We start from the raw sequence: 130,980 nt of genomic DNA, 5'->3' as shown, positions 1-130,980 counted from the left end.
AAATTGGTCATTTTCAATCCACGACTGTTTGTGGGACATTGCTGTGCGCAATTGGCTGCCGCGTTCGCCCACAAATATATACAGTCAATTCACTTTACAGTGTGTTCTGTGAAGCGCTTTGGGACGTCCTCCCGACGTGAAAAGCGCTATATCAAATGCAAGGATTATTATTAGGATTATTATTATTATGTTGTTGAAAGTCTCAAAGTCCCATTTTACTGTGAAGCACAGTGACTGAATTTATAAGCGAACTTGGCAGCCACTTTGTGCAGCTCAATTTTGCACAAACATGTAAGAAAGGGCTAACTAATTCTATTTGTGGAATTGTTGGCCAGGACAGGGGAGAAACTCCCTATTAGGACACTGAACACATTTAAATAACAGCTTGATGCTATGATGGGAGGACAGTTGGGTGGGTATTCAGGAAAGGATGAGATCAGATGGGCCAAAAGGCCTTCATCATCCAAACTAATCTTGTGATTGAATATGCTGAGATCAACTGTAACTCAAGTCAAATGCAGGATTATTGCTTCTTTTTGTTGACTTTACTGTGGTCTTGATAGTACTGTAGTTCATCTTTCGTGCTGTCATGTGACTGTTATGAGAATAAACATAAAAGGGTTTAGTTTCTAACTGAGAAAGTGATTTTTAAATAAAGTACAATTGTACAAAACCTTTTATCACTGCTCTCATATTGTTCATTCCCTGTGCAATTTTAATGTCAGGCATAATATTGTACTGTACTTAATAATAATAATCCTTGCATTTGAGATAGCGATCTCATCACGTCTTTCAGGCATCTCAAAGCGCTTCACAGAATATACTGTAAAGTGAATTGACTGCATTTTGTAGGCAAAACCCAGCAGCCAATTGCACACAGCAATTGCCTGCCGCATTTATAAAATCAAAGGTGTGATCAATCAAACCAGGTTAAGATTAGTTTTATGTTAAATTATGTCCTAGCCATCAATCAATAAATAAAATTGGTCATTCACTTTATGGATGTGGGACATTGCTGTGCGTAAATTAGCTGCCATTTTTCCCTCCAGAAATACACAGTGATTGCACTTTACGGTAAATATTGTGAAGTGCTTTGAGACATCTCGAAAATTTGTTAAGACATTTCTGAATTTGATAATATATACAATATCAATAATATCCAGAAAATGATTTTAGTTTTGTTCTTGTTTTAAACAGCAAGCAAAAATTGAAGAGGAGGAAGTTAGACGTCAACAGACTGCTGATGACACAGGGGAATCGTCAGCGTCCGATCTATCAAGGCGCCCCCGGATAAAGAAGAGCGCCTATTTCAGTGATGAAGAAGAGCTGAGTGACTAGAAATTGGGATCTGAGCAATGGAAAGCACCATTGCTCGTAAAAGGAATCCAACCTGGAGATCTGATACCAGAAAAGCAGGTTAGGTTTATTTAGGTTACTGCCTTGAAGCTCCTATGGAGGACGAACAATATTTACAACAAATTGGATGCATTTGTTTGTTTCTATTTTTGCAAATTGGAAGTGCATTTCTTCATAAAACTATTTAATAGACTTTGCTGTACAAGGCTCTTCTATTAATAGACCGTGCTGTGCACTCTTTTTCCCTACCCACACACACATACAACACACACACAGCTTTGCAGGCCCACCACAGATGGGAGAGAGGGCTGTGGACCACACACAGCAAGAATCTTGACCCTTTGTCTGCTGGAAATTTTGCCGATTCAACAGACCTCTCTCAATGTGTCATTCATGTTACTAATTGGTTAAAGAAAACCTCATTGCCATGAGTCACAGATGCATAAGTTAGTCTTGTGCACATTCATTTAGAAAACAAGATGCTTGTTTTCATTCCCTTGGAATTCTCTTCTTGAAACTGTTTACGCAATTTAAATAAAATGTAATTATTTCAGCCATGGTGTGAGGTGTGACTTCTGATGAAATAAATAATGGAATACTTTGTATGCTACTAGCACATCATGTGCTTCCACTGAAGTACCTTGTGAAATATAATATTTTCGTTTAGTAACTTTGCTTAATACCTTATCGTCCCTGACCCCAGCTCGGGTCTGAAATGCTGTACATTGTCCAGCACCTTGGGAAGTCCTCCCGACGTGAAAGGCGCTATACAAATGTAATCTTGTTGTTGTTGAAGTTGACGATCATTTACACTTCTGGAAAAAAATAGTAATTGCACACATTTGAAAGTTTGAGTTTTTGACTTGAAATATTGTTGACCCATATTAGACATACCTGAAAATCAGAAATACAGTCCAGGTCCTTGTCGAAACTTGAAATTTAGTGAATATCAATTCAATGAACAACAAAGAAAGGAAAATTGTTTCCTACCTCTCACTTTCTATCCATCCAAATGCGATAACTTCAAGGGTACAGTTTCACAACCACTTGGAACTCTGAGCCACACTCACGTCTTAATGCTTGACCTTAGGCAATGAATGATGACAGGTTATACAAATGTGGGAAGAAGATAGACATCAAGTTCAACCACTCATATCTTCAATTAATACCCACAAGTTATTTTTCCTCAGGATAGTAAAAAGGGATTGAGTGTGAAGCTTGAGTAAATACATATTCCCTTCCTCTCTTTAGCAATGGATTGTTGATTAAACAGATTCTGTGTCCATGAGTAATGAACTGGCCAAAATGTGATAGCCAAACATTTTATCTCGAGTAAATCTTAAGCAAATGGTTGAAAGATTCTTTCTTTTGTCATGAAGGTTGTTTCCTCACCTTGGACAAACACATCACATCCTGTGTATACCAAACTTCTGGTTAGCCCCAGAAGAACAATTACACATGTGGTTTCCTAGAAGAACTGACTGGTTTACCATCACCTGGTAACTTGTGTATCTCCACCCTTTGAAATGTGTCATTGTGAAAATTGTAACCTCACAGGAAAGGCAGATTATGAGATGGTACCTAACTTTACATCATCCTCTTTATTGGTGGTTTTGCTTGGAGTGGCTCAGTTGCCTCCTGGCCAGAGCAAAATGCTCTTCTCGTTTTTACTTCTTCATAAATACAACTTTATCTATGCAATCTATTTTATCCTTTTTCATTTTCAGAAGGATTTGGGGACCACTTTGCTCTCGACCATGGCAGACAAAGACATGGTGGTCAATTTTACCAAAAGGCAATGTTCCTATCAGTTCTTTCAGTTTGAGTTATGGGCACAACATCTTGCCTCTTAAGTCAGAAGGTAGTGGGTTCAAGTCCCAGGTTGGGACTTTGAGCTTCAAGTTGAGGTTGAAACACTAATACAGTGCTGGGACAAGCGTGCATTGTTGGAGGTGCTGTTCAGATAAGAAATTGAGGTCCCATCTGACTGTTCAAGTGGATGTTAAAAATCGCATGGCATTATTCCAAAAGAGGACATTTCACCCAGTGTCCTTGTCACTAATCTTCCACCAGAAGAAAATTGGTCATTCACTGCATGGCTGTTTGTGGAACATTGCTGTGAACAAACTGGCTGTTGAATTTGCGGTCAACAGATGCAGGCACTAGCCTTTACAACCTATCGTGCAGCTCTTTGAAATGTCCTCCTGGCAACAGGAATAGTGCTATGTCAAATGCAACTACTATATTCATCCACCTCCTGGACACCTTACAGCCCTCTGGCCTCAACATTGATTTCAACCACTTCAAACCCTAACCATGGCTCCCATCTTCTCTCAGCTTTGCCTGCACCCTCCTTCTATAAACATTAACACATCCCCTGGTTCTTAGACAAATCTGTTTGTTCTATAATCTCCCTATTGCCTTTTATCATCCGTCCTCTTATCTAAAAATGTTTCCTTTTTCTGTCTGTGCCCCCTTTTCTGCTTGTCCTTATAATCTGCTCCCTTCCAACAGCCCCCAGTTCTGACAAAAGGTCATAGACCTGAAACATTAACTAATTTTCCTCTCCATCGATGCTGCCTGACCTGCTGCATATTCCCAGCGTCTTTTGTGTTTATACTATATTTTTCAATTGATTTCTCAACTTGGTGTGAAATACCCTGAATGTTGTCACAGGGGGATTGCGATGCACCTTTTGTTCTTCTTCCAATTTCTTGTAATGAGTTTTCACATTAATCCATCCATCTATCACTTCAAGTTGGCAACTGCTGCAGACAATATTTGATGTTTCAAAACCAATGCAAAGTGATTAGAAATGGGAGGGATATGCTTTAATTATTGGAAAACTATTTAAAAGACATAGGAAACAGTGGAGTGAGAAATGCAATAGTTGAAGACAATAAATGTGATTACTTCATCATCCTTAATCTTAATCTTCTGAATTGATTTATTGGATGAATGAATACAATGCAGTTCATCCATAAAGTGCTGTTCCTATATGCAGTTTGTGATGTTTATTCCTGTGTAAATGGCATTACAGAGGAAGGATATTGAAAAAGCTATTTTATATTGGTAATTTCAGTAATAATGCCTGTTTACTGTAAATTTATTTAAAAAAGTATCAAAATACTAGGATTTCAATTTGTTCTTGCAGCTGCCACCCACCTGCTGACTCTAATAGCTTATTAACCTGCAGGTTTGTGCATTCTTTCCAACAGTTTGCTTTCTGATCCTATATCCAGGTTTCATAAAGAAGCTGATTTCATTCGGAACGCTTTCTCAAAGCAGTGCCATTTTATACGATTCCATGTTCTGCGTTCAGTGCATCTCCTAGGTTTATTACTCAAAGATTTATTTATTTTTCTTCATGAAACTCCAAGCAATTCTTTTCATCAGGATCTCTCTCTGGGTTCAACTTTCAATACTTTCATAGAGACTTGACTATGCATTTTCCACAAAAGAAGCCAGTCATACATAAGTGGAATTGATATAAGCAATGTACAAATATGGTGATCTGACAGAATGGCAGCAAGGGTATGAAGTGGGATGAATAGACCAATATATATATATATATGCTTGCGCTACAGGTCAACCTAAATTGGAAATTTCACACTTCCAATTGGATGAAAATAGGACATGAGTCAAGTAGCAAGTGAATTATTTGAGTTCACAAATCAATGGTACTTTAAGGAAAGGGGAAAAAAATTGTAAAGAAAAAAATCAACTTTACAATTTTTTTGGATGACTTGTTGAGTAAATGCACATTTTGAGTTTTGCAGGTCTGATTCTCAGTGGCTACTGAGCTTGTATCTCAGCAAGAGAATGGTGGTGTGAGACCCACAGTAATCTGACTCGTAGATTAAAACAAATGGTTTCTGCTTCTGATCATTGTACCTGCGCCTCTTCCATCTTGTTCATGTTGATTGTGATTACCTGAATGGGCAAACTCACCGGCAACAGGCTTCCAGACTTGAGAAGAATGTTTCCTGAGGTGCAAAAAACACGCAGGGAACCATGGCCTCACATTACTATGTTTGGGAGAGGATGATAAAGGGATGGCACATTGTGTTATGGAGGAATTTTGTGACTTGAGACCAGTCTTGGGTGAATCCTTGCTCGGTTGGATCAGATAGTATTGGTACAACAATATAGCGCCCTTCATGAGGGGCAGTGTCTCAGAGCACTTTATAGATGCGTTCAAGAGGAAGCTGGACCTCCATATGAGGGAGATGGGAATAGAAGGATATGGGAAGGAGGAAGGAATCGGTGAGGATTTGTGTGGAGAATAAACACCAACATGGACTAGTTGAGCTGTGTGTCCTGTTCCTTTGCTGCAACTTTTTAGTAATTATTTTTAGCAACAATAACTTGCACATATATAGCGCCCCTCTCGCAGGATGGCGTCCCAGCGCGCTTGACAGTGGTGGAGCTTGCCGCCAAGCCGTGGGGAGGTAACTGTAGGTACGGCCGAAGAGGAAGCATCTTATCACCGTGAAAATCAGTTCACATAAGCTTCTGCAAAATGTAGTGACTATTTCGTAGAGAACGTGGCAGATAATGTGCACACAGCAGCCTCCTACAACATAGCCATTTTTTTTTAAAAGCTGGAGATTAATGGCCGGAACATTCCTTAAATATCCACCTGAACAAGACTGGAAGGGAGGGTGATTTGTTCTTACTTTTACTTCCATCTCCAGTGCAGTTTGATGACTTGCATTTGCCGTGTTTTTTTAAAAAAAATAATGGATTTTTTGCCCACAAACGCAGTCAGTCCAATTCACTTCACGGTATATTCCGTGAAGCTCTTTTGAGACTCGAGGAAGTAGAAAAGCACTACATCAAATGCAAGGATTATGATGGTGATGATGATGGTGGTGATGATGATGATAATTATTAACCAGGAGGGGGGGGGGGGGGGGGGTGGATTCAGGAGAAACAAAACAACATACGATTGCATTTCCTCAGGGTTTCAACTCAGTGAAGCAGCCAAACCGACCCCAGTGCTCATCACTGTATCCGCTATTGGTTACAGTCGGCGGCTGATGCCTTGACTGACTTGATGATGCACCGCTTTATAGCGCGGGGGAGGAGGAGAGGAAGGGAAGGAGGGAAGGAAGGAAGGAGGGGAGGGGGGGGGGGGCGAGAAATGCAGGAGATTGAGCGAGCAATTCAACCGCTAAAAATCGCGGGACCACCGACGATGCATTCGGTTCTCTCTCTGGAATCGACGGCCCCCTTTTTCGCTCCCGATCGTGGGTGTGGGGGGGAAGGGGAGGGGGGAGGGGGGGGGGGGTCAGTGGCGGAGGGGCAACCAGTCCATTGAATGCAAAACAACCCCCCACCACCACCTCCACCACCACCTCCTCCTGCAATGTGCATTAACACTGGTGGTTGCATCGGCAGCTCCTCCATTCAAATGTCTCCCCAGTCTCTCTCTCTCTCTCTCCTCCTCCCCCCATGTGTCGGCCCGTCTCCTGCTTCCGCCCCGTCCAATACTAACCACGTCCACCTCCGTCAACATGTCTTCCTGTCACCATGTGTTCACCACCTCCTCCTCCATCCACTACAGTGACTCCCAACTCCCTGTCTCTCTCTCTTTCCCACCCAAGTGTCAGCCGCATCTACTCTGCAGTGTCTCCCCCCCCACCACCACCACCATGTGTTTACCGTTCTCCTCTCCCCCTATGAGTCTGTCCCCACTGTTCTCTCCCCCTCGTGTTTGCCCCCACACTCCCTCCCCCATACATTTGTCCTCTTCCCCCATGCGTTTGCCACCTCTCCTCTCCTCCCAATGTGTTTGACCCCACTCCTCCCCTGAGGGGGCAAACGCATGGGGAGTGTTTGCTCCCTGTCTTTGTCCCTCCCCTCTTCCCCCATTGCCTTTGCCCCCCTCTTCCCCCATTGCCTTTGCCCCCCTTCCCCCATTGCCTTTGCCCCCCCTCTTCCCCCATGCCTTTGCCCCCCTCTTCCCCCATTGCCTTTGCCCCCCCTCTTCCCCCATTGCCTTTGCCCCCTCTCTTCCCCCATTGCCTTTGCCCCCTCTCTTCCCCCATTGCCTTTGTCCCCATTCCTCCAAGAAAGGCAGGCAAACATGTGGGATGTTTGCTCTGTCTTTAACCCTCTCCCAGATGCGTTTGCCACCTTGCGTCCCCTCGTGCCTTTGCCCCCTCGTCTCCCTCGTGCCTTTGCCCCCTCTTGTCTCCCTCGTGCCTTTGCCCCCTCTCGTCTCCCTCGTGCCTTTGCCCCCTCTTGTCTCCCTCGTGCCTTTGCCCCCTCTCGTCTCCCTTGTGCCTTTGTCCCCTCTCCTCTCCCGTGCCTTTGCCCACTTCTTTTCTCTCCCGTGCCTTTGCCCCCACTCCTCCCCTCGTGCTTTTGCCCCCACTCCTCCCATCGTGCTTTTGCCCCCACTCCTCCCCTCGTGCTTTTGCCCCCACTCCTCCCCTCGTGCCTTTGCCCCCACTCCTCCCCACGTGCCTTTGCCCCCACTCCTCCCCTCGTGCCTTTGCCCCCACTCCTCCCCACCCCCCATGCCTTTACCCCCCCCGTGCCTTTGCCCCCACTCCTCCCCCCCCGCGCTTTTACCACAACTCCCCCGTGCCTTTGCCCCCACTCCTCCCCAATGCATTTGCCCCCTGAACTCCTCCCACGCCCACCCCCCCCTGTTCATGACCCAACTGTGCAGCGCCTTGGGACGTCCTCCTGACGTGAAAGGCGCTTTATAAATGGAATCTTGTTGTTGTTGTTGCATTTACCCCCTGAACTCCTCCAGCCTATGCATTTGCCCCCTCCATCATGCATTTGCCCCCTCTCCCTCCCGCAAGAGAAGAGGCAAACACATGGGGAAGAATCCCCACCCCCCCCACACACACCCCCTATTCTCCTCCTCGGGCCCATGTATTTGCTCTCTCCCCCCCCTCCTATGTATTTGCTCGCTCTCCCCCTCCCCATGTATTTGCTCCCCCCCCTCCCCATGTATTTGCTCCCCCCCCTCCCCATGTATTTGCCCCCCCCCCTAGTATTTGCTCCCCTCCCCATGTATTTGTCCCCCCAGTATTTGCTCCCCCTCCCCATGTATTTGCTCCCCCCTCCATGTATTTGCTCCCCCCCCAGTATTTGCTCCCCCCCCAGTATTTGCTCCCCCCCCTCCCCATGTATTTGCTCCCCCCCATGTATTTGCTCCCCCTCCACTCCCCATGTATTTGCTCCCCCCTCCCCATGTATTTGCGCCCCCCCCACTCCCCATGTTCCCCCCCCAGTATTTGCCCCCCGCCCCATGTATTTGCCCCCCATGTATTTGCTCCCTCTCCCCCCCCCCATGTATTTGCTCCCCACTCCCCATGTATTTGCTCCCCCCCCAGTATTTGCTCCCCCCCCCATGTATTTGCTCCCCCCCATGTATTTGCTCCCCCCCCCACTCCCCATGTATTTGCCCCCCCCCATGTATTTGCTCCCCCCCCAGTATTTGTCCCTCCCCATGTATTTGCTCCCCCCCCCTAGTATTTGCTCCCCCCCCCCATGTATTTGCTCCCCCCCAGTATTTGTCCCTCCCCATGTATTTCTCCCCCCCCCTAGTATTTGCTCCCCTCCCCATGTATTTGTCCCCCCCCCAGTATTTGCTCCCCCTCCCCATGTATTTGCCCCCCCCATGTATTTGCTCCCTCTCCCCCCCCCCATGTATTTGCCCCCCCCCATGTATTTGCCCCCCCCCCATGTATTTGCTCCCCCTCCCCATGTATTTGCCCCCCCCCCATGTATTTGCCCCCCCCCCCATGTATTTGCCCCCCCCCCATGTATTCCCCCCCCCCCCATGTATTTGCCCCCCCCCATGTATTTGCCCCCCCCCCCATGTATTTGCTCCCCTCCTCCCCATGTATTTGCTCCCTCCCCCCCCCCTCCCCATGTGTTGGCTCCCGAGCGCCTTGTGCTCGGGGGGTTCACAGAGCGAGGGCGGCGCTGGTTGGCCCGGGTTCGCCACGTGACGCGAGTCACCGGACAGCTGGGATCCAGGCGCGAGCAGAGGAGCCCTGAACCATTCGGACGGGTTTGTGATTTTAATCCTAATACTAAGATATTTTGTAATAAAAAAAAAGGGGACTTACCGCTATGGGAGACAAGAAGAGCCCGACCAGGTAGAGTGCTTTCGAACCTCCAGGCGAGAGAAAAAAAAACCAAACACGCGTCTCTTTCGAGGGGGGGGGATTTTTTTTTCTTAATTGTGCAATTTTCCGAGTGCAGGGACTGGAGCACAGGCAGTGCTGGAACCGTCGTACAATGTAGCAACAACCATGGCGGCCGGGCGGCTGGTTACAGTGCTCCGTGCGTGCGTGTGTCTGTCTGTGTGTGTGTGTGTGTGAAATCTGAGATGGAGGGAAGGAGGAGGAGGAGGTGGTGGGGGGAGAGAGAGAGAGAGGAGTGGGTGGGTGGGGGTGAGGGGGGTGTGGAGGGTGGGTTATGCTGAAAGGAGCTTCTCTTTTTATTTATTTATTTATTTATATATATATTTATAAAAACACCCCCCACTCCCTCCCTCCCTCCCTCATTACATTCAATAGATGCAAGAAAAAAAAATCCCCCCCCCCTCACCCCCACAAGAAAGAAACGACGACTGTCTGTCTCTGTCTCTGTCTGTCTGTCTGTCTGTCTGATCAGGCGTTTTTTTTTGAAAAAAAAATGAAAAAAAAAATCCTTTTGTTGTCCAAACAGACCCAAAAGGCAGCCGAAGCCTTCCACAGACGAGGGATACTGGGACTGTAGTGTTTGCACATTCAGGAACAGCGCAGAGGCTTTCAAATGCAGTATGTGTGATGTCAGGAAGGGCACATCAACACGGTGAGTCTTTGCACTTCCTCTCAATATATTGCATTTCATTTTGCATCATGTGAATTAGTGTTGAGGGATATGGTTTACCAAGAGGGAAATTTTGTGCTTTTTTTTCTCTATGCAGTTTTTATTCATAAATGTTGAAAACTCCATTTGCCCTTTCAGACACTTGATCTGCATTATCACTTTTGCAGATTGAAAGCCAGCTAACCAGGTAGATAAGTCTCTGAACGAAACTGTTTTTGTAATATTTACTTGGCTTCTTTATGATATTGCCGGTAGGGGTTATTGATGTTTGACACTGGTAAGGAAGTCATTTAACCTAACCACAATACAGTGTCATAAATAGATTGTATTCAAAAGGTGTTACAGTCTCAAACTGCTCAAAGAGGACAGCAATTATTTCAAGGGTTCCCAGAAAATACACCAATTGAAGTTAATTTTTATGTAGGATTACATACAGACAAGTAAATTTTAGTGACTATCTGTATGCATTGAATTGATTCCTTTTTTACGTCATGATCTTATTTTCTATTTTCCTTCTGAGCTACTGCCTTCAAACAATCTCCCTTCACTTGGAGGGTGGGCAGGTGAGCAAGCTGTGACTGTCACTATGACTTAAACCTGTCCCCTGAATTCAGCCAACAGAAAGCACACATGAAGCAGGGCAAAAGGGGCAACACTATCACATAATTATATCAGGTGAAGCTGCAATAAGGTGAAACAAAGGAGCATGTCATGTTTATTTGTTTTTTTTATAAAATGGTGGTAATCATTGTTGAATATTCAAAAGGTATCATGGTTTCTTCCCACCCCCCAACTAAATCATTTGGGAGCCATTGTCGAAATAACACTTTGGGTGGACTGATTTTTAATTTTTTTTCTGCAGGATTATACATAAAGCATTGGACTTCATGTTGAAATTGGATTATTGATCAGAAATTACAATTAATTTTATTTGAACTTGAGGTGTGGATGACCAGGTTGGATGGGGTAAGGGGGCAGGTGGGAGGAGAGAGAAAGACGCACACAGACAAAGAAAGCTGAATTTGCATCAGAAACTCAATCATTAGCCTGGGATGCTTCAGCAGTCATGTCATTAAGCTCTCTGTGTGTATTTTAATTTTGCTGCTTTGCAGTGCCTGGCATCAGTGTAAATCGTAAATAAAATCAGGAAGTACATCATGGAAAAATAACTTGACTTTATAAATGGGGCTTGAGGTTATTAAGGGACATGGCCTCAGTTGTTAGGGCTGGGCATTGGGCTTGCTGGAGATCACAGATCAGTTGAGCAAGGCCATAAAGGTATTTAAAGGTGAAGATCTTGGTTGATCTGCTAGGCGATAGGTAGCCAATGAATTTGTGCGAGATTGCAGAGTTCTGGAGCTCAGGAGGCAGCAAGTACAGCTTTGTAGAAGTTGAGTCTGAAGTTGACAAAGAAATTGGACAAGGGTTGGACATCCAGTTGTGCTGGAGGCTGGAAATGTTGTGGAGATGGAAGAAAACAGCTTTGGTCATTGTCGGGATGAAAGATTTTAAGTAAAGTTGAGAGGTGAATAAAACACCAAGGTTTTGCATACTCTCCCAGAGTTGGTGGAGCAAAGTGGTCAGCTTCTCAGATGAGGAGGCATTGACAGGAGCCGACTATGATAGCTTTAGTTTTTTGTCAATGTTGAATTGGAGGAAGTTGAGGCTCAATTGAATTAAATGGTGGGACAATTTAAACAGACTCTTCCTTTGATTTGTTCCATTTCTTCTGTTGTAAAATTCAGCATTAACAAATATTTATTCACAAATATTGATTGTACTGTAAATTAAAGGATATGACTCATGTGCTATTTTGCTGCTAGCCACATAGTGTAAGAAATGAGTATGACTCATGCGTGAGTTTTTTATACTTCGAGAGCCAATTGGAGCTGATCATACATAGGAACATTAGAATGTACAAGACTTGAAATTAACATTGTGGGTCGTTCATACATACTAAAGTATAAAAGGATACAAGTACAAGAAATACAACAGTGTCTGTTTTGTGCCCTGACATTGATTTTTTTAAACCATAAAACTGTCTAGTTCCCTCTTGAATTGTCTGACACAATATACCTCCTTGGGCATTCTATTGCACAAATATTGAAGATAATTGGACTCCAATATACAAGTGTTTTTCTTTTTTAAAGAAATATACTACTGTATATCTTGGTATTTGTAAACTCAATATTGAAAAATTACATTTATTATCTGAGTTTTATTGTATTTTGTTCATTGTTTAGTTATAGTAATTTGTGCTTCTCAACTATCTAACAAGAAAGTAAAAGCACTTTACAAATTATAATTATATATAGGCAAGGTCAGCAGTAAACCTTATGTCAGCAATACAATTTAAGCGCTCCGAGACAATGCACCACATAAAGAGCACAATATAAATGTAAGTTGTTTCTTAAACAACAATACTATGAATTGCCAATTAATTTAGAATTTGTGGGTAGATCTCAATAAGGAAGGAAATATGAATCAGGAAGAAAGCTCCACTTATTTCAAAAACAGCAGAACATTCCCTCTACCACCTGAATCAAAAGGCAGACACAACCTAAAATTAACAATACAATTAAAGAATGGGGTGATCTGCATAATAAAATTCTGTACAATATAGAATGTTCTATACAACCCACCCGCCCCACCATTGGCGGGAGAGCCTTCAGCCACTCTGCCCCCAACCTCTGGAATTCCATCTCCCAATCACTCCGCCTCGCCCCCTCCTTAGCCTCCGTCAAGTCCCGCCTCAAATCCCTCCTCTTCGACCACACCATCGGTCAACCCCCTTCCCCTCCCTTCTCCCCCCCTGACCCCAGCTCTGGTCCGAAATGGTGTACACTGTCCAGCGCTTTGGAACGTCCTCCTGACGTGAAAGGCGCTATACAAATGTTCTGTTGATATTTGTGTTCTTTGTATGTGTTGGTAAGTTTTCTTTCAAGGCATTTATTCTTTTGCAGAAATCTCAATTGATGTTTTAGAGGGTAGGGAAAAATCTTCCCTTCGTTTTTCAATATGGCGTGTTATGATTGATTCTGAAGTGAAGCATTTTGTGGGATAGCATATTATGAATTCTTCATTTAATGTTTCTGCACCAAGTCATTCTACGTAAGATCGCTGATGTCTGCCTAGATTGTTGAAGCTTTATTGTTCATTAATTCATCAAATGCCATATAAGCAGACTTTCTTCAGTCCTTACTTTTAAAGGGGGGTTGTTATGAACATGGAAAAAACAATGTTGATGGCTTAAAAAATCTGTCCACAAAAGGCTGCTTTTTTTAAAAAAAGAGCAATCCCTAATGATTTTCTGATGGAAAAAATCAGTTGATTTTAGGCTTACAAATTTTCACATGACTTGCTTTCATGTAATTCCTCTTTTGCGAGCAGCACTATCTACCCGTGCAGAAATCCAAAGTTGTAAAATTTAGTGTCAAACACATTTGATTTGTCCATCAACCCATTTGGTTGTGAAATTTTGAAGTGTACAGTCATAACCAGTCTGTAACACAAACTACAGGATAATTTGTTTCAGGCCATTGTAATCAACTGCAGACTTGTTACTGTTACGATGTTATGTAAGAATTGAGGGCATGTTTCCTGCTACCAGTAATATTTTTTCTTCCTCAGTCTCTATCTGTTAGATATTCCACATACCTAACACATAGAGGTTGTAGAATTTAGTCAAAGCGTTAGCATCCTCTCCTTTGGAACTGCAGCAATCTCCTTGAGGCTGGAAGAGAAGTTGAGTCTGCTTTAGAACTGATCTGACTCCAACGTAATGTGCTTGAATGGCTGAATCGAATCAATCCTTCTTATTGGTCTTGGTTCTTGAGCCAGGCAGGTCCATCGGACTGCTTGGAACTACTGATGATGCACCTGCTAGCTTGGCGTGTGAGCACGGTTTGGAGGGCAGAGAAGACATAAGGGGCTGGGATTTTGTCAGACATGCTCACAATGGCAAGTTATGTAAGATTAACTTTCTAAAGTTCCACACACATACTGGGGTCTCCAAGAATTGTCTCTAGCCAAACTGTGGCAAATACTCTCTGGAATTGCGTAAGCAGATTGTGTTCCTCTTGGGAGAGAATGTGATTTCCATTCCAGACAAAGGGACATGCATAGGTCATGTGTATATGTCAAACTCTGGTAGGCTTGGAAACGTTTCAGCATGACACAATACAAATTGACATTGGTATAAACCTTTCACTTTGGAAAGATGTCCTTAGGTGGTGGACAGTCTCAAGGTTTGCACCTGAGTTGTGGGGGTGTGGTGGGGCGGGGGTGGGAGATGGCTGAAACCACAGTTAAAGAAGAAGGTTTTGAGCCAGACCTTGAAAGAAGTGAGGGAAGGGTCAGATGGAGTTCGAGAGAATGGGGCAAGATAAGCTGAAAGCCTGATTGCGGATGCTGGGGCAAGGGTTGTGAAGCAGGCCAGTGCCAACTGAGTGGAGGGAGAGGCCAGGTTGGTTGGATTTGAGGAGATTGCAGAGGTGGGGATAGGACAAGACAATTAGAGGGATTTAAATGTTAGGACGAAGGTCTTGAACCCAATCCGCTGGAGGATGGGTGCTAGTGGAGTTGGTCAAGGATGGAGATGATAGCCCTGTACAGTTTACTGAGGGTGGAGGGCGTAGGGGTGGGGGTGGCAGTGGGGGAAGCAGGGTGATCGAAAACACGATCGAAGAGGAGGGTCTTGAGATGGGTCTTGAAGGAGGCAAGGGATGGGGGGGAGGCAGAGGGACTGCGGGATGACGTTCCAGAGGTTGGGGGCAGAGTGGCAGAAGGCCTGCCCGCCAATTGTGGGGCGGTCGAGGCGGGGGACATGAAGCAGGCTGGAGCCCACTGAGCAGAGGGAGCGGACAAGATGGTAGGGCAGAGGTAGGGAGGAGTAAGGCCATGGAGCGCTTTGAAGGTGAGGCCCAGGATCTTGAACTGTATCCTCTGTATGATGGGAAGCCAGTGGAGTTGGGCGAGGGTGGGGGTGATAGGGTCATGGAGCCTGGTGTGGGAAAGGACTCGGGCTGCAGAGTTCTGGATGATCTGCAGCCTATGGAGGGAGGAGTTGGGGAGGCCGACAACCAAGGAGTTTGCAGAGTCAAGCCTGGATGTTATGAATGCGTGTATGAGGGTTTCGGTGCTCTGCAGTGTGAGACAGTGGCAGAGCTGAGTGATATTTCGGAGGTGTGGGAAGGTAGAGCAGGTCATGGCACGGATGCCTTCTGCCCCATTATCAGCTGGTGAACCTTCAGCCACTTTAACTCCTCCCTCTGGAGCTTTTTCCTGGAATCCCTTCACCTAGCCTTTTCCCACTTGGCTTCCAAATCCTACCCAAAGACTACTGTTTAACTGCACTTTTGGCCAACATTCCTCCTTTCTTCCTCCGATCTTGGGCTCCCATTCAGTCTTTGTAAAATACCTCGGGTTGTTTGTTCATAAATTGCTGTATTTATCCTCTTTGGTTTTTGTTTTTGAATTAGCTTAAAAGTTTACCAATTGCTCTGTTGATGATGGTGATTTGCACCTGTAAATGCAATAAGATTGTTGCTGCTGATGCACCATTCAGAAAATGAGACCCGAGCAGAATTTTGTTTGTTCTTGTTTACAAAATGTTGTAAAAATATAAGACAGTTCATATCTGAAGAAAGTTAAAAAAAATACATGATGCTTGAGTTCAAACCCAAATTAGTCTATTTCTGATCTATATATATATATCTATATATGTATGTATATATATATATGCATATACATATATATATATCTTGATGTGAATCTATTCTTAAATCTTTTTTGCATCAGTGAACCAAACAATGTGCAAACAAATAAATGGAAAGAAATCTTATACCTGAAGTATCTTGAGATTTTTAGTTTTAATTTTGAAGACTTTAATTATGACGGCTATCTAACAGTTCAGAAAATTATGCATTAGGTGCGTGTCTTTTAGTTGGCCTTACTCTTATTGTGTATTGTACCTTAATGCTTCACTCCGATAAGTTAAACATTTAAATTTTTTCAAATGTATGTAGCAATTGCTTCTATGCCTTGAGGTGTCATACAGATAACTGCAAGATCATTTTACTGAGATTTGACGAGAGGCTGCCTTTGTAAATTCTGTACAGCCTCAATTAAAAAAATTGTTTAGGATTTTTGCTTCTGTCTCAGAACATCAATTGTGGATCATTGGAAAGTTTGCCCAAGAGTACTAGCAAACTTTCAATTGAGGTCTTCAACGACTTGATGAATAGCCAGTGTCACGAATGCAGTAGTCAGTATAAAATTAAACCGCTCACCTTCTCCACCCTGAAGGACAGGCTGGATAAATGCTTCCATAGAATTGTGCCTCTGTTTTGGGCTTCTAGCAGCAGGTGGCATCACCAGTTTCCTTACCACTTGACATGCTTTTTTGTGCTCAATTCCAATCAGTAGTCAACCATGAGTGAATGTTTTGGTATCAGATGAGCCCGATTACAAAAGCCTCTTGCTTTTAACTGCAATGGGACACTGTCAACTGGGATCTTACCTGTGGTACAAGTCAATGAAGGCAATTGGGTCGCCAGTCTCAGAGATATCAGGTTTAAGCAAAGTTCAGGAGACAAAATATGAGAGAAAATGTATATATTGCCATCCACACAAAAAGCGCACCAGAAATTAGACAACGTGACAAGAAATTAATGCTTTTTTCTTGCATCTTCTTTGGACAATTTTAGCATAGCCTTCATTGGGACAGTATGGTTTGAATTGGCCAATAAACTGACACTTTGTTTTGGTTAGTTTCAGACAATATTGATGAGTATTTTATTTAAGTTGAGGAAGACCAACATTTACATTAGAATACATTAGAATATACAGCACAGAAACAGGCCATTCAGCCCAACTGGTCTATGCCGATGTTTATGCTGTACATGAGCCTCCTCCTGCCCTTCCTCAGCTAAGCCTTCAAGCATAACCTTCTATTCCTTTCTTCCTCATGTACCTATCTACCTTTCCCTTAAATATATCTATGCCTCAACAACTCCTTGTGGTAGCATGTCCACATTCTCACTACTCTCTGTGTGAAGAAATTTTTTCTAACTTCCCTATTTGATCTACTCGTGACTATTTTATATTGATGGCCGCTGGTTTTGGTCTCTCCCACAAGTGGAAACATCTTCCCTGTATCTACCCTATCAAAACCTTTCATAATTTTAAAGACCTCTACAGGTCACCCCTTATCCCCTCTTTCCTGATAGGTATAACCTCTCAGTTCTGGGATTTGTGAATGAGAAATGCTGGATGTGGAGGGAGTGAGGTTTAAAAAGGGAGGTTTAAAAGGGATTGAGCTGGCTCCAAGATGATGTACCTACTAATGGAATATCGGAGTTAAGTTCATCCTTCTACCTGGTCAAACAGTGAGAAGCTTGTTCGACAGTTTTGGAAGCCTTTGTGGTTTTAGCTGGCAGTAACCCAGTACACTCACCAGTCCCCAAGCCTTGCCTCTTACCAATCTGTATTTAATACTCTGGGAAAAGGTAAACCGTGTCCCTCTACGTAGAGAGCATGAAAGGAAATTTGCTTCATAGGTGGCATGCATATGTGGAACTGTCTGCTTTATATACTTTTAGGGATTTTGATGGCAAGCTAACCAAAAAGCAAGGTCGAATGGATCTAGTGAGGAAAGCATTGAGCAGTGTCTTTACCAACTGAATCATTGTGGGGGAGGAGAAAGGAGACGGTTTGAATTGCACTTAATCTTTAGTGTGATTGTCTTGTCTGGGGGAAAAAAAGCATTGCAATTATCATTGGAAGTGTGAGATTTTTATGGTAACATTTGGCTTCATTGCTGCTAGTTATAACCATTTGGTGTAGCACTTCATCACAGACAGTGTGACAGGACAAGGAAGTAATAATAGTCAAATGGAGAATGAACGATCAGAGAAGTAGGTGGCAGACTGTGTTTAATTTTTTTGGCAAGGATTTGTGTTCACTCATTTCTCTCTATCATTTGTCATTTTGCTTCTGAAACTAAAGGTGTCAAATCAAATGGGCACTGAAATGGAAATCTCCCTGCATGCTAATGGAGCGCTCAGTGAAATGGGTTTGTGCAGTCTCATCTGAGTTTGTAATTGGGATGAGTCCATAATGGAAAAGTCTGATTCAGCGTATCCTTGAGCTGAAACTCACTTGCAGACCTAAGGGAATAGATTTTGTGGGAAAGGGGAATGTTGGAAGATTTAAGTGGAGAGCTTTGTGAGTTTGAAGTTGTGTTTTGAGCCAAATTGTAAGCAAATTTTATCGTGCTTCAAACTAGAATTTTGTGTAATTGATGGAAATGTAATGTGCTTTCTCTGAACACATAGTTTCCTGAAAATATTCAAATTAAACGTTAAGCTGTGTTCCTGAACAGTTGGAATGAAAATACTACATTAATATCAGTAGTGACAAGTTGAGGCATCTTTGATTCAAAGTGCACTAAGCAAAGAGAAAGGGGAAAAAGATAATAAACTGACAGCATAAATGACCTGTCCAATTTATCTGTGATAGGAGAAAAAATTGCTCAGAATAGGCATGCAAAGGTTGGAAGAGATGCATTAAATAATAATTATTCTTGCATCCAATGCAGTTCCTTTCATGTCAGGAGGACATATCGGAGCATTCACAGGATTGATTGTAAAGGTACTTTAGGAAGATCCTTTTTTAAAATGAGAATTCTTGCAATTGATCTAAGTCTAAGTTATAAAGCTCCAACTAACAATGTACGAACAGCCTGGGGCAATACATTGGATACAGAATGCAAATGTTTGCAAGTGTATCCCTACACCACTTGTAGTATTCATTATGTGGGTACCAAGTCATCTGGTTACCACTTGCACCACCTTTTCTTCCCCACTTTTCACAAAAGCAAGCAAAATAAATTTCTGGGTATATGTAACTCCAGGAAGTGCATCATCTTTGAGCAAGCAGGAGAGAAAAACAAATTGTTCATCAAAAATAATGGTGCCAAGTTGCAGAAAAGCAGCAACCCCACCAGTTGTACTTCAAAGAATAAATGTTGAAGCATTTAGAATGTTATTTCTTACGCACCTTATATTTCTCTTTTGACATTTTTAAAATTCCTTCCTCTTTTTGTCTTTTCCCTCCTCCCACAGTCAAAGTGATAAGTTGGTAAAATACTCATAGGCCTTTGCTGATAGCACACCATCTCAGTGTGCAGGAGCAGCCTGTTTTTTTCCTCTCCCCCCTCCACCCCCTGATATTTCCCTTTCTGAAGGAGGAAATGCAATGAAGGAGGAAATTCATTGGACATTGTCTTCTATTGGAATGGTCATAATTAGCTGCAAGTACTGCCAGTTTTGTCTGCTTGGGGTTCAACAGCAGGATTGATATAATTCCCCGAATCACAAAGGGAATTTGTACCGGAGGCTCGATTTGGTTTATTTTTCATGATCGCCTTGCAGATTAGCGCAGATTTATCTGCTGTATAAGTGCTTTTTACTTCAGTTACAGGTTACTGAATACATTTGGCTTGTTGATGGCTGAGCAGCCTTGCTTCGACAAGAATTCTAAACCTGAATGAATTCTTGTCTGTACAAATGAGAGCCATATCTGTTTCAATTTGTTGCCCTGGTGTTGAATGGGATGGAAGGGTGAGTGAAGCATAATTTTACTGTTATGTCGTACTATTGATTTTAACAACCAATTTTTTTTGTCGTCTTCCTTTATTTCCAAAAATTGCATCCGGGGATCACTTGCAAAAAGTAAAACTTTGTTCTGCTGTTGGTTTAGATTAGAATTGTGGATGCTGCTGCTGTGCTGATCCAATATACGCATTGGATGATTAGAATAGTACAGAATAGTAACTATAAGCTTCACTGTAGGCACAATGTGTTTTACAACAGTTATTTATATCAAATTGTGAACTACCATTATGACTATATACTCTAATATTATGACCCTGAATGTGCAATGTGTAGTACAAGAGGATAAGAAAATCGTGTTGCTTTTTTGATTTTTTTTAGTGAGTTGAAAGATCAACAATTATGATTATCATATCAAATTATATTAAATGGGGCCATGCATTTGATTTACATGGTTAGGTTGCAGCATAAACAGGATATCCTTGCTTTTTAAAAATTACTTTCTAAGTATTAGCAGCAGGTTGGGAAGAGCGAAGGCTAGGGGACCCCAGAGTGTGTAATGGGGGTACATCTGGAGTCTAACCAGTTAAAAACCACATAGTTTGACATTGAGAGCATTGTCTGGCAAGCTTTCCCGCTGCTTGTTCAGCTAGGACCACCTTACCCATTAGGGCTTTGGCTTGCAGGGTTAACAGGAGCTGAGTGGGAAGAGTCCCTGCCCCCAGTGATTGATTGGTCTACCCTTCCAAGTCCTGCCGATGGGCTGTGCTGTGGACCTGCCAGGCTCAGGAACCGAACAACCAAGACCACCACACCAATGTGGATCACACCTACTATTGTGATGTATTAGACAAGTCATCTTCAGGAGCTCAACACTACTCATGAGTTCTACTGTTGTTTTGTTCTCAATGTTTTTGCACTACATTTCTACTTGTCCTTTTTTATTCCCCTCCTGTCAATGTTCTTCTACTGCATTTAACTTTTGATATACTGCCTGTTTTTCTTTCTACTCTATTTCTTTGCTGCAGACCGTGTTACGGCAGGACAATAAAACAGTCAGGATGCTTGAGGTATGTCTCAGCAGAGATGTTTGACCCAACTTGTTCTCTCTGACTTCACACCAAAACTTGGTCTGCCTCCTATTTTAAGTGACTCCACTTTCATTAATTCCCCGTGCAAGCTTGCGAGGGCTGCACTGTTGCAGCTTACTCGGGACCACAAACAATGTCCATCTCACCTGCTGATCTGCAATTGATCTGAGAGGAAATGCAATGAATATTTATAGTAATGCACACAATGGAGAGGATTAGAATTGATGTAAAGCCACAAGACTTTCTTTTGCACTCTACTTTTTTTTGTTGCAAAACCAGAAAGTTAAGAAATCTGAACTTATTTTATACTTTAAACCCGTCAGCATTTTTGCAAGCAAAGATGCATGTGTTTTCTGACACTGCAAGAACTTGCCTATGCCAATGTGGTTGTAGTAACCTTAAAGACAATTGGCAACCTCCTCAAAATAAGCTTTTAAATGTTAAGCATTTATAATTTTTTGTTTTTGTGTCATTTTTCTACATTTCTGGTTCCCACTCTTCTGGGATATTGATTTTACTTCTTGGGATTTCACATTACCCTTTACCTTAGTCACATGCCCACAGTTGTTCACTTGATGGTGATTGCTATCAACTCAGCAATAGAGATAGAACTGAGGTAGATTCTGCCCTCCTCTGATGTCCACGGATGTGCACTTCAACTAGAGATCATTGGACAGCAATAGAATGAGTGATTTGGTTTCTTTCTCCCTCAGAAACTTGAATCATTGAGGTCAAATGTGTCTGATGCTCCCAGACTGATGTAAAGTAATACATTGCAAAGTAGGGATCAATCCTGTCATTTTTTTTCCAACTGCCAAGTATTCATTGGGACACTCATTCAATCTTCATGGGGCTGCTTCATCTCAAATTTAATAAATCACTTGTGTTTAACAAATGATTATCAGTTTTCTGATTATCATTATGTTTGTAAATGGGTTCAATTTTGCTGCATTTGTTATGTGATTTTTGCTTGGTGAGATGTTGGGGCCTAGTGCAGGCACGGTATAGGAAAAGGTTAAAGAAACGGCCTTCAGCAACAGTGGCCCTAGGGTAAAAAATAATTTTGAAAAATCATTAGCTCTGAATATGTAGCTTTTTTTTCTCTCTCTCGAGGAGAGACGATTGAGAGAGGACTTAATAGGGATGGTTAAGATTATGAACAGATTCAATAAGGTAGATTTTGGTCAGCTATTTTCATTTGTTGCAGAGTCCAAAACTTAAATTATACATTTTAGTATAATTCTTATATTAGATGCATAATTCTAACATTACTTTCATAATCTCCCGGGGGCATAAATATGGTAGCTAGAAGCAGAGCTGCCAGGAAAAGTGATCCCAATCGACTAATAACTTGGTTCCTACTGACTGCTAGGCAAACTGAGGCGTGCGGAGTAAGGAAACTTGCCAAACGTCTTGCGCTGCCCGGAAATCAAACCCAGGTCCTCTCGCTTGCAAGGTGAATGCTCTAACAGCTAAGCTACAGTACTCCACTGTATTTAAGAGAGAATTTGAATCATCCATGTGGAAGTTTATGTGGAGTATGAACAGCAGCACAGACTATTTGGGAAATTTGGCCCATTCCTGTGTCATGTAATTCTATGTATTTCTCCCCAATATTTTTGTGTAAACTGTTAATACTGGTATCTTTCAGGGAACTCTTCTTGAATTATCTCCATCCAACTATTAATTTTACAGCAGCCCCATAAATAATTTTTTTTCAAAAATATTAAGGATAATTTGAGTATGTTATCGTTCCATTAGCAACTGAACGTAATCCTAGAATTGTGCGTTGTGAACACCTGATGATGGCCACAATGTTCAGTTTTTATTTTTACTACTATTTCCCCCCCACAGGATAACTTTCAGAACCAGTATCTTGACAAAGGATTATTAAGGTTTTTTTTAGATCTGTGATTAAACTCACTGCTACATTGAGTTTCTAATTTTTTTGGAGGTTGACAGTTGTTGGCCAGCTGATGTATCAGGTGAAACATGGGGTTCTGTCAATTATGAGGTGTGTCGAATCATTTAAACAGCACGATTCAATATTTGTTATCCCTTTTACGAACACTTTTCAAGAGAACTGCAATTCTTAAATGATTTTTTGGAAAAATGTTTGAAGTGTTGAAATTAATTATGTAAATTGATGCGCTTATTTTTTTTTCTTTGTATGAATGACCGTAGGTCAGTAAACTGAAGTATAAGATGACGGTATAATTGCTATTTGTGTTGCATCACAGCCAAGAAAATGCTACACTTTACTTTATTAAAATTGTAGTTTTATATATCAATAAAGATTGAATTCAATTAATAAATATGAAAATCAAATCAACTGATGAGTTGAATGCCCACGAATTACCTGAGTGTTCAGTTATTTTTTTTGCTGTATTCATTGAAGCATCCCTGCTGAAAGTGCAATATAATGTAAGGTAAGCTTTAAGAATCTCATGTAACTGAACAATTTTTATCTCCTTCCAAGGCTTAGTCAGAATCTATCCGTTTCTTGTGATCCGAACACTTGAGCAAATGTAATCTGCACAATTATTTTAATCACTTCTGCATGACAAAGACTCCTTGGTTGCCAATTTAATGGAATCCACTTGAATAATAGGCTTGATTCACAGATTTAGTTGGAAAATCATAATTTAAGTGTTCTATTGCTTCAGATAAATCTCCAACCGTAGGTTGGATTAATTTTTAAATATATTTTTATTGTATCTTAACCACAAACTTGAAAATGAGATATGCAATGTTACTTGAAATGAAGCAGTGAGAATTATTTCATCTTTCAGCCCTTGATTTGTCATGGATGATCGACCATACAATACAAAAGTACATTTGGATAGAGCCTTTCATCTCGGGAGGATATCCCAAAGTGCTGGACAGTCAGGGATTTGGTCCCAAGCGATGAGGGGGGGGTGCGGTGGTTGGGATCAGCAAGGGTGGAGGGCACGGAGGGTAGGAGGTTGCCGAAGGCTTGGTGAAAGAGGATTGTCTTGAGGCGTGCCTTGAAGGAGACAAGAGAGGGAGCGAGACAAGCAGAATGCAGGATGCAGTATCAAATGGTGAGGGCCCAAAGGCTTAAAGCCCGACCGCCGATGGTTTGGTGGGCCAGGCGGGGGACGTGGATCAGGCTGGAGCCTGTTAAACGGAGGGAGTAGAGAGGCGTTAGCAGGTCACAGAGGTAGGAAGGGGTAAGGCCATGTAGGGATGGTATTTCAGTTATTGCCATTACTTATTGGTTGTCTTGCGAGCTTTTACTGGTTGATATTTTGTTACTGGTTGCAATTTTTGTCTGTTTTGTAAAAACAACATGGTTTTACACAACATGGTTTTAAACCATGTGTGGAGGCATCCACTGTCAGTGTTCCAAGGATCAATGCAGCAGCTTGATTTAGCTGAATTATCTACCATGGGACAAATACTGTTTCTCCATTTTCCAACTTGGTCACTCAGAGTCTGCATCAATAATCCCAAGACCCGAATTATCTCACACATCATTCTCTGCTTCAATCTTATAATAGCATCCTCTGTTGTACTTGAGAATTCCAGATTTCACACACCAGCTGTCCTTCTGGCCTCCGATGTTTTCAGTTCATATTGAATTGTGGAGAGCATTGCTCCCTGGACCTGCTCAGACGAGTAGCTTGGTCGAGGCTGTCCAGACTAGTTTAAGTTGGAGGCTTTTGCAGCCGCCAGGGATGATTTTCATTGCTTCAGTATGTGCTAGCTTTAAAAACACATTCCAGAGACAAAATGACAACCTGTTAATGCTGTGTGTCAACTCATCCTACTTGGCCACTGTCAGCTGCTTTGACATGAAAATGCCAGATGGCAAGTACTTAAAATTTTACTTTGTCCTTTATTTTTGAGGGTTTTTTTTCCTTTTGTAGTTGAACTTAAAATTTATTTGTGTTTTTGTTTTCCTAGTATTTAGCTTTTGACTAAAAATGGACAGCACACTTTTCATAAAGTGAATGTATCTGTAGGAACTTGGTTGCTAAAATGTTGTTTATGCAAACTGTGGATAAGATATTGATGACTGTATATCAGTATGAGCTGAGGACAGAAATGTATCTTTGTCCAGTATTTGGATTCTTCAGTTGTCCTATTTTTTTCTTCTCAGAGGAGTAGGTACCTAGAATAGAGATATTTGTGTCACGTTAAGAAGGAACTGGGTTAATATCTGGTTACAAATGGAAGAAGTGATAAGCTGAAAGAGGGCTGGGTGTTCGTTGATTTGTTGCTAATTCTCTAAGCAGTGTGAGACAGCAATAAACAAGCCAAACAGGATGCTGGGTGACTTTGCCAAATCTGTTGCATTCGGATCCACAGAAGTCATAACTCAAGCTGTATTGTGCTTTGCTCAGGCTGCACCTGGACTCAGTTTTGGTTGAAGCAATGAAGGGGATTGTTCAAACCCTTTGGGCACTGGGGAGAAAAGTGAGGCTGACTTGTTGAGCGTGTCTGTCAACATCCAGGAGAATATACGTCCTCTCCCACGCTAGGCTCCGCGACCCAATCACCCCCATCCTTGCCCGATTCACACAGAGGATGCAGTTCAAGATCCTGGTCCTCACCTTCAAAGCCCTCCATGGTCTTGCTCCCCACTACCATCCTGCTTGCTCCCTCCGCTCAGCAGGCTCTGGCCTGCTTCACGTCCCCCTCCTCGCTTGCCCTATTATTGGTGGGCGGGCCTTCTGCCACTGTGCTTCCACCCTCTGGAACTTCATCTCACAGTCCCTCCTCCTCACCCCCTCCCTTTCCTCCTTCAAGACCCATCTCTTTGACCGTGCTTTCGATCTTCCTGCTTCCACCCTCCCCCACCCCCCAGCTCGGGTCCGAAATTCTTGTCTGTCCAGCGCCTTGGGATGTCCTCCTGCCGTGAAAGGCGCTATACAAATATAATTTTGTTTTTTTTAATCTTAAATGGTATAATTTAGAACTATGCTTTATTCCCATGTGGTGGTGCTTTGATGGCTCAAAAGATTCCTTTAAAATTCTGTAAACATCTGTGGTGTTTTAAACAGCATTTTCTTCCCTTAAATTCTCCTTCTGTTGTCGCTGTGCTTTTTACTTTCTGTCTTCCAGGTAGAAACTCTGTTCCATGAATGGTTGTCTTCTGATACTTCATAAAGGTACATTTAGCTGCCCAGTTTTTAAAAGCAACGTAGTAACCCTACAGTCCAAATTATCTCTCACAGCATCAGAGTTGCAGTTTCTGTGAAATCTCGAGTCTCACTGCACATGTTGCACACTTCTTGTGTGTAACTCAACTCAGTTGATCTTTTTCCCTGAAAATGGCATAATGGCTTGAGTAGGAGCAGCCATAGCTGTTCCCCTTTCAGAGATATGTTCAGATGTGCTCGTATTCATTTATTTTGCCAAATTTCTGTGATCAGCTGACTCTTGCCAGGCTATGGTGCCATGGGTACCAGCTGCTCAAGACAGCTTGTCAAGTGTGAGCTGACAATGACAGTGATTCCTAACTGGCTTTTGCAGTAGGAGGAAGGGAGGAAAGCGATGGATGACATTGAACCTGATACAGTTCTTGCCTTATAGTCCTATAGCTCAGTGGTTACAGCACTCGCCTCGCGAGCGAGAGACCTGGTTCTATTCCCGGCAGGGCAAAATGTTGGGCAAGTTTTCTTACTCCACTCTCCTCTGTTTACCTAGCAGTGAGTAGGAACCTGGTTGTTAGTTGATTGGCTTTTCTGGGGATAATAATCCCTCAAAAAAAAATTGGTCACTCAATCCACGACTGTTTGTGGGACACTGCTGTGCACAATTCGCTGCCGCGTTTTGTCCACAAATATACAGTCAATTCACTTCACAGTAAATTCTGAAAAGCGCTTTGAGATGGCTAGAAGATGTGAAAAGCGCTGTATAAAATGGAAGTATTATTATTATATCCACATTTTAAGAAGAGGGCCACTGGCTTGTGATCAGGAGTTTGAACCTGAGCTGTTTTTTGTTTTTACCCTTTCCTTTGTCAAGAAGCAATTATTCCTCAGTTTCCCACATCAGCTAACTTGGCACAGACCAGTATTATACCTCCAACCTTCTAATTATCTTGGATTCATGCGACATTGAGATCGTTGCCATACTCATGGTGCTGATCTGTTTTTAAAGCATTATGACAGTTGCTTCTAAACCGGTGCATTGGAAATGCATTCTGACTCCTGAAGGGGTTTGTATGGTTTAACTGCCAGCTGTTTACTGAATATGCTGATTTATTCCCAGTATAATCCACGGCGATAACACCTCTGTCAAGTGGCTGCTGCTTCTTGTTCCCCTATATACTTGAGTATTTGATATTTTCCCCTAAACAAAAGGTAGAAAAGCAGAAAGGTACAGGAAATGCCTAATAACTCAGTGCTCCAAAGGAAAAGGGCTCAGTGGCGGGTTATGAGGAGTGGCGGGTTATGTATAAATACATAAATAAATGTGGCTGGGATAGTGGCAGCATGATGACTTCAGTGGTTTTGACAAGTTAAGCCAGGGTCAAGTTATCAGGAGTTAATTGTACATGTGTAGAAAGTATAATCAAAGAAAGGAATTTGAAAGTAGATGGGGAAAAGGATATTAAATAAGGAGCAACAAGAGAATTAAAACCATGCAATAGCCTCTTCGCTTTAGATTCTACAACAAGTCAACCATTTGTTTTATCCAGTTGTGGAATGTGCAGTGTGATAAACCATTTGGTCATTGGGAGAGAGAAAAAAACAAGCACTGTACTGGTAATTTACAAGAGAATGCTTGAATCGAATCAATGAACTTATTGAAGGGTCATGCACCAAGCACTCTGAATTTTGTATTGCTGAATTGAACTCTTTAACAACCAGCTGATGGGCTTACTCCAAACTGACCTGAGCTGTTGAAAAAAGAATGAACAAATGAGCAAGAACTGGGGGTGGGGGGATGAGGAAAGATTGAAAGGAGGTTGACAGTACAAAGATGAGTAATAGAACAAAGGAATGAGAAACTCTGGGTGGGGGTGGGGAGACAGCAAAATTGTTCAGCCATTAAAAGAATTCTCAGCAATCTGGAAATGCTGTGTACATACTCCCTGCATTTATAAATTATTCCATGTTTTTTTTAAGTGCAAACTACTGCAAGAGATGGAGAAATTACGAGGCTACCCTTGGGAGGGCAGTATTCTTTATCTTCTGTTGCCATTGGAGGTCATTTGATGTAGCCTATTGTTCAGTGAGAGTGCAATAGCAAGCGACAGTAAATTTCTTGTGTCGTATTTTTTTTTGTCTCGTCTTTTTAAGGTTTTAGTGGCTTCCCTGAGGGTGTAATAAAAATTGATTACATTCTCTGTCAACAGAATGGGCCAGTGTTGTGGCTATGACCCTTTCAGTAAGCCATGCAGAAAAACTCAACTTCAGAAAAAACAGCAAATCAATGTTTTAGAATATAATTTTGCAGTTCATTTTACGTATTTGTTTTAAAACTTGGTCATAGCCCAATTTTTAAAAAAAATGGTTTTAGCAGTTTTTTTTGCTTTTTTTTCTTCAAATTTTTCCCAAATCCATATCTCCTGAAGCCATTTGATTTATTTTTCTACTGGGGGTGCAGTTCCACAGACGCCCTTTGGTGTTTCGTCAAAGTTGTCATTATTCATGTTTGGCTCTTGATGACGATTAACTGCAGGCTATTTGATGTTTCGTCAAAGTCGTCATTATTCATGTTTGACTCTTGATGACGATTAACTGCAGGCTATTTGATGTTTCGTCAAAGTCGTCATTATTCATGTTTGACTCTTGATGACGATTAACTGCAGGCTATTTGATGTTAATGTGCGCGCATATCTCCCAGCACATGCTACTGGACAGTAACTATGAATAGGAATCCTGCCTGAGTATTATCTTCCCCATCCCAGGGATGCTGAGTACATTTTTGTGCCCCATCCAGGCTGAGACCAACATATGGCACAAACGGGAATTTGAAGATGCAACTTTCTTGTCTGTATAGTCATGTATGGTCCAATTGCTACATTTGACAACTGAGCCATAAACTAACTGAAAAATAACAAAATTGAATTTTTATTGGTGATTCTCTCCTTTCCTCAGTGTTAGCTGCCATCCACTGATTAACTGTGCTTGGTGGCAATGTACTGTCCTGGCACAGGTGAATTTAACACAAGTGATTGGACCTGGGGTCTTCTGTTTTCTATGGCTATTTGTCATTGGGCAATGGCTTTAGAAGCTGATGTGCTCCCTTGCTTATTATAATGTTCGGGTAAAACTCGCATGGATATGGCTGCGTCAGAAACATAGCCCCGTAATGCTTTGGACCTATCAATCAATGTGACTCCAAAAATTGAAGCAAACACATTTAATCTTTGTTGAGCAATCTAGTGTGTTTTTCCATTTTTTAAAATCTGTATTTTATATTTAAGGTGCTTCATTCTCTTGTCCCACTGCTATTTGCATCTAACATTTGTCAGAATTCTGTAATTGATGACTTGCAGAAAAGACCAATGAATGGAACAATTGGTGGTTCACTGTAAGTGTGGCCAGGATAATAAGATTAACCCTGTATTTTTCTTTAAATGTCATTAACATTTTAGGCCCTGAAAGACGTTCCATTTAAATGTGTGTGCATGTTACATAACAAAATGTCTGCACAATTCCTTATGTGTCCAACAATTGTCAGGTGGGAATTAAGGAAGTATAGTCCAGGGGAACATTTTGCTTCTGTTTTGGCTTAATTGTGGCTAGAAAGTATATTTTGTATCATGCATTCCTGGTTTAAAGGATGGAGAGCTTTTTGAAGGGAAGATAGAAGCTTTGATTTCTTAAATGCACTCCTTCTGGTCTCTCCCAATTCTACTTTCACAAGCTGCCAGAATTCTGCTGCCCTTATCCTCACCCACACCAAACTCTGCACAACCATCACCCCTATTTTCACCAGGCTCCATTGGCTATCTGTTTCTGAATACATCATCTTCAAGTACTCGCCCTCGCATATGAATCCCTTCATGCCTAAGTAACTCCTTAGCAGTTTCATCCATTTGTACACCACCCCTCTGCTCACCCATCCACTCAACTAACAAAGCCCTGCTCTTCGCCCCCTCCATTCCACCTTCAGTTGCCTGAGCCTTCAGGCACTATGTCCCTAACCTCTGGAACTATCTTCCTCTATCCCTCCGCCTTGCATACCCTCTCTCATTGTATTTACATCCCAACTGTGGAGTCCTGTAGCTCAATGGTTGAAGCACTCACCTCGCAAGTGAAAGACCTGTGTTCGTTTCCCGGCAGGGCAAAATGTTGGGCAAATTTTGCTCCACATTCCTCTGTTTACCTAGAGGTAAGTAGGAATCCAGTTCTTAATCAGATTGCTTTTCCAGGGGTAATAATTGCTTCAAAAAATAATTATAAAAAATTGTTCACTTCAATCCACGATTGTTGGTGGGACACTGCTGTGCGCAATTGGCTGCCAATATTGCCCACAAATATACAGTCAATTCACTTTACAGTATATTCTGTGAAGCACTTTGAGACAGCAAATTACACTTGTATAGCACTTCAATTGAGAATTGAAGAATAAAGAATTGAGACGTGATAAGACGCTATATCAAATGCAAGGATTATTAGTAGTATTATCTTAAAACCACCCTTTTCGATGGTGTTGATGTTCACTTCCCCCCCACCACCACCACACAAAATGCTCAAAGACATACTACATGAAGAATTCTAATTAGACAGAAAGCTTTGTTGGTGAAAAGTGCAATTAAGATCAAAAAGTTTGGTTGTATAGAGCAGCTGTACTACAATAGGTGAATTTACATAAGATTGCTGCCTCCTGTATATGGACCTGTATGGACAAAGTTGAAATAGTACAGTAAAACGTCCAATGTTTTTGCTTCCTTCCACTCCCTACACAGAGAATGAAGTGGGCATTTTTAAAGGTAATGGTCACAAATTTAGTGTAGAGAATGAATAATTCTTTCATTTGTCTTGTATCATGTCACACACTTCTTAAAATGTTTAACATGAGGCAAACACCACAGCCAATTTGCGCAACAACCATTGAAGTGAATAATGAAACTTATCTGGAGAATTGTTCGCCAGGACACCAGGAGGAACTCCCTTTTCTTATTGAATAGTGCCATGGGATGTAAGGTCAACTTGCCAGAAAGGTACTCAGTCTACATCTCATCCAAAGAATAATAATCCTTGCATTTGATATAGTGCCTTATCACATCTTCGAGACGTCTCAAAGCGCTTCACAGAATATACTGTAAAGTGAATTGACTGTATATATTGTGGGTGAAATGAAAATGCACAAAATGAACAGTTGGATCCATAATACAATGAGGTGGGTGAAAGGATGTCTTAGTTTGATCTAGTATTCTATATTTAATTAGGTATCACAAAAAAGTCCAAAACTCCATACTGTACATGAGGAAATGAAGCAGACTACTTTTTTATCTCAAATACATTGCCCATTATTTGTTTCAGTGGTGTTGAGAGGAGAGCGAGTAGTTGGCAGTAATAGAGCTGAAAGTCAGGAGTATTGCATTGCTGGCTTATGACTTGAAAGTTCTTTTCAAGTGATAATGCGCTGAGGATGCCAGAAATCTCACAAATACCAAGAGAAAAACTTCAGTGGTTCAGGAACGTCTTTACAAAAGCTGGATGCTGGTGTTCCCAAAGCAAGATGTGCACAGGTGCAGAACTTTTCTATCTTTGTTATGTTGGACTCTGGAGGTCAGGTTGCTGTGACTGATCCACATCATTTGACCTAAGGCCAGCTGTGCCTCATGCATAAATCTATGCTGCTGTGTAATTGGATTTTGCTTCAAAATAAACGGAGTGGGGGGCAGAAATCTGAATTTCAACATTGGCTTGATGACACAATGCTGCAATTCTTCATTCACCTCTTATTTCTTAAACTATTGTATTTCTTGCAGCTTCTGCCTCACTCTGTATTGTTTGTGGGCCCACCTCCACGGATGCAAAACTGCCCCCTCCCTCCACTCTTCAATACTCATGATCCCAAGTAGAGAAGGGGTGTAGAGAGGCAACCAGTTTTTCCCTCTGCTGGCATTGTTTATTTAGAGCCGATGCTGTTTTTGTTACTTTACCGTGCAAACTGACAGAAAATAATTGGTAAGCTTTATTGTACTAGAAGACGAGAAGAGTAATTTTTCAGTTTATTTTTAAACACTATTGCACTCCCATCACATATTGAGACATCAGTATGAATTTTTAGCACTTCATTTAAGATCAAGCATTGATCAATAATCAAACATTATCAGGAGTCCTGTAGCTCAGTGGTTAGATCACTCGCCTCGCAAGCGAGAGACCTGGGTTCCTTGCATACGCCTGATAATAATCCCTCAAAAAAAAACAATAATAAATTGGTCACTTCAGTCCACGACTGTGGGACATTGCTGTGTGCAGTTGGCTGCTGTGTTTCGCCCACAAGTATACAGTCAATTCATCTTTGCAGTATATTCTGTGAAGCGCTTTGATGCGTCTAAAAAAAGTGAAAAGGGCTATATCAAATGCAAGGATTGTTATTATATCGAAGGCAAGGATTATTATTATTGAAGCTTCTTTGATGGCTAAGACAAAATGGAGATAGAAAAAAAACCATTTTGTTGCACTTTGTTTCCCAAATAAGCTTTGGAAGTATGGTGTGCACTGAGGAGGCACAAATGTATTGTTATGTTGGACAAAAGATTTACTACTTTCAAAATAATGAAAGGATGTTTCAGTGGTGACAAGTCTATGATAAGCCCAAGTCTGCCTGTTCTAAACTGAAATTCAGTCCAGATTTAGCAGAGAGTGGGAATGTGTCAGACTGAGAAAATTAAAGCCATCATACCAAATATGAAGTGTTGTCTGAATAAAATTCAGACAGTGAAGTGTGCACTTTCTATTTCCTTTATCTTTTCTATCTACTGAAATGGTTATTTTAATGTGCTAGTGCCTTCGAATTAAATGCAAAGCATAACCCTTGTGTTTCAGTCTGTATCACTGAGCTCCACTTTTAGGTCGTCAGTGTTGTAAGAAACATCAATCAGTGCAGCTGATATTGTCAGCTCTCATAGCCTAATGTGTTTTGTCTGGAATAATGAAATCTATCTTGAAGTATTCACATATCTTCCTGCACTCACTCATGCAGTTTATACTTGAGGAAATTGTGTTTTATCCCTCTTTTGGAACCGCAAATACTGTATTGCTTTTGTAACTTTTTTTGAAACCCTTAAAAGCTCCTATCGATACCCAGAAGTCTGACTTGCTTTTCTCCTAATTTTATATGACCATCTCTTCACATTTAGTTCAATAAATGTTAGTTATGGTCGTGGGGTCTAGGTGCACATGAGGCCTGACTGGAGTGTGGGCCAAGTGTCTGTGGATCCAACAGTGAAGCTGACCAGGGCCACAGTTTGCCAAGGGGAGAGGAACACAGGCAGCGAGCGCCCTGTCTGATCCATGGAACCAGTTGGAGAGGCTGGTGGAACACTGCTGATCTTCTGGCTTCAACAACTTGGTGGGAGGTTGTCTGCACCAAACGATCAGCTGCTAGCACAGCAAGCACTCCTTTCCCCACATGTTACCAAGCTCCTGTCCACTGGGAGGATCTGTTGGAGTGTCTTGGAAGGAGGACAGACACAACTTCGGAAAAAAACTTAAATTGAGGTCCTGTCTGGCTTTCCAGGGGGATGTTAAAGATCCCATAGCACTAAGCGGTCCTCCTGACGTAAAAGGCGCTTTACAAATGTAATTTTGTTGTTGTGTTTGAAAAGAGAAGTGAGTTTCTCCCAGTGTCCTGGCCAACATTTTCCAAATACAATTGGTCACTCACTCCGTGGCTGTGCGTGATACATTGGTGTATTCAAATTGACTGCCATGTTTGCCCACAAAGCACACCCGGTCACATTGTTTTACAGTATATCCCATGAAGAACTTTGAGACGTCTCAATGACGTGACAAATGTTATATCAAATGCAAGTATTATGATTGTATAAGGAAATTAAAAGGCATTCCAGAGGCATTGAAGCACGTTTCCCTTGCTTATGTGTGTGCAGTTAGTGCCGGTCGTTCTCGGAGCGCTTCCGCCTCCCACATTCTCACTCGCACTAAACTACGCACCCCGATTACCCAAGTCCTTGCCAAACTCCACTGGCTCCCTGTCACAGAGCGGATCGAATTCAAGATCCTCACTCTAGTGTTTAAATCCTTCCTCGCCTTGATACACCCTATCTCTTCAACCTCTCTCCTCACAGCACTACCCGCTGCCTCCGCTTTACAGGCTCTGGCTTCCTCCTTGTTCCTCGAATCCTCCGCGTTCACCATCAGCAGCCATGCCTTCACCCAATATTCCTTGAAGCTATGGAACTTCCTCCCTCAATCCCTTTGCCTTGCCCCTCTTTCCCTATTTTCACGTTGTGCCTGAAGACTTTTTGACCATGCCTACGGTCACCGTTCCACTCACCCTGGCTTGGCATCAGGCTCTGCCATTGCTAAGTGCTCTGGGAATAAAGGAGGTTTCATCCCAGACACATAGTGATATTCACAGGCAACAGGTCCTCCCCAGCATTTATGATAAGACCATTTTAGTATGCCAGGTTTTGAGTAGATGTCTGTGTTCATTGGAATCTGCTGACCCAAGAATTGAAAGTTGAAATACAGTTGTGTTTTGTAACACTTGCTGTCTTCCATTCTCAGCCTTTTGCCAGTATTTTTCTGATGATGTTGCTTTGTGTCTTATTTTTGATTACACTGATCACCAAATGTTTGATCCAAGCCATGTTTACCCATTTCATGAGCACAAGAATGCACTCGTAAATATGGTTTTAGAAACAGGAATGCTAGTTGAGTTTGGTGAGTTGATTTGCAGCCTCTTTGGGTATGATTGTTTTTTGTTCTCATACGAGTGATTCAGTTGGCCAATAAAATGAAAAACCGGTGAATGTATTTTATTGAAGGCTTTGAATAGGAAGCTTTTATTTTGGAATGCACCTTTTGAATGAAGATTGAATAGCCAAATTGCATGTGTAGATTGCATTTAACCTCCATTAGTCTTCAGTTGGAATGAACAGCTTGGGGTTTGGGGGAAAATGTGCTGTGCAAAATTGGGCTAATTAGTGAATTGGTTTTAGAGTTCTGTGAAATACCAACTTCATAGCATTTTGTTTTTTATTTTGTATTATTTGATGTCTTTGAATTCTCAAACTACATTGGACTTCCAAGCAATACATTATGCATTGGAATGTTAAACTTGTGCCTGTGATCTAAAGAAAACTTAAGTCATTAAATAAAGGATGTGATCTGAAAAGGAGAGTGTAGCAAGTTTAAAGAATTCAACTGATTTCATAACACAAATTTCTATGCAAGTAAGCCAAAACCTTTGGTCTTTTAATGTTTCTTGGAGGAAATCTGCTTCTTGTAGTCTTTAAATTATGGAGTTGATGAGCTTTGACTTTGGGATATGTGCATATAAATTGGAGCAGGAGTGAGTAGCAAGTTGAGCATTGATCTTTGAGATGTCTTATCAATATGCAGTAATATTCATCAAGAACAAGGATTTGCAGACTTCTTTCATTTTTAACAGCTTGAGTCTTCCCCCTCCCCCCACCCCCCCAACCCAACTGCTTGTAGCTATATAGGGGCTTAAGTGAATTGAGCTTGCTTTCGCATGTAAGATCTTGGTGGTTATGGGCACATAGATTTTAGTGACAAGGAATCAAAAAATCAGGCCAGATCACAGGTGAGTCACAGTGGTTGATATTGAGGAAACCAGAGTCCCATAACATTGTGGTTAGCGTGCTCGCCTCGCAAGCGAGAGGACCCAGATTCGATTCCTGGGTAGGGCGAAAACTTAGGCAAGTTTCCTTATCCTACCCACCTCTGCTTACCTAGCAGTAAGTAGAAACCTGGTTGCTAACTGATTGGTGGATCACTTTCCGGGGGTAATAATCCCTCAAAAAAAAGTGGTGTTTCAATCCACGACTGGGACACTGCTGTGCGCAATTTGCTGCTGCATTTTTCCCACAGAATACACAGTTGATCCACTTTACAATATATATCTGCTGGGACCACTCGAGCTGGTCTACTTGGAACGAGGTATGTTGTCTGTTCAGTCAGGACGACCTTTTTGCTCTGATGCTTACAGTTGGTGCCTCAGCCAAGAACTATCAACATGGTTCTTTTCCCCAAACTGGCATCCTTCACTTTGACATAGTTGCAACAATTCTTTCTCTCCCCCCACCCCCAAATTGGAAAGCAATTTTTCTCATGGCTAGCCCTTTAAGTTGATTTATATTTCGGCAATTAACGAAAGTTAGATAAAACTAGATTAAAGGTTTGTAACACTGAACTTTATTTATGCATTATTAATGATGGTGAAGAGTTTACTATTTAAAGATCAAAGTCTATTGCACTCAGAAGAAAAGCTCTTGAGAAAATATTTTTATTCTGACAGACTTGTTTAAAGTGTGATATTTACTATCGGAGCTAAGCATAACCCCAATTAAATTTGGGGAATTACAGAACAGCTGACATTTATACATACATGATAAAAAATTCTAGCATCTTCCAATTTTGTTGTGTATATTAACTATTATTGTATTACTGCAACAGAAATAATGCTGTGTGCCCCTCTTCTCTTCCCTCCCCACCAAAAGAAAATCTAAAATGAATAGAAGCAAAGTTTTTTTTGAAGCAAAGTTTGTGAATCCGAAATGGGGGATCTCTGCACCTGGTTCAACAGCCACCCCCAATCTCTTCCCTTTGTGCCCAATTTCTGCCATTCAGAATATGAAATAAAGGTCTGTGTCCTACCTTTCCTCAAGATGGTAACTTGTGAAGGGATCTAGTTCTATTGGCACTCTGTCTGTGGTGCATTTCTCAAGGTGACTGTCTTTCTGTATAAGTGCACAGATCAACTTGAAGATGGTAGTAAAAACTAAGTTTCGTGCCAAACCTATCCTCACTCAATGTCCTGCTGCTTTCCAGAACAAGTTATTAAGCACTGTATAGATAAAAAGCAGGAACTCTTTATTCTTTGCCCTCCTTGATGTGACCCTCCAGAGAGAGAGTGCGCATTCCATTCCAATAAACATACCTGGAATTTCCATGTATAGGTGGGATGCATTGGAACTCTGTTTGGTTTGGATACTCGAAGGCACGGTGATGGGTTTCAGACACTCGACCGACCAAAAAAAAAAAGCAGGAATGCAGAGAAGAATCATACTGCCCCTTTATGCCCTGAGTGAGATGAGTAACTTGCTTGAACATTTGGCCTTTCCAGTGTGTGTGCATAATTCTTGAACAACGAGTTGAGCTCATTTCAGTTACTGGAATTATATTCACTTTAGTTATTTTTAATTGCACTGCCATTTACATCCTTCATTTTTGTGTTTGCCATTTTAAAATGATGTTGTAAAAGAATGTGGAAGATGATATTTCTCTGTCTATTCTGAAAGATAAAACTCCAGGTTGGCCAAACTGACCAAAGATAATTCTAGAGCACCAATGATTACCTATCATGCAACTCAGAAAAATTGCACACCAAGAACCTCTTAAACTTTGTTCCCAGCGACTTCTGCCTTTTAAACTTTGTTTGAAAATGAAAGTAAAGATAAACATAAATACGATTTAGCTACAGATACTGGCTATACTTGCCAGAAAAAGTGACAACAAAATTAAATTTGTATAGCGCCTTTCATATCAGGAGGATGTCCCAAGGTGCTGGACAGACAGAGCTACGGACCCGAGCTGAGGGTCGGAGTGGGGAGGGCAGGGCGGGAAGCAGGGAGATCGAAAGAATTGTCGAAAAGGAGGGTTTTGAGGTGGGTCTTGAAGGTGGTGAGGGAGGGGCCGAGATGGAGGGACTGCAGGATGGAGTTCCAGTGGGTGGGTGCAGAGTGGCGGAAGGCCCACCCGCCGATAGCGGGGTGAGCAAGGCGGAGGACGTGAAGCAGGCTGGAGCGAACAGCGTGGTAGGGGTTAGGAGGGCGGAGAGGTAACGGGGAGCAAGACCGTTTGAGATGTTTCAACATGATAAAGTGCAAAATCAAATGGGAGGACTTATATTTTATATTATTTATTGAATCTCCAAACCAGGGAAGCGAATGCCAAGTTGCAACACATCAGTTGTCAGGCAAGCTCTGTCATGTTCTTAGCTAGATTTGGTTTAATTTAGCATGCTTATGCGTAGCAACACAGTTCTGACAGGAGTCTGTTTTGGGCAGCAAAAATATTACTGCTGTTTAAATACTTTCCTATGCCTCATTACTTGCACCCTTTCCCCATTAGCCCATCCCAAGGAAAGCCACCAGTCAGCATCACCACCTCGAAAAGCCACCCTGGACGACCTACAAGATCCACTCCAAGCAGCATGTGAGTATTTTACCAACAAAGACAGGCATGCACGCTCAATTACAGTGGAATAACTCTAAATATTTTTCCCCACAACATGCCATAACCAGTTACTGTAAGTTAATTCAGTTATGCTTTGCTTTCCCTCTTTTTTAATGTGTGCACAGCCATTTATGGAGCTCAATAATTAAAGATTTTGTGGCTGACAAACAGAAGCAGTTGTGTTGAGGATGCATGAATGATTTGTCATATCAGAAATGCTTTCATTCAACACTTCAAGCTGTGCATTAATTTAGAGTTCTGGCGGTGTTTGAGAAAAGCCATTCAGCCATGTTGCATACATTGTGTTAAAGTAAACTCATCAAATATGAACACTCATTGAAGGATGTTGAGGCTCGGAAGATTTTCTTATTTTATACAGAAATTACTTTTGGACATTACGCAGAAGAGTGAATTGTTTTTTTTCTCTACATGGAGGAGCTACGCCCTGCTGAGACCAAATTCAGTGACATTTAAATTAGTAAAGGTTTCTTTTGTCTACTCCATTCTGACCTGTTATCTTTGCTATCCAACCTTCCCCATGAAAAAATCGGTCCTTAATTTCATGGATGTTTGTGGGTTGTTGCTGTGTGCGAATTGGCTGCCACGTTCACCCACAAGTACAGTGAATAATACACTTTGCAGGAGCTCTTTGAGATGTCCTCCCAACATGAAAGGTGCTATATCAAATGTAAGGATTATTATTTTAGCACAGAGGCAACTGAATACCTTGTGCAAATTAATACATTGACAGTGATTTGGGAGGTCTGCACAGTGCTGTATTTTTCATTTGCCAGAGCTTCCCCACTGTTGCTGACATGTTGCAACAAGGAAACACGGATCCTTTACTTCGCTCGGGAAATTGAACCTTTGCCCCACTGCTCCACGACAAAATGCATGCAGTAAATAAAACCCTGTTGTCTCTGGGTTCACACTTTTAGGGCTGGCCAAATGACAAGGAAGCAATTGACAGCTCATAAGCCTTTTGGCATAAAATGTACTTTCAGATTTATTGCATTTCTCAGACATAGAAAAATATCATTGGTATGAGTGGGGAAAAAAATATTTTATTGCTGTGTTCTCTGGAGGTCCTGAATTCTCACAAATTGCCATTCGCTGCTTTTAGCTTTTTGTTTATTCCTTAACTTAATGCAGTTTTTGTTTGTGGTCACGGGTTTCCTCATTTCTTTACTAATCTATTTTTCCAACAGGTGAACACTTTCTGACTTTTTTAAATTCATGTTTGCATGATTGCACTCACAGCCTCCAGCCTCCTCAAGGGCCAGAGTCTTCGCTTCAATTCATCCGTCAGTCAAAGTGATGGTGGCAGAGAAAAATAGTTGATACATTTTTAATGCCACTTAGGCTTTCAACAGTCCATTGTTAACAGGATTAGGTTAGATCACAATGCTTTTGAAGAAACTGGCCATCTACTCCATCCATTTACAGATATTCTGCTTCGATCTAAGGTTATTGTTCTAATTTTCAATGTTTGAATCACTATTGAGAGAAACAATTTCAGTGGTTGTTAATTTTTTGATTCAGTAGAAACCTTGTAGTCTCGTCCATATTATGTTTGTTGAAGATGAACTGATTGTCGATTGACTAATTTGTTGGTGAGTTCATTGTTCTGGAAGAGGCCACTATACTGATAAGAATGATTTTGTTAAATTCAAGATCTAAATTCAAGCACAGATCTTGCTAGATTGGGGGATTGAACTGCGTTTGCATCAAGCATCTTCCATACAGTTTCAAAGCAATAGGTGTCCCTTTGAGGCGATAGAAAGACAAGTCTTAAAAACTGCCTGTTCATTGAATGTGTTTCTGTTCGCTGGTCTTAGTTTCACATTGTGTCATAAAATTGTTTCTCAGGAATTTGTGGAACTGAATTAATTCAATAGAATCGAGTTGTTGGTGTTTTTTTCAATTTCTGCTGTACAACGAAAGCAAGTTAAAATTGTACATCTAATAATAGCTATTAACTTTCTACTTTTATAGTGTTTTAGTGTAAGATTTTGCATTCCAAGCTGAATTACTTCCGCTTTTTTTTTCTTTCCGAGATCAAACCAGTTGTATACATTTTGTGACCTGATCACAAGAGTTTAGAGGAAATATTTTAAACACTTTCTGAGATATGGAATACCACCGAGTAGCTCTGAAAGCCAAGTCAAAAAAGATTTAAAAAGGAATTGATAAAGTACAGAAGAAATTAAGAAATGAAAAAATTGTAGAGAAAGAGAAAAGTGGGATTCGAATACATTGCTTCAAAGAGCTGAAGAGCTGGAATATTTGTCTAGTTGCATCTTTGGGACTTAACCCTTTGTTGACTGTGGTCCGTCCCAATGTTATACCAAGTTAAGTTCTCAACGAGAATCAATTTTTGTGCAATTGTTTTATCAGCCTTTAACAGTATAATGTTTCATCTGGAATCTCTTAAACATGGATACAATGGGTACATCTCCAAATGTTTCTCTGTGTATATCCTTTAAATATCATTGTACAATTTGGATTTGCAGTCAGAACACTATCCCAGTGATTCAAAAAAACACTTTAGTCAATGGGTCCAGTATTTATCAGACGTATTTCAAGTTACAAAAAGTCTAAATCAGTGACACTTGGATGACAATTTGATCCAATCCCAAGCAGACAATTTTAGCAAGTTGTTTATTTGAGTTTTTTTTAAAAAAACAACAGCTTGCACTTGTATAGCACCCTCCATGCAGGGTAGAGTCTCAGAGCGCTTAACAGTGGTGGAACCTGACTCTGAGGAGGGGGGAGGTGGCCGTAAGCACAGTTGAAGAGGAAAGTTTTCAGACGTGACTTGAGAGAGGGGGCAAGGCGGAGGGATTGAGGGAGAGTGTTCCAGAGTTTCGGGGCATTGTGGCTGAAAGCGCGACCTCCAATGGTGGGGCGGAGGGTGCAAGAGACAAGCAGGAGGCCGGTGCCAGTCGAGCGGAGGCGCCGGGTGGTGGATTGAGGAGTAAGGAGGCAGGGAAGGGCCAAGGAATGGGAAAAAATGTGATCTTTGGGCTAGATGTTGTCTGAGCTTTGAAATTATGCATGTTATTGTCTTCCTTGTGGATTGTGGAATCTTGTAGCTCAGTGGTGAGAGCACTTTGCCTCACAAGTGAGAGGACCTGGGTTCGATTCCCGGACAGAGCAAAATGTTGGGTAAGTTTCCTTATTCCACACGCCTCTGTATACTTAGCAGTAAGTAGAAACCTGGTTGTCAGTTGGAATTGGTGGATCACTTTTCCGGGGGGAATAATCCCTTGAAAAGAATAATAATTTTGTTACTCAATCCACAACTGTTTGTGACACTGGTGTGCACAATTGGCTGCCCCTTTTGCCCACAAAATATACATTCAATTCACAATATATTCTGAGTGATAAGGGGCTATATCAAATGCAATATTATTATGATTATTATTATTGATATTTTGATATTGGTGACAGTTTGAGCTTAACAATCTCAGCAATGACAGCCCTTCCATGAAAATAATTTAAATTTAAACATATGCATGTTTTAATTAGTTGACTGCGAAATAGATTAATAGCAGATGTTGATTGAAGCGTAAACATGACCTACTTGTACATCTATTGGAGTCTTTTTGTGCAGTCGAACATTAAGCCATTTTCCCCTGTACATTCATTCAAAAACCTCATTTTATGTGCTAATCCTAATACTTCCTGTGTGTATAGATATGGTATCTTCCTATTGTGACTAAAGAGTGGTTGTGATGTTATGCAATGTTGAAAATTATATTGCTTTTTTTTCAGAGCAGTGTTAAGATTTCTCCAAGCACTGTTTTGATGTCTCTACACTGAATCCATTTGTGGTTTTGCATTTTGAAAGTGTTTGCACAACAGCTGACTGGAAGTGGAGGGATTCAAGGGATCAAATTAGCTACAGCAACAGTGTTATATGAAAGGAACAGAAAGCTTTGCATAAAAGATTAGTATGTTGAGGTTCTGAAACTTGATATGCTTTTGTGCTTTAGCATGGAACATGGTTACATGATGGGGAGTTGGGTGTCTAATTTGAGAGATTCTGTGGGTATCTTAAATGATATGAAATCCTGTAGATCTTGTTCTATTTAAGTAAACAAACTAAACTGTTTCCATCTTTCCTCAATTCTCAATTGACATGCAGCCTCAAACTGTATGTGACACTTAAAAAGACCTATACTTCAGGTATGTGGAGACAACAGAATCAGGGCAAAGATTGTTGAGGATAATTTTAGAATAGGCATCAGGAAACATTCTTTACATCACGGATTGTCAAAAGTTGGAAACATTAACCACAGAATTGGTTGAGACCAGGTCACTGAGCAAATGGTTGGATGCTGCACTGAGAAGACAGAAGAGTTTTTTTTCTGGGAAAATTAGATGAAATGGGCTGAATGGGCTTAATCCAATCCTCTCATATCATCTGACTGAATGGCTTTTGCAATTTTGAAACCAGTGAATTGCCTTGACTTAGTGTGATTTTTGTGATTTAAATTAGAAATCAAGTTGCTGTGTTGTAAACAGGCTGTAAACAATGTGACTGAATGATGCTCATTCGAACAAAGTGAGCACCATCTAGGGGGTTTGTAAATGATAAATTCATAAAATTAGCATAATGACATGAACAGGAACTGAATTACAACCCACGATGAATTATGGATCATTTTCGTGCTTTGTTGGGAGACAACAACAGCAACAACAAAATTACATTTGTATAGGCCTTTCACATCGGGAGGACATGCCAAGGCGCTGGACAGAGTTTCGGACCCGAGCTGGGGGTCGTGATTGGGGAGGGTGATCAAAAGCATGGTCGAAGAGGAGGGTCTTGAGATGGGTCTTGAAGGAGGAAAGGGAGGTGGTGAGGCAGAGGGACTGTGGGATGGAGTTCCAGAACGTAGAGGCAGAGTGGCAGAAGGCCCGCCCGCCAATAGTGGGGTGGGCGAGGTGGGGACATGAAGCAGGCCGGAGTCTGCTGAGCGGAGGGAGCGGGCAGGATGGTAGGGGGTTAGAGGTCGCAGAGATAGCAAGACCATTGAGGACTTTGACGGTGAGGACCAGGATCTTGAACTGTATCCTTTGTGTGATGAGACATTAAATGTGGCAGGGGTAAAATTGCAAGACCACACAATACTGTATGAACTTTTAGTGGTCACTTCCAGAACAGTTGTCAACTATTTTCTCAACACCTGAATTGCGCATTGGGGAAGTAGCTTTTTAAATAGAAATAAATCAAGTAAGCAATTGTCTTTATTTGCAGGGAAGCGGGAATATTTTTTTCAATTGTCTTGAGTTAGAAAATGTACTTAGAATTTGCAAGGGATATTGCAACTTCTAAAACTTACGCAACAAAAAAGTACCATTTTTAGCACTTGTATATTTTTTTAACCATTTTGAATTCTGACAAATGTTGTTAAAAAAAAACTGACATTGGATTATAGAATCAGTCGTGTTAGGATCAGGCTACTGAACCGTTTGATCTGTCTGCAAATGTCATCTTGTTTCCTTACTTTAGTGGTTTATAATGTTTATGAAGTAAAGAATTTACATTCAGCTGTTGAGATTTGTCTCCAAAATTTATCAAATGATCAGGAAAGAGGGCTGTATGTAGGGCTGACTCTGCAGGAGGCTGTTTGGACGCATCTGCTTGACGCCAGCTGGAAAATAGGACAGTGCTTGGTTTGTGGGAATACATGGCCTTTGGGGATTTTCCTACTGCAAGTTCTTGTTAGGGCAAATTACACCTGATGTGTCTGGAAGAAGCAGAGTACTCTTAATGAGTTCATAAAAGGACAGCAACTATTCCAGATTTATCCTTTCTGGTCTAAGGTTCCTAATGCTTAAAGCATAACATCTTTACACCAGCTAATATGTGAAAGAATCAATGTTAACTTGAAATACTGGATTGGTAACATTTTGAATAGATGAGGGGGAAGCTGCTATTTATGGTTTTGGTATTGGTCTTGCATGTTATATTGAAAAATATCAAAAAAAGTTTGAAGAAATGCACAAAATGAAAGAATGCAATTGAGATATTTCTGAACACTTTGTTTCATATTTCGTTGGTAGTTTTTTCCTTGACGTTGGATTCTTCCAAGTCTTTTTAATTCGCAATCCTTTAAAAGGTTGATCGGTACCCTTTGTTCTGAGTTTAGCTGATTGTCTGCTGCCCTGACACTGCAAACAGCAAATATGTATAGTTGCTGGCAGGTGAACTGGTTTTGCTTCCTCTGCCTTCATCACCAACTGCTCCTGTTTCTGCCAACTAGAATACTGGCAGTGACTGGCTTGTGCCATCGTCAAACACATAAAGCAGTGTTCTGAAAATCTGAAGGACTCTTAACCTGACCATGTGGATATCGAGTTCAGTTGATATATAGGCACAGCGCTCCAAAATTTCTGCATCTGCTGTTATTTATTGAAAATAAGACAATAGTGTAAGGCTCTGACATGCTTCCGTGCACACCCAAGGTAAGTGATGTGGTGGAATCATGAATTTACCAAAACTTGTCTGAGGAATTTTCAAAATAAGAAAAGCTGGACCTGCAGGAAAAGTAATGCTCAAGTTTCATCACCTCTCCTTCACTTTTGCATGCTTAAGAGAGATTTACATTGAGGGATATGGGGGAGAAAGCTGAGATGACCCGTTCTGCCTTCTCCCACCTCCGCAAAATTGTCTGGCTCAGCCACTGCCTTTCCCTTCAGGCCGCTGAGACCCTCATCTATGCATTTGTTACATCTAGGCTCAACTATGTCAATTCCCTGCTTGTCGGCCTTCCCAATTCTTCCTTCCACAAGCTGCAGATCATTCAGAACTCTACAGCTTTGTCCTCTCCCTCACCAGGCTCTGTGACCCTATCACCCCCACCTTCGCCCGGCTCCAATAGTTCCCCACCCCTCTCAGACGATAACTCAAAATCCTCATCCTCGCCTTTGAAGCCCTCCACAGCCTTGCACCTTCCTATCTCCGTAACCTGCTAACACTATATCGATCTGTCCCTCCCTCTGCTTGCTCCACATCCCCCAACCGGCCCACCCCACCAACCCATAGGTGATCGGGCCTTCAGCCTCTCTCCCCCCACCCTTTGGAACTCCATCCCACAGTTCCTTCGCCTCGCTCCCTCCTGTGCTTCTTCAAGGCCCATCTCAAGTCCCTCCTCTTCGAACGTGTCTTCGGTCACCCTCCTATCCCTATCCTCCCTGCCCTCCACCCTTCCTGATCCCAACTCCTTACTCTGCTCCAATTCCCTGGTTGTGCAGCACCTTGGGACGTCCTCCCGACGTGAAGGGCACGATACAAATGTAATTTGTTGTTTTTGTGTAGGTATAGGATCTAGGAAAGGCACTTGTGTGGAGTCGAGCCATCAGCCAGACTGGATTTTTGTTTCTGTGCTGTATCATCAATGAATCTGTCTTGCCCAAGGCTCAGCCAAAACTGGTTATTTGTTTAATTGTGGAATTGATATTATTGCTTTGGTTTTTGGAAATCTATACTTCTGTGTCTCCTAATTTGAAATTCCTATGATGTATTTCACTTACTGTTCTTACGAAAGGGATGGAAACATCAGCACTTGGAGTCCTGCAATAGTGACTCCATTTTCCCCTCACTTCCCTTCAAGCTGAAGTAAGGTATTATCTCAATGCTTATCCCTTCAAGTTGAAGTAATTTTTAGAAAGGCAATTTAGCTTTCTGTAGAATTAAAGATTATCATAACAAAACATCTCAAAGCACCTCAATTATTCTTTGAAGTGTAGTGACTGTGTATTTGTCGGCTATCTATATTAAGCAGCCATGGGAGCAGACAGGAAAAAAGGAGCAGAGTTGTATTTGTCCCTTACTAAGGCTGTGAGTAAGCGACTAGTTTTAAATTGGATTGCGACTTTGTACATTACACTGGGCCTTAACTTGTTCCTTTCACCTGACTCCCATCATATTGCTTGTTACCACATCTCTCCGCCTGAGATGGTCTGACGATCTTTCCAAAGCTGCTTGTCTGTCCTTGGGTCCACCATGGAGTCCTGTAGCGGAGTAGTTAGTGCGCTCGCCTCGCAAGCGATAGGATCTGGGTTTGATTCCTGGGCAGGGCGAAACATTAGGTGAGTTTCCTTACTCCACATGCCTCTGTTTTTCTAGCAGTATGTAGGAACCTGGCTGTTGGTCGATTGGCAGATCGCTTTTCCGGGGGTAATAAATAATAACAATTTGGTCGCTCAATCAACGACTGTCTGTGGGACATTGCTGTGTACAATTGGCTGCCATGTTTCGTCCACAAAATATACAGTCAATTAATTTAACATTATATTTGTGAAGTGCTTTCATATGTCTCAAAGCCTGCGCTATATCAAATGCAAGGTTTAATATTGTTATCGTATTATGGTATGCTCTTATTTTTGAAAGAAAAGTATCAGAAATGCAATGTAATTTGCCAACAAGTTGAATATGGTAAATTGCTATTGTATCAGCAACTAATTTTTTTGACTGAACTAGTTCATGGATATCATGACACTCAACCTAATCTGTGGTGAAGGAGCTTTGAAGGAGCTGTATGATTTAATTTTGGCTTGAGGCATGTTAAACTGCAGGTATAGTCTCAATGCTTATCCTCAGGACTTTGCAAAAGAGCTGCATTCAAAGGCCAATCTATTGCTCCTTTTTTCCTCTGTTTGCTCACTTTCCTGCTTAATATAGATAGCCAACAGATACACAGTTACTACACTTCACAGAATGATTAAGATGTTTTGATATGATTAGACATTAGAGCAAATGCAAGGATGATCGTTATTATTGGTATGTTGAGAAAGGATTATTATTATCATTGGTATTTTGAGAAGGGAGTTTCTTCTGGTGTTCTGGCCAACAATCCTCACAAATAAAATTGATAATTCACTCCACTGCTGTTTGTGGGACATTGCTCTGCACACATTGGCTGCCATGTTTGCCCATAAAATGCCCTTCACGCCAGTTTACAGTTTATCCTGTGATGTGTTTGAGATGTCTCCAGGATGTGATAAAGCGCTACATCAAATGCAAGGATGATTATTATCATTATTGTTATTATTGGTGTGTTGAGAAGTTAAAAGATGCATACTGAGAGAGCACAATTATTTAGTGATGTGATGTATTGGCAGAGTGTTTTTCTTTTCCTTGAAATGCTTCCAACACACTTCAGGAAAGTTTTGGACATCAAACAATTTTAGTGATTTTCCATTGTTGCATTTGGCTTCTTTCACATGCTGGGTTCATTTCATTCATACCAATTGATTTTTTAAAAAAAACAGAGCCCTAACCTTTTTTTAAAAATGTAATTAGGCTTAACTTTTAAAAAGCTTTGTATAGTAGGGTCCAATATGTGGTGACTTCAAACAGGAGTTCATGAATAAGAAAAAAGGGAAATGAGTCACACAAACTCAGCTCTGACTCAATCTACCCTGAGTGTGCAACTCCTGTGGGTCTGTATGAAGTACTTGATGTCCTTCCAGTCGCCAGTAGAAGTCCCCAGTCAGATTCCTTATTTAGGAAATCTGTAAGAAATTGCCAAAAAACTGTGAGAACATTTGCTATGTTTGCCTGCATATCTGCACAATACGCTGCATTAAGTTTTGTGACGTCCTCCACATGTGAAAGGCACTATATCAAATGCAATCTTTGTGTAAGTTTGCATAATGTATTTTTCCTTTTAGTTTTTAATTTTGTGTTGGAAGTTTCCAGTACAGTTTGAGGAGGTGATTGGAACAGAATGATTTTCCTTCACATCAAAGAGGTGACGTATTGAAACTACCAGTTTGTATGAATCTATTGGTGTTTAGTGCATCTGAAAATTGTGGTGCAATGGTGCCTGACATGCCTGGCACTGAGGTAAAAAGGCATGTTTTCTAGCCAACTAGCAAATATTGTTTAAAAGCATTATGCTTAAGGTTTCTATCAAGTGGCTGTAGTATCTATTTCAGCTGCAATTTTTGTTTCAAAGTGGAGGTGACATTACTCTGGCAATTTGGAACATCAGTATTTGCAGGATCAGAAGACTATTATGGTGCATCTGTCTGATTCCATTTTATAAATCCTTCTCATACTGAGTACCCCTAATGCTTTTAATGCAATTCACTTGAATCTAATTCATGCATTGGGTTTCTTGTTTTTCCAGATATGGTGTCACTCTTCATCATGAAGCTAAATTTATTGTACCTTGCATTAACCTCGCAAGAAGCGCAACTTCTCTGACCTCACCACAACCATAAAGCTGCCACGTTCGTGTGCTTTATAGTAATCGTGGCACATTCATGGCTGCGGTGCATAATTGAAATTACTCTTATCTTTCTGTACAGCAGCTGCAAAAACAGACTTAATATCCTTGTATCAATCAGAAGAGCTGAATGTGAAGACTGACTGGACTCTATGATGAAAAGATAAATATCTGCAAAGAAGTGAATGTAATTTTATCTTGAGGACTAGATACTTGCCGTCCAGAACTAGTTCACTCTTGGTTCATGCATCCTCTGAAGTTCAGGGATAAACTTTCACCTTAGAACTCGCTTCCTATGTTTGTTCAGCATCTCTTCTCAGGACCAAGTTTTAGATGGTTAGTCTTAACAGTGTTTGTCAAACCTCAGTTGTTTTTTTCAGTGCTGTTCACAGAATCTGTGGTTCACTAAGGGAGTGTGAGGGGGCCTCAGATTAGGGTTCGTGGTGAAAAATTGTGGCTCTTTTAATTACAATTCTGCATGAGTTATTCATTTCCTACCCACACACTACTATGCAATATATAAAGATGTTAGAAAGGAAAAAAAGGCCTGGAGTTCACAAGAGCTATTATACTGAGTAGACTAGTGGTGAGCCTTCCTCTAGAGTTGATTTTAAATATTATATACACTGTCGATGTGTATATCTCTAGTTTTAGATTTCTGTACTTGAATATAGATTTTTTTGTTCCTGAAGTTCACCATATTGCATGAAATTAGACTCCCATTTGTAAATGGTGCAGATTTAAAATGCTGATTGCAGATCATTTGTGTGCTTTGGATGCCCCATTTCCTGATGTAATATACTTTAATTACAATTTGTCACATTAGGTTCTGAGTGGAGGGTGAGAGGGATTTTTCTGCTTATCGAATGTAACTAATGTGACTGATGGATCCTGACAGACTTGCTGACAAATATAGAATTATTTGCAGTTGAATAGACTTTCCTGAAATCAAGATGGTAGGTGTAAATTAAAAGAATTGTTAGATATAATCTTTAGAGGCTTGTGGTGTCGATGAATAGAACAGTGTCAGCTTTCCTTGTTGTTGTTCTCCAGCAGGAAGTTTTGTGTGCCAAAGGCCAATCCAATTGGATATGGTTCAGATCAAGATTGGTTTTAAGAATATAAAACTGAATGCGAGGGACAATTTAATCAGATTAAACAGATCATTGAATTGATGAAGGAAGACGATTTAATAATCAATCAAACGGCAGTTAGTTTATTTGCAAAGTTTCAGACTAGGACAATGCAGATTATTTTATTGCATCTTACAAGAATGCTCATCATAGGAACTCCTGAAATGCAAATTGCACACCTGGAAGAGTTGCTATCATTGAGGTTTTCGTAACTTTTTTTAAAAAAAATTTTGTTCATTGAAGCCTCTTGCCTACTTTCATGATTCCTCTGCGAGAAAAGATTGGGGTTGGAGATGTCTTTCTGACTGACAATTTGATTGCAACTGATGCACTGACACGACACGCGATTGTTCTTTCCATTGAGTATAATGGAAACTCTTAAGGTCTGTGGGGAAAAAGCATAAAATTCTCAAGTCTGGTTTCACCATCACTCCCGGCCCCTGGATAGCAGTATCCTAGAGACGAGAAGAATATTGTTGTAAATCCTTTGAGTAGGAATATCTTGGTCACTTTACCAGAGAAATGGAGATGAGCATTTTTTAAAGAAAATCTCGGGTTGAAAGTCAAATTGTTGTTGATAGCTTCTCAATGTTGCTGTTTGATCAGTGTTGGAACAAATAATATCATCTATTCATTTGGCTTCTGCTGCTGGAAACTTGTATCAGAGGACAAAGGAAAATGTATTTGTTTATAGCAAGCAACTCTTATGATCTCCTGTTTTTTTTAAAAGCAAACAAATTTGCAATTTCAGTTGAAATAACTGCTTTAAAAAAAACTATGTTTAAATCTTCCACAATTAGGTTTTTTTTAGAACAAAAAGTAGCTTTCAGAGTTGTGGCGTGTTGTTTTCACATAAACCTAATTTAGGGATTGCAACCATAGCTGGAGAAAGATACAACTGCATCTTGTAACCCCGAAGTAACCCTGTAAACGCATCTTAATTCAGGTTTTTTTTACAAAAATCAAATGTTCTCTTCCTCTTTTACAGAAAAGCTGAGCGAGCTATCTTTTGAATAGGCTGTAATTAGTGAACTGAGTAAGTTGTAATTAGAGCACACTGTGATTCTAAAGCTGCACAGTGCTCATTCCACACTATACATCTTTTGTACAGAAAATTGTTTTAATGCTGGTTTTATCATTGCACTCGATAATTATATGACTACTTTTCTATTGATTTATGGAAAAATAGATTGAAAAAACCCTAAATATCTTTGTCTCAATTCCCCCAAAGTCATTCTGTAAGCTCCTCCCCACACAAGCAGACTATCCAGAACTCTGCAGCCATGTCCTCTCCCGCAATAGGCTCCACGAGCCCATCTCTCACAATGTCGTTCTGCTCCGTTGGCTCCCCATCCCCCAGTGGATTAAATTCAAGATGCTTGTTCTCATTTCCAAATGTCTCCAAGGCCTCTCCCCACCCTACCTCCTGCAACCCGACTGCCCTCCCTCTGCTTAGCAAACACTGGCCTGCTTCATATCCCCTGCCCAATCTGCCCCAGCATTGCTGGGAATCCTTCAGTCAATCTTCCTTTGCTTTCTGAAACTCCAGGCATCCCTCTGTCTTGCCCCCTCCCTCAGTTTTCAAAATCTTCCTTTGGACATATCGCCTTCGGCTACCTTTCCTCTCCCTTCCTCAGATCCCTCCCCCTCGCACGAGATCCAGTAATTTGTGTGAAGTGTTTTTTGATATCTTCCTGACATTTTTTCGCACACAAAATGTACAGTCAATTCATTTTACAGTATATTCTGTGAAGCACTTTGAGACGTCTCGAAGACGTGATAAGGTGCTATATCAAATGCAACAACAACAACAAGATTTTCATTTCAAAAAACAAAACAATAATAAATTGGTCATTTTCAATCTATGACTGTTTGTGGGACATTGCTGTGCGCAATTGGCTGCCGCATTCGCCCACAAATATACAGTCAATTCACTTTATAGTGTGTTCTGTGAAGCGCTTTGGGACGTCCTCCCGACGTGAAAAGCGCTATATCAAATGCAAGGATTATTATTATTTATAGAGCGCCTTTCACGTCAGGAGGACGTCCCAAGGCGCTGGACAGTTGGGTCAGGACCCGAGCAGGGGGTAAATGGTCAGGGTGAGGGGAGGGAAGGGAGGGAGCGAGGAGGGGGTAGAGGGTCGAGAGGGGAGCTGAAGGCACGGTTGAAGAGGAAGGTCTTGAGACCGGCCTTGAAGGAGAAAGGGAGGAAGCAAGGTGAAGGCACTGGGGGATGGAGTTCCAGAGCCTAGGGGCTGAGAGGCTGAAGGCCCGGCCACTGATGGTAGGGCGGTTGGGGCGGAGGATGTGGAGGCAGACCGGAGCCAGAGGAACGGAGGGTACGGGCAGGTAAGTAGGGGGATAGTAGGTCGTAGAGGTAGGAGGGAGCGAGGCCGTGAATGGCCTTGTAGATGAGGATGAGGATCTTGAATTCGATCCTCTGGGGGATGGGGAGCCAGTGGAGGCGAGCGAGGGTGGGAGTGATGTGTTCCCGAAGCCTGGTGCGGGACAGTACACGAGCTGCAGAGTTCTGAATGACCTGCAGCTTGTGGAGGGAGGTGCCGGGAAGGCCGGCGAGGAGAGAGTTCCCGTAGTCCAGCCTTGAGGTGATAAAGGCGTGGACCAGTATTTCAGCAGTGTGAGGGGTGAGGTAATGCCGTAGTCTGGCGATATTCTAGAGGTGGTGGAAGGCGGTGCCAGTTGTGGCGCAGATATGAGGAAGGACAGCTCAGGGTCGAACAGAACGCCGAGGTTCCTGACTGGCTTTGAGAGGTGGAGAGTGCAGCCTTGGATGCTGATGCTGTCAGCGCCTGAGGTGCGGAGGCGCTGACGTGAGCCAATCAGGAGGGCCTCAGTTTTGCGCACGTTGAGCTGAAGAAAGTTGTCTCTCGTCCAGGGTTGCTATTATTATAAAAGGCATTATATAAATGTAAATTGTTGTCACAGTCTTGGTTATGAATGAGATGAGAGGTCTGTGATAATGTGGAATACTGTCAAAGCAGACTCAATTGGGGGCTTGAAAGGGGGATGGATGGAGATATAGTTGGCCCCCGTTACACCCCTTTTCAGCATAACACATATGTACCATAGACTTGCAGCGTAGCCAAAGCAGGTCCAACTATTTGGGAACATGAAAAACAAGCGAGATAATAGGAAAACAATGTATGTCATGATTCCACGATACAACAAAACAGGCTCAATGGGCTGAATAGTTAGATTATTTAACTTTTTTGTGTCTTAGCTTGAGTGTGACTGAGCATAGAACTTCCCCTAATGTTTCAGTGACAAAGTGTGGCACACAGATGGCTGCAGAAGTAACTAAGAGAAGTGGCAGCAGGTTGTGCAGCTAGTTTACTTTTCCAGTGATGAAGGCATTTTCGAAAGCTGTGTCTGGTGTGTTTCAAACATCAAACGATTTGATCTGAGTTAAGAACATTGCTACTTGATGCTGGATTGGTCCTTTGTTACACACTCATGGGTATGAAGGTCAGGGTTTTTTTGGGGGGTTGTGTAGCACTTTTGAAGCCCACTGACTGCTTTATATTCTCCAAAACTTAAAGCACTTCAGCAGAAATAGTTGGAACTCTCAGAGGCTGGTGAGGTCAGCAATGAAAGGTTCAGTGGTTTTGTGTATGAAGCAGAGAGGGGGAAAGGGAGAAATATGATGGAGTGGAGCAAGAGAAGACGGACCAGAAGTATTAATAAAGACAATTTTATATTGTTCTGATGTTTAATTACACAGGACATCCCAAGGCGCTGGACAGTCAGGGATTTGGACCCGAGCTGGGGATCGATGAGGCGGGAGGCCAAGAGGGTTACTGAAGGCACGGTTGAAGAGGAGGGACTTGAGATGGTTCCTGAAGGAGGCAAGGGAGGAGTGTGAGGTGGAGGGACTGTGGGCTGGAGTTCCATAGGCTAGGGGCAGAAAGGCTGAAGGCCTGCCCACCAATGGTGGGGCGGGCGAGTCAGGGGACGGGAAGCAGGCTGAAGCCCGCAGAGCGGAGGGAGCGGACAGGTTGGTAGGGGGTTAGGAGGTCACAGAGGTAGGGAGGAACGAATAGCTCAATCTAAGCTGGAAGCTCAAAATGCAGGCTAGAGCAGGGAGCTTGACATTGTCCAGACCCACAGAAGGTTCAAGACTCAGAGCAAAAAGGTTGTACTGTATGTGTGTATGTGTGACCAATCTCAATGTGAATGAACTTTTCTATTCCTTGGTGGATGTTTTTAAGGTTAATGTTTCCCCATGATCAGTGATTGGATACTAGTTGCACGTGGGTAAGATACATGCTCATGATCTCTGCAGAGTGACAGATGGCTGGAAACTCATCCGAGTGGATAGAGAGTACTTCAAGATAATAAGTCTTAAACGCTTGACTACTGATGCTTCTGTTCTCAGCAGTTCCACCTGCTGGTACATAGTGTTAACTGCAGTTATTGTACTGGATCTGAGATGTACAGTATTCCTACAGAAAATTGTACTGTAACTCATATTCAATTACAAATCTCTGAAGTTAATGACAGTCACCAACAGTCAAGGTGTCAAACATTACCAATTGTTTATCGTCATAAGAAGGCACTTCAGGACTTGTATCTAGCTGAATTTCAAGGTGTGGGGGTATATTTAAGGTAGTTTCTCTTTATCGCAAATCGTCTTTCAGGTTTTTCTTTTGCTCAGTTTACTGGAAGTAGAAGTACTGGTTTAATTTTCAGAGTTTCGATGCACATATGAGATGCTTATGTTAAGTGCAGATGCTGATGAAGCCAATTTGTTTGCAGACAATGTTGAAAGGATCTAAAAAAGCATTAGCTTTCCTTTCACTCTGTACTGAGGGAACTAAGACAAAAAGCAGTGTTCCATTTTTAAACTCCTAATTTAAAAAGGCATAAATTTGAACTGACCATCTGTGAGGGATAGAAAATACAATGCTGATCACAAAAAGCTTACATGATCCCCTTTCCCTGAAGCAAGCATACAATGTGCAATTTTTCTGGGCCCTTTTAGATTGGAGTGAGTTGTATAAGTCCAATAATAATAATAATCCTTGCATTTGATATAGCACCTTATGTCTTCAAGACGACTCAAAGCGCTATGCAGAATATACTGTAAAGCGAAACACGTAAGTCAATTGCACACAGGAGTGACCCAGAAACATTCGTGGATTGAGTGACCAAATTATTATTTTTTTAAAAAGAAGGGATTATTACCCCCAGAAAAGTGATCCACCAATTGACTAGCAACCAGGTTCCTACTTACTTTTGGGAAGCAGAGAGGTGTGGAGTAAGGACACTTGCTTAATGTTTCGCCCTACCCGGGAATCAAACCCAGATCCTCTCGCTTGTGAGGCGAGTGCTCTAATCAATATGCTACAACAACAACAAAATTACATTTATAGAGCATCTTTTATAGATCAGGTCAGAGAGGTAGGAGGGGGCAAGGCCATGGGTGGCCTTAAAGGCGAGGACGGGGATCTTGAACTCGATCCTCTGGGGGATGGGGAGCCAGTGGAGTCAGGACTCTGAATTAAATTAATCAGATCACACCTTGTGTGCATTCACAGGAAGTTTCTCGCAGTTATTCTCCATATCTGCTTCCTGTAGAGACTGGGGTGCAATTTTAAAAAAAAAGTTTTCTCAAATGGTGAGAAAATGAATTTATTTCGGGTGAAAGAAAGTAACTTTTAGTCATCTATATGCTCCACGCTTTGTTCACTGTACATTGAACCTTTATTGGGCAATCCTTTGGTTTGGTCTCTTAGTCAATTGTTGTGAAGCTATTGCTTTCAAAATGCTTTTGTGCAAAACTGAAACTTGCTGAAAATCTGGAAAAGACTTCCACATCTGGAATGTATCACGTTGTACATATTTCTGCTTTTTATGATAGTTGATACAACAAAAATTATTTAAATGATTTTTAAAAAATCTTCCTTGCTGTTGGAAAAGCTACAAAATTAAGTGTTTAATTTGTTACCAAAGACGGTTCCAAATTAATCCCTTGTGCAGAAAGTGCTACAAACTTTAACTGGATGGTAAACTGGGTTATTGTTGAAATTGTCTCATGATTAGTTTAAAGGGTGCTAGGAAAGAATGGAAAATTAGGATTAGAATCATTTGCTCCAATGGATGAACTGGCACCAGTTAAGAATCAGTGGGCCAAATGACCTCTTCCTGTGTTGTAATTTCTATGATCTGAAGTTGGCACTCCGAAATCATGCATGAGCTGGACATCTGTAGCCTTGTTTTCTGAAAAGCTGTTTCCAATCTGTGTTCTGTTTAAAAGACTATTGTAGAACACGTCTTCAGAAGAGAGATAGTTGCATTAAAGCATATATTTGTTATTGTCTGAAATGCATGGTAAAACATCACTGCTCTGCCTTTTCCTCATAGGAAGCCACGTCCGGTGTCTCAGTTGGTGGCACAGCAAGTAACACAACAATTTGCATCACCCACACAACCAAAGAAGGAAAAGAGAGACAAGGGAGAAAAGGAAAGAAATGAGAAAGAATCTGTTAGTAAAAAGAACAGTCACAAGAAAACAAGGTAATATTTTGACCCTAATCTTGCGAATCAAAAACAAATGAGTATATGAATTTAATGCATCGATCAGACTGGAAGCATTTTCATATGTTCAGTCCAGTTTTAAAGGAGCAAGTTAATGACTTTGATCTGCTGGATAACTATATATTCTTTGAAATGTATTGAAAAAGCAAAAGTTGTGCACCAAGCACAAAATAGCTGTTGCTGAGTGTCTTACCTTATTTGTTAGTCTACACTTGCAATTTGAATTGTTGCATACTGCCTTGTAGAACTACTCTGTTTCATTCAAAACAATTGACCCTGCTTCATATGAATTGTGCCATAGAGATGAGAATCCTTTAACAAGAAATCTGCTTCAGATAGGTGACCAACTAATACCCATTAGTGTTGAATACAGCTGAAATTTGATCGTGGAGTTCACCTGCCTATTGTGAGTCCATTCAAGAGTCATGAAGCATTTTCAGCCAGATCTGCTTTACTGTAAACTATTGATTTTGGACTAAATGAAGGGATTTGCAAAGATTTCCNAAAAAATAGAAAATGAAACCATTGCTGACTTTGAAAGATCACAAGGGATATGGATCAATCAGACCCTTCAGCAATTTGATCTCATCTACCCTGAATACCCACCCAACTGTCTTCTCATTAAATTAATCAAGTTGTTTCTCAAGAAATGATTCATAGTTAATTTATCTGACGTACACTATCTACGTATTCCTGCTGTGTCACTTGTATTTATGGAATTATTTGCATGGCCAGGTTTTTCAAGTGCACACAAATTAGTTTTTTTTCCCTCTTGTCTCTTTTTTTCTAGGCCAAGGTTAAAAAACATAGATCGAAGCAGTGCGCAGCATTTGGAAGTGACTGTAGGAGATCTGACAGTCATTATTACAGACTTTAAGGAGAAAACCAGGTCATCGCCTGCTGCCACAGCGACATCAAGTACCACTGCCGATCAGCACAGCCTGAGCAGTTCCAGCTCTGACAATACAGAGAAAGGCTTGTCCAGGTCATCGTCGCCCAGGGGAGAGGGATCAGTTAATGGAGAATCACACTAAAGTGTTGGTTACCCACTTCCTTATTCACTTCTGTAAACATTTCAACGGACAGCTTCTCACAACCTAGTTCTGAACGGTCAGTGTTACACTGGAAAGCCAGGTTGCATCTTCAATTTCAGTTCAGTGCTTTCTAATAATCGCATACAAATCTGGAACTCTGCACTGCGGCATGTTTCGAGTGTAATTTTCTACATCTTAGATCAGACTGCCTGAATATATGTGTTGAGAACTGAATTGTGAAGCAGCTGGCTTCAGGTATTCAGTGCTATTTTCAGTCCACTTTAATCGACTGTTGCAGTAAGGAAACAATTTATGAAATGGTTGCCTAGTTAAGTACACCTGCTGGTACTTGGTGTGGTTAAATAGGAAAAGCATTCTCAAATATAACATTTGTATAAATTCTTGCCAATGTTTTTTCAACACTTGTTATTTGGATGGAAAACTTCACTAGCCATTAAAATTGTGGCTTTACAAATGTCCACTGTCATTCATTTCAGCCACTGTCATTCATTTCAGTAAGTTACAGTTTTAATATGTAGTTATGGGCTAAATTGACAAGGTTTAACTGATAATACAGTCCATGCTATTTAACTGTGGGAGATCTGAGATGTTGTCAATGGGCTGTTTAGATGAAAAGTGACTGTTTCCCACTTTTATAGTACGCAAATTTTATACTAGCATGACTTTGTACTTGAAGTATGTTTTGTCAGTGGACTGCTCCCACCATAGTTGGAGATGAGAGGAAAATACAAATTATATGACATCTAAAATGGTGTGGGAACAGTTTCTGTTAGCATTACAGACTTCAATTAAGGTGTTTTGCTTCAGAATTGTGACAATATATGTGTATATTGTTGCAATAAAAATTATGCAAATAAGTATTTGATTTTTCCATTTTATTTTTAATTCCGATAAAGTTCTCCATATATTGTAGCAAATGTAGCTTACTTTTTGTTTAAAAGGTTACACATATGTACGTAATTTACTGTTATGTGGCAAAAATGTTGCATTGAAATTTAATTGATATTCAAAATATGTTTCAGTCCCTTCATATACAACCATGTTTTACAAGCAATAAAAAAAATACCTCAAAGGCATTAAATTGATGAAAGTCAACGATTGCAACTAAGAAACCTTTATTACAAACTTAGCAAAACATCTTATTAAAGAAAATGAGTGCTTTCAAGATAGGGGGTAGCTGGTGATCTAACATCTGTATGTTTTGATAAAAAAAATTGCAATTGAATGTGCAAGTAAGTGGCATGGACTGTATTTTCACATTTAGGTATTTAATACTAATACCTGTATTCAGTGATTATAGATTGTTTTACATGAGATTTTTATATCCTTAAAACTTGGTGTTCATGCTGATATGTGTAGTGTTTGGTATATATTTGATTTCTATCAGAGCAACTCAGAATTAAAAAAATTTGAATTATAAAACCCAGTATCCATTTTTAAAAGAGAAGGGGAAGTAATTCCATTGTTTATCTTTATCAAATAAGAAGAATGCTATTTCACGGTGAGCAGTTTTATTTTGACAACTCCCCCATTCATTCCAGAGAAATATTCTTCACTCAGTTCTCAACTAATGTTGGCAACATCACTTTGGATAGGGGTCATAAGTAAGTATGGTCATTGGTTTTCTTTTACGAGTAACCCTTTTATGATTAAACGGCATACATTTTGAGGATACTACTACATTTTTAATATTTTGTTCCAATTTATAGTTGACCAAAATAATTTTGTGTTTTGTAAGTGAAACTATATTAGCAACTAAGCTTTGTGTTGTCTTTGTGTGCAACTTTTATTCTTGTCAAAGAAAATCTAATCAAAAGGCAAAGTGCACATTTAGAATTACAGTATTCTGCACTTGTCCCTTTTTCAATAACATTGTTTTTTTCCACCATGTCTTGTATCATCCTTGAGCTGAGCAACTGTGGAACGTGAGATCAAGCAGATTAGCATTATTAAAAATATAAATTTTACCAACAAGAATAGCTCATTGGATTGACTAATCTGCCCTCATTTGATTTTAAATCCACAAACGCAGGTTCACTCCATGTCCTTAGATTTCTTCTCCAAAAATTCATTTTGTTGTCCCTTAGATCTGTTTATGCTGTCCACTTCCTTGGTCATATAGGCTACAGGCATGGACATTTTCTTTTGTATGTAAAGTTCTGCAGGACTTCCTTTCTCTCAACCTGAGGAGCTACAGATTTTACCTCCATCTAGTACCACTCCTCTCAAGCCTGTTTGGGCATACTTTGTTTTCTGGAAGCTACAATTCACACACTCAAGCTGATCGGAATGGACAATTCCCAAACTGTGGTTTTGTTTCTTAGTCCATATAGGAATATAAAGCATACAAGAAGGGCAAATCTCAGCAATCTTGCCAGTTTTGTTGTTCGATTATCTTTCAATTAATAGTCTACAAAGAAGATAATATGTATTATATATGATATACAATGCAGAATACAAGGGTGGTTTCAACATCAAATTACTATCAGTTGCTTGTTCTAGACACCTGCTGTCAGAAATGTATTATGTTGTCTCCTTTTTGTTCTCTTACTCTTACACACTCGTGCAATTCCATAACACGGTTTGCCCCCTGCAAACTCTTCGCTTGTTCTTTTTACTTCATTTAAAAAAGGTAGCCCATTGTTCATTAAATTTCAGAATGCTGAACTTAAAAAAAAATCAGTTTGTGGAGGGACACAGAATGAATTCTGTTTTGTAAATGCAACATTTCTGTTACCACATGGGTCGAGTCCACACCTTGGTATGAATGAAACTTCACAGAACCAGTGAAAAATAGTGTTTAAAAACTCTTCACCTGTATCCCCATGTTTTCTTTTACATCGATATATTGCGGTGAAGACCATTTTCAAAAATTGTCAAACTTATGTTATTTATGTTATATTTTCTCATGTCTTTTTCCTTAAGTCTCAGACTCTTGTTGAAGTACAAGCCTTAGAGGCTGTGACAATTCTCTCACTTGATGATGGAGTTACTTAGATTTTCCAGCAGAGGTCATTGGAGAGTGACCAATAGCAGGAACTCCCAAGTGATTTCCCTTCCCAAAGCCAAGCTACTTTCACGCAAATTTTTGCACTTCACTATTTCCCAAACTAAACTCATTACAGAGCAGAAATTGAACCTGCAGTTTTCTGGGATGCAGGGCTCAATGTGACACTTGGTCCTTTTACACAACTGAGGACAGAGAAAGCATTTCTGGTCTGAAGGCTTTGTCAAAACAAGCATCAAAACAGTTTCTGGTATTGTATTTGACGTTTTTATCAAAACAAAGCACAATTGAGATCTTCTAAACCAAATTGAAGTATTTTATGACTTAACGTACTCATGAGTGCAGTTAACTCCTTTGCTTAGTGAAAATGAAAATTTCAATGTAACCAGAGTTGCAGAGCATCAGGAACATGGGATTTTACACCAAGTGTTCTATTGCAGTTATTCCAGAGGCGAAAAGATGTCTGTCGCTCACATAAAAAGGCTTTTTTTTAAAAAAGCTGTATTTTTGTGAAACAGTCCAGTTATGATAATTAAGTAATGAAGTATATTTACTTCAAAGACACAATTAACCATAAGTCGCTCACATAAACAAGAGTAAGTGCCTCTTTGATGCTGCAATACTTGATTTCCAATTATTCATTTGGTCATCTGAAAGAGATCTGCACTTTGATTAATGATGCAATTTACAATCTGTTGCAGCACTCTGGTAAGTGAATTCTGTGCATCATGGTCTCAAAACAGTATGTGTACAATCTATTTCTCTCTATAATTTTCAGTCAACCCTTTGCTATTCTTCCCTCTTTTCAAGGGCATTGGCTTTTACTGGGATATAGGTCTACCAGCATTCACTGGCTTCTTGCAGTTTGGTTCAATGCCATATCACACCGAGGGGACAGAATCTAGTTGTGGCACCTCAGCTGACTACTTACAAGCCTAAATTTTAACCTATTCAATTATCTCAATAGATTTTAACAGAGCACTGCCTTTTCCCTCTGCTCTTATGGAATTTAAAAATATATATATATTGATGTGCTTAAGAGTATCAAAACCAAGCTGGGATTTACATGCCATCCACCTACACATGGAAATCCCAGAGATAGATTGTTGGAATGGAATAATAATAATAATAATAATAATAATCCTTGCATTTGATATAGCGCTTTTCACGTCAGGAGGACGTCCCAAAGCGCTTCACAGAACACACTGTAAAGTGAATTGACTGTATATTTGTGGGCGAACGCGGCAGCCAATTGCGCACAGCAATGTCCCACAAACAGTCGTAGATTGAAAATGACCAATTTATTATTGTTTTTGTTTTTTGGAGGGATTATTATTAGGCGTGTGGAGTAAGGAAACTTGCCCAACGTTTCGCTCTGCCTGGAATTGAACTCAGGTCTCTCACTTGCAAAGCGAGTGCTCTAACCACTGAGCTACAGGACTCCACGCTCTCTCCCTGGAGACGCAGCCTGCTTACTTCCAGAAAGTATTAGGCGCCGGTTGGTAAGTCAAGGCTTCAGGACCCAGAGCAGCTGTTGGGGTACTGCTGGAGCCTAATCAGCTAAAACCGCATAACTTGCCATTGATATTGCTGTCAGGCAAGCTTTTTCACAGCGTATCCAGCTAGGACCACCCTATCCTTGGCTTTGGCTTGCAGGGTTAACAGCAGCTGAGTGGGATGACTTCCTACCCCCCAGTAACTGGTATGCCCTTCCGTGTCTTGCCGGTGAGCTAGGCTGCAATACTACAGACCCACCTGGTTCAGGAACCGAACAACCAAGACGACCACAGAGGCTTGGCTCGATTCCGAGATTCCATTGCCAGGCATGTCATCTTGGATACAGTTCAGCTCCAAGGAAACCCTACTCAATAAACCACTAACAAGGTGCAAACCAGGCAAGCCAATACCAGCTACAGAGAACATTTTAAGCTTCTCCTTTGACTCTCTACATATATTTAATCTATTTTGGTATTGAGGCATTTTGGGCACTCTAGACGGTGGCTAGAGAGAAAAGTTAAGGTTAAGGTTAAGTTGATTTTATTTCACCATTTCCTCACCCCTGAAGTGATGTGAAGAATTTGCACGGGTGACCTTTTGCAAAAATATTTAGCCGTTTTCTGGGTCACAGTTGACAACCAAGATGAGAATTTGAATATATTTCTCAAGAAAAACTCCCACATTAGGTTTGGCCCTGGTGGGAGAATGATAGGATTGAAATATGAATCTAATTATGGATTCTCCATGCAGTTGACTGTTATTGATGTGATACTTATGAATTGAAGAAGTATTTCAAACTTAATATGGTGCAATTTGTGTGTTTTACAATTTAGGGATCTGGAACCATTTGATTTTCTTTGGTTAGAGCCTTACATGTATACAAAACAGTTATTGAAGGAATGACAAGAAATGTGTCGGACCAGATGGAAAATTGAATCATGATTTAGGGTGGAAACAGTGTTGGGAAATCAATTTAAAAAATGTTTAAAACTTAAGATGCTTTGCACTACGGCTTGCAAATAATTAATTGTATGCAAGTTTTGGGAATGACATTCTAGTTTCTACTTTTTAAAATCACAGCACAAATGTGTATTTTAACAATCAAAGCTGACAAGAATTTCATGCATCAGCTCTTCTTCACGGGAGCATGAACTGAATGCCTATTTTTCTAAGTGTTATCTCAATACAATTCGAGGATAGTTAAATCCACCAAACTTGTTGCCTTGCTTGACAGTAATAATGTCCTCATTGTAACATTATTATGAGGTCTGTTTTGGCTGCAATTGGTCAACTCAGCAGACTCTGAATCGGAATCAAACTTCTTTATCTATACAGCTCAGCTGCTTATCAATTTAACACTTTGAACCATAAGACACATTGGCTGCTCTTTTGTACAGATAAGAACTCCCATATTTGACTAAACTGACCTCAGCCCTTTTGCGAAAGCTTGAATGAATGAGAGGTGAGTGGAGAAAAGGGCGAACATGGATTTCTCGAATCGTATCTCATCTACTTTGATGAATCCTGGGCCTTGATTTCTGCATTTTCCTTGTGATAAGCATGTCTGATGCACCACGTTCTGCTTTTTCCATTACTTTTGTGTGCTATGCTACATCACGTAAAAATGAAAGTTCAACGCACAGAAACGCACACCTTCGCATCTGTTTTTTTTAAGCCAAAAGGAAACCTACTAACTCAAACGTAGAAACAATTAAGAAGCTAAAGGATAATAGATACGATATGAGAATGTGTGGTAAAATTGTCATGCAAATTTAGGATGATGTTACGGGGAGAAACTTTTGACCCAAGGCACGATCAAAAAGGAAAGTCTTGAGATGTGCCTTGAAGTAGGTCAGGAGCAGCGAGAGCCCTGTTTTGCTGCTGTTGCAGTCTGCTCGTTGCACAAAAATGGTACTTGGCGCCTGCTTACAGATTAGGCATTCGTTACGCTTCACAGCCTCGCCCTGTGACCCGCTTTGCGACAGAACCTCCCGAACCTCAGCAATGCTGTATCAAATGTCAGGATTATTATTATTATTATTATTATTATTATCATTGATGTCAATCACAATTGCATTGGTAACTTGGCATCTTGCCCCGCCCCCTCGGGCGGCCCCGCCCCGCCCGCGCAGGAGGTCCCGCCCCCTCGCCGGCGGCAGCGGCTCCTCGGGTTGGACGCGATGCACGTGATTGACAGGCACGAGATCCAATGGGGGGGGGGAATTAGGCAGTGGGCGGAGCCGCCGGTTAACCCTCACGTGATCGCGAGGCGCAGCGGCTGCCAACGGTCGCCGCCGCCGCCGGAGCGGACGATGCGGCGCCACCTCCGCGCGGGGGGGACTGCGCTGCTCTGCTCGGCCCTGGGCCTGTGCCTCCTCCTCCTTTACGTCTTGCAAGAAACGGCCGAGGCCCAGGAAGGACTTGGGGCGGCGGGAGGCGCGGCGCACCGGCCCCGGATGGCGTTGCAAACCGACGCTCGGCCGGTCAGGGAAGCGGGCCCGAGGCCGGACAGGTGAGAGGCGGCCCGTACCGGGTGGGGAGGGGGGTGTGAGGGAGACGACCGACCGACCGACTCTCCCTGTAGTTTGGAACTGATACAGTTTGATAGTGTAAGAAAAAAAACTCTTCAAAGAGTGTGTGGGTGTGTGTGTGGGGGATGTTTTTAAGGTTTCAAATAATTTTTTTAAAAATGAGGAAGAGACTCCCCCCTCTCCTCCCCCTCTCTCCCTCTCCTCCCCCCCTCTCCCCCTCTCCTCCCCCCACCCCTCTCCCCCTCTCCTCCCCCCCTCCCCCCCCTCACCCCTCTCCTCCTCCCCCCCCTCCCCCTCCTCCCCCCCCCCTCCCCTCTCCTCCCCCCCTCCCCCTCTCCTCCCCCCTCCCCTCTCCTCCCCCCTCCCCCTCTCCTCCCCCCACCCCTCTCCCCCTCTCCTCCCTCTCCTCCCCCCTCTCCCCCTCTCCTCCCCCCCTCCCCCTCTCCTCCCCCCTCCCCCTCCTCCCCCCCCCTCTCCCCCTCCTCCCCCCCCTCTCCCCTCTCCTCCCCCCCCTCACCCCTCTCCTCCCCCCCTCTCCCCCTCTCCTCCCCCCCCCTCTCTCCCCCTCTCCTCCCCCCCTCTCTCCCCCCTCCTCCCCCTCTCCTCCCCCCCCCTCTCCCCTCTCCTCCCCCCCTCACCCCTCCTCCCCCCTCCCCCTCTCCTCCCCCCCCTCACCCCTCTCCCCCCCTCTCCCCCTCTCTCCTCCTCTCTCCTCCCCTCTCCTCCCCCCCCCCTCTCCCCCTCTCCCCCCCTCTCTCCCCCTCTCCTCCCCCCCTCTCTCCCCCTCTCCTCCCCCCCTCTCTCCCCCTCTCTCCCCCTCTCTCCCCCTCTCCCCCTCTCCTCCCCCCCTCTCCCCCTCTCCTCCCCCCCCTCACCCCTCTCCTCCCCCCCCCTCTCCCCTCTCCTCTCCCCCCCTCTCTCCCTCTCCCCCCCCCTCCCCCTCTCCTCCCCCCCCTCTCCCCCCTCTCTCCCCCTCTCTCCCCCCCTCTCCCCCCTCCTCCCCCCCTCTCTCCCCTCTCCCCCCCCTCTCCCCCCTCCTCCCCCCCTCTCTCCCTCTCCCCCTCTCCCCCCCTCTCTCACACTCTCCCCCCCCCCACTCCCCCTCTCCTCCCCCTTTAAGCTGATTTTTTTTGTTTCCGCGCTAAATAATAACAATAACAACGCTGACGACGACGACGTCGAAAACCCTGAGCCGTTTGAGCCGTCGCCCCCTTTTTCACCGTCAAAAAGCGCTTTTGGCAGAAGTACACGTCGCGAAGCGCAAACGGACCGTAACGGTTTGCGGGCGAAACCCGATCGCGCCCGAAAAACAACGCCAACCGCCACCCGCCCGAGCGCGCGGTGGAGGGGGGGGGACCCGCCCAACCTCAAGCCCCCGGCGGCGGCGTTGCTTCTCAGGAGGCGGACCGACCCGCCAGAGGCTGTTCCCCTCCCTCTCCCCCCCCCCTCCAAAAAAAAAACACCTCACTCTCGGCAACTTCCAGGCTGGTCGTTCCCAACTTCTTTTTTTTTATTTGCAAGGCCTTCCTTCCTTTTTTTTTTGAAAAAAAATTCATTCATTCGTTAATCGAGCAGTGATGTTGGTTGTAAACGGAAGGGTTAGAAATTTCCCGGCACCAAAAAACACACACACACACACACAAAAGTGTAAACGAGGGTCTGTTGTTAAACCCCGGGCTCAGAAAAGTGCGGTGGGGTCACAGATCGGATGAATCGAAGTGGGGGATTTTGTTCGCGTGTTTTGCGTGTGTTATTCTTCAGCGCAGTCCCACAGACCTTCTTCCGCGACGTGCAAACGATGGCGCTCACACCAATCCTCTGGACGTCTCAATACAGTTAAGCACTTATACCGAATACAACCAAGTACTTCTAAATACGATTATCGATTCCTGTTAATATAATAATAATAATAATCCTTGCATTTGATATAGCGCTTTTCACGTCGGGAGGACGTCCCAAAGCGCTTCACAGAACACACTGTAAAGTGAATTGACTGTGTGTTTGTGGGCGAACGCGGCAGCCAATTGCGCACAGCAATGTCCCACAAACAGTCGTGGATTGAAAATGACCAATTTATTATTGTTTGGGGTTTTTTGCAGGGATTATTATTAGGCTCTGTGTGGAGTAAGGAAACTTGCCCAAGGTTTTGCTCTGCCTGGAATTGAACTCGGGTTAGGGTTGCAAAGCGAGTGCTCTAACCACTGAGCTGCAGGACTGTAGCTAATCCTGTAAAGCCCAAGCCCTAACTGGGAGGGTGGACCTGGCTGGACAAGTGGAGAGCTTGCAAGACAATGCTTTGAATGGCAACCTATGCATTTTTTTTTAAATAAGCTGGTTAAGTTTCCAACGCACACTCCGGGGGTCTTCAATCTTCGCTCTTACTAACCTGCATCAAATACTCTGGAATTAGGTCGGCAGGATGTGTCCCTCCAGGGGGAGTGTGCATTCCATTCCAGACACAGGGATATTCCCATGCGTGTGTGGTGTTCATATATGGAACCCTCAGTCTCTTAAGTATTGTGATGGGTTTCTGCATATGTCAAGCACCCAACTATTCAGGAAAAAATCATCACCCCAGCGTTTGATATAGTACTTATAAATTTAGTCAGCTGAATGTCAGACAAGTAGAAACCTATATATTTTGCCCATAAAATATACAGTCAATTCACTTTACAGTACATTCAATGAAGTGCTGTGAGACGTCTCGAATACATAAGATGCTATATTAAATGCATTAAATATAGATTAAGGATTATTATCATAACTGCTTTAGAATTCGGGTTCTCAAACTTTCGCCGTAAGTCTCCCTAAGCCAAGGAAAAAAACAATTGCGCCTCACCACAGTTCATCTAGACAACACAAAGAACCGAAAAGCCCATACACCATAAGAATACGAGTAACAAAGTAGAAGTGTTCTAATCAATACAGTTACAATATGTGTATAAGAGTCAAAAGCACAAGTTCTAGTTCACAAAAACCCTCAGTAGCGTCCCACAGCTCTGCCCCAAAAGAGTACAAATCATAGCAGCCAAACAAAACTGCACAAACACTCCAGGAAATCACAGCACCAAACAACTGCAGACCACGACATTGCAATCTCCATCAATCCCACCCATCAGTGGGACGAGTGAGCCTGCCTCCTTTAAGTACAAAGTACTACAATTCGGATTGCAGTGTAGAAAGTTAGAGGAGGGGTTTGAATGTCTCACTGATCATAGGCATAAGTGCTGTTGCAGGGCCTGGCCGTGTGGAGAAGCGTCAATATGGAGCCTGGCTGTCGGGAATGATTCTGCCAGGCCATGGGGCCTACCTCATGAATCCCAGAATCCACACGCCTAATAATAATCCCTCCAAAAACAATAATAAATTGGTCATTTTCAATCTACGACTGTTTGTGGGACATTGCTGTGCGCAATTGGCTGCCGCGTTCGCCCACAAATATATAGTCAATTCACTTTACAGTGTGTTCTGTGAAGCGCTTTGGGACGTCCTCCCGACGTGAAAAGCGCTATATCAAATGCAAGGATTATTATTATTGTTGTTGGGAGGCGCACGTCACAGTTTGAGAACCTCTGTTTAGAATACTCAAAGCAGACCGAGAGGACCATAGTTTGACTTCAGTTTGGAATCTTATCTTAAGTATTGCACTTGCAATAATGATGCGCTTCCCTCAACACTGCATTGGAGTGTGTATTTCTAGATTTTAAACTGGGGCTTGAACCCGCATTATTCCGTCAATCTTTCTATCATGAGCTTGGCTTCCAGTGTTAGAGTGAGGAGCAAGCTATAACCTGATGTCAGAAGAGCAGTCAGAATAAACTGAAGACAAGTAGGATGACACTGAAGAGTTTTCAAAACCAGAACAATGATCTTAACTTGATCTATTGAGCTATCAGGACCCAATGGAGCTGGTTATGAGGCCCTTTGTGCAGAAGAGAACTTGTGTTGCAGAATTCAGGATAAGTTGAAATTGTCCACTTAGTGAGAGCTCAAACCTGCACTTTGATCACCTGGTGGCTCTTCCTGTGGGCCAAGTTGGGGATACAGGATCTCTTCAGGACTCAGTTGTTTCCAAGGTGACATGCTTGACAACAGGATGGTGGAATCATATCAACTTCCTGGCAGTCTCAGTTGTCCGGTTCCTGATCCAAGCAGGTTCTCAGTTCTCCATGGCTCTTGTGATGACAGATGAGCCAGCACCTGGCTTGGTAGCATAATTTTGAAGTTGGGTGACTAAATCAGATCATGTAATATTTATTACTTTTTTTGTGGAGCTGCAACATTTGAAACAGAGTTGGATCAACCTTCACACAGCAAAGATAAACTGTTGATGAAGGCAGCTGAAGATGAAAGCATTGCACTTCATGTTTGCTTCCATTTGAAATTGATCTGATTATTTTTCTTATAAATAATTAGGAGAAAAGAAATATGACTAGAGACAAAAAATTCATACATCGAGAAGAGGACCCCATTTGAAGTTAAGAGACAGTTTTAATTGGAATATGAGATAGCAGGGTGGCTGACTAACAAGCCTCAAATTCATTCTGTAATTGGCTGATATGTACAGTAAATGTGTCAGAAACCTGGCTGTCCAAACAAAAATATAAATGTTATGTACATCATCTCAGCACAGTGAAAGAACTGCATAACTTGGGACTTTTGATAATGAAGAGATGCAGTGCAAAATATTTTTGTGGAAAATATGTAGAACCCGATTTTTGTAGAATTCAGTGTATGTCATCATAACTACTCTTAAGTTCAAAATGTTGATGCTTGAGAAATGGGAACAGTTTCTGACTGACATTTAAAAATCCACTCTTTTCTGCAAGTATTCTTTTGCAAATGAAATTTATATTTGCAACAATCAATCTCCAAGAGGAGAGGTTGATCAAGAAAAAAATGGGTGATAGGCAACAGAATCAGAAAACCTTAATCAGAGTGTTTCAGTTTCAGCTGGAAACACAAGGTAAACGATTTTCCTGATTATCTGCTCCACTTTTACACTTTAGGCCCACTGTGCTTCCTGGGTTTGGTGAGTGGAGTGCATACTGCAAATTTTGTGGAAGATGAAAATCGTTTGAAAAACATGGGATATTATGAAATGAGTTACAAATGCTAAAGGATCACAGAGTCACGTCACAGAGTTCAGTTAGAACTTAGGCAAATGTTTTTATGTATATGGATAAGAAAGAGAAAATTGGGCACAATCTTGCTGTTAGTTTCCACTTCTGTGACAGTTTGGCTAGAAAAACAACAAAAAACAAACACTGAACTCTGGATGTGAGTTGAAACTGAAGTAAATGCCAAAAATGAATGAAACCTTGTCAGATTCCACACGAAAATGAAACCAAGCAGCAACTAACCTGTGAAACGATGTGCTGCCACGGGGGAGAGAATCCCTGAGAGAGAAGTATAATTCAAAAGGTGCAGAGTAGAAGAATTTATTTTTAATTTGTATTTTCTGTGCTTGCAATGATGTGGAATATGAAAATATTGATTTTTAACTTAAGTACTTTCAGCACTTCAGTAGTATTTGATTAACTTCTGTTGTTTTCTTGCAGCAGTTATTGAACTAATAGTTGATTGTAGAGAAATGCAGAGGAGCAAAATGTATTTTACTTTAACAGACGTGTCTTTTCAAGCAATTATTTTGTCAAGTAAAAACTACTATGCACACATCTTTAATGTTGAGGACTTACCAATCCACAGATGAATCTCCATCATCCATGGAGGCCTATTACATTATGGTAGAATGTCTGAGGTGTTGACTTACTAAGCTACGTATAAATGGTGGCATTTAAATATTTTATCGATTAAATATCTAGCATAGTTCAGAGTGAGGCAACAATTGAGAGCAGTAGCCTTCTTTACATAACCTGTTTAGTTTACCTGCACAAGCTACATTTTTGGTTTTAATAACAATCATATGCTTGCATAAGAAATAACGTCTTTCACATCGGGATGTCTGAAAGCACTTCACAGAATTTGCTATTAAGTACTGTGACTGTCTTTGTAACCAAACACAGCAGCCAGTTTTGTGCATAGCAATATCTCATAAACACACATGAAGCGAATGACAAATTTTATCCTGGGGATTGTTTGACCAAGACACTGGGAGAAACTCCCTTCTCTTTTTGAGTAGCAAAGTGTGATCGTAAACATCCAGGCAGACAGCTCCTTGATTTAACATTTCATCTGAAGGACCTGTTCACCTTTGACAATGCAGTCCTCCATCAGCATTGTATTTGAATGTCACCTTTGACTGAGTTCAAAGTCCTGATGTGGGGCTTGAACTGATAACCTTCTGACTGAGTACTACCAACTGGCCAAAGTTAACACCTGGCTTTGAAGAACTTTTAAGTCATTATTGTTTCCCATAAAAAGTTGCAAGTTAGTTTATAAGTCCATTTAAGACCAGGAGCAAAAACAGGTTAATTGTACTATATTTGGGGCTTTACTACTTGCACTAACTTTGATCACACATAATAATCGTTGCATTTGATATAGCGCTTTTCACGTCTTCTAGACGTCCCAAAGCGCTTCACAGAATATACTGTAAAGTGAATTGACTGTATATTTGTGGGCGAACGCGGCAGCCAATTGCGCACAGCCTTTCTTGAGGGGGTAAGATATGGACAGATCTATACAGGTTTCATATTTAGTGAAATGTGAATTAACTTCTGAAACTTAACTCTCTGGAACTCAATTCAGGAGGCCCTCTACATTGCCCTTGAAGCCCATCTTAAGATCTGTCTTTTCAACCACGCTTTTGGTTACCTTCCTCTGCTGTTCCCTCTTCTCCCCCGAAGTATGGGCCACAAAGAGCATGAAGTGCTTTGATACATCCTCCAGATGTAAATTGTTGTTCAGGTGTTTCAGCAATTATAGAATGAGAACAAAGTGAGCTTCTGAAGAAACTAATAATTTGGTTGTTGTCCAATATTTTGCAATTTGGAAAGTTTAAATGTTTTCAGTTAGAAAATTGATGCATCAAATGAACATCTATCAAAATAGTTTGGAACTACAATCTTAAGAATTTGTCCACCGGAAGAGTGAAAGGAGAAAAATCTCAACCCCCTTCCTTTTTCCAAGGAATTCTCCACTCACTACTCTACTAGTTCAGAACAGTGAGAGTCCAAAGCAAAACTACCAGCTTTTTACAACCAATCTTAGCAAAATTATGCCAAGGAGAGATACATGTACACATTTCAATTAATCACTTTAGTTGAATCAGATGTTTATGCTTTCTTTTTAAATTTTATGTTGTCTTCAGTTACAATTAATTCTCTTTAATTTAATAATAATCCTTGTATTTAATATAGCGCCTTATCACTTTGAGACTTCTCAAAGTTCTTTACAGAATATATTGTGAAGTGGATTGACTCTGCTTTACCACTCCTGGGGTCATTGTTGCCAAATACCTTGTCAAAGTGCCCATTCATATTCTCACACTCACCACAACACCCTCATATTTAGTACTTATTTTTCATTCCCAACCTTCTCCCTTTTAAGAGCATGATGCACAAAAGGTACGACAGTAACATTTTAAGTATTAGCCCTTTTTGGATTAATTTCATTGTATTTATGTAAAGCATTCTATTTTTTTTGTTCAATCAGGTGTAAGGATTTGTCTGTGTCTTTCTGGAATCCGTATTGGATGCTGCCCACTGGTCTTTGCGCGGTGAACTGCTTTTGGGAATCTGCGTTTAGGTAGGCTGCCTTGGAATTTGTGTATCAAACTTTTGTGACCAGGCTTTCTGGTGAGTCATGTCCTTTTGGAGTGTTTCGGACTAAAATTCTTCTGACTTTGGAAATAAAAGTGCAGGAAACTGCAATTAGTTATTCATAGTTCCAATATTGTTTGTTGTCGATATGCTGCTGTCCACAGAAAATGTGTCCAATAAGTAGGCTTTATTTTACATTTGCATTGTAATCTACTAACTAATTTGTGGGCACGCCTGAATAAATTGGGTATGGGAAAGAGTTGCAAAGGCAAGTAAGTTTTATTCACAGAAGCTGCTTCTTGTTGATTTCTGTATTTATATTCTCAATATGACCAAGATGTATTATGATGGATAGTGGTACAAGTAAGTAGGCACTATTGCATCTACATTTTTGAATTTTTTGCACTCTGTTATTTTTATTTGCATCTGCACTTTGAAAGGTTCAGGAAGGTACCTGGGCCAAAATGTCACAATGATAAACACAACTTCGTATGGTTATTCATACAAGTTTATTTTCCGTTCGGCACATCAAAACTAATGATATGGGCAGATGTGATATCAAGCAACTTTGCGCTCAGGCTTCCAGTTTCAGGACCTTTATTTCTGTATTGTCGTTTAGGTAAATTAATTTATAAAGGTTTCCACACGCAAGAAATGCATAATGTTATCAGACCACTTAACGAGGGGAATATCATTACATTGTTTCATTCCAATGCTGACCCTTATCATTCTGGACTAAGAGTTCCAAACGTACTTGTGTTTATTATCTTGACATTATGGCCCATGTGCCTTCCCCAACCTTTCAAATTGCAAGTGCAAAGTCCACAAATAAAAATTGCAGGGTGCAAAAACGTAAAAAATGTACAAGCACTGGAGAGGCAATGGGATAACCCACTTTGTAAAGTTTTCCCATTGCCTTGCCCCCTCCTTGCCTGTCTTGAGGTCCAGAATCGCACCTGAAAACCTTTCTCTTTGACGGTGCCTACCATCACTTCCCCTTTGGCCAATTTTCATTGGGTTATAGCTGAAGGCACACTTGTCTGCAGGCTAACTTGCAATGTAAAGGTGTCGTAAAATGTTGTATTGTCTAATTGCCATGGCAAACCAAGGGGGTAAAGTGTTCTTCAGCTTGTGGCATGATATCTATGCCGCCACAAGTTGATGATTTCTGATGATTGGACCTTTCTTAGCCATTCAAAATAATTGTTGACTTAAAAAGCATTTAGTGATTTGTGAGTGTGTCTATTATGGTCAGTGGCTAATTTATATTTCAACTTGGCCTCCAGCTGTCCTTTAAGTGTGTGTTGCTCTCTGTAGCCTTGTCAGTGAATTGGATTGGTTAGCAATTTGTTCCCTTCCTTTATTTTACTCTGAATCTTGAACTCAAAAGGCTTTTCGATAAATTTGCTTTACTCTACTGATCGAGGAGTAGGTAAATGCACTGCATGTTAACAATTTCTAGTTCAACAAAACCCAACTGACCAGTTTTAATCTCTGGCCTATGGTGAGTTGTGGGATTGTGGGATTTCAGTTGTTCTCTAGTTTTGAGCTAAGATGTGGAAAAGTAATGCTTCTGACTGATAGATATTTCTTTTGCTCATAATAATAATAATCCTTGCATTTGATAAAGATCACATCTCATCTCATCTTCGAGATGTCTCAAAGCGTTCACAGAATATACTGTAAAGTGAATTGACTGAATATTTTGTTGGTGACACGCAACAGCCAATTGCGAACAGCATTGTCCCACAAACAGTCGTGGATTGAGTGACCAAATTTTCTTTTATCATAGATATTGTCAGCCATTGTGACAGGTGCACCTTTTGGAATACAATATTTTCAGTTGCAAATATTTTTTAGTTTTCAGTTTTTAACAAATAAACTACAATAATGTCAGTTTTTAATCAATGACAAACGTCTTCATGACTCCAGGACTCATTCAGTTTGTCAAAGCTTTCTGTAGCTTACATTTGCATAACTGAGCAAACTGAAAAGTGATTGTCCAATATGTCCAATGTGTTTTTAGTAGTTTTCTTTGATCAAATTTGATTTTTTGATGTGATTTTTGGTGAGAGTATCTTGATGAGAGTTATTTAAGGTTGTATTTTTAAATCTTGCATCACGTTTAGTGTATTTAACAAATAGATTAACTAAAATGTTTCACTTACGCCTTAACGTGATATGCTTCAGATGTACTTTTCCCTTTTGAAAATTTTTTAAAACTTGATGAATCCACTGTCAAAAACAAACATTGTATCGTTATGTTTCTTGTTTTGCTCCCAACTTTGGCATAAGAATAAAGCTTCCACTTTCGAGACCAGTTATCCTGAGCATCTGTCTGTTCAGTGCATTCATAAGCCACAAGGAATTGAGATTGAATTGCACAAGCTATCCCTGAAGCTTTTCAGACTGGACTTGATTTTGTTTTTGGTCAGCCAGGTTCTGAAGCCTGTTCCTGAAGTATGCCAAAAACCCATTGCCATGTATAAGAAAATCCAAACCAAACTGAGAGTTCCACACATGATTGTAACCTATACATGGATATTTCCCTTTGTCTGGAATGGGACACACACTCTCCTTGGAGAGACGCATCTGCCTAGCTCAGGAATCTTTCTCTGAGACAAAGTATAGAAGCAGTATTCTCAGAGACGACTCACACTCTTTTTGTGGCAGACTTCACGTCAACCAAGAGGACATACTTCCATTCCACCAGTCTAATTGAATGCTTAAATGAAGAAAGCTTTTGCCTGCTTTTGGGAGGCTATAAATGGAGTCTTCGGAGATATTAAAGAACAATTGACCACATGAGCTTCAAGACTTATTTTGTTTACCCTATTTTGTATTAAAATTTTAGTACACTTGCTTCCACATTCTATTTTCTCAGAAGAAGCTAGACATTGTTTGAAAGCCTTTGTTCCACCTTATAAATATTGCCATTTTATGCTGATGGTTTGAGTAGGAAAAAAATCACCTTTTGCGTTTGAATTTCAAATGTCACCTGAGGGTAGCGCCTGGAATCCCTAGGGTAAAGGATGGAATTTTAACAGAATCCTACTATGATTGATTCCACAGACATGGAGCAAGACGGTACCCTGCAGCCTCATCAGAAAACAACTTGGGGCGGATGCATCTGGCCGTGGTAGCTTGTGGAGAACGATTGGAGGAAACTCTAACTATGTTGAAGTCTGCAGTTTTATTTCGTCAGAAACCACTTCATTTCCACATCTTTGCAGAGGATCAACTGCATGATAAATTCAAAGGCACAGTATGTATTTGTAGCAAAAAAAATTCTTAATTTCCTGCCAGAAATTATATTTTTCTACAGCTATACTGGCTTTCTGATTTTGCTTTAAACTTTTAAACAGTAGAGCATAATGCTTAGATTTCCAGTCCAGTTGACAATGCAGCTCATGTTGCCTGTTCAGTGGCTTGAAGAGAGTTGCACAAGTGCAGAGCATAATACAATAAATAATGCTAATTTGCTTCCAAAAATGTTGAATGAACACACTGTTAATAATACTCTGTCTGTTTTGTACACAGTTGGAATCGTGGGAAATACCATTCAATCAGAAGTTCAGTTACACTATCTACCCAATAACATTTCCAACTGAGAATGTAGGCGTGTGGAAGAAGCTGTTTAAACCCTGTGCTTCCCAGAGACTCTTTCTACCTGTAAGATTTATGGTTACATATATCTGAGACATTGCAACAAAGATGCTAAAACAAGTGTTTTCTATGAGTCTGAGATTAGTGATGAAAAAAATGTGTGACATTGAGGGTGTGTGGTGGATAGCATTTTTCAAATTTTCCGGAAATGCTGCAGTTTTTCCAAAGTCTTGATTATATGGATACATGACCATTTTGTCAACCTATTATTGTTACAGCTTTCTGATTAGACGTCTTGGTACTCAGACACCATATGCAAGATATTCTGGTTGGTTAAGGTAGCAACCGTGGCATGATACTGTAACTTTGGAGATATCCCATTATGTGCAACCTGCCGTGGTTGGTAATTTCACCACAGAGAAACCCTATTTGTGCAATCATATTTTTGTTCAGTATGTCTATTCTGTTTTCTTTCCTAATCGTGCAGTGCAGCATGCATAATGAATGTAGAAGAACTATCTGACAATTGTGTCATGTTTTGCACTAGTTAGAATTCTACAGAAACCCCCCCTACCACCACCACATTGTCACAGGGCTCTACTGTACTGTTTATAACTTATAGCGTGGCTGTTCTGCTGAATATCCTTCCCCTGTTATTAGGAGGGTGTGACCACAAAGTATATTGCTGTACAATCCTTTTCTTTTTTTCCTGACGATGCTAAATCATTCTTATTCTCATCCCTGAAATATACAATATTATATTATATATTATATTATATATTACTATTACTAGGAGATGCATAGGAGATACTGTTTTTTAATGTGCTCTGTTGGTGCACTGAGACTTGCCTCATCCAGTATGATATTGATCTTGTTTTATAAGTCTTTGGCCTTTTTGTTTTGGCTCTTAACACTGATAAGGAGACTTTTGTGACTTTATAGTCCATTACCAGGGCCAATAGGCCAATTGTGGAAATATTTGCCAAAAATTGCAGGGAGATTTGACAAATTTTGTCGAAAATTGCAGGGGGTTGATTAGTGCTATTAAGAGATACATTTTACTGTACATTTTCACTTTATATTGATAAACATGAAGAAATAACACGTATTAGATTATTGCAAAAAAATTATTAATGCTTTCTTTAACAAACCTGGTTGGCCCACTCTTGGGGGGTGGGGGCAACGATTTGTCCTGACTGAGGGGTTCCAGGAGGCCAGCACCTCCTGCCTCTCGGGACCCGCCAACAGACACAGGGAGAGAGACACACTCAGACACAGAAACACTCACAGAAAAAGAGAGAGAGAGACACACACACTCACAGAGAGAGATACACATATACACACACACACACTCACAGACAGACAGACCCACTCAAAGACACAGAGAGGCGCACACTCAAAACACAGCGACACACTCAAAGATACAGAGAGACACTCACTCAGACATAGAGAGAGAGACACTCACTCAGACATAGAGAGAGAGAGACACTCAAAAGACACCAGAGAGACACACTCTCAAAGATACAGAGAGACACACTCTCAAAGATACAGAGAGACACACGCTCAAAGATACAGAGAGACACACGCTCAAAGAAACAGAGAGACACGCTCAAAGGTACAGAGACACACGCTCAAAGATGCAGATAGCCACACGCCCAAAGACTACAGAGAGACACACGCTCAAAGACACCAAAGAGGCATTCACATACAGAGGAGAGAGAGAGACACAAAATCTCAACAATGGGGCCTCGGGTTGAGAAAAGCCCGATTCCCGCTCGCATCACGCATGTGGTCCGGAGCTGTTCCGCCCACAGTAGCGGTGTCGATTAAACAGCGGGCAGCAGTGCACAGAGGCCCAGGGCTGAGCACATTGTGTTTAAGGTTTGTGACAGAGGGGGATGTTTGTAGTGGGTGGGTTGTTTGTTGCGGGTTACATGGAAAAATTGAGGCCGAACTTTTCTAATGGCCCAATTCATTACTAACCAAGCAACTTATAATTGGAAAGCTTGGGGATAAGGAATTTGGTCCTGAATAGACTTTTAATAAGACTGGCAAACTGACATCCCAATGTGTTGAAGGGGTGCTCAGTGTCCTTGTACTACACCGGTTATTGCCACTGCTGGGCAGATCTCAGAAAGGTTGCTCATCAGTGCTGTTAGCTACCCATAAAGAGACTTTAGGTTTGCACATACGTGTCCTAAAATACAGGTACTTTAAGAAAGTGTTCAGTAAGTTGTGGAGTAATATTTTTCCTGTCAGTTCATTTCTTGACATACTTTTTTTTGCTGCAGTTGATCCTCAAGGAGGTGGATTCTTTGCTGTACGTGGACACAGATATTCTTTTTTTACGCCCAATGGATGACATATGGGCATTTCTGGAAGAGTTCAATCATACTCAGATTGCTGCAATGGCTCCAGAACATGAGGAACCACGGATTGGGTGGTATAATCGATTTGCCAGACATCCATATTATGGAAAGACTGGTGTCAACTCTGGAGTTATGTTAATGAACATGACACGTATTCGGAAGCAATACTTCAAAGTAAGTGTGTTAATCACTTAGTCAAATGTGCCAAATATCTCAAAATGCAGTTGTCTAGCTGCAACAAAATCAGCTTTAAAGGTACCAGGATGTTGAGTGATTAAAGCGATATGATCTTCTATATCATGTTATATAGAACATGTTAACTCAAATAGTCTTGATTGAAGAACTTTGGCCTAATGTTTTGTTTTTGATTATTTGGTGAATCATAAATATTTGTTTCCACCATAAAAGTTGGGTACATGCTTGATTTCTTGAAAGCCACAAAGGTATAAAATCTCACTTCTAGAATACGGTAGGTTTCAATACAAAGCTTCCACAGAAGCATTTGATTCAAATCTAAATTCACGCAACTGTCAGCATATACCAATGACAAATGTAGCCTGATATGTAACACTTGATTTAAGAAAATATTTTTGCAATATCTCTCAGACCTCTGCTAATATTGCTCTGAAACAAAATTTTCCTTGAGGTCTGTTTTCCATTTCTTAATAAAATCCCCACAATCTTAAATGTTTTAAAATCTCCATTTATTTTGTGAACCTCAAAACCAAACCCATTTAGTCAACGTAGGAATAATTAGTGGTTAATTCATGCTTGACTTATTTCGCATTTCTGGTACAGGGGCACCATTATAATGGTCACTATTTGGTCACTCAATCCACGACTTTGTTGGACACTGCTGTGCGCAATTGGCTTCGCATTTCGCCAAGAAAATAAGCAGTCAAGTCACTTTACAGTTTATTCTGTGAAGCACTTTGAGACGTCTCAAAGACGTGATAAAACACTAAATCAAATGCGAGGATTATTATTATTACAGTGTAAATATGCTGCCTCCAGAGGTGTTCCCCCCTCCCCACCTTTGTTGCCTCCAGGGCATTGGGTATTTTTTTTCAAAACAATTTATGCCTCACTGAATTCAATTTGCCTTTCCCACATTGCAGGAAAATCAATAGGTGGAGAATATAGTTTCTGTCATTGATGTGGATTTTCCTTCTTTCTCTTCTTTCACACCCTATTCCACCATACTACAAATAAAGCAGGGTTCAAAACCTCATTGTACTGCAGTGCTTCATCTATTTAAAACAACTCTCTATTGTACAATGATCAAAGTTTTGAGTGATTCTAATTTCATACTGAGAGTGAAGCTTGAATGTGTCATGAATTTCAGTTTGGAGAATCATTAAATTATTTGAATCTCTCAAACAGTAAACTGTATTTGTAAACGACTTTGAGACGTGAAAAGTTGATGAAGGCTACAGCAGCTGATGGTGTCTTCTGTGATGTATACTGCTGGCTTCTATGCTTAATTTCACTATTGAGCTTAGAATGATTTAATAAAGCTGCCCTGACATGCAAGGTGATGAAAATATGTTCGTAGAATCCAGTCATAAATAAAAGGGAAAGTCCTTCAAACGAGTGAGTGAGCAGTTAGGCCCAGAAATAATCTAATTTAATGACTACTTTGCTTCATCCTTTTACCGCAGGCATTTTTTCAATTAATGAGTAAGTGATCTATTATTACTTCCAAAAAGTTTGGCGTTCTTCATTTATACTCGGTTTTTCAAGGAAAATTGTCCTGCATCAAAGTATAATTTGGCGTGAAATGCATGGTACTCCTATAATTGTCACTGAAAGCTTGAGATGGATTTGCCAGCATATCAACTCACGTCATTGCAAAATAAATGCAGTGATGAGGTTCAATTTCTTAAATGTTGCATTTTTATTCATTTTAGACCAGCAGGTGGCAGTATTAAGCTGTATAAGTGACACAATAGAGCATTGTTAACAGGAGGAAAATGGTCTGATTTTATTCCAGTACATAACAAAGAAACCTAATTACTGGTTATTACCTTCTATGATATTGTAACAAAAAAAATCAAAAGCAGAGCTCACTCAGAGTTTCAATTTAGCTTTGTTTTACAACCGCAACACATTTTTCAATGAGAAATTGTAATAATGTGGTTATTCAGTTTACGTGGTACCAATAGATTCTAAGGAAATATGAATGAAATTCAACATTTCAGAATCTTCTGATTTATTTGGCTGCAAGCAATCCCGCTCCAAATCACCTTTGCCTGGGTTTGTTATAAGACTAACTTGTTAACATTGAAAACAGCTCTTGGGTGATCCATTTGATTGCATAATGATCTCTCAATGTTGTCTGCCCATTGTAAGCTCTCAATTTATGTTCAGCTATATTGATCAGATTTCATTGCTGAAGCATATAATTGATAGTTGCTTTCTTTTAAACTTTTTTTGAATTTATACAGGATATTTGTAAACTGAATTACATTGTCCTTCATGGGGAGAATTTCAGCTTTGTGATACTTGGCACTGCACTCTTATTCTCCCTCCCACTTGTGTGTTGCAGTGGCAATTTTGCTTCTGAATCTAGCGCAAGCTCTAAAATGTGGGCCAAAGTCACAAGCGACATTCTCTCTATCTGTGACCAGGGCTCCTTCTGCCTCCTCGTGCTCCTGGATCTCTCTGCCGCATTCGACACAGTCGACCACACCATTTTCCTCCATCAGCTCTCCTCCCTCATCTACTCTTAGTGGGACCTCACTCGCATGGTTCGAGTACTACTTAACCAACAGCCTCCATTTCATCTCAGCAAATGGTTTCTCCTCTCACCCCCGCCCGGTCACCTGCAGGGTACGCCAGGACTCCATCCTTGGCCCTCTTCTTTTCCTTATCTATATGCTCCCTCTGGGCGATGACATCCGCAGACATGGGGTAAACTTCCACATGTATGCGGATGACACACAAATCTACTTTGCCACTTCCAGTACCAAATCCAGGTCCGCCAATGTTCTGTCAGCTTGTCTGGCAGACATCAGGGCCTGGATGAGTGTAAACTTCCTGCAGCTGAATATGGACCAGACGGAAGCCGTACTCCTTGGCTTCCGTCAACGTCTTCACTCCCGTGGATCTAAACTCCTCAACCTCCCTTGGCTCTCCTTCAGACTCACCGAATCAGTCCACAATCTAGACATCCGGTTTGACCCCCAACTGTCATTCCTCCCCTACGTTCAGTACCTGACCAGGACCGCTTTCTTCCAAAGGCTCATTCGAAGAGGAGGGTTTTGAGAGGCGTCTTGAAGGAGGCAAGGGAGGGAGCGAGGTAAAAGGAATGTGGAATGGAGTTCCATAGGATGGTGGCAGCTAGTGCAAACTGAGAATGTATTTCAAGTGATTCCTTTAGAGCTTGAGTTCTCTAAGACATTAGCATACATATGTTGATTAGACATCCATGCAATCTCTTTATGATTATTAAAGTAGTTAAATATCAAATGTTCAGATGACAGAATAATAGTTAGTAGAAAATAAAATGCATTTTCTTTATTGTACAGAATGATATGACTGCAGCTCAGCTAAAATGGGAAGATTTGCTTCTACCGCTGTTGAAGAAATACAAGTTGAACATAACCTGGGGAGACCAAGATTTACTGAATATTGTCTTCCACTACAACCCAGGTGTTGTTTCTTCCACATTTTAATTGGGAACTCATGTCTTGCTCTTTCACCGGCCCCAATCTAGGTACCCTGGCTGACATCAGCTAATTTAACACAGAGCCTTCCTGTTCTGTGTGGCTCAGCAATACACTTCACAATGTGCTCAACCCCTGAATTATAATGGCAGCATGATCATTTTGTAAGTTTTTTTACAAGTTTGCTCTTTTTTGGTGAATGGCGTGGGTACCTGAACTGATTCCTGAAATGAAAGATGATACCTGAAAGATGTTGAATTGTTAATAATTGTTATAATCATCACTGGAAGAGCTACGTGAGAGGTTCAAAAGAATGTTTTCATGCAAATTATTTGAACTTGCTTTGTCACAACTGACCATTGAACATAAGACCACAAAACAATATTTAGAGGGGAATTGTATATCAGAGTGTTAACTAATTGCCTATCTTTTTTGCTGGCTTTTCTTTGGCTTCTAGCAAATTGCTTTCACCTCAAAGTGTAGAGTAAAGGGAAAACATTTGTCTGTTGATGCCAAAACCATGACCACGGCCTACTAGGAGTGATATTCCAGCCATCTTGCCTTATTTGTGGAAGATGATGTGAATTGGACATGTCTCCCAATTCACTGACAATTCATGTTGTATCTGATGTAGCTTATTACCTGACCATAGTGGGAAATTCAATTAATGATTGCTCACTGATTTCCAGACTCAAGCAGAGCATTTGAAAACTCAAGTTGTTGGACATTTAACACATTCCTCTGCTTTGAATTGTGTATCTTACAAGTATATGCGTGATCTATTTCAACTGAGGAGTTTGTGTAATATCAGATTTCTTACATTTAAGGTAACTTACTTGTTCCTTTAACTTCATTCAGTATGCAAAGTTTGTGAACTTTGCAGATTCACAAAACACTTAAGCAGTGGTTCAGAAAGACTTTTTGGCAATCCAAATTCAATGGCGAAAAGTCCAGTGCCATTTCACTTTTACATCAAATGTCCTTTTTTAAAGCTCCTATCTTATTTTGCAAGGGATTGCTATCCCTTGGAGACATACAAACATTTTGTTTCTTAATGGCTAAGTCTTGCTAGTATTGTATGAAAATTGCCTATGATCTGTAAACACATTATGTGATTTATGAGTTCAAATATCTGATGAATTTAATGTTCAGTCTTCATCATCTGATCTTATTATTTTCTCTTTCTTACAGAAAGCCTATTTGTTTTTCCATGTCAATGGAATTATCGTCCTGACCACTGTATGTATGGCAGTAACTGCAAAGAAGCAGAAGAGGAAGGAATCTTTATTCTTCATGGGAATCGTGGGGTTTACCATGATGAAAAGCAACCAGCCTTTCGGGCCATCTATGAAGCAATACGAGATGTAAGTTCTGTGCCCAGAAATATAGGTCTCAAAATGTGGAAATACTTAATTACCCTTATTAGAAATGATGCTGAAGGAATCCATTTTAACACAGCAAAAATCCATTGCCTAAAATGTAGTCAGTGCAACTTCTGCCAAATCTGGTGCTGTTCTGTTTTAGCAGGAAGTTTATTTGAGTAATTCCAAACGTTACAGTTTTCCTATGTTGAAATATCATGCTGAGGCAGTTATTTTTCACCAAAAATCAATAATAATGGCCTTGTAATTAGTGTAATGCACATAGACCCATTTTTTCTTCCTTTGTTACAGCAATGTAACATCAATTAAGGCACTGCTTCAACAAATAATGAACTTCTGAAAGTGTACAATTCTCCGTTCAATATGTGCAGCAGCTGTGAACTTAATTTGGTCTGTTGTAATAAACCATAATACTCAGTAAACTGGTACAAAGGAAGATGGTGAAATTCCAAATATTAGGTGCACTTCTCTGTAAATCTGTATTTTCATCTGATCAGATATTNAAAGCTTGTATGCTTCTTTTAAAGAAATTACCTTTGTAAATCATCTTAATTTGCATTATTTTTGCAATAAGATTATGGTATTGACCAAGATTACTGTAATCTGCAAAGAAATAATTGGGGAATCTCAAGAATTTAATGCAAATGCTTGGTGTAGTGCTTCATGGAGGCTTCAGTGTATGTCCTCAAAGGTAATATTGTAACATAATGCAGCATTTTCAATATTTGGATTTAATGCATTGTTAAAATAAGAAAATGCTGTTGGCTGCCACCCCATGTTTCTGATGTTCCTGTTTTAAGGTTTCCGATGCTACTATCTGTATTAAGGAGATTGTTCACTCTGCTCACAGAAATAGTAGATTTAGGAAACTGCAATGGGAAGTATGGCTAACCAAGGGTTTCTCATACCTCCTCTTTCACAATAGGTATGATAGCAACTCAGCCACTTGGCTCTATCCGCTCCAGAATGTAACATTTTCAGTCATTGGCTGCGAGGCTCCAAACCACAGCGAGAGCTTCCACTGAGCCAGCCTCAGAGAGATCCGACTCTTTCATTTTGAAAGCCAGAAAAGCAGTATTTTGGCTACACATTTGCCTGTCAGAGTTGGGGAAGTTGTGCTTGTTGGGTTGGCACATGCTAAAACATTAAGCTGTCATTTTAAAGTGCTTTGCACGCTTAGTGACTTGTGTAAACTTCAGGAAATTTGATATAATGTTTTGCATAACAGTTAAGAATCAGAATCGAACTTCTGGGACAAAAAAGATAATTTATGTTTGATCACAGAAAATTTGCAAACAGTTGATTATACAACACCACCACCAACAAAATTACATTTATAGAGCGCCTTTCACGTCGGGAGGACGTCCCAAAACGCTGATTATAGTTCTGTTGTAAGCTTCCACTGCTTTGTCTTATCACTTGAAGATTGTCTAAAACTCGATGAAAACAAAGGAAAAAAAATCGATATGAGCTGGTGCATCAATGCTGTTTGCAATTTACATAATAGAAATGAAGGTATCTACTGTTCAGGAGTTGAACTATTGATTGCAGGCGATCATTTGTCCTGTGAGTGTCATAAAAGCAATGCACACAAAGTGCTTTCATTACCAAGTACAATTTCCTTGATGATACTGTTTTGTGTTCTGTGTATATCAGCAATGAAGTCAGAATATGTGAACACTGAAAAGATTAAGGAAATTACAAAGAATATGAAATAATTTATTAAAGAAATTGGTGCTTTTCGCAAAATAAAGGCTGTGAATAACCAATTATCACATGGAAAACAATGCTATACAATACAAATTTATATTTATACAGCACCTTTCACGTTCAGACTACATCCTTGTCTGAACGTGAAAAACTTGACAGTCTTTGCTTGGCCCCCGAGCTGGGTTATTTATTGACTGAGGCACACGGTACAATGTGTAAAATGATAAATGCACATTTAAGAAATTGTAATAAAATGGATTTTTCAAGATTTCAAACTCTCTTTGTAAATAATTCGCAAATAATATTCCACACACTACATCAACATTTACATCACCTAGGTCATTTTGCTGCTGGAGCAGCATAAGATGCTGATTAGTAAAACAAGCCACATAGAATAAAATGGTAGATATTATCCAAACTTGAAAATGGCCACAGTAGAGTTCCTTGCTATTGCTTGTCCCTTGGTGATGTGCCTTTTATTTAATCTGCCCTAATGAATTTATGAGCAATTGACAATATTTAATAATAATAATAATAAATAATAATAATAACAATATTTAAGTTCTATTTTTTAAATATAGTTTACTCGGGTGCCAACGTCAATAATGCTACAAAGCAATTGGCCAGAGCTTATGTTTTGACATTGATGTAGTGAAGATTTAACACTATTTTTTGTTTGAATACTGATTGTTTTTATATTAAGTGTTCCATTAATTTATACATGAAAATGTTTCCTTCTGCATACTCTACAGTATACTTTTGGGGAAGACCCAATCCGTTTTCTTCTACATCCGCTTGAAGACAATTTGCAGAAAACTGTTAACACATATTGTGGAAGGATCCACCAGGTATTTACAAAACAGCTAAAGAAGAGTGTAAGAACTTTCCACAGCAAAATTATAAGAGGAAGATGATATGGTAACATACCGTAAAGGTATTTGTTTCTTTATTCAGATTGTTTCATTGACTTAAGGTCAATTACTGAAAGAAAGCCATGAAAGAAGGCTTTTTTAAAATATTGAAGCGATTCATAGCAGTGAAGGACCAGACACTGTATCTGCATTAAAACCTCAGAAACAACATCTTTGAATGTAAACATTGTCGTAACATCAAAGAACGTTAATTTATCTTCAGATATGACTGTTTACAAAGATGAGAATACATTTCTATTGCCTGAAGATATACTGAAACCACCGACAATCTGTATGACACGCATTCTTTGAAATTGTAGTAAGTTCCGAGTTATGTGATCTAATGCAAGAAGAGTGTTGCAATTTTATGACAATCAAATCTGTAACACTATATCAGACAATGTGCTTTCCTCTTTTTAAAAGTGCGATCAGGGATCAGTTAGATTAACTGAAATTTCAGTACTGTAAGGATGAATTAACTGTTGCCGAGCAATGGTGCAGAAATTTAGGAACTAAAATACTGCCTGTTACAATCTTGCCAGGAATAATGATATATTGATTTCTTTGTTGAACCAAATTTCATGTTTTTGCACAAATCTTAAGCTCGGTTTTGCTTCAAATCTTTAGTGAGTTTGCAAAGCAAATGAGCTTGCACCTGAAATATGCAGATGCATAGCACAATCGGTAAAATACACTCCCCCATTTTAAAGTCAATAGCTGAAGTTTATGTTTTCGCTGAACAATGGACTATTAGAGCACAGAAATGAGCCATTTGGCCAAACTAGTCTGTGCAGTATTGTGCTCCATACGAGCATCCATGGCTCCTTATCCTCTCTAGACCCTTCTCCCTCAAGTATGTATCACATATCCTCTTGTCTACTCACATAAAAACTAAAGCCTCTTGTTGAAAAAGGTGAATATAAAATATAATACATAAAATTCACATAAGTTGTATCATGGAGTCATGTAGCTCAGTGGTTAGAGCACTCATCTCGCAAGCGAGAGGACCTGGATTAGATTCCCAGCAGGGTGAAATGTTGAGCAAGTTTCCTTACTCCACACGCCTGTTTACCTAGCAGTAAGTAGGAACACGGTTGTTAATCGATTGGCAGATCGCTTTTCCCAGGGTAACAACCCCACCAAAAAAAGAAATAATAATTTGGTCATTCAATCCACGATTGTTTGTGGGACACTGCTGTGTGCAATTGGCTGCCACATTTCACCCATAAAATATACAGTCAATTCACTTTACAGTATATTCTGTGAAGCGCTTTGAGACGCATCTTGACCCCGTCACTGCAGGCACACTTACCATCAAGCATTGGAATCACACTGAATTGTGGGAAACGTCTGCGCATGCGTCGACAGATCAAGGCCTGCTATTCAATGCAGCCGGACAGTGAGTGCTTGCATGAATGGGTCAGCACCCCATTTCCCACGATTGAATGTAGCTGGTAATTGCAGGAGTAATAGAAGGTAGGGGAGAGGCGTTGCTAGTTAGGAGGTGATTAATACTAGTAGTGCAAAGAAATCTTTGCAACTAGTAGTGCAAAGAAAGTTTTTTTATATAGGAAATGGAATGGCACAATGGAATGGTGAATGTACGAGGTAGACGATTTATCCAAGTAGACTTATCCAAGTTTTACTTTAATGATTTTGCTGGACGCATTGAATTGTCATCAACAGAATTGTGTCTGTTGCCTCCAAACAGATGAGTGCACCTGACTAAATATTACGTTGGAGTGTCACATGAGTCGGTCTTGCTTTTCTGAGCAGATTTCAGGTGGAGGCATAAGGGCAAAAAAATAGGAAATTGTTTAAGCACGCTTTCCTGGATTTCTTCTTCAAACTTTCCCAAAAAATTGGAGGAATAATGGAATATTATAATCGAGAATATTGTGGGAATTAAAATGTTTAAAGTTACACATTGATGTCCATACCATAAAATATTATGGTATTCCACTTTTATCTTGAAAATGTTTTCTTGAATTTGCAGTGTTTTTCTCTGGTATTATTTAGTGCCTTGATAGCTGCTATACACTTTGGAACAGAAGTTACAGTTCCTACAACAATAGGTGCAAACTCAGTCCAAGAAGAAATGGGACTCAATTAGCTCATCTTCAGCACTGCGTGCAACTGCAGTTTTATTCTGGTATTCCATCAACTTAGTGCTTTTCATTTACTGAAAAAAAACAAAAGGATGTCCTTAAATGTATTAGACTCACACCTTGTTTGTTTTGGAATTGGGTAGGTTGTTCCGGGATGCATGAACTTACGTGAGGTTTAGTTACTTGATGAGTAGAATGATTCTGCAGCCCTAACTTTTGTACGTAATAATTTGATAGGGGTCNAAAAAAAAGCTAACCTTTACTGATGTTGCATTCTGTAGAGAACTTGATTTGCACAAGGTCAATCTTTATTAATGTTTTTTTTCTATAAATTTGCAGGACCAAGGTGCACAACAGAGTTTTTAAAAATATAAAGTTCTAATTATTGAAACGATAATTTTGATCTCATATGTAGTTTTTTGACGAGAAACCTGCATTGCCTGATTCCTCATTTTAATACACTCCTGATACTTTGAGATGTAATGTAGATTTTAGTGGTGCGTTTATATGAATTGAGAGCCTTTGTTTCAGTATTTTTTATTTTGTTATTTGTTCAGAGTAACATGTTTGTTGTTGTTAAGATTAAAACCACGTTGGGGCATTCACTTAGTACCAAAGATTCTTTGCTAAACTAGGATCATCTGCAGCTTGTGATTTTCAGTAATTACTATATATGTGGCATTTTACATTTTAAAAGAAAGATTCTTCTAGTGAGCGATGAAATACAGAATGTTTTATGTTTTCCTGGAATTAAGTCAGTAATGACTACTGCATATGGAATATGACATCACTTCTTATAGTTGAGCGGATCACTGACTGGGATTGTGAGAAATTAAATAATTTGAGATTGATTGATTGAATCTTGAACAATTGGATTCATAAACTGAAATGAGTGAATCATTCAAATGTTGATTATTCTTCTATTACCAGCTTCAAAATGAAGAGAAGTTTCTAAAAGTGAGGAATCTCTGTTCCCTAAAGGGATCCAACATTGTGCTTCTGTCACTGGTTCAGTTAATTGTAATAGTTGCCAAAATAAACCGAGAATTAAACCAGCAGTATAGGAAGTTTCTGAAAGTTGGGTTAAGAACTTTTACATTTATATGATGTTGCATGATGGGCAACTTTTTAATACCACAATTGTGCTAAATATTTTTGTATCGTTTTGTGAAAAATGTTTAATGTATCAGAAATTATGTGAAATTCTATGAGTGATGAAGGATGATTAAAAACATTTTTTAAAAAAAACATTTTTTTTTAATGTTGTTGATGCTACTGTTTGAAGCATTCCAGTATCAAGGTTTGTATTTTTAGCTGATGAAATTGCTGCAAACGAAATACAAGGAAAGAAGACTGGGATTCACAGAAGAACCTTTAATATTGATGCATTGTGGAAAAAGTTGATGTCCTTGACCATTAAACACAGTAGAATTAGCAATTTCCTAGCTGGGTGAAAACAAACTTGAAATGTTATTTACAAGTTATGGTAATTGCAGAACGATTTCACAATTTATGCACTAACTTGACCTGAATTTGTACTGCACAGGAACAATTAGCAAGAATCTTTCCCCACATGATAACATTCACTTCATTTCTGATTAATCTCTTTTTGTGAATGTGTTTCAAGACATCTTTTATGTAAAAGATAGTTTGTAACTTGATGTAGCTGGCTGGACATACAAATGCTGACTTTTTATCAGTTTCTGGGGCCTTTCATATCCCTTGATATTACACATATTCCATCTTCAACCTTGACCTGTCCAACAGAGGAAGTCCAGCATCGCCTCACAGTTGTCATTGGAGGTGAGGATGGGCGAGGCGAGAGGGTGGACAGAGGAGCTGGTTGGTGAAGGGAGAAGAGGAGCCTGGGGTTGACCTTGGCTTCCAAGGTTGTCTTGGACTAGAATGACGATGTATCAGAGATGAGGGTGGAGCGGTAAGATTCTGCCGATGGACCATTATGTTTGATTTAAACCAGGTACGTCAGCAACACACATCTGTGCTTTAAGGAGTGGAGGTGGCTGGTGTACCATGGTGACTTACGTGAGTAGGAGACAGTTCAGGAAGTGAGTGGAGCAAGGGAATCGAGAGAGATGGAGAAGGATTGAGGGAGTTGAACTGATGGTCCAAGATCGGTTTGTCGGTGATGATGAGGTCCAAGACGGTGGGGCCATGAGTGATCACCAAGTTGAGGGGGTGACCGTGGATGCAGGTGGCGTTGTGGATGTGGAGGGAGAGGTTCAGGAAGATGTCAGCAGAAGTAGAGCAGGAGGGGGTAAAGTAAATGCTGAAGTCGCCTAGGATGAGGAGGCATTCGGAACAGAGGGAAAGGGAAGATAGGAGAATGGAGATGTCGGAGGAAGGTGGAGGAGGCTTGGGGGGGCGGCAGACGAGGAGAATTTTGAGGGAAACGTTGGAGGGGTGATAAAGGGTAGGGTGCTCAAAGGAGGGGAAAGTTCCAGAGGAGTAAGGTGATAGGCCAAGCGGGGACCGGGAGATGAGAGCCACCCCGCCACCATGATGGTTAGGTCGTGGGGTGTGATGGACGGTGTAGCCGGGTGGTGTGGCGTCTATTGGGGAAGGTGCCTGGAGTGATCCAGATTTCAGTGAAGGCGAAGATGTCGATGTTTTCGTCGACGATGAGATCTTGGTTGGTGAGTGTTTTATTGGAGAGGGAGAGGACATTTTGTAGGCCGAATCACCCTACCTTCTTATCTTGGAGTTTGGATCATAAGCAGTAAGCAGGATACATCCCTCCAGGGAGAGAGTGTTTATTCCATTCCAATGAGCATCAATGGAATTTTCATGGATAGATAGGATGCATGGAACTCAGTTTGGTTTGGAGACTCTTAAGCATAGTAATGGGTTATCACATGTATCAGATACCTGGCTGACAAATAAACAACAGCCTATTTATTTGAACTGCTGATAAAAAGCAGATTATTCAGACATACAAAACGAGGAAGAGTTCTGAGTAACGTGGAACATACTGACCAAATAGGAAGGAATATGCTCTGAGAATTGGACTGACAAGTAGCAAATGTCCATTCATGTGGATAATTGTTGAGTAATAATTATTGCAAGTGTTATAGCGGCTTATCACATTGTTGAGACGTCTCAAAGCCTTACAATGTAAAGTGGATTGACTGTATTTTGTTCGCGAAATGCTGCAGCCATCTCCACTCTAAAGAAACCAAAGCTCAGGAGATCGTATTTAAATGTTTAAGATTCTAAAAGCTAGGTACACTGAACCCAAATAATATTTTAACGTGGTCAACAAATCTAGAAAAAGGGGACAATTTTTATTGTAAAGAATTAATTCTATAAAAGTGTTAAATATGTACAGAGGACAATCGAGAAAGGTTTTGAAAAATGATTGCGTCAGCCCACCTAACTTGGAATTTGATAAACATTTGGGGGAGGGATTCTATTGAAGGGTGTGAAAGATAGGAAAATAAATATTTATAATCGTTTAAAAATTAATTTTACTTTATGATCAGCTAGATGAATTCCAGTGCTCTTTTCCAGCCATGGATACTCCCATTTTGCTATATTCAATGCATGATGTGTTTTAGGAACCTTCTTGGTTATTAATTTAATGCGACTTGGTGTTGTTAAACCCAGATTGCGATGTGCAATTGCTCTTAAAGACCTGAAAACTCAACACGGAGTCAGTGCGGTATACATTCAAAAAGCTTTATTTCATATATATATGAGGTGCAGAGCGGTAGCAACAACTCTCCCAAGGTACTGCTCCTCACACTGCACACCAGAGAAAAACAACATCTGACCTTTATACATGTTCCATTTTCCCATAATTGGATGTCTGTTTCTTTCATAAAAAGAGATATGGGTCCCGGGTTCCTTAGCACAATAACATATACATTGATAGTTGCGAAACCAAAACAAAGCTGAGCTTACATCACTACAACTGGCACCGCCTTCCATCACCTTCGGAACATCGCCAGACTACGGCACTACCTCACCCCTCACGCTGCTGAAACCCTGGTCCACGCCTTTGTCACCTCAAGGCTGGACTATGGGAACTCTCTCCTCGCCGGCCTTCCCGCCACCTCCCTCCACAAGCTGCAGGTCATTCAGAACTCTGCAGCTCGTGTACTGTCCTGCACCAGGCTTCGGGACCACATCACTCCCACCCTCGCTCGCCTCCACAGGCTCCCCATCCCCAGAGGATTGATTTCAAGATCCTCATCCTCACCTACAAGGCCATTCACGGCCTCGCTCCCTCCTACCTCTCCAACCTACTATCCCCCTACCTACCTGTCCGTACCCTCCGTTCCTCCGGCTCCGGTCTGCTCCACGTCCACCGCCCCAACCGCCCTACCATCGGTGGTCGGGCCTTCAGCCTCTCAGCCCCCAGGCTCTGGAACTCCATCCCCCAGTGCCTTCGCCTTGCTTCCTCCCTCTCCTCCTTCAAGGCCGGTCTCAAAACCTTTCTCTTTGACCGTGCCTTCAGCTCCCCTCTCGACTCTCTTCCCCCTCCTCGCTCCCTCCCTTCCCTCCCCTCACCCTGACCATTTCCCCCCTCCTTGCTCCCTCCCTTCCCTCCCCTCACCCTGACCATTTCCCCCCTCCTTGCTCCCTCCCTTCCCTCACCCTGACCATTTCCCCCCTGCTCGGGTCATGACCCAACTGTGCAGCGCCTTGGGACGTCCTCCTGACGTGAAAGGCGCTTTATAAATGGAATCTTGTTGTTGTTGTTGTTATACCAAATGCGAAAACATGTTTTGTCTCATTGCCTTTGCTTATTCTGTAACTTTTGCGATTGCCCAAAGATGTTACATTCCCACACTTTCCACAGTGTACGTTTTGCTCCTATTTGTACCTGGTCGTTAAAGAAAAAGGAAACCATAAGTTACTTATGTTCCGAAGACACACCTTATATGGCAAAGATGGCAACCTTTAGGAAGGGATAAGTTTTAAACTACCATTTTAGCTTTTAAAGAAAAATCAGATGGATTTGCATTTTGCAGATGAATGCTTCAGAATAAGGTCATTCATTATAAGGTAATTTCCTGGAATATTCCTATAATTATTAAAAAAGACAGTCCCTAGTGAGTGAAAATGAGCAGAACGCAGTATCACTGCAATAAATGCTTCTTAGCAGTGCGTGTCAAATCCAAATGAATGCTGATGAACTGAATAGCTTTCTTGAGTTCAAGAATAATGGGTTGGCGTATTACGCAGTCCATCAGCAGATCTGGCTGGACCACATTAAAACTTACTGCTCTGCCCTCACCTCCACTAAATCGTCCTATTCCAAGATAATCTTGGGAGGCCAAGGACAAACCCAGGCTCCTCTTCTCCACCACCAACTGGCTTCTCTGCCCATCCTCTCACGCATTGCCATCTCCAACTGCGAGGAGATGCTGGACTTCCTCAAGACCAAAATTGTGGGGATCCACACAGCCGCCTCTGCCCTTCCAACTGCTAACCCCCTCCCCATCTCCCCCTCACACCTTTGAACCTGTCTCCGACTCCTCTCTCACTACAGTTTTGATCTATAAGAAACCCACCACCTGCTCCCTCAAACCCATCCTTGCCCCTCTACTCACAGACATCATCAACTGGCACTGTTCCCACACCCTTAAAAACAACCATCATCACCGCTATTCTCAAAAATCTTCACTGGAAGCATCCCTGCTCTCCAAACTCCCTTTCCAAGGTCCTGGAATGAGTTATTGCTTCCCAACTTCGCTCCTCCTCTCCCATCACTCCCTCTAAGAAACCCCTCCAATCAGGTTTCTGTTGTGCCCACCCCACAGAAAAAGCCTTGGTCAAAGTGGTAAATGACAATATCTCCATCTGACCAAGGCTCCCTCTGTCTCCATGTCCTCCTTGACCTCTCTGCTGTTTTTGACACTGTTGACCAATCTATCCTCCAACACCACCTCTCTTTTCACTTCAACCTTCGTGGTTCTGTCCTTGACTGGTTCAGATCCTATCTCTCACACCATCTCCACTTTGTCTCCAAAAATGGCTTCTCCTCCACCTATCTCATGCAGCGTTCCTCAGGGCTCTGCCCTTGCTCCTCCTCTTCATCATGTACATGCTCCCTCTTGCTCCCTTCCTACCTCTGTGACTTGCTAACCCCATATCAACCTGTCCACTCCCTCCGCTCTGCAGACTCTGGCCTGCTCCACGGCCCCTGCCTGGCTCGCCTCACCATTTGCGGTCGGGTTTTCAGCCTCGCTGCCCCCACCCTTTAGAACTCTATCCCACAGTCCCTTCGCCTAGCTCCCTCCCTTGTCTCCTTCAAAGCATGTCTCAAGACCCTTCTTTTCAACCATGCCTTCAGCCACCCTCCTACTCCTACCCTCCCTGCCTTCCACCCCCACTGATCCCATTTCCCTGCTCAGGTCCAAATCCTTGACTATCCAGTGTCTTAGGACGTCCTCTTGACGTGAAGGTCGCTATACACGTAATTTGTTGTTGTTGTATACTGTATATATAACAATCCTTGTAATTGATACAGCGCCTTATCACATCTTCGAGACAACTCAAAGCGCTTCACAGAATATGCTGTAAAGTGAATTGACTGGATATTTTGTGGGGGTTCCAATAATGAAAGCAGTGTAAAGTTTTTATTAATAGCTACGTTTTGAAAGTACTGTAATGCACCAGCAACAAGTGGGGCACAAAAAATTTAACTTTTGACTGGTGCTGGATGTAATTCCTTTTGAAATATGTACTCATGACTGCATTTATAATCAACCAGTAGCCAATTGCACACAGCAGTGTCCCACAAAGTCATGGATTGAAGTGACCAATTTATTANTTTTTTTAAGGAATTGTTACCCCAGAAAAGCGATCTGCCAATCGACTAACAATCGGGTTTCTACTTATTGCTGGGTAAACAGACACGTCTGGGGTAAGGAAACTTGCCCAATATTTCGCCTTGCTGAGAAATGAACCCAGGTCTCTCGCTTGCGAGGCGAGTGCTCCAACCACTGAGCTACAGGATAATACAGGACTGTATTTTTAAACCCCAGCCTATATTTTGAAGCAGTATTTTCTAAAGATGTTGCTGTCCTGGACAATAAAAAAACAGTGGATTTCTTTAATATTGTTTTTCTGCAAGCTTTGCTCCGAAGTTAAACACCAATATTAAATAACAAAGGTAAGGTATAACAAAATCAGTTACAGCCTGAGGCTAATCTAAATTAGTACCATCTAATTTAAATAGGAAAAATAAATTTAGGATAAAATGAATGGCGTCAGTTCCAAAAAGGTGGGTTTGAATGGGGACCTTTTGGTTATTCTTGAGGTTAACCTTATTTTTTAATATATAATTACTCAGAAATAAATTACTTTGACAAACGTTTCAATGGTAAAATTTCATAGTTTCAGTGGAATGGGAAATGTAGAGCAAATAATCAGGAACAATGGAACTGTCTTCAGAAGGATTTGGATTGTTTCTGAAACTGAGCCAGATGACAGTACAGTTCAAGGAGGATCATTGAAAATAATATTGAATCTGGGAACAAAGAAGTAAAAGAAGAAGCTGTATTATATGGAGCACGCTGTTCAAAAAGAGGTCAAGGTTGTTCAGGATTGATTTCTGAAGCTGTTAACTCAGTGCTTAGGAACAGTACTGTAAAAAAAGCAGATTTGCTGCTGGTTTATATGAGCTACATAATGGATAATTCTTATAACAAGTGGAATGTAGTAATAAAATTACAACTAAAGTTGGATCAGTTAGAAGTGAGATCAGAAAACATGTCTTCACACAGAGTTGTGAAAATGTGGAATGCACAGCTTCAAAAGGCTATATAGGAAGAATCAACTGGATATGTTGTGATCTATTTACATTGCACTCAAACACAGTAACAGCATTAATTGTGAATTCAAATTTCAATTATTGTAAACAAATAGTACAAAATGGAAAAGTAGTAAATATTTGAATAACTTTAAGTATTTGTTTTATACTGAGAGAATTATCTTATTTGCAAAGTGAACTTTATGAGGTAGTAAGATGTTCTGAATAATTGAATGAAAGTAATATTGTTAATAATTGATCTCCTTTTTTACAATAAATCTTAATAATCATCTAAAAAGCATCCAAGTTACCTTCCTCTCAACTTATTGTCTGGCTATTTGGAGACGGATATGCCAGACTAATTTACAGCGAGCAGTTAAATTGTAAAAATGGGGTCACTGTATCTTTGAAAATGTAGACTCCAATCTACATTATTGGAATTTATTGAAAGACCATAAAAGATCCTTTAATGATCTGCTCAGCATTTCACTTTTAGCTTTATTTTCGAAATGACATCATAGAGCCATTTGTGGTCATTTACTTTTAAGAGATTGAATGAACCTTCCTAGAAAAAATAAATATTCAATTCTTGAACTGCACCTTCCTGCAAATGAAAATATGAAATATGTCCAGTATGTTGAAATGGACTATACTATCTCCCCAATAATAATAATGATCCTTGCATTTGATATAGCACCTTATCATGTTTTCTGGACGTATCAAAACACGTCACAGAATATACTGTAAAGTGAATTGACTGCATATTGTGTGGACTTCCAATAATGAAAGCAGTGTGAAGTTTTTATTTAACAACTACGTTTTGAAAGTACTGTAATGTACCAGCAACAAGAGGGGTACAAAGAAATGTAATTTTTGCCTGGTGCCGGATGTAATTTCCTTTGAAATATGTACTCTTGACTTCATTTGTAATCAATTTATAAAATAATCACTGCTCATCTCTCCTGGATGTGCTGACTCAGACTGGTACATTTTCATGGATGTCTGTTGCTTTTGTGTACCTCACCCAATTGACTATATATTTGGGGGGCAGCGAGTGGGGTTGAGGGGATGGAGAATCACAGCAAAACCCACCTCTACCCACACCTGGCATCCACTCATGCCTCTATGGCAAGAGTTACTGGATGCTGATAAGAACAATGAATCCTGGCTCTTTCCCTTCCCTTCCATATATTAAAAAAAATTGGTCACTTCAATCCATGACTGTTTGTGGGACATTGCTGCCGCATTTCGCCCACAAATATACAGTCAATTCACTTTACAGTATATTCTGTGAAGCATTTTGAGAAGTCCAGAAGACATGAAAAGTGCTATATCAAATGCAAGGATTATTATAAGTAACACTGAGAAAAATAATTGTCCTTGTATTTGATATTGTGCATGTACGGTTGAAATATGTCAAAGCATTCAAAGTTAACTCCTGTTGAGTGCAGTGACTGTATATTTCTTGGCAAACTGGCTGCTAATTTTCACAAAGCAAGATCTCACAGACAGTCATGAAGGGAATCTGGAGGATTTTCTATTTAAGATGGATGACCTTTGGAGGCTGGTGCAAAAAAGTGCCAAATGGTCATTGTAAAAATAACTCGCTCATTGGTGAATGAAGGAGAAGGGAATAGAGGGGTTTCGGAGGGTGGCGGATCCTATGGAATATAAACACCAACATCGAATGGTTTGGTTAGATGGCTTGTTTCCGTCCCGTAATGTTCTATATAATTCTATGTACTGCACTTACTGTGTATCCTGGAGAAGATTGTCTTTACAATCCCACTCACAGTGCACAGTGAATGTAAACATGACAGATTATACTCTCTGAATCAGTCATGGTATAAAGTCTACCTCTGGGACCAATTTGGAAGCAGTGTAGTAGAAACTGTCAGTGGATTTGCTGCTGAATTAATCATTCAGAAATGTGGATGACCTGGAAGCAGCTGGAGTTGGAGGAGCATTAGCGTGAGGAATACCCTAATCACAGACTTGGGTTGACAATGAAGTTAAAATTCTCACACGAATTGCTTAGTTTACAATGAGTAATCCAACGCTCAATTCCCATTAGGTGTCTAGGAAGTTCTGCATTCACCTACTTGGGTTGAAAGATTGTTTTTCAGCACCATGATGACAGAGTAACTTGTCATTGTTACACCACGTTGAAAAACTCAAATCGACTTTTCAATATTATGTTGGAAATGTTATGTTGTTAACGGTTTAGACGAGATAGGCAGTAGTTATTGTAATTCCTTCTCCATTCATAATAATAACAATCCTTGCATTGACAAAGTGCCTTTTATTTTTAAACATCTCAAAAAGCATTAATGAGTTTTCTGAAAAGTATGTTAACTTTGTAATCAAATGCAGCAGCCAATTTACACAAAGCATTCCACAAACAGCCGTGAATTGAATGCATTTTTTTCTGGAGGATTCCTGGCCACGGCAGGAAAGAAACTCTGTTCCAGCAGAACAGGCAGATGGGACCTGAGTTTAGAGTCTCATTTGAAGAAACACACCTCTGACAATGCAGCTCTTATACTCTCAGCTTACACTGCATTGAAATGTCAGCCAAGACTGAGCTCAAAGTCCCAATGTGGGGTTTAAACCTACAACCTTCTGGCTCGGAGGCAAGAGTGCTGCCAACTGAGCCTAGCTAATATATTTGTGTGTGGACATTATTCCTCTGTGGGGTGGGGGGGGCGGTGGTTGTGGGAGGGAAGTAAATGGTGAGCTAAGCTGAGTCCAAGGTGACATGCTTGGCAGTCGAGTCAGCTGTCTATGGGGGTCTCAATGGTCCAATTCCTGGGCCAGGTGTGTCCACGTGTAATCCAACGCACTGGTGATGACAGACTAGCCAATTTGTCTTATCAGTAGTACTTTAGGGACTGACCAGTCACTGGACGTAGGGGATTTTCCAACGCAGCTCTGATTAACCATACAAATGAAAGCCATTACAGGTTGCATGATCAAAGAGGGAAGCTCATCAGACAATGCTCTCATTGCGGTTTTAATTAGTTAAACTCCAGCAGTATCCTTGCACACTCTGGGGTCCACGAGACTTGGCTCTCGCTAACTTGTGCCTAATACTCTCTGGAATTTGGTAAGCAAAATGTGCCACTCCAGAGAGAGAGGGAGAGTGCGCATTTGATTCCAGAGACAGAAATTTCCACATGTAGGTCACATGTAATATGGCACAGTCAGCACATTGGTGATAGTTGTAAAGGAATGTTTTCCATGCACTATGGTTTGCCAGGTGTTGCTTCTCAGATTTAGGCAACTGAGAAGACTTGCTCCCTCTGAATTGCATTGGTTCTGGGCAGTTCCCTCCTGGTGCTCAAAAATGTGTTAGAAGTAGCTGTATATATTTTCATCTATTATTGCTGTGTACTGTGAAGTGCATGTTTTGCCTTTTTCTAGCAGTGATACAGACTGTGTAATTAAATCACATCCCAAAGTCATTCATGCCTTTCAGCAAGTAGAATGTCATGTTCAGGAAAATAATTGGGATCAATCGTTAAAGGGTCTGGGATTTTGTGGTGAAAGCACTTGACACCAAAAGGGCAGCTCAGAGTTAGAGCTATGAAAAGGGAAAGTTTTTTTATCTTTTAATTACTTAAAATGAGATAATTCACCATGGTAACAATGCACAACTTGATGGCAACTCGGTTAGGTGGAGAGCAATCTCATTTTGAATTAACATCTTATCAGGGAGATGCAAAAAAAATTATTTCTTTGTTGGTCAATGTCAGGATATCAAATTCAGCACCGACCCACTGCCCCCTCCCCACCAACAGCTGGGGAAACTGCACTTTGAGTTATGCAAATCACTCTCCGAAGTATGAACAGTGAGTAGAAAGCAAACCCCGGTCAGACAGGTTTTGAGACAAATGATTGAAGCTTGTCATTTGATTTGTAAGCCCCATGGATTTTGCTTATCAACATGAGCCACCTGGATATTTTGGTTTCACAGTGGCATCCTGAAGGCATTGGAGAATTAATCCAACTCCTTCTGGATAATTTGTCAAAGAACTCGTGAGCTTTTCTGTGAAAATGTATAAAAATGCAATTGGCATGTTGTCATTGAGGAATGTCTATCATGGAGGAGGATTCACTGAGGGACAACTATACTTGATAAACAGGTTTTCAGAATTATTTTCTGATCAGTAATTGGTTTGATGTGACACAAAATACTGCAGCAGTCCTCAAAAGGTAAATTGTTTTAATCTCAGATTAAGGTACTTTAACTGCCTTTGAGGTCTTTTTTTTAGTAATTGCAGTATATGTGTAATGATTTTATTGAATTGTCTTCATTTCATTGACTAATTCAGGTCCTGAGTGGAAATTGTGGTATTACAGAATGGTGAAACCTTCAAGGCTTTCACCGTGAATCACTGATTATAGATTTTGGCCTTTATGTGACAGTTTATTCACATGTTAGGTTGACAAGTATAGGATGCAGGTCCATTATCTACAGATGATGTTGATTCTCTTCCTGCTTTCACAGCAATAATAATAATTATTACTGTGCACCTCGGCAGCTGCCACCTCTCCTTTTCACAGGCCCAAACTGACTTTTACTCCAAAGTCATCCTGGAGACAAACAACAATCCAAAGACACAGTTTTCCACCATTCATCACCTCCTCCGTGCACCCACTCAAGCCCCTTCGATCCTCATGTCAATCGCCAAGTGTGAAGAGGTCCTAGACTTCTTCACCTCAAAGATTGAAAACATCCACTTGGCTGCATCGTCCTCCCACCTCATGCCCTTCCACCCCACCCAGACCATCCACACTGCCTTCTCCCTCCGCCATGCCTCCTGCCACTCCCCCCTTCTTACACTCCTTTGCCCCCATTTCTTCTTCCTCCCTCTCAACCACAATCACCCGCATGAAGTTCACCACCTGCTAGTTCACCCAAATCAATGCGCAACCTAGACGTCCGGTTTGACCCCCAGCTGTCCTTCCTCCCCCACATCCAGTCCCTGACCAGGACTACCTTCTTGCACCTCTGCCACATTGCCCACCTCCAACTGTACCGTACCCCAACAGCAGCCGAAACCCTTATGCATGCCTTTGTCACCTCCCACTTGGATTATTCCAACACACTCCTCGCCGGTCTCCCCAGTTCTAGCATTCACAAGATCCAGCTCATTCAAAACTCTGCTGCCCACATACTGACCCGGACCTAACTCCATAACCACATCTCACCAGTTCTGGCCAGGCTCCACTGGCTCCCCATCACCAAACAGATCGACTTCAAGCTCCTCACACTCGTGTTCAAATCTTTTCACTCCCTGGCACCTCCCTACCTCTCCTCACGCCCCAATCCACCACCTGGCGCCTCTGCTTAACTGGCACCGGCCTCCTGCTTGTCCCTTGCACCCTGTGCCCGCCCATCAGAGGTCGCGTTTTCAGCCACTACGCCCCGAAACTCTGGAACACTCTCCCTCAATCCCTCCGCCTTGCCCCCTCTCTCTCCTCTATCAAGTCCCGCCTGAAAACTTTCCTGTTCAACCGTGCTTACAGCCACCTCCCCCCTCACCCTCCGGTTCGGAGTCAGGCTCCGCCACTGTTAAGCGCTCTGAGGCGTGGAGCCGCTATATGAATGCAAATTGTTTCTGTTGTTGTAATAATAATCCTTGCATTTGGTACAGCGCCTTCTCATGTCGTCGAGTTGTCTCAATCTCTCAAAGTATTTCACAAAGAACTGTAAAGTGTAGTGACTGTCTATTTGTAGGCAAACATGGCAGCCCATTTTATGCACAGCAGTGTCCCACAATCAGCCATGATGTGAATTATCAAATTTATCTGGGAGATGGTTGGCCAGGACACCAGGAGAAACTCTTCTCTTTTTGAGTAGTGCCGTGGGATCTTTAATGTTTGCCTGAACAGGTAGATGGGACCGTCGAGACATATTAAAGCGCTTCACAGAATTTGCTGTGAAGTGATTTGACTGTATATTTGGGGTGAAACGCGACAGCAGTGTCCCACAAACAGTTGTGGATTGAGTGACCAAATTATTATTTATTTATTGAAATAATGCATCATTTAATCCAAGAAGGCATGGTGGGTGAATGCTGAAAAGGTGAAATCAGTAACAGAAATAAGATTGGTTTCTCACGTGAAACATCATGTTATTTTAGTGGCTATATAAGAGTGTCCTGTGCTGGGCAGTTTCTTATGGTGTTTACTCCATCTTGTACATTATGTACATCTACAGAGATAGTTTAATGTGTTATTTATTGTATATTATTGCATACAGAATATGCGGTACTTCCCTCTATTTGTTATAAAATGAATCAAGATATTGCTTCTTATCAAATAAGTGGTATGATTCATCTTGTCAAATTGTGTCTGACATTCATTGTTACCTATTATGATATCCTTGCTAACAAGATAAAAAGAAGTAAATGACTTAAATGTCACTAAGTTTCTGCAAGTAATATTAGAATTTACCTCTCAGTGTTTTTCAAAGCAGAATCATGGAGGGAATGTTAGCTGTGTCAGGGAGAGTTGCCTTGGGTGCTTTGCTATTGATTTTACTATAATGCACATTTTTAAAACATTTTATTGCATGGACAGGCTATATGTCTGGTATATTTTACATAAAAGGTTCATTGGCTTTCATGTATCTTAATGAAAGATGTGATTTACAGCAAGCCCCTGTACATCAGAAAAAGGGAGTAATCTTTGACATTCCACAGTTGATAATCAATTGACTGAAATCAATATTTTCCAACAAAAAAGGAGCATTAGTTTAAACACTTGTTTCTTCTCCGGCTTTTCCACTTACAGAAAATCAATATTTGTAATGTTAGCGCCGGTTAAATCAATATTTGTAATATTAGTAATGTTAGCATCTTGACTATGTAAAAGAGCAAAATGAAATCCTGACTATGATATAGCAGGATTACTATTGCAACAACACATCATCAATAGGGTCAAATGAATCTGTCTCATGAAGGTCCATCAAGTCTTCCCTCTGACCTTTTCTTTTAAATGTCAAAATGTTAGCATTTGGCATATAGCTGCCTATTCTTACTCATAAAACGTATAACCTCACACTTTTCTGCAGTGAACTTCATCTGCCATCTGAAACAAAAACAGAAATCGCTGGGAAATCTGTTTTTGTTTCAGATTTCCAGCACCTGCAGTATTTTGCGGTTTGTTCATCTGCCATCTCTCTGCCAAATCTTCAAGCCTGTCTATGTTCTCATGAAATTTCTTACAATCTTATTCACAGGAAGCTATGCTCCCTTATTTTGCGTCACCTGAAAACTTGGAAACTGTGCACCTTATTACTAGAGACCAGATCCTTTACCTAAAAATCATAGTTCTAATATGGACCACTGAGGACGCCACTATTTACATATTTTCAATCCAAGTAACAATAACGTACTTCTCTCTGTTTAGTATTTATTGTTGTTATCATCCGAACTTTCCTCATATCCCCTTTACCCTTTGCAGTCCTTTTTGCTTCAATGCTATATTTTGTAACAACTGCCTATTAAGAGTGACCGTGGTTTCTTTGTTCAGGTCCTGATTGTATTTAAATAACTTTCGCCCCTCCTGTCCTAAAGGCACTGACTAATGCTGGAAACTGTTCCAAAGCCAGCAACATTTATCTCTCCAATGTCTTTCCCATTATACACAAAGATGGACAACCAGACTTTGTGGGAAGGGGTGACTGGATAATGATTAGGAATGGAAAGCTGCGTCATTTTTTGTTCCCTCTCTTCCAAGCTTGGGATTGCAATAATTGGAGTCCTGTAACTCAGCACTTGCCTTGCAAGCAGAGACCTGGATTTGATTCCCAGCAGCGCGAAATGTGGGCAAGTTTTGAGACGTCTCGAAGACATGATGAGGCGCTATATCAAAAATGCAAGGATTATTATTATTACTAATATTTCCCAAATGTTTCTCTGGCTAAGATTAACCAACTCTGTACGGACTGAGAATCAAACCTACAATTTGCTGGTTTGTATATCTTAATTCTTAACATTCTGTTGTCTTAACCACTAGGCTAGCTGGCTAGCACACTTCGTTATTTCAATTCAGTCAAGATACGTTTTCTTGATCTATATCTCAGCAAATTTCAATTCCATTTCGCTTTCCTAAATGCTGAACGATACATATTTCTTTTCAATGAGTTGGCTAGCTTTGTACAGAACAATGAACTGAAAGAAGTTACGTATTAAAAAATGCAATGCCAATGGACTTAAAGCAACGGTAAAAGCAATTGTGTTTTGTTTGTTGGAAAGAAAGAACTTAAGAATTTGTTGTAGCATTTTATCACATTGAAACATCTAAGTTAACTTCACAAGTCATTTTTTGGGATTCAGCTGGGTGTTTGATACATGCGGAAACCCTCACCATGTTTAAGAGTATCCAAACCAAACTGAGAATTCCATGCATCCCACTTACACATAGAAATCCCAGAGATAGATTGTTGGAATGGAATGCACACTCTCTCCCTGGAGGGACACATCCTGCTTACTAAATTCTGGAAAGTTATTAGGCGCAGTTTGGCTGGAGCCAAGGCTTGGGGACCCCAGTGTATGCATTGAGGAACTGCTGGAGTTTAATCCTCTAAAACAGCATACCTTGCCATTGACATCACTGTCTGGCAAGCTTTCCTGCTGCTTGTCCAGCTCGGACCACCCTACCTGATTTGGCTTTGGCTTGCAGGGTTAACAGGAGCTGAGTGGGAGGATTCCCTGCTCCCAGTGACTGGTCTGCCGTTCCAAGTCCTGCTGATGAGCCAGACTGGCTCTGCTGTCAGCAGCAGTGCCCTGGAGTATTGTGGACCCACCTGGCTCAGGGACCGGACTACTGAGACCACCATAGAAGACTGGCTCAACTCTGATATTCTGTTGCTAAACATGTCATCTTGGAGCCAGTTCAGTTCCAAGAAGACCCCGCTTAATTCCCCCCCAAGGAGGATAGGCATCACTGTCAGGTGTAGTGACTGTTGTTGAGTCAAACACAGAATCCATTTGCACATAAATAGCAGCAATTGATAAGTTGGGAGGTGATTCTTTAGTGCTTGGTAAATTTACCAACAATGACAGGTGAAAACATTGTATTCTTCACTGATCTAAAAATTCAAAGTTAAAAATAGAAGTCAGAGTTCTGACAAAAGGTCATTGACCTGAAACATTTTCCTCTCTCCATAGATGCTGCGTGACCTGCTGAGTGTTCCCAGCGACTTCTGTTTTTATTTAAATTTCCAGCATCTGCAGTATTTTGCCTCTTGTTAAAAATTCAAAGATCTTAGTGTTATGTATTTATACATTATTTGTGAATGGTCTTTCATTTCACAGCTGTTTGTGGGATTTTGTTGTGTGCAAATTAGCTGCTCTGTTTGCCCACAAAACACAGTCATTCCACTTTACAATATATCCTATGAAACGCTTTGGGATGTCCTCCTGAAGTGGAAGGCACTATTACCAAATTTAATCATTATTATTATTACAACTACAGACTGTAGAGAATATCGTGGATCTCACCTACCAAGATCCATAATTTTTAAATCATTCTCCCACTGATGTTCTGGGACATGCTGTCAAATTTGCAATATTCAGGATGACCGCATTGGAAAAATTGTTGCAAAATGCATCAGTTTAAAGTAAATCCGGTATTCCTAAAAAAGACTTGCTTGTTTAAAAGGTTTCCCCTTGAATTTGTGTAGTAGGAAAGGTTGTTCTGTGCAGTTAAGCCGAAGGCTAATTGTTGACTGCAGTGGGATTGTTTAATCCCTGAAATAATGTCCTCAGGTTTGAGTAAAGAACATGTTGAGAAATGAATATAGGTGATGGAAAAAGAACATTTTCTGCCTGGGGAAATCACCCTGTTTTCATTTGATCAAATGGGAAGCTGAAATAGCCTCTTAAAAGGAAACAAAATACAATGGTACTTTGCAGTGTCATGAGCACATTACGGCACAATCAAATGAGAAAAAAATATTTATCTCTATAGCAAGAGACTGCCTCTTCATGACCTGCCAGGCCATTCAAACTTCCCATTACATTTCAGAAGACAAATATAGAGATTGAAAAGGATGTGAATCAGCCCAATAGGTACTAATGTAGTGGTGTTCCTGATGTTATGGTTTTAGCTTCTTTTCATAGTTTTGAATCAAGATTTTTTTTGATCAATCGGGTGTCTGACGCACGCAGAAAATGATCTCTATACTTATGCATATCCAAACCAGAAATTCCTCATACATGGAAATTTCCCAATGTCTGGAATGGAATGCGGACTCTTTCCCTAGAGGTATGCACCACACCTGCTAACCTAATTCCCGAAATAGAGTGTTCAGCACAAGTTGTTGAGAGCCAAGACTTGGGAAGTCAGAGCAAACATTGGGTACTGCTGGAGGTCAACCAGCAAAAAACGCACAGCTGGTCATTGATAACACTGTCTGGCAATCTTCCTGCCACTTGTCCAGCTCGGAGCACCTTACCCGGGATGGCTCTGGCTTGCATGGTTAACAGAAGGGAAGAATCCCTGACTCCAATGACTGATCTACTTCTCCAAGTCCTGCTGACAAGTTAGGCTGGGCTGGGCTGTCATCAGCAGTGTCCTGGAGTACTACGGATCTGCCTGGATCAGGAACCGGACTGAGACAGTCAGAGATTCAATTCCACCATTCTCTGCCAAGCACATCATTTTGGAACAGGCTCAGCTCTAACAAGACTCAGTTTATCATTCTTCAAGGAGGATAGTCCTGATGATAGAACTCAAATGCAACTTACCGTTTGGTAAAACCTTTCACTGTCCAGCGCCTTGGGATGTCCTCTCGACACGAATGGTACAATGTAAATGCAATTTGTTGGTGGAGAGTCACAGTGAATCCCAATGTTGATTCGGCAGCTGGTTGTCTTTGATTAAAGATACAGTGGAATGCTTTGTTTCTTGAACTGTTTCCAATAGCTTTTCAAAATATTCCAGATTACCTTCTCTATTCTTTAAGATTCTTTTTCCAAAGAGGAAGAGACAGGCATTTAACATTGATGGTTTTATATTCCTGAAGGCAAAATGTGGTTTATATATGAATATTGCACTTGTAGTTCAGGGTAAACATGATACTAATAATAATCTTTTCATGCCAAATGTCCCAAAGTGCTTCATGGCAATTGCTGTTAAGTAAAGTGACTATGCATTTGTGGGCAAACAAGACAGCCAATTTTCATAAGGCAGTGTCCGGCAAACAGCCAGGAAGAGAATGATGAATTTAATTGGAAGATTGTTGTCCAGGATACCAGCAGACTCTTCTTTCTTTGAAGAGTGCCATGGATTCTTTCACAAGCAAATGGGACCTTGGTTTCACGTCTTATCTGAAGGGCGGCATCTCTGACAATGCAGTGCTCACCCTACATTGTACTGCTTGTCAAGCTAAACCATGAGATCAAATTCATTGACATGGAACTTGAACCCACAACCTTCTGACTCAGAGGCAAGAGTATTACCAACTGAGCCAGGCTGACATGAGTGATGTCCAGAATGATTTGAGAGTTGATTGGTCCAGTGGGGCAGCAAGGAACTTTTAATCCTAATTTACTTCACTTTTACAGGTTCATTTAGAATCAGCTGCAGTAAAAGTCCAATTTACACATCAGCATTTACATTTTGATTAGCAAACCACCTCCTGGAGCTATTTTCTGCAGCAGGGCTCAAAATGGGATCAATATCACTAAAAGTCAATTTATATTGCACTTTTAGCTATTTCGGCATTGACTCAATAGATACACAGGCTTGAATGGGCATTGGTGGCGTAGAATGGAAAGGCTATTGGTTTTAGTTTGGGTTACATCTCAAAAGTCGGACACAGCCTACAGTACATGCTGAGTAACATTTTCCTTTGCTTTACATTAGTGAGATGATTGCTACACTTTCTTGATGCTGGACGAGCACAATGCAGAGTCTGGGTAAATGAACTGACATGAAAAGTGTTCATGTTTCACTTGAAACACGTCACATATACAAACTCGTGACTTGGTCTGAGTTTGAACAGTGGAGCTCTTGAGTTCAGTTAAAATCACAGCTCTCTGTGCTTGCAGCGTCTTGTTCTCTCCAGGAGGGCATAACGTAACCTTGTCACACTGCCAGCCTGGTTAGCCTAGGGAGGGCTTGTGCTGCTAGGTTGACTCCATTCATCTTATACAGTATAGGCCCCCAGTTTACTGTATCAAATGTTAAAAATGTGTTGAGGCCCTCCTTTTTGGAGTGCCTGAAATAAAGCAAATCTTGAATTTTGATTTGAAATGAATTGATTCTCCAGCATTTTATTGCACCTTACTACCAGTGGATCGCTTTCCGGTGGGTAATAATCCCCCCAAAAATAATGATTTGGTCACTCAATCCACAGCTGTTTGTGCACAATTTACTGCCACTTTTCGCCCACAAAATATACAGTGAATTCACTTTGCAGTATATTCTGCGAAGCACTTTGAGACGTCTCGAGGACATGATAAGACCTGTATCAAATGCAAGGATTATTATTATTATGTCCAAACAGGGGTGAAGTTTATATCAAATCCTGAGTATAATTGTAGAAAATGCTCAGCATTACATTGAGTTAGTGCAAACTATCCACTATTAACAGGCAGTCCACATTTGAAAGCAGGACAAGCCGTTTATGTGGAGTTATTATTCACTTTAACATAAACGGTTATGTGCATCTCCCATGTTATACAGTGTCTTGCATTGTTGATTAAGCAATTGTAAGATTAGAAAGCAATAGGACGTCATTATTTGTGTAAAGTTGGATCAATTTGTCTTAATCGCATGAACTTTGCATAGTGGTGTTATTTTTAAAATGTAAACCCAGGGTAGATTTCTGATCATGGCTACTTGTTCTCCATTTTCTAAATTAGTCTGTCGTGGAGTGGTAGTGAAACCAACTTCAAATATATTCGATGATTGGATGAAATACATATTATAAAAACGCAATATAAAAAAACACAAATAGTTATGTCCCTGGTGAAGTAAAGGAGGACTCAAGCTCTTAAACCCAAGAGTGGACAAGACCTAATTTCATTAAAAGAAAGTCTGACTCATATTTTCCACCCTAAGCACAGACCCTATGCTCACCTTTGTCACTGGTAGAAATAATTATTTCCAACGTTAAACACTTGATTGCCACTGGTGGTAAATTGAAATAAATGGGTTACATCACCTGGGGAGAGAACTGGAGTCATTTTTCCTAGTAATGAAGTTGTGTGCCTATCAAAGGTTTCTCTGTGGATAGATCTTACTTTGGATGTGTGGTTCAACAATGCTCCAATGAACCAGTATGGTCAATGCAATGATAATTCTGTTGGATTTGTCTTTCAGGTGAAATCATATTTCCACTGAAAGAAACTTGATTTGTCAAGCTGAGTCCAAGTGCTTCAATGGCAACTATTTATTTTAGTGCAATTTATAGACAAAGTATGAATAGACTGGTGCACCCAATGGCCCAGTCACCAGCTGGGGCAGTTTTAACATAAATAGATCAGAAGGTCACGTGTAATAGTCCTAGTCAGCAATAAGTTAGTTAGTTGATGTCAGGCAGCAAGTGGTCAGGGAAATGATGGGGTAATATATCAGACAGGATTCCCATTGCCTTTGGCTGAAATCCCACCCACCTGCACGGTTTCCCAACCCTCCTGCTCTGATTCCATGCCTATCAACGGCTATGCTGACAATGTTCGCTAAACAAAAAATACAACTGACTCATACTGGGGGTGAGATTCTTTTATTTTTGATCTCTTGTTAAGAATTCCCGCTTGCTTTATCAACAAGCTCCTCGAGTCTAAAATGTATTGTTCATCTTTTTAACATGTGATATTCTGAGAAGACACAAGGTGGTGCCACAGTTCTCAATTTCCTCAGAGATCTGGCATTGTTTCATTTGTTGTGAAAATCTTTTAAAATCTTTTTTGCCTCCCTTTCAAAACAGTGACCGTTCTATTTTGAATGCCACAAACGTGTAGCCAAAGGAATATGTGAATATTGCTTCGAGGATGCACAAATATTTTGGGAAAATAAAAATCAGAACTCTGGTATAAAACAAAGGAGGTTTCTCTTTAATATATTTCGCATTGCATTTCCCAGTCATCACTTTCACCCCCAAATGTATAATTCTTTATATATTCATGGTGAACTTCCATTGTTAGCATCCATAAAATGATGCTTAGTTTTGATGCTCAAACTTGTATGAATTATTGCCATCTATTTACTACTTAAGATAAAGCACACCAAGGGATACGGAAAAGACTTAAACCCCTTTAAGTGCGGAATTTTTCTATGCTTTGAGATCAAGCATGTGCTTGGTGGATAATGGATAAAATTTAGGCAACCTAGAGCTTTGATTGAATGATACAAATCACCAATGTGAGGTTTAATTTTATCATCTGAACCCTAAAATTGGATTATTGCATCAAATTCACTTTCTGTTTCATTCATAATCTGTACTGTATTGTGAATCTTCTTTTAAAACTGATTTTCATAACTCTTGGCGTAGTTCTATTTTCTTATTAACCATGAAGCTAAATCTGTAAACTGAAAATGAATTCCATGATGAGTTGCTCAGAATACACGAAATGAATAATAATAATAATTTGGTCACTCAATCCACAACAGTTTGTGGGACACTGCTGTGCGCAATTGGCTGCCGCGTTTCGCCCACAAAACATTCAGTCAAATCGCTTTAGAGTATATGCTGTGAAGTTATTTGAGATATCTGGAAAACGTGATAAGGCGCTATATCAAATGTAAGGATTATTGTTTAAGCTGTAGAGTCACTCATCGAATCCCAAACTCAGCCTTGTTACTCTGCTAAAGAGATTACTTGTGATTGTTGGAGTGCAATCCAATGTTTGCTCATGGAAAAAGTCAGTGTTGATATGATAATCTTGTGAAAGAAATGTATATGTCTATGATACCCTAAAGTTGCCCTCACATGTTGAAACAGAGTTTTTAGTAATCAAATAATTGCTTTGCAAACAATGTGGCTCTTTTGGTTGGAAAATGTGCAAGGCTTTCAGTTGTTTCCTGGTGAACCAAAGCAAATTAGGTTGTCATTCTTTAGGAGTTCCAAAATTGTAATACTGCTAAAGACACACTTAAGGTATTCAATTAAATTTCATCGTATTTCTTTCAGCAACTCTGTCCCCGGCTAGACTTCAGCTGGGGATTTCTGAGCAATATTTAGCAATATTTAGAACTACCTAGTGGAACATTTTCTGTTTACTATTCCAGGGTTTTACAATTGTGGGATGGCTCATAATTTAAGTTAATGTCTGAAAGCATCTTAGTTTACAGTCTAAATTTATCGGTGGGTTAATTATTAATGTGTATCTTAAAAGTGGATCAAGAGGCAACATAATCCAAATGGTTCTTGAAAGCCTTTTAATGGTCTTCAAATGCATTCTTTAATTGTATGCAATATATAAAAATAATAATAATCCTTGCATTCGATATAGTGCCTTATCACGTCTTCGAGACGTCTCAAAGCGCTTCACAGAACATACTGTAAAGTGAATTGACTGTATATTTTGTGGGTGAAACGAGGTAGCCAATTGCGCACAGCAGTGTCTCACAAACAGTCGTGGATTGAGTGACCAATTTATAATACTTTTTTTAAAGAAATTAATATTACCCACAAAAATTCGTACATGCACATGAGATAGTTAAAAAAAAGTAAATTTTCATTCTTTTGCTTTTTCCACAGTCTACAGAAACTATGAAATCCTTGTCCAGCCAACAGTTGATTGTGATGGCCAGTCCCAGATCAGGTAAGATGTGACTACTTTCATTTTATAGGCAATGATGGACACAGAGAGAGAGTTTCTTCGGCTGGGCCTGATGGCCATTAAGAATAGAAGAGCTATGTTTTCCCGATATTGGCATTTGACAAGAAATGTTTATTATTGCATGAGGTACTAATAAGGTTTGATTTGCATTGAGTTTTTTTAAAAGTGTTTGGGGGTGGTGGGAGAAATTAATTTAGAATGACTGCTTTATTTAGCAATGACTTGACACTACAAGCCTATGGCTCAGTGGTTGTTCCTTTGAGTGTCTGTCAAAGAGAAAATGTGTTCCATATATTTGTAAATGGACTGATCTATTCACTTGATCAGACCATTGTGTATTGTTTCTCCTGCCTTTGTGACCATAGGACGAGTGAAGCATGATAAAAAGTGAATGAAATGCTGGTTTGCAACTCACTAATAGAAACCTTTCTTCTCAACTTTCTTTTTCTTCCCTATTTACATATGGATGTGTACTGCCATTGACGAACCAAGACGGTACGCAGCCAGGCAGATTATTTTTTGAAGGAAACAAAGTGTGTGTGTGCAGAAACAATAACAATAATTTACATTTCTATAGCCCCTTTCACATCAGGAGGATGTCTCAAATGACTTCATACAACTAACTGACCGGGAGCCAAAGCTCGGTTGGGGAGGGGGAACGTGCTGTGGAAAAGATGGGTCTTGAGATGTGTTTCCAAGGAAGAGAACGAGAGGGTAAGGTTAAGGGAGTAGAAGTCAATTTTCTATTCGTATCTTATCATATACCCAGATAGTCTCTAGATGAGTGAATTCCAACCATGTTATCACTGATTTCTCTTCAGACCAGCAGTTGTCATTTTTTTTTATTTGTTGGCCAGTTCAAATCTTGAGGATAGCTGTGTGTGGATTTGGATATTGAAAAGCAGTAATCATGTTAAATCTTTCTCTGTATGCAGTTGAACGTGGACTCGATCAAATGTGTCATTTTAAATTGTGTCAGGCCTGATCAACCGTTATGTTTTTAGGTGCACCTGAGATTGCGTGCTTTTTACTGAAGCCTGACTTGAAATGTTTTTGTGTTCCTATTCTGTTTTTCAGCTAAGCTGAGTTTCGCTCAGAGTGGATTTTATGGATTTTTCTGTGCATGTGTTTTGATTTTTCTGGTTACGGCATTTTTCCAAAATGCTAAATAAACAGAAGAACAGCCTGTTATGGTGTGACCTTCTAACATATATCCTGCATATGCTCTGTGGGCTGCCTCACAAGTTGGAGATTGATGCCCCTGTATTTCAAGCAATAATTGGTTTGGGAGAAATAGGTTTTCCTATTTATAAATGTTCTGCCCCAACAATGTGTCGTAACCCTGAGCTAGGGAAAGCTCCCTTGCTGCAATTTTCCATTTGTAGCTTTTGTTACATTCTCAAAGTGAGATTACCAGTTTACTTTTCAATCTGTAGGCAATTTGATTCTGTGAACATTGATTCTCTGCCATTAAAAGGTAGGTTGACGCTACCTGAAAATAATTCCACGTAAGGACCGTGACAACTTGTAAAAAGTGGAGATATTTATCCTATTATCTAGGCTGGATAATATCGTCCGCTAAATTGTCGTTCTACTCCAAGAAAATCTTGGAGGCTAAGGACAATCCCAGACGCCTCTCCTCCATCATAAACCGGTTCCTCCACCCACCATCTTACGCCTCGTCCATCCTCACCTCAAATGCCAACTGCAAGGCTATGGTGGACTTCCTCGAATCCAAAGTCGAGGGAATCTGCTCAGCTGCCTCTGCCACTGCATCTGCTACTCCCTCCCCATCTCCTCCTCCCACCCCGGCCCCTACCCATCCCTCCCTCCATATCTTTGAACCTGTCTCCCCCTCCTCTCTCATCACAACCATAACCTGCTTGAAACCTACCACCTGCTCCCTCGACCCCATCCCTACCTCCTCCTTACCTCCCAGCTCCACCTCCTCTACTCACTAACTCACTTACTCCTTGCCCCTCTCCCTGTCCTCTGGCACTGTTCCCACCCCCATTAAAAAAAAACCATCATCACTCCTATCCTTGAAAAACCTTCCCTTGACCCTTCTCTACTCCCAAACTACCACCCCATCTCCAACCTCCTTTTCCTCTCCAAGGTCCTGGAATGAGTTGTTGCTTCTCAGCTTCGCTCCTTGCTCTCCTGCCACTCGCATCTCGAACCCCACCCTTTGACACCATTGACCACTCTATCCTCATCCACCACCTCTCCTCTCACCAAAACCTTCATGGCTCTGTCCTTGACTGGTTCAGATCGTACCACTCACACCGCCTCCACTTCATTCCACCAACACCTTCCCCTCTAGACCCCAAAACTGTCTCGTGCAGCGTTCCTCAGGGCTCTGTCCTTGTTCCCCTCCTCTTCAATTATCTATATGCTCCCTCTTGGCGACATCATCCGCAGACATGGGGTCAACTTCCACATGTGTGCGGATGACACCCAACACTCCCTCTCTGCCTCCACCCTTGACTCCAGGAACACTGCTGTCCTGACTGAATGTCTATCAGACATCAAGTCCTGGATGAGAGCTAACTTTCTACAGTTGAACGTCAACAAGACCGAGGCTCTCCTGATTGGCTCCCGTCAGCCTCTCCTCATCTCAGGCACTGACAGCATCACCATCCATGGTTGCACACTCTACCTTGCTAAGCCAGTCCAGAACCTTGGGGTCCTGTTTGACCCTAAACTATCCTTTCTACCCCACATCTGCACCATGATCCGCTCTGCCTTCCCCTTCCTCCGAAACATCACCCGGCTCCGCCCTGTCTCACACCGCAGGCCACCGAAACCCTCACACACACTGCATTACATCGAGGCTTGACTAAGCAAACTCCTTGCTTGTCGACCTCCCCAACTCCTCCCTCCACAGGCTGCAGATCATCCAGAACTCTGCTGCTCGTGTCTTCTCCCGCACTAGGCTCCATGACCCTATCACCCCCATCCTTGCCCAACTCCACTGGCTTCCCATCACACAGAGGATACAGTTCAAAATCCTGGTCCTCACCTTCAAAGCCCTCCATGGGTCTTGCTTCCCCCTACCTCTGTAACCTCCTAATCCCCTACCATCCTGCTCGCTCCCTCCACTCAGCGGGCTCCGGCCTGCTTCACATCCCCCGCCTTGCTCACTCCACTATTGGTGGGCAGGCCTTCTGACATCCAAGGCGGTACTCTCCACCTCTCAAAGTCAGTCAGAAGCCTCGGGGTTCTGTTCGACCCTGAGCTGTCCTTTCTTCCCCATATCCGCGCCACAACCGGCACCGCCTTCCATCACCTCCGGAATATCACCAGACTACGGCACTACCTCACCCCTCACGCTGCTGAAACTCTGGTCCACGCCTTTATCACCTCAAGGCTGGACTACGGGAACTCTCGCCTTGTTGGCCTTCCCGGCACCTCCCTCCACAAGCTGCAGGTCATTCAGAACTCTGCAGCTCGTGTACTGTCCCGCACAAGGCTTCGCGACCACATCACTCCCACCCTTGCTCGCCTCCACTGGCTCCCCATCCCCCAGAGGATCGAATTCAAGATCCTCATCCTCACCTACAAGGCCATTCACGGCCTTGCACCCTCCTACCTCTCCAACCTACTATCCCCCTACCTACCTGCCCGTACCCTCCGTTCCTCTGGCTCCGGTCTGCTCCACATCCCCCGCCCTAATCGCCCTACCATTGGTGGCCGGGCCTTCAGCCTCTCAGCCCCTAGTCTCTGGAACTCCATCCCCCAGTGCCTTCGCCTTGCTCCTCCCTTTCCTCCTTCAAGGCCGGTCTCAAGACCTTTCTCTTCAACCGTGCCTTCAGCTCCCCTCTCGACTCTCTACTCCCTTCCCTCCCCTCACCCTGACCATTTCACCCCTGCTCGGGTCCCAACTGTCCAGTGCCTTGGGACGTCCTCCCGACGTGAAAGGCACTCTATAAATGTAATCTTGTTGTTGTTGTTCTGCCACTCTGCCCCCACCCTCTGGAACAGCATCCTGCAGTCCCTCTGCCTTGACCCCTCCCTTGCCACTTTTGAGACCCATCTCAAGACACTCCTCTTCGACTGTGCTTTCGATCTCCCTGCTTCGCCCCGCCCTCCATCCTCCTTGACCCCGACCCCCAGCTTGGATCCGTAATTCTGTCAGTCCAGGACCTTGGGACGTCCTCCCAACGTGAAAGGCGCTTTACAAATGTAATTTTGTTGTTGTTATTAGATGGAAACCCAGGTTCCAGAGATGGAAAGGACACAATCTCTCTGCAGCATTAAGTTCTCTGTTCTCACCCACGAAACAATTTTTTTTCTTCCCTACCTTAAAAAAGATTGTTTCTTTTTGCTGAGGTAAAGTTCCATGGTTGTCGTTTGCCCTCTCCAATACCTCAAAGAAGCTGCTACAATATCTATGTATGTACATTGACACTGAGAGTCAGCTGAATTTTTGACCGTGAGAGCATATCAGGCAAATTTTATACTGTCCTATTTTGAGAACTGAAATTCTCGTAGCCTTAGCCATTGTGTTGAAGTTTGAGATCATGCAGTATTTGGGAAAATTATTTGAAAGCAGTTTTTTCCACAGATCGTAAGGAAAAAATGTTTCCTAATTGGACCAGGTAACCAATGAGAAATCCAGGCCTCTTGTGTCAAAACAAGTGGATTTCCCTACAAAAGTTGCTGGATAGCAACAAGGAATTGGAAATCTCATACACTTCTTTGTCCAAGCGACTGATGGAATTATCATGCTCCAAGTGAGCAAGCTAACAAAGCACAGATTAGGACTTTCCTGGAGAGTATATTTCTGATACTAACTTAATAAACATGGAGAGTTGTGACAATTTCAAAATTGTCTTACCCACAATGTGCTTTTTGAAAAAAACACTGGAAGAACCGAGACTAGTTTGTTTTCAGTATTTTGTTGCAGTCAAAAAGAGATAATAAGTGGTAAATGCTGAGGTCCAAAGCACTTTGGACAGGGGTTTTGAAACCACACACACATTGAGCTCGGAGGCAAGAGCGCTATCAACCCAGCCAGGCATGAACCTGAACGTGTGAAAAGATAGTTTTAAAGGTAATTATCCTTTCCTGCAAACTTGCTAAAAGAATAATGAAGGATTTCAGCTCAAGATATTGAATTGAGCCACGTTTCCAGAACCATGTGCTTAAGGTTTTATTCATATAAATACCAGTTCTTTAGCAAATATTGTAATGTTGTGTTGACTTGCACATTATTGCTTCTGCCATATGACATGTTGTCCTGGTTTCAATCTATTTAATAACCCTTACATTTGTAGTGTATTTGATTACATACCGAAATACAAGTTATTTAAAAATGATTTAAGTTGTTTTACATTTTATTTGTCGAACAGAACAATGCCATAAAGAGCTTGTTTTAATTTGTGTTTCCTCTGATGGCAAAACAAACTGTCGTGTGGAACAGAGTCAGAATTGACTGTGCTTTGGAAGTTTGCTTGAAGCACAAAGAAGTGATCTAATTCACAATCTGTGCTGCAGACAAAATACATTTCTACAGAATTTCCAAGTTTGTGCTAACAACAACAGCAACAACAAGATTACATTTCTATAGCGCCTTTCACGTCGGGAGGACATCCCAAGGCGCTGGACAAAGTACAGTATTTCAGACCCGAGCTGGGGTTGGGGATGTAAGGGAGGGGAGGGGAAGGAGGGCGTCCGATGGCATGGTCGAAAAGGAAGGTCTTGAGGCGGGCCTTGAAGGAGGCTAAGGAAGGGCCGAGGCGGAGTGACTGGGGGATGGAATTCCAGAGGTTGGGGGCAGAGTGGCTGAAAGCTCTCCCGCCAATGGTGAGGCGGGTGGGTCAGGGGACGTGGAGCAGGCCGGAGCCGGCTGAGCGGAGGGAGTGGGCGGGTTGGTAGGGGTTTAGGAGGTCGCAGAGGTAGGGTGGGGCGAGGAGGGCTTTGTAGGTGAGAACCAAGATCTTTTCGTCTGGTTTAAGCGGCGTCCGAGGTTAGCAGAAGTTCTCTTACCTCTTCCCGCCCAGCAGAGGATTGACGTGGTGTATTGCCATTCCCATTGGACGGGAGGGGAGCCAATTAGCAGTGGTGCTGAGGTGATTGATAGGCTTGGAGAATATATTTGAGCTCAGCTGTCAATCAATTGTGATTTGACTCCTCCTATTCCCTCCCTTGTTCTTCCCATTCCTCCGCCCCCTCACTAATTGACAGCCCGACTCCAATTGTTTGTGAATGGCTGGAGTCCGCTGTCAATCAATCTTAGATTCCTCCCATCTCCATCCTGGAGCCTCTCATAGCTGAATGGACGCAATGAAGCCCCTAGTGAGTATATTCAGCGCGACATATTGACCGGATTAACTGGATTTTTGTCCGAATCAACCAGCATATTTAGAACAGGTAAGAATACAAATGAATCGGGGCCGGGGGTTTTGTTTGATTGTCTGGGGCTAATCGGTGTCTGCCTAATGCGGATTCCACTGTAATTTGTAGTATGCTACTAATTATTATTTCACCATAAACATTTTAATCCAAAGCCTTGCGATACAGCATTAATAATTCAGAAGGCTGGATGATTTTCGCGGTGCAGTTAAATATATTCTACGATCAAGGAACTGCTGGAATTCTGTTCTATAAAATGATGGTACAAAATATTAATAATTAAGAGGAAAGTATGCAGTAACCAAAAGTAAACCTGTCACTCATACCATTGTCTTAAAAATCCAGCACATTTGTGCGGATACAAAAAAAATGCAGCGATGGGAACTGGGCAACACAGTCATTGTTCTTTTACCTCCAAAGAATGGATCAGAATCTGATTATTACACTAACTATCTTCTCTGATAACTGAGTACCTTCAGCGAAATTATTTTGGACTGAGTTTAGCAGCTTCAAAGCAGAAATGGTTTCCAACACACACCTCAAAGGATTTTTTGTTGATCAAAATGGGGTTTCTTCAATGGCTTTATATTCAGTTCCAGGGGGTTGTTTTATGCTTGTTGATACATTTACCAAACTTGGTATTATGTGCTTTAATAAGATTTTCTTAAATCACACACCACAAAATTCAGTCTATTTGCTTGAAAAGAAAATCAGAAAATAACTGTTGCAAATGATGCCTGAATTCTCCCTTATGGTTTATGACTTGATCATTTTTAAGTATTTCTCTAAATCCAAGTGCACCTTTTCCGTGCAATTTCACTGCATAGAAAATACAGTGTCTCAAGCCCCATACCGGTTAAATATAAGCAACTTTGCAGCTTCGTAGGCTGAGTATCTCCAAGCATATCCAGTACATTGGGACATCCTCCTGATGTGAAAGGTGCTTTAGAAAGGTAATTTTCTATTGTAAGCACTGAACAGTGTCCATTGATTAGACTGTTGGGTTGGGTGATGGAGGGGATAGTGAATGGGGATAAGGATCGGGAGAAGAGGAACTGACCTGGCACTGCCCCCCCCCCCAGCCTGCTTGCAGTTCATATTGGTCAATCATAGAACAGCACTGATTTTTGGGTTGGTTGTCTATCTGCCGAGTCCTGCCTGCAATAAATTGCGCACAAAAGAGTTTGCAGCCCTGGGGAGAACAAACTGGAAGAGAATCATCAGAGGAACCGGAGTCAAAGCCCTAAAAGAACACATATGAGGTTTCTGATCATGTCTCATAATTGAACCATGATGAAAGATCACTGTGTAGAGTGTGAAGTGCCTGTATTATATAGGAGGGTTTACAACTGATTCCACCAGCTGTTTGTCTAGTGTTCCTGTTTATCTCAGACAGGCACTTAACTGATATACTCACTACTGCTGCCTGCTATTTGTCTTGGTCTTAAATTATGCATAAAACCAGAACAAGGAGCAGATAATTGATAGCATATTGTTTCAAACTGCTGCTTTATCGGGCGTACACTAAAGCGACAGCGAGTGCCTTTTTGGAAACCGATTATAAATAATATTGCATTCAGTAATATAAAACAGCTGTGTTGTTTTTATAAGAATCTCCTGCTGAAGCTGATAAGAACCTCATTCTATTCATTTCCTTATCGAATCAGAAAAACAACAGAGGCCCCCAAATTAACCACTTTTGATTTATGTTGCTGTTTGAAATTGGAAGTCTGTGCCATGATCATTTGCAATTGCAGTCCACAGAAATGATTCACTGAACCCAGGTATCAGAAAAACAGCTTTTAATTTAATCCAACAATTACACACACAAAGGCGGGGTTCATTTTTTTGTGGGGCACAGTGACCTCATTAATGTAAAGCAGGGTTACGAGGCACTAGAAAAAAATGTTATGTGACAGCAGAGCTCAGGGACACTTCTATGCATTGTCCTCCTGATGTGAAAGGCGCTATACAAATGTAATTTTGTACCTTATTGTGCTTGCTTTCCACCATTAACCCTTTAAGCCCTCCAAAGGTTTATTTACCAAAAATAACAAATGATTTGTTTTTCACTCGCCAGATGTCTTAATCATTTGATTTATTCTTCTCAATAGTTCAAGATTTTCAGGTTTTCTTGAACAGTTTCATTTTTGATGGTCAACATGTCCTCTTTTTAGTAATCTTTTCTTCTCCGATTTTCTACATGTTCAACGCCATGCAAAAGTACAGAAGAGATTATTACTCCCGATGTTGTTCCCTGGGTGTAGGGAGATTGAGGAGTCAGACTTCACTATCCATCCCAGTTTTCCCCCTTTCCTTTCTGTTGGAAGAACTTACTCACAACAAGTTTCAATGTATGTACATGTTTCTAATATGAATATGTATCCTGCTCCAACAGGAAACACAATGTACTGGGCTCCACTTAAAGCCTCATTGCACTTCCATCCTTGGAGAAATTACAGAGCAGCCCAGTTGACACGCTGTGTTTTGGGGATTCACCCCACGTTATCATGAGGCACCAATAGCAGGTTTGAAAGTGGCCAGTTCCTGTGCCGAAAGAACAAATGGATGACTTCTGAGCCATCAGGGCCCTGGAACGACACTTCGTGTTTTCTGTTTGTGCGCAAATCAGGAAGTGACGTTGTCAGTGATCTGATGTCCTGGCAGTCGGATTTTTTTTTAGTGCTGCACCAGATTGACTGTGTAGTGATTGTGTATTTTGTGGGTAAACACTGACTGAATATATTTGAAAATTGATGGAAGTATTACAGCAGGCAGATTTACACGTGCCCTGTGCCTCCTGGGATATAGAGTATCATCTGTGGAATGCAGTTGGTCAGGGTTGAATAATGTCAATTGTAACGTTAAATTGAAACCCTGAGATTTTACTCGATTACCTTCAAGGGTCAAGGAGAAATTTCTGAGTTGTATCTTATCTTTATCTGCTTTGAAGTTTGACCTGTGATCATTCACTTCCCTGAGGATATTAAATACATTGGGAAGAGTGACTAAGCGTGCAAATCTCATCGTCTGTTGGAAAGAGCAACGTGATAGGGTAAACGGCTTCATGCTTTCCGAAGTTCTTAATTTAAACCAGTGCCTCAATGTTAAAAATTGTCTCCAAAAATAATAAACCACTCTTCTAAAATGAAAAACAGTTCCACTACCTCCCAGCAAATGAAAACTCACTTGTCCTCGGATCAAAGACTGTCTGGCTCTACATGTCTTCTGCATTGACGGTTACCCTCAGTTGCAGCTGGGGTATTGATGACTATCTCCTTGTCCTCCCGATGTGAAAGGCGCTATACAAATGTAATCTTGTTGTTGTTGTTATCTTCCTCCCCAACAGATTCCTGGGCGAATCTTCTTTCCACCAAATAAAGGCTGGAATGACATCTGGAACTTATCCACAAAGCCACATCACTGAAAACTGTTCGCTCATCCACCACAATGCACAGTGGCAAAGTAACAGAAAGATTGTAGATTCAAAAAGGTGCTTCGGTAGAGTTGTCTGCCATGGGATCAAGTGGACTCAATTCAGCTCCACATGGTTGCACCCTTTCTTTGACTATCCTCTTATGTTTTGTAAAAGTTTATTTTTTGCCCGCTGCTGGTTTTAATTTAATAACTTAGTTTAATTACTTTAAGTGCTCAAAAGGTGCATAAACTAACCTTGGAAGGTATCTTTGGTACACTTGAGCGTGAATTTCACATTAAACAGAGCTGTTTGGTTAAGTGCTGCTAAACTGCTGCATTTGAGCTAATATCAAACTCTTTTCAGAAATGCTAACAGTAGGTGGAGAGATTACATTACATTATAGGCCTTAAAAGATCTTTATTGTAAAACAAAAGCCCCCAGTTACATCATTTTTTTTATTCCAATAGAAATTTGTCAATTAAATAACCCATAAGAGCTTACATTAGTCACATAAAGGTACAATCTATTTTCATTTGTTCCTTTCAATCTTGATATTGCTTATGATAAACATGGAGTCAGTACTAATGTTTAAAAAACCACCCACTGATTAACAAATGCTTTGGCAATCCTTAAACCGGATTTTTAAAAACTGAATTTAATGCGTTTTAGGAAGAAAAATCATTTGACAGAATTGCTCATTATTACTATTTCTCTTGCCAAACGAAGTATTTAGTTTGAGAAATTATTAATCATGAAAAAATGGTGATCCAATCGGATTATTCCTTTTAGTAGTGAGGAATTACCTGCTGTGCAAACAATAATTTTTCCTCTACCATTTTGGCTGAGTGATCATGCTTGATCAAATAACCTGTGGAAGAATAACCACTTGGGCAAGGTTTTTGATAGTAGAATGGTTTGGCCTATTGACTTGTGGAAAAGAACAAAAAAATAGAGATGTTGGGATAAATATACTTGAAATGTGTGAAGTTTGTACTGTAATATGTCAAGTTTGTGACTAATGTGTCACATTCAGGATGGATTATGGCAAGAGAAATATCGAAAGGAGAGCTGTTGTAATATTCATATTTATTAGTCCTATTTCTGAATATGAGATCATTGCAATAAATTGGAAGTTGCTTGTGCAATGAAAGCAAACATGAAATTGATATTTCTGGTGCAATCCATTGAAGATAATTTACTGATTTTCCAAAATGAAGCATGGTTATTATGGCAATCAAATATTTGTTTGTTTAAAAGGGTGACTATTAATAGCAATTACGTAGAAAATGTTGGCAATATATGAATTTAATTTCACTGTTCAAACAAGTCTAAGTTGTTCCTTCCACCTCTTGTTGACAAATGACCTGTAATGTTTTAGTGTGAAATATGCAGAAACTGAGACAATTTAAGTGATTAAAACAAATTGCTGATTTAAATACTCACTTGGGTTATTTACTCTTACTCCATTAAGTGCTGGTCTTAAGTAAGTTATTAAAGATGCAAAGAGAAAGGATTTTTATTTATGTATAGTCTTTAAAGTTGATGAGAAATTCAACCACTGTATAAATAGCTGTGAAGTGATATGTTGAAGGGCAGTTGAAACCAGTGACTAATTTGCATGAAATTCTCACAGCTTTCTCNAAAAAAGGCTTGCAGATGCCTGTAGCATGAATATTTTTTGAGGAACTTACTTGGTTTTGAACTGAAATCAAACGTTTCTTTTCAACTGCGTTGGGCGTTGCCAGCTTTGGGGTACCAAGCTTGCAGAGTTTCAATAGGAGGTGCTCAACACAAGTCAACTCAACTCATCCTCACCTATTTGAGCACACAGGCATAGTTTTCTCCCCTAATGTGAGGAGGTTCTGAGGAGTGGCCGCAATCCTGTTCATCCCTATGTTGCAGTTGTGAACCTCCTTGTGCTCATTCCTGAATAAGAGAACAACAACAACTTGCATTTATACTGCGCCCTTCATGTGGGGTAGCGTCCCAGAGAGCTTGACACTGGCACAGTCTGATATCTAGCCAGGGGGAGAGGAAGGGTGGAAGAGAAGTTTCCTGTACTTTAAATACAGAATGTATTTAATCAATGGATACTGTTAGGTCAGAGGTAAAAAGAAAATAATTATGTTTGTTCTAAGATAAGGAGCTCATCACAAATTGAAGCTGAAATGTTGCTAACATTTTCATTCACACACTTTGCTTCTGTTCTTTTGGTATCTTGTTATACAGCTATGTGATTACTTTATCCATGTCTGAAATGCATCAATAACCTCCCAAAGTGACTCAAACATTATAGGTATTTTCACTGGAACAGAGAAGGTTAAGAAGCTGGCTAATATTGTAGATAGTTTTAAAATTCTGAAAAGAGTTTGAGTGGCTTTATGTTGAAAGATTATTTCCTCTGATTGGTAATTTGGAAGCTAAGAGGCATAAATTCAGGATTACCACAAAACGTTGAGAAAGCTAGAAGTATCATTATAATGAGATGATCTTTTTAGAAGAATGTTTTAGTGTTATAATTTTCTAATTTTCTTGACATATGTTCCCGTTCCTCAGGCTCCCCCTGCTCAGGAACAGTTATCCGGGTACTGGTTGCCCTCTGGAACCCTGTGGAAGTTGCCCATTGTTATTGCCCGAACTGCGGACAGGAAGACGCTGGCACTGCTCTCACACATTTCATGCTGAGATCTTTTGCCCACTGGGAAACTTGCAGGGAATTCCTTGCACCTACCATCCACCTAATGAGGGCTCAAATCCACACTTGTCGGATATTGAACGACCAACTAGTGACTATCCTCCATGGTTTGATTCCTGGCAGGGTGAAACGTTGGGCAAGTTTCCTTATTCCACACGTCTCTGTTTACCAAGGAGTAAGTACGAATCGGTTGTTAATCGATTGTCGGATCGCTTTTCCGGGAGTAATAAATCCTTCAAAAAAAATGTGGTCACTCAATCCACGCCTTCTAGATGTCCAAAGTGCTTCACAGAATATACTGTAAAGTGAATTGACTGTATATTTGTGGACAAAACACGGCAGCCAATTGTGCACAGCAGTGTCCCATAAACAGTCGTGGATCGAGTGACCAAATTATTATTTTATTTTTTTTCTTGAGAGATTATTATCAGGCGTGTGGAGTAACGAAACTTGCCCAAGGTTTCGCCCTGCCGGGAATCGAACCCAGGTCTCTCACTTGCCAGGCGAGTGCTCTAACCACTGAGCTACATTATTTTGGTTAGACAATCCAATTCTTTTTTGAAATGTGATCAACATTTGAAAAATATAAAATATGAAAGAGTAATGGGAAAGATCAGGGAATTGTTTTTAGAGTGTGCAGTTCCAGTGTGAGAACGAACACCAATATTGGTTTGGTTGGTTGAAGGACTCAATAATGTGTTATAACTTCTATGATTCTTTGATTTCTTGTGCACAACTTGTGGTCTATGCCAGTGATTTACAATGAGACTTGCAGCCTGTTGGCTTGGTTACATCACCACCATTAGAGAATGCAGCAATGCCCAGAATTGTAGAAGTATCTGCCCCCAAAATTTGTTTATACTTTTTGCCACCAGTTCAATAGAATTCAAAGAAATAATGCAGTTTGGCCAATGCTACATAAACAAAGTGTATCATAGAGAGGAAATGGTGCAAATAAATTGGGCAGACAGACGGCAGAGGTCACCTGTACCTATGACGTTTCTGAGTTACGCTGCTTGGTTTCATTCAACTTATTTTGTGTGTGTGGCAATTTAGGACTGTTCCTGGGAATGTAAAGCAGTGCAGAGTTGATATTTTGGGTTTACAGCAGCTGGAGAGACTGCGCTGGTTCTCCTGAAAACCTTCAGTTGATTGGTTTCAGACCACTGAACACACTGAATCTCCTTTCAGTTCCTCTAAAGATTACAATTTTTTTCTGAGCATCTAAAATGTGGATTAATGAAATTTATCAGTGTGCACCATCATTTTGTCAAGACCTATGCAGATAATCTAGAAAAAAATGTATTACTCTCCAGGATAATGAATGAGTTATTGTGCTGTAAGATACATAAACAAGAAAGATCATATTAAACTGTAAGTTTAATGATTGCCCTAGGTCTCAGTGGCTTGGTAACAAATTGTCATGTCCAAAGCCTTCTCACCCAGAAATATCATTAAAAATGCGCTGACCTGAGTTCAAAATCTGTCAAGCAGTATTACAATGAGACATTAGATCAATTTCCAGCTACAAATATGGTTATTTTTGTTCACTGTACTTTTATGGCTTTAATCAAAAGGATCCACCAGTAACAAGTTTAATGGGATGAGGAGTTATATTGATGTCATCCAGCTCAAATAAAAGCTAAGGCAGCTCAATCTTTAAATTGGGAATAATTTCCAATTCTTTTTGTATTTATAACTTTTATAACTGCATAATCCTTTAATGACCTTCACATCACTGGTACAATGACCCATGTACTTTTTGTCAGTTGTACACGTTATACTGGCTCATTTGTTCCCATCCCAATTGTTGATTATTTGTAATATAAATGAGCCACTCGAATACTTGTGCTATTGTGGAGCCCACAGCAGGTTCACTGCTGGATTATCTACTGTTCTGTACAATTCTGATAAGAATCATGTTTCTCAATTGGCTTCATTTATTCCTGGTTACCACTTTTGTTTATCAAAGTATGAAAGATTGGGAAGAAAGATGAAAGTGACCAATCCCACCACCATCCACACCCTGCTGCAAAGTGCAGTAAAACAGGATTTTACTACTCATGGCAAAGTCCCACAAATAGCCATGAAGTGAATGACTATTTTTATTTAGGGGATTGTTGTTCAAGTCGCTGGGAGTAACTCTCTTTTCGAATAGTGCCAAGTGCCACTGCAGTAAATTGAGAACTATCTGGTGAGATACCAAGGCATGTAAATTATTAAGCATCCAGACCGAGTCACTGAAAGGTACTGAGTTACCTCATCTCAGTCAGGGCATGAGTGGAATCCTCAATTTGGCCTCAGTGCCATATGCAAAGTGAGTTGTATTGTCTGATCCAAGGAGATGAAAAATTGTGTTGGGTGTCAAAAAAAACAGAATTGGATTTAGTTTATGAAGTTCAACCCTGACTGTTTCCCCAATGGAATAGCCTGCAAATACTTGCTTTGTAAGCTTACGCAGGAGGAATGGCCTTTTGGACTAAGGATTCAAAAGTTGCCAGAACCTATTGAAGCACGGAATGACATGAATCATTTCCTTCAGAAGACAAGAATATTGGCCTAAAATTGTCATGAACTAGCTATCTTTCTCACCTGTGTTTGGTTGTACTGTTGAATTTTTACTGTTGCTACTCCTATTTAGAACAAGAGATAGAACATCTGATAAAGAACTTTCCACGTGTGAGCGTATGAATGAACGTGAGTTCATTCGTACCATTGCAAGGTACACGTTATTACAATATATTCTGTTTGGTAGCATAAATGAGATTGACTTTTGTCTCTTTAAATCTTTTATTCCATTCTTTTCCCGTTTTATAAAATGAGTTGTATGTGGTCTTAGTGGAAATGAGGAAGAAAAGCATTTGACAACTTTTGGTAAAGTGGGCAGAATGCTTTTTAATATTGATGTCTCAATGACTGGATTCTTACCCATGCTATTTTTTGCCCTGTCCTTCCCACATCATTTTGAAAAACATTGTTCATGTCATCAGAGAAAAATTATTTTGGTAATCGATTCCTGCCCAAAATTATTGTTTTGCCTTCTGAAACGCTTCAGATCATCGCAATGAGCAGGGCAACCATGATCTTTTCAGCAAAGGACCTGGTAGTTTTCATAACAGAAGAGATCTTCATCATGTGCTGCCCTTTGAAACAGTTCATTTGTTGCCTGGAGAGCCTCAGTATTTCACATTCCAGGACTCCCTCATATGTCGTCTCCAGAGTGACTTATAGTTTAATTCCTTACTTCATTGTTTACTTTATATGAATGTAGCCAACCACTCATGCTTGGTGATTAAAATAAATTTTCTGCTTTTTTTTACACAGCATGGAAAGTTTCCTGACCTTCTGCGTGGCTCAGTTGGTGCTTGGACATGTTTTGACCTTTCATGGTCATGTCAAATTTAGTCTCTTATGGAGGTACGTTTGAACTGAATATTGCTGGCCCCTGTGTCATTGAAATGGATTTTTCTCTTTGCCATGAATGATGTTCATTGGTGATGTTAATTTCTTAACTGGGTCAAAAGATCCATTTTCTGTGTGTTGAGATGTTGAAGTCTGAACAATTTGGCTCTGCATTAAACTTTACAAATGCAAGGTAGGTCAGAGCTGCTCAGAGGAACCCATCAATTCTGTGCATGATATCGTTTATACACTGCACAAACAATAACTACTGATTCCTGGAAAATTACTCCTGTTGGCTTCAATTGTGAAAAACCTGCAGCCTACAAAGTCCTCAACGGATATTGTGTTCATGGTCACAAATTCCCACCGATCAATCAGGAGTGTACTGTGATTAAATAGCGCATATTCCCTAAAGTATATGATATAAAAAATACCAGGGAGCCATTCCATTGCTGGGTTCGTAAACCACCCAAGTTTCGCTCTCCTGCTTTTTATGTCGGCTTAATAGAATTACAGTACTGCCTTGTATCACTGTCCCTGATATGTATTAGTTTTTTGGAGCTGTTGACGATGTTGACAATGTAGGATTTGACAGTTTATGTGCACTAGTACTTATTGGTGGCACATTTGCAAGGCTTCCTGCTGTTCTTTCAAATGCAGAAGTCGTCTTTTATTCACTGAGTATTACTGTGTAGTATTTTCCATTTATTTACATAAGTGCAACTAGTTTGGGCACCTGGAAATCAATGGGAAAACTCCCAAGATATTTTTATATTCTTTATAAATATATACACGGAAAAGAGCCTTCCTTTTTTTCCGGGTAATTCATAAAAATAGTTCTGCTTGTGTTTGATATAATGCCTCACCTCAAAGCGCTTCACAAGAATGTTGAAGTGTAGTGACAGCCAATCTGTGCACAGGAATGTCTCACAAACCTTCAGGGCGGCAGAACCCCGAGACAGGGACGCCTTGGTCCCTCCACCAGAACGGAGTTGCAGAGGCAACCCCCAACTCCCCCCACCCCGCCACAAGAGGCCGGATCTGTCGAGTCCTGCATGGGATATTAATGAGTTGCGTTTTCTTCTGGGAATGGGAATTCCACTCATGGATGGGTGGAGGCACGAAGTCACATCTCATCACTCTTACAAGCATCAGAGCCTCTTACCGCTAACAATCTTTTATGTCTCTGATCACATCAGATTATATTCCTTTCGCATTCATATAATCATTGTACGCATAAGCTCCTTTGGTGAATCAACTGCACTGGTTATTGCTTCATTTATGTTGAGGTTGTTAGCAATTCTGTGAACAGCAAACTGGTAAAAGTGTATTAAAGAGATAGAGCCTGATAACATCAGTTCTAACATTCTCAAATACACAGCTTCCTCTTAAAACTCATTTTCTTGTTATTTCTCCCCAAAGTGGAAACCACATCAAACGAAACACCCTCCTTATTATCATGGTCATTGCTAGGTTAGTTTTTTGTGCGATTTCAGCAAAACAACTTTATAGCTGGAGCACTGCTGTGTGTGTGAAGGGAATTAATCAGCACTCCACCTGCTTGTATTAAATTCATACATTCTATCAACAGACGTTAGCCAGCTGTGAACCATTGTTCCCTTAACTTTGAGTGACAGAAAGAATAAATGTAACTTGTCCAGACAGCATGATCGCTGAGGGCTTGAGGGAAACATTTGCTGACATCCCTGACACTCTGATGACCCTAATGTGTGACAAGGGAACCAGACGGTTCACTGCTTTGCAACTATAATTTTTGTTAAATGATATTCAACCTCATTGGTGTCATGTGATACTCGTTGCTTACTGAGCAGTCATTTGAGTAGCAATTGATGTCAAATTCAAAAGGATAAGAGCACTAAACATGAAGAGAAGTCAATGGGACTATAAACGACTTAGCTTAGTTCCAGTTTTCTTTCTCCCATTGGTTTGGCAGATTGTTAATAATAGAAATACAACATTAGCTATTCCGCTCCCAACAAATTTTATCTGGAGCATGCTCATTCTTTAAGTCGAGTTGCTTTCAAATTAAAAATTTTCTTAGCCAGAGAAGTAAAATCGGGAAAACTTCAGCAACCTAATTAATAATTCACCATTTTAAAATCCGAAACAAATCTTTGAGCTCACATAAAAATCATTTCAAAGTGATTCAGTAAGTGCATGCATACTTGAATATTCTTTAAGAAAGAACAAGTAGAAAAGGATTGCTATAAAAATAATTTATCACTGCGACCTGCTGCTGGCTGTTTTATGTTCCCTTTTTAAGATTACTCTCCATCCTACCAGAGCTTTACAGTGGAGGCAGTTGTCTGTCATGCTTCAGATCACAGCAAGGATATATTATCAGCAATGACATTAAAAATCATAACGGCTGATAACTTATCCGAGTCACAGTAACTAGAAAAGGCCAGAAACGTGCTGGCGTTGCTCATTATTTCTTTGTAATGACGTGACCTGATTTTCTTTACCAATGCAAGGCAGCTGTTTATACCCCTTTATGTCTCATCTATATGAATGAGTTTGGTATGTATGTTTCTTGACTTTGATGATTCAGTGGGTTGGGGTGGGGGTGGGGGGGATGGGGGGAGAACTGGAGCAAGCAATCAAATCTATTTACACTTGTACTTTGTAGATTTAAATTCCCTTATCTTTTCAATTCTTACTGTTAATGATTGTTTTATTTAAATGAATTCCCTCGCTGCTCTTTCTTTACAATATTAGACTGGGCAAATTCCTCCACTCCTCTGTGGTCAAACTGAAGCATATTCATTCACTAATTCATTCAATCTATTTGTATACATTGATTTACACTCATCTTAAACAATCACTAGTTTCCCTAATTAATTTGGTGTTTGAACTGTTTCCATGTTTCGCTTACATCTCAGTGTTTCCATACAGGTTACGCATTCAGATAACTGAATCTTCGAGATTCAGTGCTCTGAGACGCTACCCTGGTTGAAGGGCGCTATACTTGTGCTATCAAGTTATATTAAGTTGCCAGCTCAAAGCAAACACACGCAGTATTGCAGAGAAGGGCAGGAGAATTGCATCATTTATATATCATACTAAATGAGAAACTGTCCCTTTTGTAGTCCAGGTCATTTCTGAGGTCAAGAGGTGAGAGCACTTGCTGTTAATAAGTCAAATAACTAAAAACTGTAATTTAGCTACAAATTCGCTGGCAATATAACATTTACAAACATATTAAATCTGAAATCTACACGTGTAATATTTTATTCTGCTAACCATGTCTGTGGGGTCTTATGAAACTTTCATACCAGAGTTCTGACATTAAACAACTTTCGAGTGTCATTTTTAAAATATTGTTTTACTGTGTATTCCGAGCAAAGAATCTTTTTTTTTAAATGGCAGAAAATCTTATTCCTTTCTCATTACAAGGTGGAAGAATAGGGTACTCCATTAGTTCTCTTTCTTTCTAATATATTCTAGCAAGGAGAACATGAATGGGGCAGAGTGTGAGGCTGTATGTGACAGAATAGAAGAATATAATTAGCAATAATGAAAGGCTGTTCTACACGTCCCAGATCAGCCTGTTGTATGGAGCTCAAAATTCAAAATGATTGGTGATGTTTTCCTCAGAAAAAAATTGCACAAAGTTTTTGACAAGCTGTGAGCCACAGATGAGCCAGAATGTCAATCTCTCCACAAATATACCATCTTCCTGATGCGGAAGAAAATGCATTGT

At 41.0% G+C, this 130,980-nt stretch overlaps 3 protein-coding genes across 11 annotated transcripts in view; all 3 read left to right on the top strand.

Annotated features, from left to right (window-relative positions):
• The window catches only part of zcrb1 (zinc finger CCHC-type and RNA binding motif 1), an 8,425-nt gene extending 6,516 nt beyond the window's left edge, over positions 1-1,909 (top strand). For both annotated transcript variants that reach the window (XM_007894640.2, XM_007894639.2), the window contains exon 8: positions 1,198-1,909. In XM_007894640.2, coding sequence (XP_007892831.2) covers positions 1,198-1,338 — 141 coding nt within the window. In that variant the 3' untranslated portion in view covers positions 1,339-1,909. The remainder of the gene's footprint in view (positions 1-1,197) is intronic.
• Positions 1,910-9,314: 7,405 nt separating this feature from the next.
• yaf2 (YY1 associated factor 2) lies at positions 9,315-58,707 on the top strand. Of its 6 annotated transcripts, none has more exons than XM_042335122.1 (6): positions 9,315-9,397; positions 10,060-10,185; positions 20,846-20,887; positions 38,191-38,274; positions 56,057-56,209; positions 57,021-58,707. In XM_042335122.1, the coding sequence occupies exons 2-6, from the start codon at positions 10,154-10,156 to the stop codon at positions 57,262-57,264; spliced, it is 555 nt and encodes a 184-aa protein (XP_042191056.1). In that variant the 5' UTR covers positions 9,315-9,397; positions 10,060-10,153; the 3' UTR covers positions 57,265-58,707. The 6 variants fall into 6 exon arrangements, with proteins under 6 accessions (XP_042191056.1, XP_042191054.1, XP_042191055.1 ...); XM_042335120.1 differs by having other exon boundaries at positions 9,320-9,485; XM_042335123.1 differs by lacking the exon at positions 9,315-9,397 and adding an exon at positions 9,492-9,672.
• A 5,383-nt stretch (positions 58,708-64,090) lies between these two features.
• LOC103179380 (glucoside xylosyltransferase 1) lies at positions 64,091-86,657 on the top strand. 3 transcript variants are annotated; one of them, XM_042335763.1, is made up of 8 exons: positions 64,091-64,301; positions 71,938-72,030; positions 75,117-75,309; positions 75,585-75,716; positions 77,942-78,193; positions 81,550-81,673; positions 82,879-83,051; positions 85,532-86,657. In XM_042335763.1, the coding sequence occupies exons 1-8, from the start codon at positions 64,102-64,104 to the stop codon at positions 85,691-85,693; spliced, it is 1,329 nt and encodes a 442-aa protein (XP_042191697.1). In that variant the 5' UTR covers positions 64,091-64,101; the 3' UTR covers positions 85,694-86,657. The 3 variants fall into 3 exon arrangements, with proteins under 3 accessions (XP_042191697.1, XP_042191696.1, XP_042191698.1); XM_042335762.1 differs by lacking the exon at positions 85,532-86,657 and having other exon boundaries at positions 82,879-85,048; XM_042335764.1 differs by lacking the exons at positions 71,938-72,030; positions 85,532-86,657 and having other exon boundaries at positions 82,879-85,048.
• The last annotated feature ends 44,323 nt before the right edge of the window (positions 86,658-130,980 follow it).

This window comes from Callorhinchus milii, unplaced genomic scaffold, assembly GCF_018977255.1.
Source record: "Callorhinchus milii isolate IMCB2004 unplaced genomic scaffold, IMCB_Cmil_1.0 Scaffold5, whole genome shotgun sequence".
Lineage (NCBI taxonomy): Eukaryota > Metazoa > Chordata > Chondrichthyes > Chimaeriformes > Callorhinchidae > Callorhinchus > Callorhinchus milii.
The sequence above is the reverse complement of the archived record's forward strand: the minus strand, read 5'-3'. Positions and strand labels throughout refer to the sequence as shown.

Coding starts and splice junctions, on each gene's coding strand:
- LOC103179380 (XM_042335762.1), top strand. CDS start 64,102: ATGCGGCGCCACCTCCGCGCGGGGGGGACTGCGCTGCTCTGCTCGGCC. Junction 75,717..77,941: donor CCCAGAGACTCTTTCTACCT/GTAAGATTTATG, acceptor TTTTTGCTGCAG/TTGATCCTCAAGGAGGTGGA. Junction 78,194..81,549: donor TTCGGAAGCAATACTTCAAA/GTAAGTGTGTTA, acceptor TTTATTGTACAG/AATGATATGACTGCAGCTCA.
- yaf2 (XM_042335120.1), top strand. CDS start 9,460: ATGGGAGACAAGAAGAGCCCGACCAG. Junction 9,486..10,059: donor GACAAGAAGAGCCCGACCAG/GTAGAGTGCTTT, acceptor TTGTCCAAACAG/ACCCAAAAGGCAGCCGAAGC. Junction 20,888..38,190: donor AAACAGTCAGGATGCTTGAG/GTATGTCTCAGC, acceptor TTTCCCCATTAG/CCCATCCCAAGGAAAGCCAC.